Raw genomic sequence first — 142631 nt, 5'->3', positions numbered from 1 at the left:
ATAGAAGAATATGAGATGGAAAATGTCAAATTTACTTGGTCTACAGCAAAGAAACCCTTTTATTGTATTGCTGTTCTTCATATTCAAGTTCACAGACCAGTCCTTCAACAATGAGAAAATGTTTAGATATAAAAAATTGTGTATAAAAATGTTTTGATTTGTGTACATTAATGTGAATAATAATGACTTTCTTTTATTTCCAATTCTACCAACTTGAAGGAGGATGGACAGAAGAATTAAGCAGCCTACAGTGAAAGACTTGAAGAAATATAGGCAATGTAAGTAGGATTAAGTGATTTTGCTGCTTGTGGCGTTTCCTGGAAGTAGCTGGTGACCTCCAAATGGGACGACAGTCATGGATGTTGAAATGGCCTACGTCGCAGACTCGCGAGGACGGGCGGCCTCGGATGTTCGCTAGCGGCCTACGACAGCTACAGGCTTCCTGCCCATGCCTGTAGAAGGGGACTTTGAGATGTCATGCTGAAGTTTTCTGGAGATTATCTGGTGTCATTTTTGGGAAGCAGTCCACATGGAAAAAATGATGTAGCCAAACTAAAGATACGCTCGATGGGTTCTTTCTAACGTCCCTGTTAAAGAAGCAGGAAAAAATAGAAGAATATGAGATGGAAAATGTCAAATTTACTTGGTCTACAGCAAAGAAACCCTTTTATTGTATTGCTGTTCTTCATATTCAAGTTCACAGACCAGTCCTTCAACAATGAGAAAATGTTTAGATATAAAAAATTGTGTATAAAAATGTTTTGATTTGTGTACATTAATGTGAATAATAATGACTTTCTTTTATTTCCAATTCTACCAACTTGATGGAGGATGGACAGAAGAATTAAGCAGCCTACAGTGAAAGACTTGAAGAAATATAGGCAATGTAAGTAGGATTAAGTGATTTTGCTGCTTGTGGCGTTTCCTGGAAGTAGCTGGTGACCTCCAAATGGGACGACAGTCATGGATGTTGAAATGGCCTACGTCGCAGACTCGCGAGGACGGGCGGCCTGGGATGTTCGCTAGCGGCCTACGACAGCTACAGGCTTCCTGCCCATGCCTGTAGAAGGGGACTTTGAGATGTCATGCTGAAGTTTTCTGGAGATTATCTGGTGTCATTTTTGGGAAGCAGTCCACATGGAAAAAATGATGTAGCCAAACTAAAGATACGCTCGATGGGTTCTTTCTAACGTCCCTGTTAAAGAAGCAGGAAAAAATAGAAGAATATGAGATGGAAAATGTCAAATTTACTTGGTCTACAGCAAAGAAACCCTTTTATTGTATTGCTGTTCTTCATATTCAAGTTCACAGACCAGTCCTTCAACAATGAGAAAATGTTTAGATATAAAACTTTGTGTATAAAAATGTTTTGATTTGTGTACATTAATGTGAATAATAATGACTTTCTTTTATTTCCAATTCTACCAAGGAGGATGGACAGAAGAATTAAGCAGCCAACAGTGAAAGACTTGAAGAAATATAGGCAATGTAAGTAGGATTAAGTGATTTTGCTGCTTGTGGCGTTTCCTGGAAGTAGCTGGTGACCTCCAAATGGGACGACAGTCATGGATGTTGAAATGGCCTACGTCGCAGACTCGCGAGGACGGGCGGCCTCGGATGTTTGCTAGCGGCCTACGACAGCTACAGGCTTCCTGCCCATGCCTGTAGAAGGGGACTTTGAGATGTCATGCTGAAGTTTTCTGGAGATTATCTGGTGTCATTTTTGGGAAGCAGTCCACATGGAAAAAATGATGTAGCCAAACTAAAGATACGCTCGATGGGTTCTTTCTAACGTCCCTGTTAAAGAAGCAGGAAAAAATAGAAGAATATGAGATGGAAAATGTCAAATTTACTTGGTCTACAGCAAAGAAACCCTTTTATTGTATTGCTGTTCTTCATATTCAAGTTCACAGACCAGTCCTTCAACAATGAGAAAATGTTTAGATATAAAAAATTGTGTATAAAAATGTTTTGATTTGTGTACATTAATGTGAATAATAATGACTTTCTTTTATTTCCAATTCTACCAACTTGAAGGAGGATGGACAGAAGAATTAAGCAGCCTACAGTGAAAGACTTGAAGAAATATAGGCAATGTAAGTAGGATTAAGTGATTTTGCTGCTTGTGGCGTTTCCTGGAAGTAGCTGGTGACCTCCAAATGGGACGACAGTCATGGATGTTGAAATGGCCTACGTCGCAGACTCGCGAGGACGGGCGGCCTCGGATGTTCGCTAGCGGCCTACGACAGCTACAGGCTTCCTGCCCATGCCTGTAGAAGGGGACTTTGAGATGTCATGCTGAAGTTTTCTGGAGATTATCTGGTGTCATTTTTGGGAAGCAGTCCACATGGAAAAAATGATGTAGCCAAACTAAAGATACGCTCGATGGGTTCTTTCTAACGTCCCTGTTAAAGAAGCAGGAAAAAATAGAAGAATATGAGATGGAAAATGTCAAATTTACTTGGTCTACAGCAAAGAAACCCTTTTATTGTATTGCTGTTCTTCATATTCAAGTTCACAGACCAGTCCTTCAACAATGAGAAAATGTTTAGATATAAAAAATTGTGTATAAAAATGTTTTGATTTGTGTACATTAATGTGAATAATAATGACTTTCTTTTATTTCCAATTCTACCAACTTGATGGAGGATGGACAGAAGAATTAAGCAGCCTACAGTGAAAGACTTGAAGAAATATAGGCAATGTAAGTAGGATTAAGTGATTTTGCTGCTTGTGGCGTTTCCTGGAAGTAGCTGGTGACCTCCAAATGGGACGACAGTCATGGATGTTGAAATGGCCTACGTCGCAGACTCGCGAGGACGGGCGGCCTGGGATGTTCGCTAGCGGCCTACGACAGCTACAGGCTTCCTGCCCATGCCTGTAGAAGGGGACTTTGAGATGTCATGCTGAAGTTTTCTGGAGATTATCTGGTGTCATTTTTGGGAAGCAGTCCACATGGAAAAAATGATGTAGCCAAACTAAAGATACGCTCGATGGGTTCTTTCTAACGTCCCTGTTAAAGAAGCAGGAAAAAATAGAAGAATATGAGATGGAAAATGTCAAATTTACTTGGTCTACAGCAAAGAAACCCTTTTATTGTATTGCTGTTCTTCATATTCAAGTTCACAGACCAGTCCTTCAACAATGAGAAAATGTTTAGATATAAAACTTTGTGTATAAAAATGTTTTGATTTGTGTACATTAATGTGAATAATAATGACTTTCTTTTATTTCCAATTCTACCAAGGAGGATGGACAGAAGAATTAAGCAGCCAACAGTGAAAGACTTGAAGAAATATAGGCAATGTAAGTAGGATTAAGTGATTTTGCTGCTTGTGGCGTTTCCTGGAAGTAGCTGGTGACCTCCAAATGGGACGACAGTCATGGATGTTGAAATGGCCTACGTCGCAGACTCGCGAGGACGGGCGGCCTCGGATGTTTGCTAGCGGCCTACGACAGCTACAGGCTTCCTGCCCATGCCTGTAGAAGGGGACTTTGAGATGTCATGCTGAAGTTTTCTGGAGATTATCTGGTGTCATTTTTGGGAAGCAGTCCACATGGAAAAAATGATGTAGCCAAACTAAAGATACGGTCGATGGGTTCTTTCTAACGTCCCTGTTAAAGAAGCAGGAAAAAATAGAAGAATATGAGATGGAAAATGTCAAATTTACTTGGTCTACAGCAAAGAAACCCTTTTATTGTATTGCTGTTCTTCATATTCAAGTTCACAGACCAGTCCTTCAACAATGAGAAAATGTTTAGATATAAAAAATTGTGTATAAAAATGTTTTGATTTGTGTACATTAATGTGAATAATAATGACTTTCTTTTATTTCCAATTCTACCAACTTGAAGGAGGATGGACAGAAGAATTAAGCAGCCTACAGTGAAAGACTTGAAGAAATATAGGCAATGTAAGTAGGATTAAGTGATTTTGCTGCTTGTGGCGTTTCCTGGAAGTAGCTGGTGACCTCCAAATGGGACGACAGTCATGGATGTTGAAATGGCCTACGTCGCAGACTCGCGAGGACGGGCGGCCTGGGATGTTCGCTAGCGGCCTACGACAGCTACAGGCTTCCTGCCCATGCCTGTAGAAGGGGACTTTGAGATGTCATGCTGAAGTTTTCTGGAGATTATCTGGTGTCATTTTTGGGAAGCAGTCCACATGGAAAAAATGATGTAGCCAAACTAAAGATACGCTCGATGGGTTCTTTCTAACGTCCCTGTTAAAGAAGCAGGAAAAAATAGAAGAATATGAGATGGAAAATGTCAAATTTACTTGGTCTACAGCAAAGAAACCCTTTTATTGTATTGCTGTTCTTCATATTCAAGTTGACAGACCAGTCCTTCAACAATGAGAAAATGTTTAGATATAAAAAATTGTGTATAAAAATGTTTTGATTTGTGTACATTAATGTGAATAATAATGACTTTCTTTTATTTCCAATTCTACCAAGGAGGATGGACAGAAGAATTAAGCAGCCAACAGTGAAAGACTTGAAGAAATATAGGCAATGTAAGTAGGATTAAGTGATTTTGCTGCTTGTGGCGTTTCCTGGAAGTAGCTGGTGACCTCCAAATGGGACGACAGTCATGGATGTTGAAATGGCCTACGTCGCAGACTCGCGAGGACGGGCTGCCTCGGATGTTCGCTATCGGCCTACGACAGCTACAGGCTTCCTGCCCATGCCTGTAGAAGGGGACTTTGAGATGTTATGCTGAAGTTTTCTGGAGATTATCTGGTGTCATTTTTGGGAAGCAGTCCACATGGAAAAAATGATGTAGCCAAACTAAAGATACGCTCGATGGGTTCTTTCTAACGTCCCTGTTAAAGAAGCAGGAAAAAATAGAAGAATATGAGATGGAAAATGTCAAATTTACTTGGTCTACAGCAAAGAAACCCTTTTATTGTATTGCTGTTCTTCATATTCAAGTTCACAGACCAGTCCTTCAACAATGAGAAAATGTTTAGATATAAAAAATTGTGTATAAAAATGTTTTGATTTGTGTACATTAATGTGAATAATAATGACTTTCTTTTATTTCCAATTCTACCAACTTGAAGGAGGATGGACAGAAGAATTAAGCAGCCTACAGTGAAAGACTTGAAAAAATATAGGCAATGTAAGTAGGATTAAGTGATTTTGCTGCTTGTGGCGTTTCCTGGAAGTAGCTGGTGACCTCCAAATGGGACGACAGTCATGGATGTTGAAATGGCCTTCGTCGCAGACTCGCGAGGACGGGCGGCCTCGGATGTTCGCTAGCGGCCTACGACAGCTACAGGCTTCCTGCCCATGCCTGTAGAAGGGGACTTTGAGATGTCATGCTGAAGGTTTCTGGAGATTATCTGGTGTCATTTTTGGGAAGCAGTCCACATGGAAAAAATGATGTAGCCAAACTAAAGATACGCTCGATGGGTTCTTTCTAACGTCCCTGTTAAAGAAGCAGGAAAAAATAGAAGAATATGAGATGGAAAATGTCAAATTTACTTGGTCTACAGCAAAGAAACCCTTTTATTGTATTGCTGTTCTTCATATTCAAGTTCACAGACCAGTCCTTCAACAATGAGAAAATGTTTAGATATAAAAAATTGTGTATAAAAATGTTTTGATTTGTGTACATTAATGTGAATAATAATGACTTTCTTTTATTTCCAATTCTACCAAGGAGGATGGACAGAAGAATTAAGCAGCCTACAGTGAAAGACTTGAAGAAATATAGGCAATGTAAGTAGGATTAAGTGATTTTGCTGCTTGTGGCGTTTCCTGGAAGTAGCTGGTGACCTCCAAATGGGACGACAGTCATGGATGTTGAAATGGCCTACGTCGCAGACTCGCGAGGACGGGCGGCCTCGGATGTTCGCTAGCGGCCTACGACAGCTACAGGCTTCCTGCCCATGCCTGTAGAAGGGGACTTTGAGATGTCATGCTGAAGTTTTCTGGAGATTATCTGGTGTCATTTTTGGGAAGCAGTCCACATGGAAAAAATGATGTAGCCAAACTAAAGATACGCTCGATGGGTTCTTTCTAACGTCCCTGTTAAAGAAGCAGGAAAAAATAGAAGAATATGAGATGGAAAATGTCAAATTTACTTGGTCTACAGCAAAGAAACCCTTTTATTGTATTGCTGTTCTTCATATTCAAGTTCACAGACCAGTCCTTCAACAATGAGAAAATGTTTAGATATAAAAAATTGTGTATAAAAATGTTTTGATTTGTGTACATTAATGTGAATAATAATGACTTTCTTTTATTTCCAATTCTACCAAGGAGGATGGACAGAAGAATTAAGCAGCCAACAGTGAAAGACTTGAAGAAATATAGGCAATGTAAGTAGGATTAAGTGATTTTGCTGCTTGTGGCGTTTCCTGGAAGTAGCTGGTGACCTCCAAATGGGACGACAGTCATGGATGTTGAAATGGCCTACGTCGCAGACTCGCGAGGACGGGCGGCCTCGGATGTTCGCTAGCGGCCTACGACAGCTACAGGCTTCCTGCCCATGCCTGTAGAAGGGGACTTTGAGATGTCATGCTGAAGTTTTCTGGAGATTATCTGGTGTCATTTTTGGGAAGCAGTCCACATGGAAAAAATGATGTAGCCAAACTAAAGATACGCTCGATGGGTTCTTTCTAACGTCCCTGTTAAAGAAGCAGGAAAAAATAGAAGAATATGAGATGGAAAATGTCAAATTTACTTGGTCTACAGCAAAGAAACCCTTTTATTGTATTGCTGTTCTTCATATTCAAGTTGACAGACCAGTCCTTCAACAATGAGAAAAATGTTTAGATATAAAAAATTGTGTATAAAAATGTTTTGATTTGTGTACATTAATGTGAATAATAATGACTTTCTTTTATTTCCAATTCTACCAAGGAGGATGGACAGAAGAATTAAGCAGCCTACAGTGAAAGACTTGAAGAAATATAGGCAATGTAAGTAGGATTAAGTGATTTTGCTGCTTGTGGCGTTTCCTGGAAGTAGCTGGTGACCTCCAAATGGGACGACAGTCATGGATGTTGAAATGGCCTACGTCGCAGACTCGCGAGGACGGGCGGCCTCGGATGTTCGCTAGCGGCCTACGACAGCTACAGGCTTCCTGCCCATGCCTGTAGAAGGGGACTTTGAGATGTCATGCTGAAGTTTTCTGGAGATTATCTGGTGTCATTTTTGGGAAGCAGTCCACATGGAAAAAATGATGTAGCCAAACTAAAGATACGCTCGATGGGTTCTTTCTAACGTCCCTGTTAAAGAAGCAGGAAAAAATAGAAGAATATGAGATGGAAAATGTCAAATTTACTTGGTCTACAGCAAAGAAACCCTTTTATTGTATTGCTGTTCTTCATATTCAAGTTCACAGACCAGTCCTTCAACAATGAGAAAATGTTTAGATATAAAAAATTGTGTATAAAAATGTTTTGATTTGTGTACATTAATGTGAATAATAATGACTTTCTTTTATTTCCAATTCTACCAAGGAGGATGGACAGAAGAATTAAGCAGCCAACAGTGAAAGACTTGAAGAAATATAGGCAATGTAAGTAGGATTAAGTGATTTTGCTGCTTGTGGCGTTTCCTGGAAGTAGCTGGTGACCTCCAAATGGGACGACAGTCATGGATGTTGAAATGGCCTACGTCGCAGACTCGCGAGGACGGGCGGCCTCGGATGTTCGCTAGCGGCCTACGACAGCTACAGGCTTCCTGCCCATGCCTGTAGAAGGGGACTTTGAGATGTCATGCTGAAGTTTTCTGGAGATTATCTGGTGTCATTTTTGGGAAGCAGTCCACATGGAAAAAATGATGTAGCCAAACTAAAGATACGCTCGATGGGTTCTTTCTAACGTCCCTGTTAAAGAAGCAGGAAAAAATAGAAGAATATGAGATGGAAAATGTCAAATTTACTTGGTCTACAGCAAAGAAACCCTTTTATTGTATTGCTGTTCTTCATATTCAAGTTGACAGACCAGTCCTTCAACAATGAGAAAAATGTTTAGATATAAAAAATTGTGTATAAAAATGTTTTGATTTGTGTACATTAATGTGAATAATAATGACTTTCTTTTATTTCCAATTCTACCAAGGAGGATGGACAGAAGAATTAAGCAGCCTACAGTGAAAGACTTGAAGAAATATAGGCAATGTAAGTAGGATTAAGTGATTTTGCTGCTTGTGGCGTTTCCTGGAAGTAGCTGGTGACCTCCAAATGGGACGACAGTCATGGATGTTGAAATGGCCTACGTCGCAGACTCGCGAGGACGGGCGGCCTCGGATGTTCGCTAGCGGCCTACGACAGCTACAGGCTTCCTGCCCATGCCTGTAGAAGGGGACTTTGAGATGTCATGCTGAAGTTTTCTGGAGATTATCTGGTGTCATTTTTGGGAAGCAGTCCACATGGAAAAAATGATGTAGCCAAACTAAAGATACGCTCGATGGGTTCTTTCTAACGTCCCTGTTAAAGAAGCAGGAAAAAATAGAAGAATATGAGATGGAAAATGTCAAATTTACTTGGTCTACAGCAAAGAAACCCTTTTATTGTATTGCTGTTCTTCATATTCAAGTTCACAGACCAGTCCTTCAACAATGAGAAAATGTTTAGATTTAAAAAATTGTGTATAAAAATGTTTTGATTTGTGTACATTAATGTGAATAATAATGACTTTCTTTTATTTCCAATTCTACCAAGGAGGATGGACAGAAGAATTAAGCAGCCAACAGTGAAAGACTTGAAGAAATATAGGCAATGTAAGTAGGATTAAGTGATTTTGCTGCTTGTGGCGTTTCCTGGAAGTAGCTGGTGACCTCCAAATGGGACGACAGTCATGGATGTTGAAATGGCCTACGTCGCAGACTCGCGAGGACGGGCGGCCTCGGATGTTCGCTAGCGGCCTACGACAGCTACAGGCTTCCTGCCCATGCCTGTAGAAGGGGACTTTGAGATGTCATGCTGAAGTTTTCTGGAGATTATCTGGTGTCATTTTTGGGAAGCAGTCCACATGGAAAAAATGATGTAGCCAAACTAAAGATACGCTCGATGGGTTCTTTCTAACGTCCCTGTTAAAGAAGCAGGAAAAAATAGAAGAATATGAGATGGAAAATGTCAAATTTACTTGGTCTACAGCAAAGAAACCCTTTTATTGTATTGCTGTTCTTCATATTCAAGTTCACAGACCAGTCCTTCAACAATGAGAAAATGTTTAGATATAAAAAATTGTGTATAAAAATGTTTTGATTTGTGTACATTAATGTGAATAATAATGACTTTCTTTTATTTCCAATTCTACCAACTTGAAGGAGGATGGACAGAAGAATTAAGCAGCCTACAGTGAAAGACTTGAAGAAATATAGGCAATGTAAGTAGGATTAAGTGATTTTGCTGCTTGTGGCGTTTCCTGGAAGTAGCTGGTGACCTCCAAATGGGACGACAGTCATGGATGTTGAAATGGCCTACGTCGCAGACTTGCGAGGACGGGCAGCCTCGGATGTTCGCTAGCGGCCTACGACAGCTACAGGCTTCCTGCCCATGCCTGTAGAAGGGGACTTTGAGATGTCATGCTGAAGTTTTCTGGAGATTATCTGGTGTCATTTTTGGGAAGCAGTCCACATGGAAAAAATGATGTAGCCAAACTAAAGATACGCTCGATGGGTTCTTTCTAACGTCCCTGTTAAAGAAGCAGGAAAAAATAGAAGAATATGAGATGGAAAATGTCAAATTTACTTGGTCTACAGCAAAGAAACCCTTTTATTGTATTGCTGTTCTTCATATTCAAGTTCACAGACCAGTCCTTCAACAATGAGAAAATGTTTAGATATAAAAAATTGTGTATAAAAATGTTTTGATTTGTGTACATTAATGTGAATAATAATGACTTTCTTTTATTTCCAATTCTACCAACTTGAAGGAGGATGGACAGAAGAATTAAGCAGCCTACAGTGAAAGACTTGAAGAAATATAGGCAATGTAAGTAGGATTAAGTGATTTTGCTGCTTGTGGCGTTTCCTGGAAGTAGCTGGTGACCTCCAAATGGGACGACAGTCATGGATGTTGAAATGGCCTACGTCGCAGACTCGCGAGGACGGGCGGCCTCGGATGTTCGCTAGCGGCCTACGACAGCTACAGTCTTCCTGCCCATGTCTGTAGAAGGGGACTTTGAGATGTCATGCTGAAGTTTTCTGGAGATTATCTGGTGTCATTTTTGGGAAGCAGTCCACATGGAAAAAATGATGTAGCCAAACTAAAGATACGCTCGATGGGTTCTTTCTAACGTCCCTGTTAAAGAAGCCGGAAAAAATAGAAGAATATGAGATGGAAAATGTCAAATTTACTTGGTCTACAGCAAAGAAACCCTTTTATTGTATTGCTGTTCTTCATATTCAAGTTCACAGACCAGTCCTTCAACAATGAGAAAATGTTTAGATATAAAAAATTGTGTATAAAAATGTTTTGATTTGTGTACATTAATGTGAATAATAATGACTTTCTTTTATTTCCAATTCTACCAACTTGAAGGAGGATGGACAGAAGAATTAAGCAGCCTACAGTGAAAGACTTGAAGAAATATAGGCAATGTAAGTAGGATTAAGTGATTTTGCTGCTTGTGGCGTTTCCTGGAAGTAGCTGGTGACCTCCAAATGGGACGACAGTCATGGATGTTGAAATGGCCTACGTCGCAGACTTGCGAGGACGGGCAGCCTCGGATGTTCGCTAGCGGCCTACGACAGCTACAGGCTTCCTGCCCATGCCTGTAGAAGGGGACTTTGAGATGTCATGCTGAAGTTTTCTGGAGATTATCTGGTGTCATTTTTGGGAAGCAGTCCACATGGAAAAAATGATGTAGCCAAACTAAAGATACGCTCGATGGGTTCTTTCTAACGTCCCTGTTAAAGAAGCAGGAAAAAATAGAAGAATATGAGATGGAAAATGTCAAATTTACTTGGTCTACAGCAAAGAAACCCTTTTATTGTATTGCTGTTCTTCATATTCAAGTTCACAGACCAGTCCTTCAACAATGAGAAAATGTTTAGATATAAAAAATTGTGTATAAAAATGTTTTGATTTGTGTACATTAATGTGAATAATAATGACTTTCTTTTATTTCCAATTCTACCAACTTGAAGGAGGATGGACAGAAGAATTAAGCAGCCTACAGTGAAAGACTTGAAGAAATATAGGCAATGTAAGTAGGATTAAGTGATTTTGCTGCTTGTGGCGTTTCCTGGAAGTAGCTGGTGACCTCCAAATGGGACGACAGTCATGGATGTTGAAATGGCCTACGTCGCAGACTTGCGAGGACGGGCGGCCTCAGATGTTCGCTAGCGGCCTACGACAGCTACAGGCTTCCTGCCCATGCCTGTAGAAGGGGACTTTGAGATGTCATGCTGAAGTTTTCTGGAGATTATCTGGTGTCATTTTTGGGAAGCAGTCCACATGGAAAAAATGATGTAGCCAAACTAAAGATACGCTCGATGGGTTCTTTCTAACGTCCCTGTTAAAGAAGCAGGAAAAAATAGAAGAATATGAGATGGAAAATGTCAAATTTACTTGGTCTACAGCAAAGAAACCCTTTTATTGTATTGCTGTTCTTCATATTCAAGTTCACAGACCAGTCCTTCAACAATGAGAAAATGTTTAGATATAAAAAATTGTGTATAAAAATGTTTTGATTTGTGTACATTAATGTGAATAATAATGACTTTCTTTTATTTCCAATTCTACCAAGGAGGATGGACAGAAGAATTAAGCAGCCAACAGTGAAAGACTTGAAGAAATATAGGCAATGTAAGTAGGATTAAGTGATTTTGCTGCTTGTGGCGTTTCCTGGAAGTAGCTGGTGACCTCCAAATGGGACGACAGTCATGGATGTTGAAATGGCCTACGTCGCAGACTCGCGAGGACGGGCGGCCTCGGATGTTTGCTAGCGGCCTACGACAGCTACAGGCTTCCTGCCCATGCCTGTAGAAGGGGACTTTGAGATGTCATGCTGAAGTTTTCTGGAGATTATCTGGTGTCATTTTTGGGAAGCAGTCCACATGGAAAAAATGATGTAGCCAAACTAAAGATAAGCTTGATGGGTTCTTTCTAACGTCCCTGTTAAAGAAGCAGGAAAAAATAGAAGAATATGAGATGGAAAATGTCAAATTTACTTGGTCTACAGCAAAGAAACCCTTTTATTGTATTGCTGTTCTTCATATTCAAGTTCACAGACCAGTCCTTCAACAATGAGAAAATGTTTAGATATAAAAAATTGTGTATAAAAATGTTTTGATTTGTGTACATTAATGTGAATAATAATGACTTTCTTTTATTTCCAATTCTACCAAGGAGGATGGACAGAAGAATTAAGCAGCCTACAGTGAAAGACTTGAAGAAATATAGGCAATGTAAGTAGGATTAAGTGATTTTGCTGCTTGTGGCGTTTCCTGGAAGTAGCTGGTGACCTCCAAATGGGACGACAGTCATGGATGTTGAAATGGCCTACGTCGCAGACTCGCGAGGACGGGCGGCCTCGGATGTTCGCTAGCGGCCTACGACAGCTACAGGCTTCCTGCCCATGCCTGTAGAAGGGGACTTTGAGATGTCATGCTGAAGTTTTCTGGAGATTATCTGGTGTCATTTTTGGGAAGCAGTCCACATGGAAAAAATGATGTAGCCAAACTAAAGATACGCTCGATGGGTTCTTTCTAACGTCCCTGTTAAAGAGGCAGGAAAAAATAGAAGAATATGAGATGGAAAATGTCAAATTTACTTGGTCTCCAGCAAAGAAACCCTTTTATTGTATTGCTGTTCTTCATATTCAAGTTCACAGACCAGTCCTTCAACAATGAGAAAATGTTTAGATATAAAAAATTGTGTATAAAAATGTTTTGATTTGTGTACATTAATGTGAATAATAATGACTTTCTTTTATTTCCAATTCTACCAAGGAGGATGGACAGAAGAATTAAGCAGCCTACAGTGAAAGACTTGAAGAAATATAGGCAATGTAAGTAGGATTAAGTGATTTTGCTGCTTGTGGCGTTTCTTGGAAGTAGCTGGTGACCTCCAAATGGGACGACAGTCATGGATGTTGAAATGGCCTACGTCGCAGACTCGCGAGGACGGGCGGCCTCGGATGTTCGCTAGCGGCCTACGACAGCTACAGGCTTCCTGCCCATGCCTGTAGAAGGGGACTTTGAGATGTCATGCTGAAGTTTTCTGGAGATTATCTGGTGTCATTTTTGGGAAGCAGTCCACATGGAAAAAATGATGTAGCCAAACTAAAGATACGCTCGATGGGTTCTTTCTAACGTCCCTGTTAAGAAGCAGGAAAAAATAGAAGAATATGAGATGGAAAATGTCAAATTTACTTGGTCTACAGCAAAGAAACCCTTTTATTGTATTGCTGTTCTTCATATTCAAGTTCACAGACCAGTCCTTCAACAATGAGAAAATGTTTAGATATAAAAAATTGTGTATAAAAATGTTTTGATTTGTGTACATTAATGTGAATAATAATGACTTTCTATTATTTCCAATTCTACCAAGGAGGATGGACAGAAGAATTAAGCAGCCTACAGTGAAAGACTTGAAGAAATATAGGCAATGTAAGTAGGATTAAGTGATTTTGCTGCTTGTGGCGTTTCCTGGAAGTAGCTGGTGACCTCCAAATGGGACGACAGTCATGGATGTTGAAATGGCCTACGTCGCAGACTCACGAGGACGGGCGGCCTCGGATGTTCGCTAGCGGCCTACGACAGCTACAGTCTTCCTGCCCATGCCTGTAGAAGGGGACTTTGAGATGTCATGCTGAAGTTTTCTGGAGATTATCTGGTGTCATTTTTGGGAAGCAGTCCACAGGGAAAAAATGATGTAGCCAAACTAAAGATACGCTCCATGGGTTCTTTCTAACGTCCCTGTTAAAGAAGCAGGAAAAAATAGAAGAATATGAGATGGAAAATGTCAAATTTACTTGGTCTACAGCAAAGAAACCCCTTTATTGTATTGCTGTTCTTCATATTCAAGTTCACAGACCAGTCCTTCAACAATGAGAAAATGTTTAGATATAAAAAATTGTGTATAAAAATGTTTTGATTTGTGTACATTAATGTGAATAATAATGACTTTCTTTTATTTCCAATTCTACCAAGGAGGATGGACAGAAGAATTAAGCAGCCTACAGTGAAAGACTTGAAGAAATATAGGCAATGTAAGTAGGATTAAGTGATTTTGCTGCTTGTGGCGTTTCCTGGAAGTAGCTGGTGACCTCCAAATGGGACGACAGTCATGGATGTTGAAATGGCCTACGTCGCAGACTCGCGAGGACGGGCGGCCTCGGATGTTCTCTAGCGGCCTACGACAGCTACAGGCTTCCTGCCCATGCCTGTAGAAGGGGACTTTGAGATGTCATGCTGAAGTTTTCTGGAGATTATCTGGTGTCATTTTTGGGAAGCAGTCCACATGGAAAAAATGATGTAGCCAAACTAAAGATACGCTCGATGGGTTCTTTCTAACGTCCCTGTTAAAGAAGCAGGAAAAAATAGAAGAATATGAGATGGAAAATGTCAAATTTACTTGGTCTACAGCAAAGAAACCCTTTTATTGTATTGCTGTTCTTCATATTCAAGTTGACAGACCAGTCCTTCAACAATGAGAAAATGTTTAGATATAAAAAATTGTGTATAAAAATGTTTTGATTTGTGTACATTAATGTGAATAATAATGACTTTCTTTTATTTCCAATTCTACCAAGGAGGATGGACAGAAGAATTAAGCAGCCTACAGTGAAAGACTTGAAGAAATATAGGCAATGTAAGTAGGATTAAGTGATTTTGCTGCTTGTGGCGTTTCCTGGAAGTAGCTGGTGACCTCCAAATGGGACGACAGTCATGGATGTTGAAATGGCCTACGTCGCAGACTCGCGAGGACGGGCGGCCTCGGATGTTCGCTAGCGGCCTACGACAGCTACAGGCTTCCTGCCCATGCCTGTAGAAGGGGACTTTGAGATGTCATGCTGAAGTTTTCTGGAGATTATCTGGTGTCATTTTTGGGAAGCAGTCCACATGGAAAAAATGATGTAGCCAAACTAAAGATACGCTCGATGGGTTCTTTCTAACGTCCCTGTTAAAGAAGCAGGAAAAAATAGAAGAATATGAGATGGAAAATGTCAAATTTACTTGGTCTCCAGCAAAGAAACCCTTTTATTGTATTGCTGTTCTTCATATTCAAGTTCACAGACCAGTCCTTCAACAATGAGAAAATGTTTAGATATAAAAAATTGTGTATAAAAATGTTTTGATTTGTGTACATTAATGTGAATAATAATGACTTTCTTTTATTTCCAATTCTACCAACTTGAAGGAGGATGGACAGAAGAATTAAGCAGCCTACAGTGAAAGACTTGAAAAAATATAGGCAATGTAAGTAGGATTAAGTGATTTTGCTGCTTGTGGCGTTTCCTGGAAGTAGCTGGTGACCTCCAAATGGGACGACAGTCATGGATGTTGAAATGGCCTTCGTCGCAGACTCGCGAGGACGGGCGGCCTCGGATGTTCGCTAGCGGCCTACGACAGCTACAGGCTTCCTGCCCATGCCTGTAGAAGGGGACTTTGAGATGTCATGCTGAAGGTTTCTGGAGATTATCTGGTGTCATTTTTGGGAAGCAGTCCACATGGAAAAAATGATGTAGCCAAACTAAAGATACGCTCGATGGGTTCTTTCTAACGTCCCTGTTAAAGAAGCAGGAAAAAATAGAAGAATATGAGATGGAAAATGTCAAATTTACTTGGTCTACAGCAAAGAAACCCTTTTATTGTATTGCTGTTCTTCATATTCAAGTTCACAGACCAGTCCTTCAACAATGAGAAAATGTTTAGATATAAAAAATTGTGTATAAAAATGTTTTGATTTGTGTACATTAATGTGAATAATAATGACTTTCTTTTATTTCCAATTCTACCAAGGAGGATGGACAGAAGAATTAAGCAGCCTACAGTGAAAGACTTGAAGAAATATAGGCAATGTAAGTAGGATTAAGTGATTTTGCTGCTTGTGGCGTTTCCTGGAAGTAGCTGGTGACCTCCAAATGGGACGACAGTCATGGATGTTGAAATGGCCTACGTCGCAGACTCGCGAGGACGGGCGGCCTCGGATGTTCGCTAGCGGCCTACGACAGCTACAGGCTTCCTGCCCATGCCTGTAGAAGGGGACTTTGAGATGTCATGCTGAAGTTTTCTGGAGATTATCTGGTGTCATTTTTGGGAAGCAGTCCACATGGAAAAAATGATGTAGCCAAACTAAAGATACGCTCGATGGGTTCTTTCTAACGTCCCTGTTAAAGAAGCAGGAAAAAATAGAAGAATATGAGATGGAAAATGTCAAATTTACTTGGTCTACAGCAAAGAAACCCTTTTATTGTATTGCTGTTCTTCATATTCAAGTTCACAGACCAGTCCTTCAACAATGAGAAAATGTTTAGATATAAAAAATTGTGTATAAAAATGTTTTGATTTGTGTACATTAATGTGAATAATAATGACTTTCTTTTATTTCCAATTCTACCAACTTGAAGGAGGATGGACAGAAGAATTAAGCAGCCTACAGTGAAAGACTTGAAGAAATATAGGCAATGTAAGTAGGATTAAGTGATTTTGCTGCTTGTGGCGTTTCCTGGAAGTAGCTGGTGACCTCCAAATGGGACGACAGTCATGGATGTTGAAATGGCCTACGTCGCAGACTCGCGAGGACGGGCGGCCTCGGATGTTCGCTAGCGGCCTACGACAGCTACAGGCTTCCTGCCCATGCCTGTAGAAGGGGACTTTGAGATGTCATGCTGAAGGTTTCTGGAGATTATCTGGTGTCATTTTTGGGAAGCAGTCCACATGGAAAAAATGATGTAGCCAAACTAAAGATACGCTCGATGGGTTCTTTCTAACGTCCCTGTTAAAGAAGCAGGAAAAAATAGAAGAATATGAGATGGAAAATGTCAAATTTACTTGGTCTACAGCAAAGAAACCCTTTTATTGTATTGCTGTTCTTCATATTCAAGTTCACAGACCAGTCCTTCAACAATGAGAAAATGTTTAGATATAAAAAATTGTGTATAAAAATGTTTTGATTTGTGTACATTAATGTGAATAATAATGACTTTCTTTTATTTCCAATTCTACCAAGGAGGATGGACAGAAGAATTAAGCAGCCTACAGTGAAAGACTTGAAGAAATATAGGCAATGTAAGTAGGATTAAGTGATTTTGCTGCTTGTGGCGTTTCCTGGAAGTAGCTGGTGACCTCCAAATGGGACGACAGTCATGGATGTTGAAATGGCCTACGTCGCAGACTCGCGAGGACGGGCGGCCTCGGATGTTCGCTAGCGGCCTACGACAGCTACAGGCTTCCTGCCCATGCCTGTAGAAGGGGACTTTGAGATGTCATGCTGAAGTTTTCTGGAGATTATCTGGTGTCATTTTTGGGAAGCAGTCCACATGGAAAAAATGATGTAGCCAAACTAAAGATACGCTCGATGGGTTCTTTCTAACGTCCCTGTTAAAGAAGCAGGAAAAAATAGAAGAATATGAGATGGAAAATGTCAAATTTACTTGGTCTACAGCAAAGAAACCCTTTTATTGTATTGCTGTTCTTCATATTCAAGTTCACAGACCAGTCCTTCAACAATGAGAAAATGTTTAGATATAAAAAATTGTGTATAAAAATGTTTTGATTTGTGTACATTAATGTGAATAATAATGACTTTCTTTTATTTCCAATTCTACCAACTTGAAGGAGGATGGACAGAAGAATTAAGCAGCCTACAGTGAAAGACTTGAAGAAATATAGGCAATGTAAGTAGGATTAAGTGATTTTGCTGCTTGTGGCGTTTCCTGGAAGTAGCTGGTGACCTCCAAATGGGACGACAGTCATGGATGTTGAAATGGCCTACGTCGCAGACTCACGAGGACGGGTGGCCTCGGATGTTCGCTAGCGGCCTACGACAGCTACAGGCTTCCTGCCCATGCCTGTAGAAGGGGACTTTGAGATGTCATGCTGAAGTTTTCTGGAGATTATCTGGTGTCATTTTTGGGAAGCAGTCCACATGGAAAAAATGATGTAGCCAAACTAAAGATACGCTCGATGTGTTCTTTCTAACGCCCCTGTTAAAGAAGCAGGAAAAAATAGAAGAATATGAGATGGAAAATGTCAAATTTACTTGGTCTACAGCAAAGAAACCCTTTTATTGTATTGCTGTTCTTCATATTCAAGTTGACAGACCAGTCCTTCAACAATGAGAAAAATGTTTAGATATAAAAAATTGTGTATAAAAATGTTTTGATTTGTGTACATTAATGTGAATAATAATGACTTTCTTTTATTTCCAATTCTACCAAGGAGGATGGACAGAAGAATTAAGCAGCCTACAGTGAAAGACTTGAAGAAATATAGGCAATGTAAGTAGGATTAAGTGATTTTGCTGCTTGTGGCGTTTCCTGGAAGTAGCTGGTGACCTCCAAATGGGACGACAGTCATGGATGTTGAAATGGCCTACGTCGCAGACTCGCGAGGACGGGCGGCCTCGGATGTTCGCTAGCGGCCTACGACAGCTACAGGCTTCCTGCCCATGCCTGTAGAAGGGGACTTTGAGATGTCATGCTGAAGTTTTCTGGAGATTATCTGGTGTCATTTTTGGGAAGCAGTCCACATGGAAAAAATGATGTAGCCAAACTAAAGATACGCTCGATGGGTTCTTTCTAACGTCCCTGTTAAAGAAGCAGGAAAAAATAGAAGAATATGAGATGGAAAATGTCAAATTTACTTGGTCTACAGCAAAGAAACCCTTTTATTGTATTGCTGTTCTTCATATTCAAGTTCACAGACCAGTCCTTCAACAATGAGAAAATGTTTAGATTTAAAAAATTGTGTATAAAAATGTTTTGATTTGTGTACATTAATGTGAATAATAATGACTTTCTTTTATTTCCAATTCTACCAAGGAGGATGGACAGAAGAATTAAGCAGCCAACAGTGAAAGACTTGAAGAAATATAGGCAATGTAAGTAGGATTAAGTGATTTTGCTGCTTGTGGCGTTTCCTGGAAGTAGCTGGTGACCTCCAAATGGGACGACAGTCATGGATGTTGAAATGGCCTACGTCGCAGACTCGCGAGGACGGGCGGCCTCGGATGTTCGCTAGCGGCCTACGACAGCTACAGGCTTCCTGCCCATGCCTGTAGAAGGGGACTTTGAGATGTCATGCTGAAGTTTTCTGGAGATTATCTGGTGTCATTTTTGGGAAGCAGTCCACATGGAAAAAATGATGTAGCCAAACTAAAGATACGCTCGATGGGTTCTTTCTAACGTCCCTGTTAAAGAAGCAGGAAAAAATAGAAGAATATGAGATGGAAAATGTCAAATTTACTTGGTCTACAGCAAAGAAACCCTTTTATTGTATTGCTGTTCTTCATATTCAAGTTCACAGACCAGTCCTTCAACAATGAGAAAATGTTTAGATATAAAAAATTGTGTATAAAAATGTTTTGATTTGTGTACATTAATGTGAATAATAATGACTTTCTTTTATTTCCAATTCTACCAACTTGAAGGAGGATGGACAGAAGAATTAAGCAGCCTACAGTGAAAGACTTGAAGAAATATAGGCAATGTAAGTAGGATTAAGTGATTTTGCTGCTTGTGGCGTTTCCTGGAAGTAGCTGGTGACCTCCAAATGGGACGACAGTCATGGATGTTGAAATGGCCTACGTCGCAGACTCGCGAGGACGGGCAGCCTCGGATGTTCGCTAGCGGCCTACGACAGCTACAGGCTTCCTGCCCATGCCTGTAGAAGGGGACTTTGAGATGTCATGCTGAAGTTTTCTGGAGATTATCTGGTGTCATTTTTGGGAAGCAGTCCACATGGAAAAAATGATGTAGCCAAACTAAAGATACGCTCGATGGGTTCTTTCTAACGTCCCTGTTAAAGAAGCAGGAAAAAATAGAAGAATATGAGATGGAAAATGTCAAATTTACTTGGTCTACAGCAAAGAAACCCTTTTATTGTATTGCTGTTCTTCATATTCAAGTTCACAGACCAGTCCTTCAACAATGAGAAAATGTTTAGATATAAAAAATTGTGTATAAAAATGTTTTGATTTGTGTACATTAATGTGAATAATAATGACTTTCTTTTATTTCCAATTCTACCAACTTGAAGGAGGATGGACAGAAGAATTAAGCAGCCTACAGTGAAAGACTTGAAGAAATATAGGCAATGTAAGTAGGATTAAGTGATTTTGCTGCTTGTGGCGTTTCCTGGAAGTAGCTGGTGACCTCCAAATGGGACGACAGTCATGGATGTTGAAATGGCCTACGTCGCAGACTCGCGAGGACGGGCGGCCTCGGATGTTCGCTAGCGGCCTACGACAGCTACAGTCTTCCTGCCCATGTCTGTAGAAGGGGACTTTGAGATGTCATGCTGAAGTTTTCTGGAGATTATCTGGTGTCATTTTTGGGAAGCAGTCCACATGGAAAAAATGATGTAGCCAAACTAAAGATACGCTCGATGGGTTCTTTCTAACGTCCCTGTTAAAGAAGCCGGAAAAAATAGAAGAATATGAGATGGAAAATGTCAAATTTACTTGGGTCTACAGCAAAGAAACCCTTTTATTGTATTGCTGTTCTTCATATTCAAGTTCACAGACCAGTCCTTCAACAATGAGAAAATGTTTAGATATAAAAAATTGTGTATAAAAATGTTTTGATTTGTGTACATTAATGTGAATAATAATGACTTTCTTTTATTTCCAATTCTACCAACTTGAAGGAGGATGGACAGAAGAATTAAGCAGCCTACAGTGAAAGACTTGAAGAAATATAGGCAATGTAAGTAGGATTAAGTGATTTTGCTGCTTGTGGCGTTTCCTGGAAGTAGCTGGTGACCTCCAAATGGGACGACAGTCATGGATGTTGAAATGGCCTACGTCGCAGACTCGCGAGGACGGGCGGCCTCGGATGTTCGCTAGCAGCCTACGACAGCTACAGGCTTCCTGCCCATGCCTGTAGAAGGGGACTTTGAGATGTCATGCTGAAGTTTTCTGGAGATTATCTGGTGTCATTTTTGGGAAGCAGTCCACATGGAAAAAATGATGTAGCCAAACTAAAGATACGCTCGATGGGTTCTTTCTAACGTCCCTGTTAAAGAAGCAGGAAAAAATAGAAGAATATGAGATGGAAAATGTCAAATTTACTTGGTCTACAGCAAAGAAACCCTTTTATTGTATTGCTGTTCTTCATATTCAAGTTCACAGACCAGTCCTTCAACAATGAGAAAATGTTTAGATATAAAAAATTGTGTATAAAAATGTTTTGATTTGTGTACATTAATGTGAATAATAATGACTTTCTTTTATTTCCAATTCTACCAAGGAGGATGGACAGAAGAATTAAGCAGCCAACAGTGAAAGACTTGAAGAAATATAGGCAATGTAAGTAGGATTAAGTGATTTTGCTGCTTGTGGCGTTTCCTGGAAGTAGCTGGTGACCTCCAAATGGGACGACAGTCATGGATGTTGAAATGGCCTACGTCGCAGACTCGCGAGGACGGGCGGCCTCGGATGTTCGCTAGCAGCCTACGACAGCTACAGGCTTCCTGCCCATGCCTGTAGAAGGGGACTTTGAGATGTCATGCTGAAGTTTTCTGGAGATTATCTGGTGTCATTTTTGGGAAGCAGTCCACATGGAAAAAATGATGTAGCCAAACTAAAGATACGCTCGATGGGTTCTTTCTAACGTCCCTGTTAAAGAAGCAGGAAAAAATAGAAGAATATGAGATGGAAAATGTCAAATTTACTTGGTCTACAGCAAAGAAACCCTTTTATTGTATTGCTGTTCTTCATATTCAAGTTCACAGACCAGTCCTTCAACAATGAGAAAATGTTTAGATATAAAAAATTGTGTATAAAAATGTTTTGATTTGTGTACATTAATGTGAATAATAATGACTTTCTTTTATTTCCAATTCTACCAAGGAGGATGGACAGAAGAATTAAGCAGCCTACAGTGAAAGACTTGAAGAAATATAGGCAATGTAAGTAGGATTAAGTGATTTTGCTGCTTGTGGCGTTTCCTGGAAGTAGCTGGTGACCTCCAAATGGGACGACAGTCATGGATGTTGAAATGGCCTACGTCGCAGACTCGCGAGGACGGGCGGCCTCGGATGTTCGCTAGCGGCCTACGACAGCTACAGGCTTCCTGCCCATGCCTGTAGAAGGGGACTTTGAGATGTCATGCTGAAGTTTTCTGGAGATTATCTGGTGTCATTTTTGGGAAGCAGTCCACATGGAAAAAATGATGTAGCCAAACTAAAGATACGCTCGATGGGTTCTTTCTAACGTCCCTGTTAAAGAAGCAGGAAAAAATAGAAGAATATGAGATGGAAAATGTCAAATTTACTTGGTCTCCAGCAAAGAAACCCTTTTATTGTATTGCTGTTCTTCATATTCAAGTTCACAGACCAGTCCTTCAACAATGAGAAAATGTTTAGATATAAAAAATTGTGTATAAAAATGTTTTGATTTGTGTACATTAATGTGAATAATAATGACTTTCTTTTATTTCCAATTCTACCAAGGAGGATGGACAGAAGAATTAAGCAGCCTACAGTGAAAGACTTGAAGAAATATAGGCAATGTAAGTAGGATTAAGTGATTTTGCTGCTTGTGGCGTTTCCTGGAAGTAGCTGGTGACCTCCAAATGGGACGACAGTCATGGATGTTGAAATGGCCTACGTCGCAGACTCGCGAGGACGGGCGGCCTCGGATGTTCGCTAGCGGCCTACGACAGCTACAGGCTTCCTGCCCATGCCTGTAGAAGGGGACTTTGAGATGTCATGCTGAAGTTTTCTGGAGATTATCTGGTGTCATTTTTGGGAAGCAGTCCACATGGAAAAAATGATGTAGCCAAACTAAAGATACGCTCGATGGGTTCTTTCTAACGTCCCTGTTAAAGAAGCAGGAAAAAATAGAAGAATATGAGATGGAAAATGTCAAATTTACTTGGTCTACAGCAAAGAAACCCTTTTATTGTATTGCTGTTCTTCATATTCAAGTTCACAGACCAGTCCTTCAACAATGAGAAAATGTTTAGATATAAAAAATTGTGTATAAAAATGTTTTGATTTGTGTACATTAATGTGAATAATAATGACTTTCTTTTATTTCCAATTCTACCAAGGAGGATGGACAGAAGAATTAAGCAGCCTACAGTGAAAGACTTGAAGAAATATAGGCAATGTAAGTAGGATTAAGTGATTTTGCTGCTTGTGGCGTTTCCTGGAAGTAGCTGGTGACCTCCAAATGGGACGACAGTCATGGATGTTGAAATGGCCTACGTCGCAGACTCGCGAGGACGGGCGGCCTCGGATGTTCGCTAGCGGCCTACGACAGCTACAGGCTTCCTGCCCATGCCTGTAGAAGGGGACTTTGAGATGTCATGCTGAAGTTTTCTGGAGATTATCTGGTGTCATTTTTGGGAAGCAGTCCACATGGAAAAAATGATGTAGCCAAACTAAAGATACGCTCGATGGGTTCTTTCTAACGTCCCTGTTAAAGAAGCAGGAAAAAATAGAAGAATATGAGATGGAAAATGTCAAATTTACTTGGTCTACAGCAAAGAAACCCTTTTATTGTATTGCTGTTCTTCATATTCAAGTTCACAGACCAGTCCTTCAACAATGAGAAAATGTTTAGATATAAAAAATTGTGTATAAAAATGTTTTGATTTGTGTACATTAATGTGAATAATAATGACTTTCTTTTATTTCCAATTCTACCAACTTGAAGGAGGATGGACAGAAGAATTAAGCAGCCTACAGTGAAAGACTTGAAGAAATATAGGCAATGTAAGTAGGATTAAGTGATTTTGCTGCTTGTGGCGTTTCCTGGAAGTAGCTGGTGACCTCCAAATGGGACGACAGTCATGGATGTTGAAATGGCCTACGTCGCAGACTCGCGAGGACGGGCAGCCTCGGATGTTCGCTAGCGGCCTACGACAGCTACAGGCTTCCTGCCCATGCCTGTAGAAGGGGACTTTGAGATGTCATGCTGAAGTTTTCTGGAGATTATCTGGTGTCATTTTTGGGAAGCAGTCCACATGGAAAAAATGATGTAGCCAAACTAAAGATACGCTCGATGGGTTCTTTCTAACGTCCCTGTTAAAGAAGCAGGAAAAAATAGAAGAATATGAGATGGAAAATGTCAAATTTACTTGGTCTACAGCAAAGAAACCCTTTTATTGTATTGCTGTTCTTCATATTCAAGTTCACAGACCAGTCCTTCAACAATGAGAAAATGTTTAGATATAAAAAATTGTGTATAAAAATGTTTTGATTTGTGTACATTAATGTGAATAATAATGACTTTCTTTTATTTCCAATTCTACCAACTTGAAGGAGGATGGACAGAAGAATTAAGCAGCCTACAGTGAAAGACTTGAAGAAATATAGGCAATGTAAGTAGGATTAAGTGATTTTGCTGCTTGTGGCGTTTCCTGGAAGTAGCTGGTGACCTCCAAATGGGACGACAGTCATGGATGTTGAAATGGCCTACGTCGCAGACTCGCGAGGACGGGCGGCCTCGGATGTTCGCTAGCGGCCTACGACAGCTACAGTCTTCCTGCCCATGTCTGTAGAAGGGGACTTTGAGATGTCATGCTGAAGTTTTCTGGAGATTATCTGGTGTCATTTTTGGGAAGCAGTCCACATGGAAAAAATGATGTAGCCAAACTAAAGATACGCTCGATGGGTTCTTTCTAACGTCCCTGTTAAAGAAGCCGGAAAAAATAGAAGAATATGAGATGGAAAATGTCAAATTTACTTGGGTCTACAGCAAAGAAACCCTTTTATTGTATTGCTGTTCTTCATATTCAAGTTCACAGACCAGTCCTTCAACAATGAGAAAATGTTTAGATATAAAAAATTGTGTATAAAAATGTTTTGATTTGTGTACATTAATGTGAATAATAATGACTTTCTTTTATTTCCAATTCTACCAACTTGAAGGAGGATGGACAGAAGAATTAAGCAGCCTACAGTGAAAGACTTGAAGAAATATAGGCAATGTAAGTAGGATTAAGTGATTTTGCTGCTTGTGGCGTTTCCTGGAAGTAGCTGGTGACCTCCAAATGGGACGACAGTCATGGATGTTGAAATGGCCTACGTCGCAGACTCGCGAGGACGGGCGGCCTCGGATGTTCGCTAGCAGCCTACGACAGCTACAGGCTTCCTGCCCATGCCTGTAGAAGGGGACTTTGAGATGTCATGCTGAAGTTTTCTGGAGATTATCTGGTGTCATTTTTGGGAAGCAGTCCACATGGAAAAAATGATGTAGCCAAACTAAAGATACGCTCGATGGGTTCTTTCTAACGTCCCTGTTAAAGAAGCAGGAAAAAATAGAAGAATATGAGATGGAAAATGTCAAATTTACTTGGTCTACAGCAAAGAAACCCTTTTATTGTATTGCTGTTCTTCATATTCAAGTTCACAGACCAGTCCTTCAACAATGAGAAAATGTTTAGATATAAAAAATTGTGTATAAAAATGTTTTGATTTGTGTACATTAATGTGAATAATAATGACTTTCTTTTATTTCCAATTCTACCAAGGAGGATGGACAGAAGAATTAAGCAGCCAACAGTGAAAGACTTGAAGAAATATAGGCAATGTAAGTAGGATTAAGTGATTTTGCTGCTTGTGGCGTTTCCTGGAAGTAGCTGGTGACCTCCAAATGGGACGACAGTCATGGATGTTGAAATGGCCTACGTCGCAGACTCGCGAGGACGGGCGGCCTCGGATGTTCGCTAGCAGCCTACGACAGCTACAGGCTTCCTGCCCATGCCTGTAGAAGGGGACTTTGAGATGTCATGCTGAAGTTTTCTGGAGATTATCTGGTGTCATTTTTGGGAAGCAGTCCACATGGAAAAAATGATGTAGCCAAACTAAAGATACGCTCGATGGGTTCTTTCTAACGTCCCTGTTAAAGAAGCCGGAAAAAATAGAAGAATATGAGATGGAAAATGTCAAATTTACTTGGTCTACAGCAAAGAAACCCTTTTATTGTATTGCTGTTCTTCATATTCAAGTTCACAGACCAGTCCTTCAACAATGAGAAAATGTTTAGATATAAAAAATTGTGTATAAAAATGTTTTGATTTGTGTACATTAATGTGAATAATAATGACTTTCTTTTATTTCCAATTCTACCAAGGAGGATGGACAGAAGAATTAAGCAGCCTACAGTGAAAGACTTGAAGAAATATAGGCAATGTAAGTAGGATTAAGTGATTTTGCTGCTTGTGGCGTTTCCTGGAAGTAGCTGGTGACCTCCAAATGGGACGACAGTCATGGATGTTGAAATGGCCTACGTCGCAGACTCGCGAGGACGGGCGGCCTCGGATGTTCGCTAGCGGCCTACGACAGCTACAGGCTTCCTGCCCATGCCTGTAGAAGGGGACTTTGAGATGTCATGCTGAAGTTTTCTGGAGATTATCTGGTGTCATTTTTGGGAAGCAGTCCACATGGAAAAAATGATGTAGCCAAACTAAAGATACGCTCGATGGGTTCTTTCTAACGTCCCTGTTAAAGAAGCAGGAAAAAATAGAAGAATATGAGATGGAAAATGTCAAATTTACTTGGTCTCCAGCAAAGAAACCCTTTTATTGTATTGCTGTTCTTCATATTCAAGTTCACAGACCAGTCCTTCAACAATGAGAAAATGTTTAGATATAAAAAATTGTGTATAAAAATGTTTTGATTTGTGTACATTAATGTGAATAATAATGACTTTCTTTTATTTCCAATTCTACCAAGGAGGATGGACAGAAGAATTAAGCAGCCTACAGTGAAAGACTTGAAGAAATATAGGCAATGTAAGTAGGATTAAGTGATTTTGCTGCTTGTGGCGTTTCCTGGAAGTAGCTGGTGACCTCCAAATGGGACGACAGTCATGGATGTTGAAATGGCCTACGTCGCAGACTCGCGAGGACGGGCGGCCTCGGATGTTCGCTAGCGGCCTACGACAGCTACAGGCTTCCTGCCCATGCCTGTAGAAGGGGACTTTGAGATGTCATGCTGAAGTTTTCTGGAGATTATCTGGTGTCATTTTTGGGAAGCAGTCCACATGGAAAAAATGATGTAGCCAAACTAAAGATACGCTCGATGGGTTCTTTCTAACGTCCCTGTTAAAGAAGCAGGAAAAAATAGAAGAATATGAGATGGAAAATGTCAAATTTACTTGGTCTACAGCAAAGAAACCCTTTTATTGTATTGCTGTTCTTCATATTCAAGTTCACAGACCAGTCCTTCAACAATGAGAAAATGTTTAGATATAAAAAATTGTGTATAAAAATGTTTTGATTTGTGTACATTAATGTGAATAATAATGACTTTCTTTTATTTCCAATTCTACCAAGGAGGATGGACAGAAGAATTAAGCAGCCTACAGTGAAAGACTTGAAGAAATATAGGCAATGTAAGTAGGATTAAGTGATTTTGCTGCTTGTGGCGTTTCCTGGAAGTAGCTGGTGACCTCCAAATGGGACGACAGTCATGGATGTTGAAATGGCCTACGTCGCAGACTCGCGAGGACGGGCGGCCTCGGATGTTCGCTAGCGGCCTACGACAGCTACAGGCTTCCTGCCCATGCCTGTAGAAGGGGACTTTGAGATGTCATGCTGAAGTTTTCTGGAGATTATCTGGTGTCATTTTTGGGAAGCAGTCCACATGGAAAAAATGATGTAGCCAAACTAAAGATACGCTCGATGGGTTCTTTCTAACGTCCCTGTTAAAGAAGCAGGAAAAAATAGAAGAATATGAGATGGAAAATGTCAAATTTACTTGGTCTACAGCAAAGAAACCCTTTTATTGTATTGCTGTTCTTCATATTCAAGTTGACAGACCAGTCCTTCAACAATGAGACAATGTTTAGATATAAAAAATTGTGTATAAAAATGTTTTGATTTGTGTACATTAATGTGAATAATAATGACTTTCTTTTATTTCCAATTCTACCAAGGAGGATGGACAGAAGAATTAAGCAGCCTACAGTGAAAGACTTGAAGAAATATAGGCAATGTAAGTAGGATTAAGTGATTTTGCTGCTTGTGGCGTTTCCTGGAAGTAGCTGGTGACCTCCAAATGGGACGACAGTCATGGATGTTGAAATGGCCTACGTCGCAGACTCGCGAGGACGGGCGGCCTCGGATGTTCGCTAGCGGCCTACGACAGCTACAGGCTTCCTGCCCATGCCTGTAGAAGGGGACTTTGAGATGTCATGCTGAAGTTTTCTGGAGATTATCTGGTGTCATTTTTGGGAAGCAGTCCACATGGAAAAAATGATGTAGCCAAACTAAAGATACGCTCGATGGGTTCTTTCTAACGTCCCTGTTAAGAAGCAGGAAAAAATAGAAGAATATGAGATGGAAAATGTCAAATTTACTTGGTCTACAGCAAAGAAACCCTTTTATTGTATTGCTGTTCTTCATATTCAAGTTCACAGACCAGTCCTTCAACAATGAGAAAATGTTTAGATATAAAAAATTGTGTATAAAAATGTTTTGATTTGTGTACATTAATGTGAATAATAATGACTTTCTATTATTTCCAATTCTACCAAGGAGGATGGACAGAAGAATTAAGCAGCCTACAGTGAAAGACTTGAAGAAATATAGGCAATGTAAGTAGGATTAAGTGATTTTGCTGCTTGTGGCGTTTCCTGGAAGTAGCTGGTGACCTCCAAATGGGACGACAGTCATGGATGTTGAAATGGCCTACGTCGCAGACTCACGAGGACGGGCGGCCTCGGATGTTCGCTAGCGGCCTACGACAGCTACAGTCTTCCTGCCCATGCCTGTAGAAGGGGACTTTGAGATGTCATGCTGAAGTTTTCTGGAGATTATCTGGTGTCATTTTTGGGAAGCAGTCCACATGGAAAAAATGATGTAGCCAAACTAAAGATACGCTCCATGGGTTCTTTCTAACGTCCCTGTTAAAGAAGCAGGAAAAAATAGAAGAATATGAGATGGAAAATGTCAAATTTACTTGGTCTACAGCAAAGAAACACCTTTATTGTATTGCTGTTCTTCATATTCAAGTTCACAGACCAGTCCTTCAACAATGAGAAAATGTTTAGATATAAAAAATTGTGTATAAAAATGTTTTGATTTGTGTACATTAATGTGAATAATAATGACTTTCTTTTATTTCCAATTCTACCAAGGAGGATGGACAGAAGAATTAAGCAGCCTACAGTGAAAGACTTGAAGAAATATAGGCAATGTAAGTAGGATTAAGTGATTTTGCTGCTTGTGGCGTTTCCTGGAAGTAGCTGGTGACCTCCAAATGGGACGACAGTCATGGATGTTGAAATGGCCTACGTCGCAGACTCGCGAGGACGGGCGGCCTCGGATGTTCGCTAGCGGCCTACGACAGCTACAGGCTTCCTGCCCATGCCTGTAGAAGGGGACTTTGAGATGTCATGCTGAAGTTTTCTGGAGATTATCTGGTGTCATTTTTGGGAAGCAGTCCACATGGAAAAAATGATGTAGCCAAACTAAAGATACGCTCGATGGGTTCTTTCTAACGTCCCTGTTAAAGAAGCAGGAAAAAATAGAAGAATATGAGATGGAAAATGTCAAATTTACTTGGTCTACAGCAAAGAAACCCTTTTATTGTATTGCTGTTCTTCATATTCAAGTTGACAGACCAGTCCTTCAACAATGAGAAAATGTTTAGATATAAAAAATTGTGTATAAAAATGTTTTGATTTGTGTACATTAATGTGAATAATAATGACTTTCTTTTATTTCCAATTCTACCAAGGAGGATGGACAGAAGAATTAAGCAGCCTACAGTGAAAGACTTGAAGAAATATAGGCAATGTAAGTAGGATTAAGTGATTTTGCTGCTTGTGGCGTTTCCTGGAAGTAGCTGGTGACCTCCAAATGGGACGACAGTCATGGATGTTGAAATGGCCTACGTCGCAGACTCGCGAGGACGGGCGGCCTCGGATGTTCGCTAGCGGCCTACGACAGCTACAGGCTTCCTGCCCATGCCTGTAGAAGGGGACTTTGAGATGTCATGCTGAAGTTTTCTGGAGATTATCTGGTGTCATTTTTGGGAAGCAGTCCACATGGAAAAAATGATGTAGCCAAACTAAAGATACGCTCGATGGGTTCTTTCTAACGTCCCTGTTAAAGAAGCAGGAAAAAATAGAAGAATATGAGATGGAAAATGTCAAATTTACTTGGTCTACAGCAAAGAAACCCTTTTATTGTATTGCTGTTCTTCATATTCAAGTTCACAGACCAGTCCTTCAACAATGAGAAAATGTTTAGATATAAAACTTTGTGTATAAAAATGTTTTGATTTGTGTACATTAATGTGAATAATAATGACTTTCTTTTATTTCCAATTCTACCAAGGAGGATGGACAGAAGAATTAAGCAGCCTACAGTGAAAGACTTGAAGAAATATAGGCAATGTAAGTAGGATTAAGTGATTTTGCTGCTTGTGGCGTTTCCTGGAAGTAGCTGGTGACCTCCAAATGGGACGACAGTCATGGATGTTGAAATGGCCTACGTCGCAGACTCGCGAGGACGGGCGGCCTCGGATGTTCGCTAGCGGCCTACGACAGCTACAGGCTTCCTGCCCATGCCTGTAGAAGGGGACTTTGAGATGTCATGCTGAAGTTTTCTGGAGATTATCTGGTGTCATTTTTGGGAAGCAGTCCACATGGAAAAAATGATGTAGCCAAACTAAAGATACGCTCGATGGGTTCTTTCTAACTTCCCTGTTAAAGAAGCAGGAAAAAATAGAAGAATATGAGATGGAAAATGTCAAATTTACTTGGTCTACAGCAAAGAAACCCTTTTATTGTATTGCTGTTCTTCATATTCAAGTTGACAGACCAGTCCTTCAACAATGAGAAAATGTTTAGATATAAAAAATTGTGTATAAAAATGTTTTGATTTGTGTACATTAATGTGAATAATAATGACTTTCTTTTATTTCCAATTCTACCAAGGAGGATGGACAGAAGAATTAAGCAGCCTACAGTGAAAGACTTGAAGAAATATAGGCAATGTAAGTAGGATTAAGTGATTTTGCTGCTTGTGGCGTTTCCTGGAAGTAGCTGGTGACCTCCAAATGGGACGACAGTCATGGATGTTGAAATGGCCTACGTCGCAGACTCGCGAGGACGGGCGGCCTCGGATGTTCGCTAGCGGCCTACGACAGCTACAGGCTTCCTGCCCATGCCTGTAGAAGGGGACTTTGAGATGTCATGCTGAAGTTTTCTGGAGATTATCTGGTGTCATTTTTGGGAAGCAGTCCACATGGAAAAAATGATGTAGCCAAACTAAAGATACGCTCGATGGGTTCTTTCTAACGTCCCTGTTAAAGAAGCAGGAAAAAATAGAAGAATATGAGATGGAAAATGTCAAATTTACTTGGTCTACAGCAAAGAAACCCTTTTATTGTATTGCTGTTCTTCATATTCAAGTTCACAGACCAGTCCTTCAACAATGAGAAAATGTTTAGATATAAAACTTTGTGTATAAAAATGTTTTGATTTGTGTACATTAATGTGAATAATAATGACTTTCTTTTATTTCCAATTCTACCAAGGAGGATGGACAGAAGAATTAAGCAGCCTACAGTGAAAGACTTGAAGAAATATAGGCAATGTAAGTAGGATTAAGTGATTTTGCTGCTTGTGGCGTTTCCTGGAAGTAGCTGGTGACCTCCAAATGGGACGACAGTCATGGATGTTGAAATGGCCTACGTCGCAGACTCGCGAGGACGGGCGGCCTCGGATGTTCGCTAGCGGCCTACGACAGCTACAGGCTTCCTGCCCATGCCTGTAGAAGGGGACTTTGAGATGTCATGCTGAAGTTTTCTGGAGATTATCTGGTGTCATTTTTGGGAAGCAGTCCACATGGAAAAAATGATGTAGCCAAACTAAAGATACGCTCGATGGGTTCTTTCTAACGTCCCTGTTAAAGAAGCAGGAAAAAATAGAAGAATATGAGATGGAAAATGTCAAATTTACTTGGTCTCCAGCAAAGAAACCCTTTTATTGTATTGCTGTTCTTCATATTCAAGTTGACAGACCAGTCCTTCAACAATGAGAAAATGTTTAGATATAAAAAATTGTGTATAAAAATGTTTTGATTTGTGTACATTAATGTGAATAATAATGACTTTCTTTTATTTCCAATTCTACCAAGGAGGATGGACAGAAGAATTAAGCAGCCTACAGTGAAAGACTTGAAGAAATATAGGCAATGTAAGTAGGATTAAGTGATTTTGCTGCTTGTGGCGTTTCCTGGAAGTAGCTGGTGACCTCCAAATGGGACGACAGTCATGGATGTTGAAATGGCCTACGTCGCAGACTCGCGAGGACGGGCGGCCTCGGATGTTCGCTAGCGGCCTACGACAGCTACAGGCTTCCTGCCCATGCCTGTAGAAGGGGACTTTGAGATGTCATGCTGAAGTTTTCTGGAGATTATCTGGTGTCATTTTTGGGAAGCAGTCCACATGGAAAAAATGATGTAGCCAAACTAAAGATACGCTCGATGGGTTCTTTCTAACTTCCCTGTTAAAGAAGCAGGAAAAAATAGAAGAATATGAGATGGAAAATGTCAAATTTACTTGGTCTACAGCAAAGAAACCCTTTTATTGTATTGCTGTTCTTCATATTCAAGTTCACAGACCAGTCCTTCAACAATGAGAAAATGTTTAAATGTACACATGGAAAAAAGTATTGCAACACCAAATTTAAATTGAAATAAAAAAACCTCTTTATTTGTTTGTGATATGATTTGTTGAAATAGAACTATTTAAACATTATTTAAATTTCACGTGAGTAAAATCAATAAATATCAACTCGATAAGTTCTTATTTGCACATGCAGCTACTGTACCCGTAAACAGCAAAAAAGATGTTTTTATCCTCATTGTTTTCAACACACAGGACGGGCGGCCTCTGATAAAAATATAAAAATCTGCAAAAACTTGAGCCACCCTTTTTATTAGAATAATTTCATTTGATATATAGCAGTTTAACAGACTTTTTTTATCATTGAGCTTCTAAGTGTTATTTAGGCGTTTCACCTAACAGAAGTTCCAGTGGAAACTTTATTATAAACAATGTCATAATACCTGTACATGTTGGAACAAATATTCTATAATATTTATTCCGTTAGGAACATCTACTGTAATATTTATTCCTGTGGAAATAATATTCCAGAATAGTTTTTCCATTTGGAACTTATATTATGAAGGAACTTCTATTCCGTGACAAGACCACAAATTACTCATTCAAATTTAAAATGTATGTAAAAGTAGGCCTACTCTTACATAAAACAGTGCTTTTGATGTCATTGTTTACTTAATTTAACCAACAAATTTGCAGAAATGAAACTTTTGATGAAAGAGAAATATATTTCAACCATTTTGAGCCAAAATTCACTTGTCTATCAGTTTGCTTAAATATTCAGGCTGAATGCGCTCCATAGTATAATTATTTAAGATTTCTGGAAAACCAGGGGTTATTTTTGGAGTACCTCTGTTTTGAAGGTCAGATGTACCACCTTAATAGTAGAATTTTATAACAAAATAGTAATCTTAATTTGAAAACAATTTGCTATTGACAAAACAAATATCAAATGATCATTTCAGAAATACATTGTGCTTCAAGTGCAAAGTCTTTTCTAACAATTAACATAGTTGTTTTCTGAGCTAGTTCTGATTGGTCAGGTTTTATTGACTGTTTCTTGCTTTTGTTCTAGACTATGGATAGTTCAGTGGTATCTTGTTTTTCAGGACATGGTGTGTGTTATTCAGAGGGGTCTTTTTATGTAATTTTGAAATGATATACATTTGATATTTGATATTAATTGAGATTGAAAAGACCAAATTTTATAGTGCATTAAGGTGGTACCTAAACTGGTCCATTGTTCTATCTATAGCTTCGCACCAAAGGAACGGGTTGGAGATATTGTCACCTTGTCATTAATTGGACAAGTCTTACAAATTCAACAATTTGCTAATAAATTGGCCACTTAAAGTCATAGGAAATTGGCCTCAAATGTTAATACTGCGATGCCGCAAAATAGTATCTGTTGATAAACTCCATGGTGGTAGCACAGATAAATGATTAACGAGCGTGTTAACATGTTCTTGACAAACTGAGCTGGTATCTTTTATTCCCATAAGAACTAAAAGAAGTTATAAATGTGCTAATTTCTGTTTGATTTTCTATCAGTATAATACATAATACATATCACATGATGTTATAGTCTCGTCGAATTATTAAATACTGTGGTCAGAATTATGACCACAGGATTTAGGCCATACCTGTTGTCAGTGTAGCCATAAGTGAACACAACAGGGGTCCAGGTTAGGTGGTACCTAACACTACAGGGAGATAACTCTGTAAAATCAGCTAAACTTTTTAATGACGTTGTGTTGTTAAGGGAATATTAAGCTTCTCAATGATCAAAATTAGTGTTTGTCAAATTGCTATATAACCAGTAATTTTTCTGATAAAGAGGTTGGTTTAAATTTTTTTGAAATTTTAAATATTGTTGTCAAAGGGTCAAAGTAAATGCTTAGTCAACACTTTATGAAAATTCAAAAAGCCACATTAATTTTAGTGAAGGTGTTGGGTAACACCACCTTAAGCTTTTAATTTTGTTTATAATTTTCAAAATAAAGTTAAAAAAACATTTTGAATCAAAATCTCTTTAACATTGTGTATGTTGAAAAAGTTATTAACCATGCAATCAATAAATTATAAATTTGAAGAAAAAAAATGTATGTTTTAAAAGTGAGGCTTGAAATTTTAAAGTTTCACTGTTTTCAACAATTTCTCCAATATCCAAGATAAAGGCTGGTAATCTTCTTATTTATTTTTGAAAAAAAAGCAATGACACTTGTCCTTTCTTTTTATGTTTGAATAAATTATTTTTAAGGAAATTCATATTTAATGTCAAACCTTTTTGGTTGGTTAATGTTTTTTTATTGGTTTAGTCATAGAATATAAAATAGATTCTACTCTTAAATTAAATTCAAATCGAAAGTTTAAGATCAACAATTTCATTTTTACTTTTAACTAGTGGAAGGGGAATGGAGGGACACGTTCTCCATTTATTTGTTCAATATTTAGCATTTCTATGTTTTTAACGAGATAACTTGCTCATCATTAAAATACGTTAACCACAACAATTAGGAAATGTGTTAAATTACCATACAAACCATCGTTGGTTTTCTCTTGGAATGGTTTTACAATAGTAATTTTTTAGGCCCTTTATAGCTTGTTTTTCGTGTGAGCCAAGGCTTAGTGTTGAAGGCCATACCTTGACCTATAATGCTTTACTTTTATAAATTGTTATTTGGATGGAGAATTGTATTCTTGGCACTCATACCACATTTTCCTATACCCATAAGTTGGTGATATCCAAAAGAAGAAATTTTTAGCTTTGAATACATTTTGTACTCTGGTCTTTTTTAAAAGAAAACATATTTTTCTCAGATCATAAACTATTTCCACCTTGGAATCTTTATTTGAGGCATTTTAAAATTATGGCAAAATATTTTGTAATGTGTTTTTTTTTATATGTATTTGACTTCAATTTCATTTTTATTGACACTGTCTCTATACTTGTAGAAGACTCAATCTTTTTATGGATATACCATGAGTATGTAGCACTATTTCATATCTAAGTGCAGTATTTATCAATCAATGTTATACGACGGAATAGAAGAGGTATTGTATACAACTATTCTCTCAAATTTAAGAAATAGTAGTTAATTTATTTTAAACCATTAAATTTTGCTGTGGGGGCCTCAGTGGCAGAGTGGTTACTACTGTAATCACTAGCTATTCAACACTGAGGTTGTGAGTTCGAATCTGCTCTTGTGGGTGCACTAGACTCCAATCTTAGTTGACTATAGGTTGCCAGTTTCATTATTAAAATATCAGGTTTTAATTAAAAGGAGGTAATACCCCTGTTAACTACTCATTATTTTATATTTTATGCCTAAAATATTTAAAAGATATTTAATAATTCTTGCATGAAATATTTAAAAGGTATTGGATAATAAATTGGGAGCATAATGTTGAGTAGTTATTTGGTCCATTTAAAAAAGGTCAAAAACTGAAGCTGTCAAACGGATTTTCGAACCCCTTTACATAGAATTGTCAATATTTTGAGTTACAGCTGTTTGATATTATTTCTCCTAAGGCCAACGAAAATTAATTGATAGATTTTCATCCCAGCCTGCCCTGATTTTTTTTATTTTGAAAAATTTACGATTTCCGGATTTTGTTCATTTCCGTTACCGGTAACTGACATTAATTTTGTTTCATTCAAAAAATCGTTTCATTTGGTCCAACATCAGCTGATCTTTTATCCACCTACATTTCATTTTGGTTTTTGTTTTCTGTGCTCTAACATGACAATCTCATCTACAAAGAATTGAGAATGATTACGAGAAGCAGTGGTGGATCCAGAAATTTTCATAAGTGGGGGCCCACTGACTGACCTAAGAGGGGGGCCGCTCCTGTCATGCTTCAGTGATTCCCTATATAAGCAACCAAAATGTTTTCCAAAAAGGGAGCCCCCCCCCCCCCCCCCCCCCTTCCTAAATCCGCCTATGAGAAGAGCATGAAATATTCCAATTACCAATAAAGTTTTAAATGCTAAATTTGCATTTTGCATAAGCACCAATCCTAATGTTTTCAACACTGTTTGAGTTTTCATTTTATTATATACTTATAATACTTGTGTTGCATACCAATGCATTTGCTTCATTTTCTGGGGACTACAAACTGTCGCTTAGAAAGCAACATTCTAAATGATAATTTTTACGGGTAGAAGAAATTGTGGTTTACAACCAATTTTTTGCAAATTTCCAAAATATTAGATATGATTTAATCCACATCTGGAACTAAATAGGTAATATTATAATTTAAGGATGTACACCTCTGAGGAGCCAAAAATTTCTAGAATTAAACTTTTTTTCTTAACCTGATTTTTAGCTTTATAAGACTGTAACAAAACAATTGGTGAAGAAAAAATCATATGGTGGTGTGCTTCTTTTTTTGCTACGGCCCTTTGAAAATGCCCAATTTTCATGATTTTCTCACTTTTCATCGATTTTTACCTATTTTGGGGCTATTATCGTGAAAAAAATCACAGTTCCACAATTAAACTTTTTTTCATACTTTCCATAAAGATGAAGTGGACCAATCTGAATAAATTTAACTTACAAAAACTATAGGTAGGTGTTAATATAAGAAAGTTTTATCATATTTTGATGCTTTTTTGTGTAAAATTTACCATACTGCCAATTTTGTATTTTAATGATTTTTCTCATTTTAAAGAACAAAATGCATATTAATTCAACTTTTTTGTTATAAATGATTGAAAAAATACATATCTAAGAAATTTGAAAAGACCAAAATGAGATGGGATGTATATTATTCTTGTAAAATCATTTTTTGTATCCCTCACCCATTTTCTCAAAACTTGAATGTTCGTAAAATTTGAAAAGTGGATTATTCAAAAACTGTTCATGGTAATTACACAATTTTTTCACAGAGTTATGTTTGATTATAATATTTTTAAAATTCATTGATATTTTCCACTTCTATCATATGTTTTGGAAATAATTTAAGAACGAGATTTCAACGAGACTGAACGAGACTGAAAAGTCAGAAGAATACATCCTTAATCCAATAAATCATCATAATTGGAAAAAAGAAATTATTGTGAAGAAAGAAATAAACATGTTTGTGACATTTCAGGTATTTAAATGGATTTTGATATCATACAAACCAAAAGCACTTCAAAACAGCTTGAACTCAATATCAGCTCTAAGAAAGATGTTTAGAGAGATCATCAACCAAGGCTTAACCATGAACTAAATCAGGCAAGTTTATTTAAGACAAACAATTTTTATAGATCTTATAGAAATGAAAATGTACATGAAAGAACACAAGACATCAAACAATATATTGATTTGAATGTGTATCATTCATACCTCCAAAAACGAGTTCATTATATAGGGAATCACTGAAGCATGACTGGAGTGCCCCCTTTTTTTAGGTCAGTCAGTGGGACCACCTTATTAAAAGTACTGGATCTCCCACTGATTAAACATGTTTGTGAATGCTCAACAATGTGCTAACCTGGGACAATAAGAATTAACTGGGAAAATATGGTTCTTTTGGCTTCATACACTAGATTTGTACGAGGCACATAAAAAACAACTAATATAGAAAGTAGACACAAATAAATAAATCATGTTTTTTTAACTGAAGTATTATTAATATTCACAGACCAATTGATTTTCATGGGGTGGAGCCATGGATTTTATATGAAGCTAAATTTTTAAGCAAGACAAACTTTTGTTTTTTACATCATTCATATCCTATTTGCCAAAATACAGAATATTTTTGTGTAACTGAATATGTAGGTTAGATTAAACATTGTAGATCAGCTTTGGGTTTGTCCATAAGGATTGAGACTGGAAATAGCAATTGAATCAGACTTTTAAAGTAAGTTTTAATCATTACATAAATTTTTGAATTTCTGAAAAGAATTTCATAAAACAATGTAGTACATACACAATACTATGTATAGTTGTGCATGTTTACAAGAAATTATGATTTAATTTTTTTTCTAGGAGTTATGTTATGCCCCTCTGAACTTAAAATTTTGGCCTATACTGTTGCAACAGCTTCGCTTCAAGTCCCCTAAAACTGCACAACAGAATTTCATGGGTCTTTGAAATTAATGAGGACAGTATGGCATATCCACAAGAAATCTTTATCAGTTGACTTTTTTCTATCAATACAAGCACAATGGATTTGTTTAACAAGTATGTGTTATAAGTAAAATTGAGAATGGAAATGTGGAATGTGTCAAAGAGACAACAACCCGACTATAGAAAAAACAACAGCAGAAGGTCACCAACAGGTCTTCAATGTAGCAAGAAATTCCCTCACCCAGAGGCATCCTTCGGCTGGCCCCTAAACAAATATATACTAGTTCAGTGATAATGAACGCCAAACTAATTTCAAAACTGTTTTGAGAAAGATATCTATAGTGTTTGAATTGACCTGTAAAAGGAATGTTTCATACAAGTATATTGCTTTTATTATTTGTTTATAGGCTGATGTGAGGACTGATTCCATGGTGTTGGAAGTAAGAACTGGTGATTTGATACTGCTAACATATTGGTACATATACCCAAATTTTTATCCCCCACGCAACGCATAATATCTTTGACAATTTCTATAATGGTGGACAATCAACTTTTTTAAAAGAGTTATGCCCTATGGAAATATTCAATAAGTGCAACAAGTGGGACATTGGAACTATATTTTATATTTTATTTTAATCTATAAGTGTTTGATGTCAACTTAATAATGGTTCAAGTATCATAAAGATTGAATTACATGGAGATGTTCAGCTCCAGAGGAAAGGGGTACATAATGGTTCAAGATAGTAAAGATACTGTCAAGCTTTAAACAGAAATTGTTTTTGCTTTTTTTCTATTTATCAAGATTGAAACTAAATGTCCACTGAATTTCTTTAGTAATTATGAACCACAAACTTAAATGTTCAAAGTTTCAATTTTCTATCGACCAACTTTCTACAAATTTCCAAAAAAATCCAAGTTTTCCTCAATCACAATGAAAATTGTTTAAGGTGGTACCTAACACTACAGGGAGATAACTCTGTAAAATCAGCAGAACATTTTAATGATGTTGTGTTCATAAGGGAGTAATAAGCTTCTCAATGATCAAAATAAGTGTTTGTCAAACTGCTATATAACCAGTGTAATTTTTCTGATTAAACGGTTGGTTCAAATTTTTTGAAATTTTTATATTTCTGTCAAAGGGTCAAAATTTTAAGAAAATTAAATGAGCCAAATTACTTTTAGTTAAAGTGTTGGGTACCACTGTAGATTTTTTGAAGAGTTAACTGATTCAACTTTGTATTACAGGTTAACATCACAGCTTGTCCTTTTGGATACTGGCTTGAGAAGAATTTGGATTTTTTTGAGGTGAGAATATATTTATTTGTCAACATGCAAGAGGGTGGTAATGGGGTACCTCTTTAACCAATAATGGTAAAAATTCTTACTGAATGATGTAAAATTTGGAGCACGAATAAAATTTCAAGTTTTAGTAAATGGAAAAAATCAAACAAATTTTGACGAATCAAGTGTTTTTTATCAAAAAAATAATGGTAACGATCATTATTTGAGACCTTTGACAAATCATGAGAAGAATATTTTTTATAATCGAGTCATGTGCAAGTCATTAAATAATGACTACTTGACGCCTGATGTTAAAGGGCATTACTACCTATATTCAAATTTAATTAATTGATGTAATCTTTTTAATTATGGACAGTTTAAATATCTATAAATCTTGATTATTTGCAATTATATTTATATTTTCTACTACAGCCTTTATAGATGTAAATCAGATGTTTTTAATGTTCAGAAGGATTATAGTCCTTTTTAACTACTTTCTCTTATACCATTTTTGTTGAGCCTTCAACTTTAGTCGAAAAGGGGAGACTAAGCGATCCTACATTCCCTCGGCGGCGGCGGCGTCCACAAATATTTACTCTGTGGTTAAAGTTTTTGAAATTTTAATAACTTTCTTAAACTATACTGGATTTCTACCAAACTTAGACAGAAGCTTGTTTATGATAGTAAGATAGTATCTAGAAGTAAATTTTGTAAAAATGAAATTCTGTTTTTTCCATATTTTATTTATGTTTTTTCTGCAGGGAAACATTACATTCACTCTGTGGTTAAAGTTTTTAGAATTTTAATAACTTTCTTAAACTGTCCTTGGTTTGTACCAAACTTGGACATAAGCTTGTTTATGATCATTAGATGGTATCCAGAAGTAAATTTTGTAAAAAAATAAATCCATTTTTTCCGTATTTTACTTTTAATTTTACTTAGTTTTTCTGCGGGGAAACATTACATTCACTATGTGGTTAAAGTTTTTAAAATTTTAATTACTTTCTTAAACTTTCCTGGGATTCTACCAAACTTGGACAGAAGCTTATTTATGATCATAAGATAGTATCCAGAAGTAAATTTTGTAAAAAGACAACTCCATTTTTTCTGTATTTTACTTTTAAATGGACTTAGATTTTCTTCCAGTTAACATTACATACAGTCAGTTAAAGTTTTCAAAACATTTATTAGATTCATTAACTATCCTAGATTTTTACCAACTTGGACAGAAGCTTCGTACAATCATAAGATAGTATCAAGAGAAATATTTTTATTGATTTTTTTCCTCATTTTTGTTGAGCCTGCGATTAACAGCAAAAGTAGGCGAGACACTGGGTTCTGCGGAACCCTTACAAATTTGTAAACTTTAAACTAATAACCATGAACTGAATCATTAAGAGAACCATTGTTTTTATTATATTAAAGAATTGTGAATACTTGAAAAGGGGAGATAACCTCACATTTATTTGGGCAAGTGCTGTCAAAAGATAAAATGTCTTAATTATATTAAACTTTGCTTCTGAATCAGTTTTGTATTTCTTTCAATACAAATTTCCAAAGAATTTATTTCTTCAATATATATATGGAGAAAACAAAGTAAATGTCATAAAACTAGAACCAAACAATGATACATTATCGAAAATATCCTGAATAATTATAATTTTATCATATAATGTAAATTTTTCAAATTTTCAGCTTTATAGCTTCTGCTCTTGTTTGACACCCAATAAATGATTAATTCAATATTGGTTACAGCGATGTTAACACCTTGAAAATTCAAATAAGCTTATTAAAATGGCTAATTTCCATTTTATTTCTTTTTCAGCTGCACAATCTCTTTTGAAATATTTTTTAGTAAATCAATAAATTTGAATAGAAAACATATATTTTTATATACAACAAAATTTCTTTATTTAAAAGAAAAATTACCACTCAAATAATTCATATATTTTAACATTACTTGAAATTACTATGGATTGTCAAGAAATGAAATATCATTTTATTTCTTTTACAGGTGCCCTTGTGTGGTCAATCCAATGGACAATAACCATCATGCAGACAAGATATATATTGCTTTTTTGTTCAATAAAATATTTAAATGAGAATTCTGAAAGCCAAATGATTCATTTTTTTATGCTGTTATTTTTTCTATTTACTGTAAATTAACAAATTGTTGTTTTGAATGCTGTTATTCATTTGGCTCAAATGTAGGATACAGATATTTAGTTCCGGCTTTTGATATGTATTCCTATGCAAATAAAAAACTTGTATTATAGTTATAAAAATAGTTAATTTATACTTATCATTTTGGAAAATTATAATTGTAATGGTTGACAATTTGATAGAATAAAAAAGTCTTTTATGGTTGACTGTAAGCTAATTTTTGCCGAAATTACTGGCTTTGGACTTTGAGAAATTATTGAAAATCGAAGTCATACAGATTTTTTTCTATAAGCCTCCAGATTTTGAGCTTATTTTTAATATGTGAGACTACCATCATGTTAATGTCCACATGTGTTATTGAAATTGCAGATTTTACAATTTTTTGGGATGGGACCATTCGTGTTGCTTTGACAAATATAGTTTTTTAATAGTTTTTGAGGACTTTTAAAACTTGTCAATGATAAAGCTATGAAAAGTCAAGAGAGAACATTTTCCTGCCAAAATTTCAATGGCTAATGTATCAAACGAGCATGGTGACCTATTTTTTTTTGCTCTTTGGATTCCTTTATTAATCCCCTGTCAATGTAAACTAGTCTTTTGAAAAGTAAATTATTTTGAAACAGAGAAGCAAACTCCCTAAAATAATCTCTTTCTTTTTTATCTCACTAAGTAACAAAATATAGAGCACTTAATTGCACAGTAATAAAGCATTTCCTTAACCCTAAAACTCACTACCATCCTTTACTTTAACCCTCAACCTCACCGTTAATCTAACCCAAAAGGAAGTTTGCTGCTCAGTTGAGAACAAGTAACTTTCCATAGAACTAGAATATATTGATAGGGGATTAATTGAGGAATCAAAAAAGCAAAAAAATATAGATGTCAATGTGCTTGTTTTTAAGATATTAGCCATTGGTATTTTGGCTGGGAAAATGTTCTCTCTCGACTTTTCATAGCTTTATCATTGACCAGTTAAAGTTATCAAAAACTATTAAAGAATAGATAAGATTTTATAAGACTTTTACAAATGGCTCATAATTGTACATCTTTTCAAGATTTACCGGATGCATTTAAGGGAAGCCCAGACACTTGATATAAACGGTCGCAGGATTGACTGCCTCATGTATGCAGATGATATTGTTATTTTTCTAGTTCCAAGGCAGGTCTTCAAAAACGACTTGATGATTTATCAAAATTTTGCACTAAATAGGGTTTAAAGGTCAATCTATCTAAAACCAAATTTATTATATTTAACAAACCTGGTAAACTTTTAAAAGAATATTTTTATTTCGAAAAAGATACAATAGAATGTGTTAAAAATTATAAGTATTTAGGTTTAAAATTTATATCTAGTGGACTTTTGAAGCAAGGAAAGGAAGAATTATATACAAAAAATCACTAAAAGCTGTATTGAAATTGCAAAGATCTTTATTATCTTCCAATCCAAGTATTTCTACGCTTATTATATATATGTGACCATACAATAAAACCCATTTTAATGTATAGCAGTAAAATTACAGATATGTTTAAAACTAGCTCTGCAGCATGCCAGAAAGAAAGTGAATATTTAAATTATTACACCATATTTATATGAATGATTTTTTTTAGATAAATCCAATTTAAGATATATGAAGTATATAGAAGGTCTAAACAAAAAGTCTTCTAACCTAGCTGTGCTAGGAGAGCTTGGTAAATTCCCTTTATATTTTTCAGTTGTATTATCAATGCTAAAATATTGGTTTAAAATAAAGAATATCAGAGGTGGATTAAGGGGGGGGGGGGGCCTTTTTGGGAAACAAATTGGTTGCTTATATAGGGAATCACTGAAGCATGACTGGAGCGGGCCCCCACTTATGAAAATTTCTAGATCCGCCACTGAATATGAACGATGGTTTACTGTATGATACATATATGTGTATTAACAAAAACATGTTTAATAATAATATTGAATGCTGGTATTCATCCATACATTTCATTTTTAAAAAGCTGAATATTCCTAATTTGGAGGTGAAGCTCAACATTTTTATCAAGTCATTTAAGCAAAATCTTTGTAATGGTATTGTAAAATTTTGGAACACAAAAAGAACAGATACACAGAGTAGTAAATTAGATACTTATTTCAAACTTAAAACTTGTTTTTCGAAAGAAATTAATCTATCTTTAAACAATTTTCAATTGAGAAGTGCCATAAGAAAAATTAGAATCAGTGCACATGATCTCAAAATAGAAAGACTCAGGTATAAAACATTATATATAGAAAGAGACCAAAGGCTTTGTAAGAAATGTACTCTAAATCTGGTTGAAGATGAACAACATTTTATAACTAGTTGTCCAGCATACAAAAATGATAGGGAGATATTTTTCAAGGAGATAAACTGTATTTGTCCGAATTTTATACATTTTTCAAATGAGGCAAAATTTGTTTGGTTATTTACTAATGAAAATTTGTCTGTACTTAAATATTTAGGGAGCTATATTATTACATGTCTAGATGTTAAGACGAAATGTTAATTAATGGATGTAATAACAATGATAATTGTAATGATTTTATGGTTCTGATCCTGCCTGGAATTAAATGTATATGATTTTTATAGAATGAAGATAATAACATTTGTCTGAAATTTTTTTAATGTTTCATTCTAGTTTATAAAAATGTTTTTCTGTTACAAATCATGATGTTTTGTTTTATGTAAAATTGAGAATGGAAATGGGGAATGTGTCAAAGAGACAACAACCCGACCAAATAAAAAAAACAACAGCAGAAGGTCACCAACAGGTCTTCAATGTAGCGAGAAATTCCCACACACGGAGGCGTTTTTCAGCTGGCCCCTAAACAAATATATACTAGTTCAGTGATAATGAACGCCATACTAATTTCCAAATTGTACACAAGAAACTAAAATTAAAATAGTACAAGACTAACAAAGGCCAGAGGCTCCTGACTTGGGACAGGCGCAAAAATGCGGCGGGGTTAAACATGTTTGTGAGATCTCAGCCCTCCCCTATACCTCTAACCAATGTAGAAAAGTAAACGCATAACAATACGCACATTAAAATTCAGTTCATGAGAAGTCCAAGTCTGATGTCAGAAGATGTAACCAAAGAAAATATGACAATAATACATAAATAACAACAGACTACTAGCAGTTAACTGACATGCCAGCTCCAAACTTCAATTAAACTGACTGAAAGATTATGATTTCATCATATGAACATCAGGCACAATCCTTCCCATTAGGGGTTTAGTATCATACTATCATAACATATATGAGAAGAACATAACCCGTGTCATGCCAACAACTGTTTTTAGAGTTGGCAACATAGAAAATTAACCCTAATGGGAAAGATTACTGTTATCAAGACTTTGGCACTTCCAAAATTAATTCACCTGTTGACTGCACTACCCAACTTTCCAGAATCAAAATTAAATGAGTTGAATACTTAATTCTTTCAATTCATATGGAATGGAAAACCTGATCGAATTAGACGAAGTACTTTAATCGGAGATATTCCACAAGGAGGTTTAAATATGATTAATATACATTATTTTAATATATACCTTAAGATTGGCTGGATAAAGAGGTTTTCATCCAATTTATATGGTAGTTGGCAATCATTATTATTAAAAAACCTTGAACAGTATGGTGGAGAAAGGGTATTGCATTTTCAAAAGGAGAAACTCAGAGAAATTTCTGATAGTCTTAGCAATCTTTTTTGGAAGGATGTATTTTTTAGCTTTCATGTAGCAAGGCCTGCTACCAATATTTCTGTTCAAGATATTTTGTCATTAGATATTTTAAATTTCGCACCTCTAGTAGATTTTCCGTATTTTATTCAGTGGCATAGAAGGGGGAGTGCAGTCTTTGTTTGACCTTATTAACTTAGAGACTAAGGACTTTTGTAATTTTGATCAGATAGGACCAAGACTTCAAACAAATAATTTTTTAAAGTATTATGGTCTCATTGCAAACATTCCAAAGTATATGAGAGAATATATTAAAGAAAAGATTGCTCATGTAAATTTTGAAACTTTTAACTGTATTGATAATTTTTTGGAAAGATTATTGTGTAATAAAAAGGCAAAGTTTGTATACAAAGATCTTGTTGACAGAAATGTGCAACTGCCAACAGAAAAGTTCTTACAATGGGAGGAATCACTAGGTATTGAAATTGCAGATTGGTCAGAATATTATATTATTTTAAGAAAATCATGTAAAGACACTTATTTTTAAAAGAACACAGAACTTTTCAATATAAATTTTTACATAGAATAATTGCAACTAACACTTTCTTATATAAAGTTAAACTTAAAGATTCAAAGCTTTGTACTTTTTGTAAGGTTTCTGATGAAACCATGGAGCATTTATTCTATGAATGTCCAATAAAACATTTTATATGGCAAACTTTTTCACAAAAATTGAAAAGATATTTTGTGAACTTTACTTTATCTAAGAAGCACATTTTTCTTTGTCTTCAAAATGAGAGTTTACTGTTGAATTTGATTATTATTATTGCAAAGAACTATATATACAAATGTAAATTGTATGAAAAGAAACCAAGTATTATAGGGTTACATTGTATTAGCAAAAATAAGAAAATATCAGGAAAATGAACATTATATAGCAAAGAAAAATGGTACCACACCTTATTTTCAAAAATTCTGGGCCCCATTAGATTACATTTTTACTGATTAGTCACCATTACTTTTGATTCAAATCATAAAAAATGAAACTTACAGTTCATAAAGAGCAGATCTTTACAAAGATAACATTTTTCTTTGCAATACACAAAGTTGATTTATGTTTTGTTAATGCACGTGCGAGAGTGTGTGTATGTGTGTGTGATTGTTTCTTTTCCACTTTTTATTATAATGTTGATATTTAAATAATATATATTCACATTAGAAGAAAAAAAATGTAGTCATTTTTTTGTTGTTTATATATATATCAAACCTCTTAACACCATAGTCAGGTGGTGATGTAAAGGGATTGTAAAAGCCTGACTACTGAAAAACAAATAATAAAAAAAAAAAAACAACTGTTTTTAGAACAAATGTGTTTAGTTCCGACGCAAAGACCTTATCAGTGACTCAATATTAACGCCAAAATATGCAATCTTTAATGACTTGACAACAGTATCGTAATTATATCCCTTCTTAATAAGTCTATTCAAAGGTTTTGTAAGTTTATGAGGTGAATACTGACACCTTTGTGCTTTATAAAGAATATTTCCATAAAAAAATTGGATGTGAAATACCTGAACCTATAAGAAGTCTGCATGTTGAGCTATATTTACGAATGATGTCTTTATACCGATGATAAAATTTAGGAAATGTTTTGACTAGTTTGTGATATCGAAAACCCTGGTGTAATAATTTTTCAGAAATACATAAATTTCTCTCGTTAAAATCTAAAACATTGTTACATACACGAGCGAATCGTACAAGTTGAGATATATAAACACCGTAAGATGGTGACAAGGGAACGTCACCATCTAAAAACGGACAATTAACGATAGGAAATGAAAAATCATCCCTTTTATCATAAATTTTAGTATTCAGCTTTCCGTTAGTGATATAGATATCAAGATCGAAGAAAGGGCAGTGGTCATTGTTAGTATTAGCTTTATTTAAAGTAAGTTCACCAGGATAAATTTCATTAATATACATACTGAAGTCGTCATTGAGAGCCAAAATATCATCCAAATATCTAAAAGTATTATTAAATTTGTTTATCAGATGTTGTTTTGATGGGTCTTTGCTAATTTTTGTCATAAATTGTAACTCATAACAATACAAAAAGAGGTCCGCGATAAGTGGAGCACAGTTAGTCCCCATTGGAATTCCAATAATCTAAAGATATACGGAATCCCCAAAGCGAAGAAAAATGTTATCTAATAAAAATTCAAGGGCATATATAGTATCAAAGCATGTCCAATTAACATAGTTTTTTTGTTTATTGCTACTAAAAAATGACCTAAAAGAGTTTGAACATATATATTCACATTCTGATTTTTTGAATGCCCATTTAATTAGGTGTGTGAATTTTTTCTAAATGAGAATGTGAGGCAATGTGGTATACAAGGTAGAAAAATCAAAACTTTGAACAGATTCAAAATCACCAATATAAGCATGCAATTTATCAAGTACTTCCAACGAGTTCTTGACACTCCAAAAGTAATTTATTCCACTATTCCGAGGAGCAAATCTGACTCGGAGGTGATTTGATTATCAGGTCAAGATCTATCTGCCTGAAAATTTTCAGGTGAATCCAACCCCTGTTGTTGGGTTGCTGCCCCTGAATTGGTAATTTTATGGAAATTTTGCGGTTTTTGGTTATTATCTTGAATATTATTATAGATAGAGATAAACTGTAAACAGCAATAATGTTCAGCAAAGTAAGATTTACAAATAAGTCAACATGACCAAAATGGTCAGTTGACCCCTTTATTTAGGAGTTATTGCCCTTTATAGTCAATTTTTAACCATTTTTCGTAAATCTTAGTTATCTTTTACAAAAATCTTCTCTGCAACTACTGGGCCAAATTAAACCAGAATTGGCTACAATCATCATTGGGATATCTAGTTTAAAAAATGTGTGGCGTGACCCGGCCAACCAACCAAGGTGGCCGCCATGGCTAAAAATAGAACATAGGGGTTAAATGCAGTTTTTGGCTTATAACTCAAAAACCAAAGCATTTAGAGCAAATCTGACTCGGAGGTAATTAATTATCAGGTGAAGATCTATCTGCCTTAAAATTTTCAGGCGAATCCAACCCCTGTTGTTGGGTTGCTGCCCCTGAATTGGTAATTTTAGGGAAATTTTGCTGTTTTTGGTCATTATCTTAAATATTATTATAGTTAGAGTTAAACTGTAAAGAGCAATAATGTTCAGCAAAATAAGACCTAAAAATAAGTCAACTTGACCAAAATGGTCAACTGACCCCCTAAGGAGTTATTGTCCTTTATAGTCAATTTTTATCAGTTTTCATTAAAATTTGTTAACATTTTCTACTGAAACTATTGGACCAAGTTCGTTATAGATAGAAATAGTTGTAAGCAGCAAGAATGTTCAGTAAAGTAAGATGTACAAACACATCATTGTGAATGTTCAGTAAAGTATGATGTACAAACACATCACATCACCAAAACACAATTTTGTCATGAATCCATCTGCATCCTTTGTTTTATATTCATATAGACCAAGGTGAGCGACACAGGCTCTTTAAAGCCTCTAGTTCTATGTTGTGATGTAACACTATTGTTTCCAATAAGGGTGAAGGTTTGGTATCATTAAAACGTTTAAACCCGCTGCAATTGTTTGCACCTTTCCTAAGTCAGGAATCTGATATTCAGAATAGTTGTCGTTTGTTGATGTGGTTCATTTGTGTTTCTTGTTTCCTGTTTTATATATAGATAAGACTGTTGCTTTTCCTGTTTGAATGGTTTAACACTAGTTATTTTGGAGCCCTTTATAGCTTGATGTTCAGGTGTGAGCCAAGGCTCCCTGTTGAAGGGCAGTGCTTTGACCTATAGTGGTTTACTTTTATAAATTGTGACTTGGATGGAGAGTTGTCTCATTGGCACTCATACCAAACAGTTGTACATTGTCGTGAAGATATACTGGACATTGTCTTGTGTAAAGTCTTAAACATTTCTAAAATTACAGTTCTTAATATTAAAAATGGTAAACCTGGTTTTATTTTCAATAGTGCTTTTCTATTCACCAGAGATAATGCGAAAGGCGTGTTCCTTTATTTTCCCCATATTTTAAGTATCATTTGACCCCCAAAAAATGCTAAACTATCGTACCATTATTAAAGTTTGAAGTACTAAATGATTAATAGACAATTAAATCAGCTTCAAATGATGATAATTGTATACCAATACGTTAAATTTCAATTCACTCTGTTGCTTTCAGGAGGATGCTTTCTGGTATATAACAGAAATATGAGTATCAAGTTTAAGATAATAAAACATTGCCACACACAGAAGTTTGGCTTCATTTTAACACTAGCAACATTCTCAAAGAAATTAAATTTTATAAGTTCTGATTATCTGTGTGTTTTTAAAGGCAAAAACATGAGATTCTTCTGAATTTGCTTTTAACTTTTAATTCCAAAACCAATTTAACCATTCAAAACTTTCCTACTCTAAGGTTAGTCTGGTCCTGAGAATGTCAATCACCCGGATAGTTAAAGAGAGCACTTTCCTTTACAAAATTAAGAAAATAATTACGAAATAGGTTAAACAATACTGCATGCGCCTAGAATGAATCATTATGGAAATCCTTAAACAAAATGTGTCCAAGAAATTATTTTTTTTCTTTCCATGAGATATATATATATCTATCAAAATCTAGTAACTAAGTATATCAAGAAAAGGTACCCTTTTAATTGGCTTTAATTTTTCAAAGAACCTTTTATTCTAATAAGAAAACTTCTGCGGTTGATAAGATTGTGTCAGTGGCGGATCCAGGAATTTTCAAGTGAGGGCCCACTGACTGACCTAAGAGGGGGCCCACTCCAATCACGCTTCAGTGATTCCCTATATAAGCAACCAATTTTTTTCCCAAAAATGGGGGGGGGGGCCTGCCCCCCCCCCTCCCTTAAAACCGCCTCTGTGTGTGGAAATGAGGTGTAGAGAGGAAACAAAATCAATTATAGACAACCCAATTGAGCATGTTTATCAAAAACGTCCATAGAGTTTTTAAATGCAAAAATTTAAATAGTTACATCATGGTCGTAGCTATATATATAGGCTTTACTATAAAAGTTATTGATAGTCAAGAGAAACGAGATATATACCAAAAGGGATACTCAAACTTATTATTCGAAAACAAACTGACTGGTCAATTATTAAGCCAGGGATTTTGCTATCTCAAATTACTCTAAATTCTTCAATGAATATAAAATAAAGATTTGGTTTTGGAGTTTGGTTGTACCTGTAGAAAACTTAATTCAAACATGATAGCAAATTCTCATTTTTACGGAAATGTTGTTTACCGTACCCGATAATTTAAAAACGATCCTGGCAAACTTATCGATCCTTTAACTGGACCCCTGCTGTTGTTTCAATCTTATCTACACGTTTGTGTCGAAGTATCAATCAGCGGGTGGCCAGTTAAATCGATCCTTTGAATAAACTTATACGAAATTTAACACTGTAGTTAGCTCATTGAATATTGTTTTTATTGGTTTTAATGTTGATTTTGTTATCAGTAAGTTAAAAAGCAAACTAAATACAGTGACATATATATGTCTCTGCTAAATATTATTGTTATTTAAGAATTGAATGCTTCTTTTTGTAAATTTATTTGGGTGTAAAAGCATTGACCAAAGTATATTTTGTATGAAGCGTTTTATTTCACTTGGTCAAAGGTTAACAACGGTTTTGCTAATCGACTGAATTTGGCCTCTATGTGATGTCTGATGAGCTATCTGTCATCCCAGAAAACGTCTTAATCTTCAGTCAGTTAAATCTGTGACATGGTATACATTATTATTATTCTACTCTCAGGTTTAATATAGAAATAAATATAAAACATCAATCTCCACGAAGATATTTATCATTTATCTTAATTATATAGCTGTTCTTACAGTGATATATTTAGGATGAATTATGTACGGCACCTCATCAATTTAATACATTAGTATTTTGGTTTTAAGCGTTAAGTTAATACTTCCTTGTATACGGACAGGCAGCTATCTCGATGTATAACTCTACGTACTTCAAGTTAGTCCCGATGGCATAAATAAATTGAAGTGATGCTTCCCTGACTAAAGTCCGGACAGGGTTAAAGAATACAGAATAATTGGCCAAATCCATATACCTTGTACGATGTCTACATAATTTAAAAACAATACTTTATTCACAAAATGATACTTCCCTATGATTGGATACAGTGATTATAATTGGTCCATTTCGATCATTAATCGAACCAACCAACTCCATCGTACAAGGTTACCTTGAAGTTAGACCCTATAATAAGATGTACCTAGTTATTTGGTCATCATAGCTGAGAGGCTGGACAGGGGGGTAGGTTTCTCCCTGCTCCCGACCCCCTTCTCCCGACATCCTTCTCCCTTTTCCCTCCCCCTCTCCCATGCTCCCAATACCCTGTCCATGCCCTCATAGCTCCTCAAGTATTCAAGTATAAATAAACTGGCCCCATTTTTAATTTTTGTTTTGTTCGGGCGCTCTTTTGAAAGGTTGCGCTAGAGGCGAATCATCATGAAAAACAAAATACAGCGTTACATTAATATATTTACTACCAGTGTTGGTGTATTACTAGTTCAATTAGGTCATCGTTCATCAGTACTTCTGCACTGACATGGGCGTATGAGTTGGTTTTGTTAGCTGTTAATGTGCCTACGGCAAAAGGATTGTTTACGTTTCTTAATTTCTCTGTTGATAAATCTAGAAATTATAACAAAAACTACTTAATGTTCAATTTTCTAAAGGAATAATTATGGATTGGGCTATGTCGGCATGACTATTATAGTCACATACCGAGCTTGTCCAGCGTATGCTTGGCTCTCTGTTAATTTTAGAGAGACAGTTAGCATATACGTGATGGAGATAAACAAAGAAAGGTGCTTCAAATGCTTGAAATGTATCATCTTTTTGTTTTCATTTCCGAATCTTCTCGTGACAGTGGCGAATACATGGTATTTTTAGGTCGGGAAGCCAGGAGTTAGGAAACGCTCGAAAGTCGAAATTAATCTCTGGGAGGCAGAGTTGCAAATCATTTATAAAAGTTGTTTACATATAATTTTTTCTCAATTTTTCTTTTCATTGAAATTCTTAGAAAGTTGACATGTTATTACTTAGAATCCGTTGAATATACACATGCCATAGCTACATTTACCCTGTGGGTAAACATGTTCAAAACATTAATGTGACACCATGCTGTTATGATTTTATTATTACTATAATTAAATTGCTTTAACAAAAGAGAAAACTAAATAACGACCTTAATATTCTTTTTTTTTTTAACAAATACGTAGAAAAAAAACACACAGAAAGAAAAATAACATTTTAATCTATTAAGGTAATTTAGGGGTATTAATGGTGGATTATTTTTCATTCTTTGCCAAACTGTATAATAAAGACTGAAAGATGTGGTCACCGTACGTTTCCCCCTGCTATGACATAACATATACACGTGCACATTTCATGAACTATGCTGTTTTAGAGTTAACTCCCCTTAATACGTAAATTTAAAAACAAATCAAGTCAAACTCGTCAAATAACAATGTCTTACTTATATCCTACCAGTATTAATACATGGCTTAGAAATTATTCTTCCAGACAAAAACAACTACATCATATAGAGGTATTTTACCGAAAATCAATGAGATAAATTATGTCCAAGCCTAAACATACAGCAGGTGCATGTTGCTTTAAGTACACTTGCTGGAATTATTCACCGGCCTCAGTGTAATTGACACTATCGAGTTGCAGTTGTTCATGCTATGGATTCACCTGAGGAGAAAGAATCGAGAAACGATTGGTCGCTAAACAATTCCTCTTCGGAAATTTTCGTGAACTCCTTGCCGTTCATGTCCCATCATTATATGCTATTCTCGATATTCCACGCAGCTAGGACTGTTAGAAGTTTATAGTAAAAAAGCAGTACACACTTCATTTTCTGTTCAACTTTATTCATCACTACGCTTCTTATCAACGAATAAACTGTTGGTGAACAAAACATGCACATTCAAGTTTAGCCAGCGTAAAAACCTTTTCTCAAGACATAATTAGCCGGATTACCTTCTACTAAAATAAAACTATACTACTGAGAAAATATATTTGGTCATATTAGCCATATGTGTACTTGTAGTTGCAAGTGTAAATGTACTAAAGTTTGCTACGCTCAGAGAATATATAATCATGCAGGGAAAAAATTATTTGCTCTACCTGACGGACTCCGAACTAAAATAAGATTCTTTGATATTCATCAAGGTCGTGTTTTTTGGTCTCTTGAACTTCTGTACATCTCGGTGTAATATCTTCTACTGAAGACTTACAAAAATAATGAATATGGACCTCTTCTGGAGATATTATGAAGAAGAGGCAATAAAACACAATTTGGCGTCGTATATAGTAGAACTTTTGATGTTGGATGACATAAGTGAAGTTTGCGATTATTTATTAGACTGAATTAAGTAACGTCAGCATGTTCGAAAGACATAACCCAGTCTGTAATAGTCAGTGTGGTCTCTTTTGGCATTGAATTACAAATTTTAATAAACTCGAAGTCAAGAACATGAAAACGCGAAATGGTTTCACCTCTTGATTTCGCGTTTTCGACTTCCTATAGAATATGAAAGGCAAAAAGGAGAAATTGCGCAAACTGGATTTATTTAACAGACCCCTATTAAAACACGATACTACCTTTTTACGGGTATTTTTTAGAGAGTATTAAACCTTTTTGGTTTTATAAAGACTAATTGACCAGGGTTTTCAGGAACAACATGCAAATATTTCAGCTTCTCCAAAATTGACATTTTTTCAAAGTGTTTTCAAAATGAGTACGGGCAGGTTATGTTGATGCTTTAAGAAATAGATCAGATCGATCACCATTGTGTAAATTAATGCTCATAACCTTGCCATTATGAGAGACTCGGGAGATATTTTAAAGTGCACAGAGATTAAAGAATTTGTAAAATCTGTAAAAGTGGCGAAATTGAAAAATGAACAGTTCATGGTGCTGCTACACTGCTGAGGTTACTCCAGTATCAGATAGTTATCAAAGGTACCAGGATTACTAATTTAGTACGCCAGACGCGCGTTTCGTCTACATAAGACTCATCAGTGACCGCTGTATTAAAAAACGTTCAAAATTACATAGAAAAATGTAACCACTGGCCAGTTGTGCGATAAAAATAAAGGAATCTTATACTAATAATACATTAATTCTTATACGACACTAAAATTATCTACCTCTTTCGTAACAAATTGTTTAAATGCTAGAAGTAATCTATTGCAATATATTTTCATTATACCTTTAATTTTGTATTCACATATATAATTGCTTGTATTTTACTACCATGTATTGTAAGTTCATGGTCTCATAATCATGGACTTTGCCAAAGCTTTTGACAAGGTACCACACAAAAGATTACTATATAAAATGAAATACTTTGGCATATCAGATCAAATCATACACTGGGTCGAATCCTTTCTTTCAAATAGAACTCAAACAGTACTTTTAGAAAACATGTCATCTTCAAAAATACCAGTCACTTCAGGCGTGCCACAGGGTACAGTGCTAGGACCCATACTCTTCCTTATTTACATAAATGACCTTCCGGAATACATCAAACACAGCAAAATCAGACTCTTCGCAGACGACAGCATAATTTACAAACAAATTAAATCTCAAAACGACTGCCTCATGCTTCAGGAAGATCTAGAAGCCGCCATACAATGGGAGCAAGACTGGCTCACGTCTTTCCACCCAGACAAATGCAACATAATGAACAAAACAACAAAGAGAACTCCCATCCACTTCTATTACAACATGTATGGGAACATATTAGAATCAGTAAAACATGCTAAGTACTTAGGTATCACAATTTCTTCAGATTTAAAATGGAACACCCACATTCAACAAACAGCTGCCAAAGCAAACAAATCTCTATGTTTTATAAGAAGAAATCTCAAAGTCCAGTCACAAAAAATTAAAGAAAGAGCATACCAAACCATCATAACACCTAAATTAGAATACTGCTGTACTGCATGGGACCCCTATACAAGTGAAACCATGCGATCACTAGAAAAAGTACAGAGAAGAGCGGCAAGGTATGCATGTAACAGACATCACAACACCAGCAGTGTGTCTGATATGCTAGACACTATGAAATGGCAAACATTACAAGAACGCCGGCTAAGAACAAGGCTAATAATGTTTCACAAAATTACAAACGAAAATATTGCCATTCCTTCACAAAATTTATTACAGAAGAGTCAGTCCGTCACAAGATCCACCAACAAAGATGCTTACAGACAAATCCAATGTAACAAGGACACTGAGCTACAAATTTTCTTTCTTTTGTCAAACAATTAAAGACTGGAACAAATTTTCTCTAATTTTTGTGCTAAGTTTCACATTTCCTGACCGGTGTGAGAAAAATATTTCTCCTCACTAGTGAAAAATCTGTTCTCGGCAAATGATTAGTCGAAATTTGATTATGACGTCAAAATGTTTTGTTTTCTTCTCAATTTTCCTATTGTGACGTCATCAAAAAAGGCGACCTTGTCTGATGACGTCGCATATAAAGAGCACAATTTTCTGAAAATCTTTGAAAAAGAACGATAAAAAGCATTAGAGAAACAGATTCCGACACTTTAACTCGTGTATTACGATATTTATTATAGAAATATCGTAATACACTTGTTGCAGTGTAAGAATCTATATGTCCTCAGTCATAACAAAAACTGAACACCACCACAGAAACCTTCAAGGATGCACTCACGCACGATGTGCTCCTTGATACATATCCACACCTGAAGTAATCAGGCAATCATGTTTTTATCTTAAATTAAAAAATAAAAAATAAAAAATGTAATATCTAAAAAATCTAAATAAAAACGAAAAATCTAAAAACAAAGAAAAAATTGTAAAAATTGATAATAAAAATATAACAAATATATGGAATACATATATGTTAAACTATATTTATAAATACATAAATTTGAAAAATTATACCAGGCATGCGCCGGAAAGTAAACATCAGTATGTTGATGGTTTTCTGAAACTAAAGAAGAAGTTGTTTATCCATTCGGTCATTTCAATTTATTGTAAATGCGTTTGTGCCAATAAAATATTTTCTATTGTCTTATACTATTGTCTATTAAATGGCATCCTGGGCTTAATAAGACATCTTTCTATCAGAAATTTCAGGGATTTTCTATAGCAGAGACATATAATACAATTAATATTATATGTCTCTTTCTATAGTAAAGAAACTCCGTGGACACTCATAATATATACAACAACGATTCTTATTTGGTTGCGCGGTTTTGAATTAACCAACCGGTTGCAACTGTTGGTGGCAGTTCAGGTTTGTTTTCAGCTGTAATTTCATTCTCATTCTCAGAGTCTGTATCTGTCTCTCTTTCTATATGAAATTATTTTTCTTATATTTTTTTTTGCATAAAACACGTTTAACATATCATCTCACTTAAAAACTTTGCAAATATAACTTGCGTTTGGATCCTCAAAGGTCCGTAGTCGTGTTTTGTTATTTAAAAATTGTCATGTGGTGCTAGGTTGACATCAAATAAAAGTTTGGCGGGAGAAAAAAAAATAATTTGTGCTGGCCATCTCGAAGATTTGTTCCCATTATTTCATTTTGTGTTCACTGCCGACTACCAAAAGTATAAAAAGTTAGTAGAATAACAGGTTACACTTCAAATATTCAGCATTTTATACCAGTGTCAATTTACAGGTAAAAAAATATGCCAAAGATCAACAAATTCAGACAGTGGCGGATCTAGTCCCAGAAAAAAATAATTAAATAGCCTTGCCAGACTTCATAATATTGTCATAATTATTTGGACTATGGCGGATTTTCCCCATGAAAGGGCCCCCTGGAACCGCCTTTGAACTTCAAAAAGCTCTACACTGCTACATTCTCTCAGGCACTTGATTCGAGAATAAAACTGTGGAACAATGGTTCAAGTTTGTAAAAATAAATTACTATTAACATTACTGCCATAGTAAGGAATTAATTTCTAATTTCAGACCTGCCAACTATTCTGATTTTCGCGGTATCATCCCGATTTTTACCCCTCAACCCGAATCCTGATATCGGGATCGTAAAATTAGTCAAAATCCCGATTTTCAACAAATATACCCGAAAAAATTATTGTTTACCGATTTTGAAGTTTTTCTGATCAATTTTAAAAAATCAATCATTTTACCTGAGGACATATTATGACAAGTTAATGACCCTACGCTAATCAACAGTCACAACAGGTGTCATAATTAGTGGTTGTATGTAATCAGATTACCTAATGGGTCGTTTAAACAGTCCTCAAAATTAATTTGTATACACAAATTTGGTCAAACAGCCTTTAAATTTTAATCAATTTATCATACAAGCACGATTTGCAACATTTGCCGTAGTTCCACAGCAAAATCATAATTAATTGAAAGATGAGAACTGTAAAGAACTCTCAAGAAAACATCGTTTATCTTGAAATTTGTTTAATTTTTGAAACCAGACATTGTGTGTCTGTTGATTTAAAATCGACGCCATTTTGTATACACTTCTACTGTGTTACTGTATAAGCCTCCGCCGGTAAGAGCACCTCTGAATACAAAGAAAGATAGCTCAAATTTTATCCATTTTCTCATTGATACTGATAAGACCATAAGTAAGACTAAATCAAAATCTGTCTTCATCCTTCTTACTTTAGGACATGTAGTTTTAGGTATTTTGAGTCAAGGTTCATAGATGAGAAGGTCTTTGGAGGGGGAAAGGGGGGTCTCTACTTTGAATCCTTTATTTTTAATACCATTTTCTCTATTCTTCATTTATTTTATCAATTTTATAATTTAACAGTACAAGAATCATGCAAATAAAAGAAATCAAGGCCTACAAGCTCATCATTAGTATACCAAAAGAAAAAAAAAGAGAACTTAGACTATTTTAGGAGTAAAAAACAATGCTCACAGAAAAGTCGCTAAAATTGTAACCCTTAAAAATCTTGTCGCGCGCTAAATCCCCCATAGAGATTTTCAAAAGTTGGCAGGTCTGTAATTTTGCTAAAGAATTTGTTGTTTGTGACATCAAATCATTAAAGGTTAACTTGTAAAAACATTTATAAACTTTTTAAATCCATTGAAATCTAAATTTTAACTAGCAATTTGCCAGCTGGCTAGTGTTAGGTCTTGATATATCATCTACATAAGTAACTGCCATATGATTACAAACAAATACACTTTGTATTTACCGGTAAATGTATTAATTTAAAAATTGTTTATTTTGTTTTTGTTATAGATATATATATATAAGCCAAATATTTTAGATTTCTAAAGAAGGATAATACATATTCATATTTTGAACCATGTCAAATAGTTTTACATTGGATTAATTACATTCTTCCTTTAAACTATTGTTTGGATACAATACACTGTAGAAATTAATATGAATTATACTTTAGTTATGTAAATCAGAATACAATAGATTAAAGTTTAATAAGTGTGAAATAATATATTATTTATTTAGATTTATATTGTTTTAGGGAGACCATGACATAATTATCAAGATATGAGAAAAGGTCATTAACTCTATGAGCACTTGGAGTAGACAATTACAGCAAGAAATCAGCAGATACCATTGGAGTCTGAACAAGAAACTTTACAAGTAGTTGCCATGGTCAAGGATTTGTATAGTAGGTAATGAATTGTAAGAACAATGGATTGATGGTCGAAGTGTACATATTTTCAATTCCCAAAACTTAAAATATAATATTTTTAAAGTTGCATACAGTATGAATATTTTTAGAAATGGAGCATATGTATTGCACATTAATTGTTTCAATTATATTTTTCTTTATATAACAGTAAGTTGTTTTGACATTGAAAAATAAACAGAATTAAGTCAGTTCAATAACTTGATTTCAATTGACGAAAAACATAAATAGCCTCCAACAAATGCAGAGTTCATGAATGCTTTCAGAATATTAGTTTGGATTATTCCCCTTTGATTAAAGATGAACTTCATTTACCTGCAATTTATTGGATAATAAAAATTTATCATACCCTTAAGAGAATATTTATGTAAGTAGTTGACTGAATATGGACAATTGCAATATAATAAGTAATCTAATATGAATAATTGATAAGGTTTATTGGTCAATTAAGATAAGCCACGATTTTTTACCTGAGGTGAGATGACAAACAGACCCTACAAATTAGTACTCTTTGATGTGTAAATTGTCCATTAATTTCTGGGCAAAGTGGAATTTTACGTGTTGTCCACTTTATTTGTAATTTATAATTTCACCATAGTATCAAGGTGGAGTGTTTTAAATAACATGATTTTACCGTTTGAAGGCTTTACAGAAAAAAAATCAGTTGACTGTTGAAGAATATATTCATTGTATGGCCTTAATTATTCCACAAAAGAATGAATTGTAGTGAGAAATAATGGTGTTTTTTTTGCATTTTCATTTTCAAAAGTTGATTAGCTATCTGATTATTAAATATCTACCCTGTTCGAGTAAATTGTACATCATTGTTCATATAGAATGATAAAAGTCTTTATAGAGGTGTAGTTTAGTCAATTGATCATCCATGAAAAATAGGTCAGATTTTCCTTCCTTTATTTCACTATTAAGTATAAAATATAGAAACTGATGGAACTAAAATTTTAATTTATGAAAACTGCTTTGGCTGGCTGTTTCCTATATCTAGAATACCTGATATATGACAGGCATTGATCTATCCTTGAACAAGGGTACAATGTTGTAATTTGAGTAAAACTTCCATGCTCTGAATTGATTTACTGTGCTGTCCCATAGTTTGCTGATGCAGCTACTGCATAATATATTACCATATAATTATATTGATTTAATTAATGGGTTGATTAGACAAATTTTGCAATAGTAGATAATCTTGAGGAAGAATTTTAACCATTCTTTTGATCAATTGAATTATGTGGATTTCTTGCACTTCAAAAATTAGATTTGTAAGGCAAATTTGGTATGATTTGTTTCATCATAACGTTTCAAATTTTAAACTTGAAAAATGAATACACAAAAAGTCTTTTATTTTTAGCATTATTCCACCCATTTATCTTTCAAAGTTTTAAAGCTGAACAATTGAATTAGGATTCATTCAATAAGTAATCTTACTGTTGATATGATTTAGATCTAATTTGATCAAATTTGGAACAGAGAGTTGATTTTCCTTATGACAGGATTAGTATGAAGATTAATTTTGAAATTCAATAACATTGTGTACTTAATGATTAACATAATTTAAAATCCAATTCATAAATGTTTAAAGTTGATATTCGAACCCATCTACCTAAATATTTTAATTACTTTAAAAATTTTGGGTGATCTTAAGCTGTTTGCCAGGAGAATTCCAAGTTCATTAAGCATTTTAATAAATTACTCTTCAAAGGAAAAAATAATGCTATTTATATGCAATTAACAACTTTCTATTTTTATCAAGTGTTATGTTTGTTGACGCCATCCTCTAAATGAATAGAACTTTAAAAGGATTGTTGACAAACTTGTCTGGACATGCATGAGTTAACGGGTAGTATACTACTGTACCGTAATCGTCCAACCGAGACCATCAATATTGAAATGATTAACACATTAACTAGGCTATTACATATTGTAGGATATTTCTGGCAGTAGTTCAACTTTTTATCCAATTTGTCATATTGATCAGTGCACAGTTTTGAAATTTCAGCTGATTTTGAAGAGTATGGAGGATTTATACCTGTAATTTACACCTGGACAGGTAAAAATTCAGGTAAGTAATAAATTGGTCAATTCATTTGTTTTATTGATTTCTGCAGATAAAAGTTTACCATTAAATACATAACTTCCAACAAAATTGTGTCAATACACATTTTACTAGGATATTGTACAACATGTTAAGGTACGTTTTATTTTCATTTCTATTTTGTTCAGATTTGCATCATCATTTCAACTTGGAAATTTATAAGCAGAAAAGATTAAATTTATTTTAAATGTAAATTTCACTTTGATATAAAAGAAGCAGTGTATGAAGTTTTTTATGGGAAAAGAGGGAGAAAGGGGGGGGGGGGGGGTATTGCAGTCTGTAAAAATAAACAAACATTGAAATAAAAAATAACTGGAAAGAGTTTATATAACAATAAATTTTGAAACATTTTTTATGTACTAAGAGGATTAATTTACATGTGTTTAAATATTGAGTGGGGATGGTCAAAAGAATTTATTATATCCATTTAAATTGAATTTAAGTTCTTATCAATTAAGTAACTTGAAGAAAAAGAAGAAAAAATCATCTTTTTTTGTGAATTATGCTTGAGATTTTTTCTGCATAATCATTAATCAAAGAATTAACAGATGATTATGAGTTTGTAGTATAAGAAAGAAGTCCTTGCATTGAAAATCATGAATAAATTAAAAACATTCTCTGCCTTCTTGCATGTCAACAAAATGAAGATGACAGTAAATGCCATTAGGCTGTAGGAGTATCAATTTACATCCTGTAGCGATCAATATTACACAACTCTTTTTTCATATCTAAGAACAAAATAGCATTACTTGCTGTGAGCTCAAGCTCCCATCCCCTCCCCTCCCCCATTTTTCCTTAAAATATTTTTGTTTGCGATTAAAAATTGGGTGAGAATCATGATAAACAAATGAAATGAGATGTGCAGAATATTTCCCTGGAATCAATTCACATGAGGAGTCACAGATATGAGATTTTAAAATGTTTATGAACAGACTAAAAAATGTATTCCCATTTTTGCTACTTTTGGTATACAAACATTAAAGAAACCCTACATCATCTGTTACATTAAATTTTTGAAAGATTGGCATAAAGGCATACAGTTATGTTGACTTTATTTATTAACATTTTGTATATTTATAGATTTATGGATTAGATTCCCAAATATAGACAATATACTTTTCTAATATGAAAATATTTGTTTATTGTTATATTTCAAAAGAATTTAATATTTGGATAAAATATTTAACAATCGTCTTTGTTTGTTTCATGTATAACAGATTTAAGCTTTTGACAAAACTTACTTGTGGCATACTATCATATTTGTATAAAGCTATAAACTTGTAGGGCAGATACAAGACCGTTTGCGTATTTGGCAAAGTGACCAACTACTCTCAAAAATATTTGATATGATAGAAAGTGCATATATATTTTACTTGTTCTGAACATGCATGAACTATTTGCCACTGGACATTACGCAACCAACAATCAATCAATTTATATTTTACTTGCCCAGTAGACAGGTAATTTATTTTATGATTTAGCTATCTCTCAAAAAGCAGCTAAATATGTTTGGTATAGATCAAATGGAAAATGATCAATGAAGCCAATGGTCAGCTAGACCATATATGGATATGGAGAGATGTTGCTTGGATGAATGTCATGAGAGTATTGAGACAGCAAAGTAACAAAAACTTTGATAAAAAAAAAGCAACATTTGTCTGAACCATTTTAAGAATTTGAATACATGTAGTACAATACATATACATAATAGCCTTTCTGGTAGTATATGATGGATGGATGGATTAAAATATTTTATTTCAAAAATTAATTTCTCTTTCAAAATTTAACAATTTTCAACCTGTGGCTATACTTAACATAGTTTTATAGATAAAAAGATTGATATTCATTGTATTATTATATACAGCATTACTCTAGCATACACTAAAAAGGCAGTAAGCACACATAATTTTACCATACAACAGACAGGGAATAAGCACACATTATTCTTGCCTATAAAGAGAAAGTGAGCAAATATTATTTTACATCATACAATAATACTTTTATCATGTGAACTCTGCTTTCAGTTTCTGTCAATTTATTTTTTCAATTTTGTAGCATTTTTAATGATAATGTCTTTATTAAGTGGTTTAAGCTATAAAGGTCATTTGTCCATAGTGATATGACAATATTGCAAATTCCAGTTGTCAAATAATATATGCAGACCACCTATAATTGATACAGATATTTAATGGTATTTTGTTGTACCTATATAGAGCTACACCATACCTCTGGTTACTTAGTGAATGAAATCTTACATACATTCCCCTGTCTGTGTACATTGTTAAGACATGCTTTTCCATCTTGGGGTTATTAAGTGCACAAAAAGTTTATTAAAAGCTAGCTGGATTTTACAGCCCATATTATAAGAAATGATTGTTGTTAAAATATAGAGGAATATGATTCAGAAAAGAAATGTGATTCTATACCTTTGGAAAAAATGCTGATCACAAGATTATAATATTAATACAATGTATATGTAAACAACACAATATTATATATTTGATGCATTCAAAGTGTTTTTCTGCTTTTACCATCATCAGAAATGTGCAAAGCTGAATATTTGAAAGAAGGATTTATAAGTACTAAAATAGAAAACATACTAAAAGGACCATGGTCTGTGTTTAATTTTTTTTTCTAAAAACAGACCGCCAGCAAACTGATCAGATTTAATGCCTTGAGTCTATTTAACTTTAAACAGATATAAGTATATTGATATTTATTTTACATTTAATAATACCAGACAATACAATTATATTTATGTACTTTAAAGGACTATATTCAAATATTGTTTAATTTTCAGGTCAGCTAAAGTGTAGTTTTTTATTGTGATAATGGATAAATAACTATGGAAACAGAATTTCTTCCATCAAATATGGAGTATGTGGAAGGGGAACTAGAGGAAATAGATGCAAGTCCAGAGTTTGAAGGAGATGAAACCATTAGTCTTTCAGACATTCTGTCGTCAAGAGATTTCTGCTTGTCCGAGGAAGAGTTATGGGCCTTGTGTCGCGAATGTTGCCTTGTACTGGATGTTGTAAAGAGTTCACCAGAAATGTTCCAAACATTGTGCATTACACCAGACACCGTAGCTTTTGATGGGTCTGGTAACGTCTGCTTTTTAGACTTGGAAACAGGTATGGTATCAAATTGGCTGGTGTCATTTGTATGTTTGTAGTGGTTATAACATATTCTTTGTACAGAGATTAGTTTGTAAATTTTTGCTGAAATTAATGACAAATATTTCCCATTTGCATGGTATTCATTAACCAAAATAATGTCAAATTTTTATTTTTAACAAATTTTTGCTCTGATTTATATATTACATGTACATTTGTATTAAGTACTGACATTTATTTATTATTTTTTTTGGGGGGGGGGGGGGGGAAATTTACCAAAAAACCTGAAGATTTGAATAATTATTGGGAGGGACAAAAGATGGCTACAATATAAAATATTGGGAGATTTTGACCCCTGCTTCAAGAATTACATGTATGTTACTTGGGTACTTTGAAATAGTTAAATGCTTCTACAGAGTATTTTGCATAGACATTAGCAAAAACAATAGTTGTCAGACCACCAATTGGTATAGAGTTAAAAAGATATGCCATAAATGTTGTGTCTGAAAACATGATATTAAAACCATTGATAAAAAAAGCTTACATTAAATAGGATGTCATGTTTTATCTGCTATCATTATAAATCATCAACAGCCATTTATAAAGTTGAGCTGGGCAACTCTAAAAGAATATATGGTTTTAAATTTCTTTTTGGGTTTAATTTCAGACTGTGTCTTTTTGACAGGTTTTTAACAGATATATTTTACATTGTGAAATATATTTTTACCGCCATTCATTTTTGATAAAGTAAAACATGCTCATCAAGTTTGCATGTTAAAATATAATTTTAAATTTGTATTTATGAAATAAATGAACAGCTAATTCAAAGGTGAAAAATGTTTTCAATATTCAATGTGCACATATTTGAAGTTAAATTATATTTAAGGAGTTTAAAATAATTTGGTTGACTATCCCTTTTGCTGTGTGGGCTAATAACATTAGAATTGCATGCACCCAACCTAAAGAATTCGTTGAATATCAAATATATGTCCTGTTTCTCTTATTATGGTTAAGGTTAATCATGTTTTTCAATTCATATATAAAAGTTGGAATGATAGGTATAAACTTTAGTACACATGTGGTGTCAATGTATTGTTAGAAAATTTGAAAAGCTTTCTATCTTAAAAGTAAGTTTCCAAAAAAGTTCACTAAAAAATTGTAAAATTTATTACATCAACACCTTTTGATGAAGTTTATCTTAGTGTTTGGAAAAGGAAAGGAATTCATTTTAAATGGGCAAGAAGATTCAAAACAGTTGCTCAGCTATGTAAAAACCAATATTAACGTAAATTTCAGTTTCTTTCAATTTTCCCTTTTTCTCATTGAAAAATACTGGTCATTACAACTATAAGCTGCATGAAGTATTTTGAGTGAAAGTGAATTGAACCTCTGTAGAATAGGTCTCTATTGTCCCAGACATCATTAGTTAGTAGACAAATTTGTGTCCCTATTGTCAGCGAAAAGCCGATTAAATGTCTACAAGATAATGTGTTTACAGAGTATGAAAATCTGATGGATCTTATAAACGATAATAAAATTTTAAATTTCAAATCAATGGTGTTCAATTAAAATGGTGATTTTAATACAATTAAGGCTCTTGTTTTGTAATAGTAAGCTACTCGATGTCATTAGGTCATATTACCTAGAGTAGTTAGGTCATTTTACTGATAAGCTTTCAAGTAGATTTTGTATAAACTGTTTATGGCTGCATCGAATTGGGGGGTTTAACAATATATATAGAGTGAAAACATAATATATTAGTTTATATTTTATAAGGAACAGCATAATATTTACGAAAGAATAAGTTGGAAGAAAAGTCCAGCAAACTAAATTTATTTGAGGTGTACGCTTGTTTGGATCTTAGATTTCAATTATAGCTTATAATGAAGAAAAAAACCATACTGGTACTCATATTCATAATTCCGATCATGTTTTCTTCATAACTGTTTAGAATGATATCTTGATGTCATAATACAGATTTAAAATTTTGTCTGCAGTCTTTTAAGTTTTGCAACATACCTTTTTAAAAATATTATAAAGTCATTATATAAAAGAGCTATTATAATTATCGACTTGTCAATAATTTAGGAAAAATTTTGTCCTTGATAATGGTGATGTATAGTATAGAGGAAGATTGACAATTGGAAATCTTGTCTTTATTATCAAGAAAACCTTTGATGCATGGAGAGTTGTCTCATTGTCACTCATACCACATCTTCTTATTTATATTTATCACTAAAGGTTATTGCCATGATCTCTTTATTCTTTAAAATTTGTCAATTTAGAATGATGTATAGTTTCTATTTCATCGTTTGCTATCAAGTGGCAATTTGACTCTGTTTTTTTAGAAAGTTCAACAAAGTTTAGAATAAATTAGTATTGACTCCTAGGTTATCAATTCACATGTACTGAATATTTTGGTATCCATTCAGCAATGTTTGTTTGACCCTACTGTTGATTCTGATAGGTAAAAGTTTGAATGTTTTGTGTTTAAATAGCCTGACTTTTATAACATAAGTTATTGTGTAAGTAAATATCATTAAAAGTTTTTATGTACAGTGACAAGTTCAGATTTTGTAATAAATTGTCATGCCAAAGGGATAATTGACCACTAAAAAGGAAATTACAAGAAGTTATTCAAAATTTTAGCTGATTACAAGGAAGATATATAACTTACTGGTACAAGGTATAAAGAAAATAGTTGGTCATTTGTAAAAAAAAAATCTTCCCTTCCCCTAAATACAGATATTATTTTGGTACATGTACATTGTACTCTAATATCATTATACCATACTGTTTAAAAGAAATACTATTAATAGAAAGAATAATGCCAAATATAAATAAAAGGAGTTGTGTGGTAGTTTTCAATAAGACAGCAACTCAACAACACCATTCAATCAATTAAAACATCTAGAGGTCACCAAAAGAATTTCAGCAAAAGATACTTAAAAGTTCTTGATTGTCCAAAAAGTGAATAACTGACTTCAAAAGGACTGTCATTTATAGAATATATCAAAATGAAGACACTAGGGACCAATGCAGCAAAACCCTAAACATAAAAAAAGAAATCTTTTTTGTGATTTTTTATTTCATTTTATTTTTTGGTGTTTTAACGCCATTTTTAAGCACCACATTTAGGCTATTTTGTGGGTGCCAGATTTTATTGGTGGAGGAAGCTGGAATGCCGGAGAAAACCATGACCTTCGATAGGAAAACTGACAATTCTTGTCAATCAAGATTGGAGACAAGAGCACTGTCACGAGCGGGGTTCAAACTCAGTAGTAACTTCTTAGACCACTCGGCCACCAAGGCCCCTATCTTTTCTGTGTTGGTTTGATGCACTACATTGGCCATTAGGGTTGGGGGTTGGAAACAGGGTTCAGTAATATGGTCTAAGGTCTAATATTTTATTTTTTTTGTCCTAATTTTACTCAAAAAGTCTAAAGGGTTTTATACAGAATATTTTGTTTGACATATTTGACTGGAAAAGAATTTATTGTCTGACAATCTAAACACAACCTGACTGTTCATTATTAAGTCTTCTTAATTTAACAAACATATTATTTGCATTCATGAACATGCATTATTCAGTTTGCTACAGTGTAAAATTCAAATACAAAAACCTGAAGTGTAAAACTTTTGCATTGTATCTATTATAATATGGATGATGCTTTTGTTAAAACACACAATGTGACAATGATTTGCAAAATTTTGACCTCTTTAAAAAAGTTTTATTGTTAATTTTCCAGCTAGAGACATCAAATAGGTTTAATTTGTTATTATCCTGGAAACATAAAAGAGGAGATACCTTTAAGTTTATCTAGCTTGTAAACATCTCTGGAGTAAGAATTTATTTCAGTAGCACACCTGGTGAGAAGCAGCTGATCAGATTCTTACCTGTATATTATTTCACTTCATAAATTTCTTTAAAACTTTTATTTTGATAGTCTTATAAATTTCATAATATTTTACCTAGCATTGCATATATATTACACTGCATTATCACTGTGTTACAAGTGTAAGCTAGCTTTTTCAAACCAGTAAATCATGTAATTTTTTAAAACCTTAAATCTTCCCTCTCAGACTTACACAGGGCAGATAAAATCAGTAAGCTTTTATTCCATACAACCCAAAAGTGGATTTGGTTAAGTCTATCACCATCTCATTTTACTATGTGTACAATTAAATACAAGGACTTGAGTTATTAATACCCTATATTTGGAATTTTCATTTATTCTGTTATAAATTTTGATATAATATATTTTAAACCACTGAATGAAATTTCCATTATGCATATTATTTTTTTCAATTCATGTTTAAAAAAATGCTGCCAGTGTGTCTAGATATTCTGTTTTATATGGAAAGATATTCTAAATCTCATTGGCAATAATACCACATATTTTATATCAATATAAATTTTAAGGAATACAGATCCAAATATTGTGAAAACAAGATGAACACCTCAATATGAAATAGACACACTGTTTGTAACAACAATTTAAAATACTGAAAGCAAGTAGAAACAAACATTCCCTCAGCAACAACACCCACTTTTCTGCTAAAGTCACTAGCAAGCCAGTGCTAATTGTATTACAAACATATCAATCCTTCTATCCTGTCATCCCATGATCCACAAGTTTTCCTGACTTCTGTCAGTATGCTGCCTGTTGATATTCAAGTTTCTTTGGTTTTTAGCTCACCTGGCCCGAAGGACCAAGTGAGCTTATGCCATCACTTGGCGTCTGTCGTCGTCCGTCATCTGTAGTCTGTCGTCGTAAACTATTTAAAAAATCTTCTCCTCTGAAACTACTGGGACAAAAACTTCCAAACTTTAACTGAATGTTCCTTAGGGTATCTAGTCTATAAATTGTATCCGAAGTTTTGATCTATCAACAAACATGGTCGCCATTGCTAAAAATAGAACATAGGGGTCAAATGCAATTTTTGGCTTATAACTCAAAAACCAAATCATTTAGAGCAAATCTGACAGTGGGTAATAATGTTTATCAGGTCAAGATGTATCTGCCTTAAAATTTTCAGATGAATCAGACAACCTGTTGTTGGGTTGCTGCCCCTGAATTGGTAATTTTAAGGAAATGTTGCTGTTTTTGGTTATTATCTTGAATATTATTATAGATAGAGATAAACTGTAAACAGCAATAATGTTCAGCAAAGTAAGATTTACAAATAAGTCAACATGACCGAAATGGTCAGTTGACTCCTTTAGGAGTTATTGCCCTTTATAGTCAATTTTTAACCATTTTTCGTAAATCTTAGTAATCTTTTACAAAAATCTTCCACTCTGAAACTACTGGGCCAAATACTTCCAAACTTGAACTGAATGTTCCTTAGGGTATCAAGTTTATAAATTGTATCCGAAGTTTTGATCTATCAACAAACATGGTCGCCATTGCTAAAAATAGAACATAGGGGTCAAATGCAGTTTTTGGCTTATAACACAAAAACGAAATCATTTAGAGCAAATCTGACAGTGGGTAATAATGTTTATCAGGTCAAGATCTATCTGCCTTAAAATTTTCAGATGAATCAGACAACCCGTTGTTGGGTTGCTGCCCCTGAATTGGTAATTTTAAGGAAATTTTGCTGTTTTTGGTTATTATCTTGAATATTATTATAGATACAGATAAACTGTAAACAGCAATAATGTTCAGCAAAGTAAGATCTACAAATAAGTCAATTTGACCAAAATTGTCAATTGACCCCTTAAGGAGTTATTGCCCTTTAAAGACTTTTTTCACAATTTGTTCATCATGTTGACTTACTTTAAAAAATCTTCTCCTTTGAAACTGCTGTATCAATTTCAGCCAAACTTAGGCTAAATGAGTTTCAGAGTATCTAGTATAAATTTTATATTTTATTTCCTTGTATGTAAAGAAACATAGCTCCTATGGCTAAAATAGAACATAGGAGAAAATGATTTTTTTTTTTGCTTTTGAAGAAAATAGGACGACCCAAAGAACATTTAAATAAATTGAAAAGCCAAAATAATCATTGATGAGAGATTTAACCAAAAGAATTGAGGTGAGCGATTCAGGCTCTCGAGAGCCTCTTGTTAAGTATATAAATTATGATATATAAAAGTTATAAAGTAAGTTAACAATTCGTTATGGGGGATCTACTTTCAGGGAATGATCACTAGCTCTTGCATAAAGAACATTTTCTGGACAGTTGTACTTCCAGACTTTAAATCCACCAATTAGAAGAAGGAGGGTAAACTGGTTTACATCTGTCTGAGTGTCCATCCATCCCATCCATTTGTTGCATTTAATTTATTTTATTAGTGAGCAATAGCTCACAGTTCAACTTTTTTAACATGCCTGCCTACATATATATATTTATTGTTGTTTTGGTTCAATGGTATATAATTGTGATATATTATGATTTGGCATTGATTTTCTGGTGACCTTAGTTCGAAGGAAGTATATGGAGAACACCCTTATTCCTCTGACAAGGTCACTGTATACTCCCTTCAAATTTGGTTTTATCAACATATTTGTATATGCATGAATTATATTTCTATTTATTTGTCACACTTGCTATGACTATGACCTTTGTAATGTGAAACACAACAAACTGACAACATCAGATCATATTACACAGTATATTTTTGTATAGGTGATTTTATATAATGTTTATTGTTATGGTTTGTAAAGTGATATGAATTTCACAATGTATATTGACAATTTATTGTCCTTGATGGCTTTTGTTGTAAGCTTGTAAAACTCTGTCACTAAAACAGGAAGCTCTTAATTTTAAATAAGTTATGGATGTTTTCAAGACAAGACAAGTCAATACATCTCTATGTCTTGTAAAGGAAGACTAGGGCACTCTTTTGGCATTAGAGATTATGCTTTATGCTTTTGCATATTATAAAAACAGTCCATCTACACAATTTTAGATTCAAACTGAACAATTTTATTAATTGAAAATTTATCAAAAAGTATGTTTTACATCATATTCAACGTACAATCATTGAGTTTTATCGTTTATAAGAAAGGGCAGACAGGGGGTCCCACTTTCCTTCTCGCAACTTCTCTTTCCCTCCCCTTACTCCCTAATGAAAATTAGTGAAAAACAAATTCCAAGGCTGATATATATTAACCCTTCCTCTTCCCTTGGGTTCTCACCCTTAACTCTTGCTTCCTGCTTCCTCAGTCCTCTCATTCCCATGTTCCCTTAAACCTGTACATCCCCTAATTTAAAGCATGTATAAAGTATTGCCTTAAAGCTTTTTGATTATTGTTTGCTTTTTCACCTCAAAATCAACTGAACTGAGTATCTCCCATGAGAAAATAAATCTGCTATGTTAGTATGCATGTTAAAGTGACTATTTAGTTTCTTGTTATTGAAAAATGTACTGAACAATCTGCCAAAAATATAATTTTCCCTTTCTGATAAATAACATGTTTGTACTACTATGTAAAGCATTATAAAATTAATTGTTGTTTATCTGGTGTTTTATTGAACTGCTTAAATGACAAATTCAAAATATATTGTTTATAAATGTCGATTTCTGGACTGGAATTTAAATGCTTTGAGTCACAGTTTAACATTGAAGAAAAACATGAAATATCCTTTAAAGAATACATAAGCTGTTTAAAATTGGGAAATAATTTATATCTCAGATTATAAGTAACAAATGAATCAAAGTTTGCTGGACAAGCGCCAAGTTTAAAATTCCATAATAAAGGTTATCCTTAAAACTGAAATCTCGATTAGGTTTCAACTTATCCTTTCTTGACTTACTTACCAAATCAAGAGGCTTTATCATTTCATTACACTTTGTGATATGTATTTTTAAACTTAATTGAATAAATTTCAAACCTAATTTATTATATACTTCAAATTGTCTAAGTATGTGTGTGTTTGTTATTCACAATATTTTTTGATAAAGAATTTTTTGACAATCAGAAAAGAGAGTTTTATCATATCCCTTACCGAAAAATAAGCCCTGCGGCAAACATTTGCCGCAAGTTTGCAGCAAACATTGCTGCAACCATTTTACCATGCAAATGAAGTTTGCTGCAAGCTTGCGGCAAACATAATTATGCAAATTAGATTTGCCGCAAGCTTGCGGCAATTGTTTGCTGCAAGCTTGCGGCAAATGTTTGTTGCAAACTTGCGGTAAACTTGCAGGAACTACACATATACCAATGTTATGTGTGTAAACACATTCAATTTATCTCCTTCAAATTACACAGCAACATTTTTTAAAAGTCAATTCATGTCTTTATACAAACAGCCATTGAAAGAATTCTTGAAAACTTGTGAGATTTAAGGGAATACATACATGCATGTGAGTTTTGAAAAGTGGCAGGAGTCATTCTCAAATGACATAATATACCTGTATTAAAAAATGAAAAAGGTAAAATCTCAAATGTGTATTGAGTATAAAGCTAGGTATAATAATTGCATTACAGAATTTAACTTAATCTTAATAAACATGATCATGATGGTGCAGTACATCAGTTACAAATTCAAACTTATAATCGCTGAAGTTTTTCAATCATACATACATGTATATAGTTGCTTATACTTAATTATGTATGATGATACCATTAATTATTTTATTAAAACATGCAGTTCTATAAATCATTTGTTCTTACACAATTACATACTGATTATCCCATATTACTGAACCAAAATGCCTCCTTGATCTCTTATATGTGAAATGCATTTCCAAACACAACCAACATGACCTAGCCACAATTTCAAATTGTTAGCATCCAGGAAGTGCCAACTAGGCATGCCCAGTCAATATTGTGTAATTCCTGCAATGTTCTGGCAAACATATAGCATGGTCAAAGTTTTCTGCAATCTTGCGGCAAACATATTGAATGGTCAAAGTTTTCTGCAATCTTGCGGCAAACGTTCTTTATTATTTTAAACTTTCTGGCAATCTTACGGCAAACATTGATGTTTCTGCAAACTTGCAGCAATGTTTGCCAGAAGTTTGCAGCTAGCGGCAAACATCTGCAAACACTGTTGTCTGTGTTCCTGCAAACTTTTTGTTTGTCTCAAGCTTGCAGCAAGTCTGCTGCAAGTTTGCGGCAACCAATTCAGTTTCATAAGGGATACTAAGAGGGCTGACACAATTACTTTTTAAACTGACAAGGCATGAGGATTTCTTTCATTTTCTGATGTGTATCAAAGTTTTTAGAAGATTAGATGTAAAGTCATGAAAGTGGGTCAATGAATTGTTTTTAATTTTATCTATATATATGACCAGTTATTTTAAATGCCTTTACGTCCCTATTTAAACTTAACAGAAGCTTATTTTCCTTTACTTAGTTCATGCTTTGAGTACAAATGATCTTTATCAAATATTTGTAGCTCAAATTAATTTGAAAAGTTTATAAAAGGAGACACATTCAACACCAAGGCAATTGATCAGCATTTATTGAATACTATTAGGATATGCCTTTTGAAATTGTAAATTTTATAATCGAAAATTCTTTTTACAAAGTTTAAAAGGTGCTTTAATGACTCGTTATTAAAGTTTAAATCATTCGTTTTGAAGGATTGGACCATGGTTTGAATATGACTAGTAAACAAAGGCAATGTATGATTGGGGGGAGTGGACTAAGGTTTGGTTCGGTAAAACACTTATTATACCCCAAAAAGAGTTTGTTAACATTCCTTTCTGAATTTGTTTTGAAGTATTCAGAAGTAGAATTACATATAACTAATTCAAAATACAAAAAACAAAACTACTTCAACCAAACAATATTTTTTGCCAGCCATATAGTATACAGAAAAATTTGTCCTTCATTAATTTAAGCTCTAACTGTCCCCAATGGTTTAATTTGTGCTTTACAATTTATAAATTACATTAGGTTTATAAACTTTGGAATTATCTTCCAATGGAATAATTGTTGTAAATGTCTATACATTCAGTTGTTAAATTGTAGTGACTTCTGGTTCTGTTCTAAGATATATATGAAAAAAACGTTAGTTCAGTTGTTGGTGGCTGTCATATTTGTTTTTTATTTATTTTATTAATGATAAAGACATGAATATGGCTGTTGTTTTTTTTCGTTATAATTGCTTAATATTTTGGCATGTCTGGGCTTTCAGTTTTTATTGCTGACAGTACGGTGATGATAGTTCCGCAGATCCAAGCCATTTCGACTATATTGTCAAGTTTTTCTATACCACATCTCATTACTTTACATGCATAGATGAGGTTCTTGTTACTGATATTTATTCGGGGAGGGTGGAATATTCGATTAAATTTTTGTTAAACTTTGTCCACAATTACACAATATTGTTATATTTCGTCACTATTTGTCTTAAAAAAAATTGCCAAAACATGAGAAGACAATAAGGCTAACAGGATAATCAGGGGACCGTAATAAAAAAAAGGGTGATGTAGTAAAGATTTGGGGAAAATAAACTTTTAAGTGTACTCATTATAGATGAAGCTTTTGAAATAATTCAAATAATTTCTTTTTGGAAATTGACAGGATGGGAACCATATGAAGATCGTAAGTTTCCATTATTAAGTTTGCTGTAATAATGTATATGTATGAATGTGTGATGCATGCATAGAAACACAACTTTCATGTGTAGACACAAAAACCATTAAGATTTAGATACATGAAAATCCTATTCTAGACACTCAAAATAACTTCCAAATTTAGATATTTCTTTAAATGTAAGACACTGCAGGTTGCTTTAATTAAGTTATTCTTTGCCAAATCTTGCCTAGATAATTATTTTTGAAATCTATTTTGCCACTATTTAAGTTTTATTGTGTTTTCTTTGACATGGTAGACTTTTCACATTTTCTTCGTAGAAGTTCCTTTCCTCATCTGTCTCTGCATCAAATAATTATTTGAACCATAGCTTTAACTTGAAAAATTCATATCTGTAGAAATTGTAAAACTAGATAAATCTTAGGTTATCTAATCTACTTACAATGATATTAATATTAATATTCCAGATATTTTATAAAAGTAGATTTTTGTTTGAAAATTTAACCAATGTGTAGCATTTACGAAAAAAACTCTTTACAGCTAGATGCATTTAAATGTAGATTATTCAAGTGATTGCAGCATTGGAATATAAAACATATGTAACATATGTATTTTTTTATTCATAATTAACTTGAAAGTTTGCACTATTTATAACAAATGACTGCATGGTTATTGTACTACATGAAAAAACATGTGGATGAAATTGTAGGATTAAAACAGGCTTAGTATTGGTAAATTGGTTGTCCAAATAAGGGAGACAACTCTGTATTTAAGATTTTTAACCATTATGCACACTTTGTTCTGTTTCTTGTGTTTTCATTGTCAAAATACCTCTGTAGGAGTGAAATACTGATTATTTTTTATTGACCTTCAGTCTTATTTTGCTTTAACGTTGGTATATTGCATTTTCATACACCTACAGTCTTATCTGTACAACAAGAAAAAGTATGAAAATAGCAAAAATAAAATTATATACATTAATTTCTGAAAACTTCTTTTTATGATCAATTTATGCATGTTACCATTCATATTATTAGAAAAAAGTAAGTTTTTAAAGCTAGCTAAGTGATAAATCTATTAGTGAAATCTCTTTATCTTGTAATAGCATGTTTTTACTGTATACATATAAAACATGTTGTGTTTTTATGCTTGGAGCACTTGTTATTTCGTTCAGCGGTAAATTGGGACCATGTATCAGTTATATTCATCTTAATAAATAATATTGCTGGACTGGTGATGGAAGCTTCAGGGAGAATGACTTTCACTAATTAAAGCTATAGATAATTTTATGTATGTAATCAAGATTATTGGGAAAGTAGATAATACAGAATTTTAAAATTGTTTTATTAATGTAAGATATAGTCAGATTATTTTTATTAGAATTTGTATTAAAATTTGATTTACACATCGTCACATGTATTAATGTAAGGAATTTTTTTTTTAATCAATTTTTTTTTATGGGGAGGAAGGGGAGTTGCTTTTATCCATGAATTGACAAAAAGCTCTGTTACTGTGGTTATAATGAAGAAATCAAATTAATCTTTTCCCAAGGAAGCAAACTGACTATTCTTTGATGACAGCAATCAAAAACATATTACTTTGATAAAAGCTACATGTAATTCTTTAATTTTCCAAAAGTAACCAAAATATTAATTTATTGGAGGACTTTTACCTTTATCAAAGAAATAAATGTAAATGTTTCATGCTATGATAAATTCTACGTATATAGGTGTAAAACAGTTATCTTTCTTTGAATCTGTTTGAATGACAGAACAAATCATAATGATTTTTGAGAACATTTTGTTCAAGAATGAAGTGCACTGAAATACAATAGGTACAGAAATGACCTTAACATAGCAAGTTGTATGTATGTACATTTTAATCTTTGATTTGTTAAGAAAATAATCGATGCATTGTTAAACTGTTGAATAACTTAAGTTCAATGGGTTTTATATACACTATAGAATACTGATTTGTTTATTATAGATACAACTATAACTGTAATAATTCTTTACATACATTGAAAATCAAGGGGGTCTTTTTATCCAGATGCTTGCATTGCAAAAATTATGTAAGAGATGATAAAAATCATATGATATGCACATATATAATTAGTATCATCCAGATACCAAATTGCATAAATGTGCAACTATAGGTCACTGAACATTCACCCCAAAGAAGAAAGTTTTTTTTTAATTATGATTATCATATGACAACTTTTTTTTTTATATATAAATAAGGCTGTTAGTTTTGTCTTTTGAATTGTTTTACAGTGTCATATAAGGGCCTTTTATAGCTAACTATGCGGTATGGAATTTACTCATTGTTAAAGGTCATACAGTGACCTATAGTTAATGTCTGTGTCATTTTGGTCTCTTGTGGACAGTAGTCTCATTGGCAATCAAACCACATCTTCTTTTTTTTATTAAGAATCTTACTAAATGTATACACAGTGAGCCAAGATTTTCTTTTTTACAAGATTTTGTATGTCTCTGTCAATTTGTTCCTAAATTTTTCATACAATAACATTTGCTAAATGACACAGGACAAACATAGCATGCCACCGTTTCAAATGAACATGACTCAGCTGTTTATGAAGTCATGGAATTTTGATATACTCACAAACTAAAATATCAGTATAATCTTCTGTAGACCTCCTTTGAATGTTGAAGTTTTAAGGCTCCATTCCAGTTAGATTATTAGGATTTAAAAATATGAATTAAAGGAAATGATTGATTGGTTATTGGTGCTGTATCGCTACTTTTAAGCAACACTTTTGGGCTATTTTGTGGTGGCCTGATTTTATTGGTGGAGGAAGCCAGAATACCCAGAGAAAACCTTGGACCTTTGATAGGAAAGCTGACAATCCTAATCAATAAAGATTTGAATTGAGTGCACCCGCACAAGAGGGGTTAAAACTCACAACCTTAGTGTTGACTCGACCATGATTATAGTAGTACCGGTAGATGTGATTGATTTTAACAGAAACTATCAAAGAATGGTCATCAACACAAAATTCTTCAAATGAAAAAAAATACTATGATATTAAAGATAAAAGACAAAAACTGTTGAGGCTCCTAGCTTTGGACATCATAGGCCCATGCACATGGACATATAACTGATTTGAACCATACATTGAATAATAAAAAAAAAATAAAAATTATTAAATGGTGTATATATTATTAAATATGATAGACAAATTAATTTTAATTTTATTTATAAATAATACCAAACTTTATTTTTGATTGATTGACACATTTCATCAATAGCATTCAGGAAACACAGAGTTTGTCATGGTTTTGATAAGGGTAGAATGTAAGGGAATTAATCAAGCCTTTGGTGTTTATTTCAATAAGGGTTATCTTTTCAGCAGTAATCTTTGTAAACACCACATAACGTTACAACCAAGGAAAAAGTTCAGGTGTCTTTGTATGATACACTCTGAAATGATATGATCTTTTCTTCTTATTATTAAAGATCGATACATTATGAGAGCTCTTGATAAAATAATAAGTGACGTTATTTTCACAATATTTATTTATCTTCTAGTTAAACTCCTGAGTCAATAAAGATTAAGGAAATCTCTGTAAAAACTTTGTCACCAAAATTTGTACTAATTTTTTTTTGATAAATGCAAGGTTAAGGTATGTAGCATAAATTGATTATGTAAAATATTTTGTGTCAAAAGGGATTATTTTTCTTTTTCTCATGGTAAACTTTTTTGTTGTCTTTTATGTTTGCAATATTTGGACAAAAATAAGTTTTAAAAAGCAGATTTTTATGCAAAGTTTGCATATTATTTCAAAATAGGGTCAAGTTTCATTAAAAAAACTGCAGCTTCTAAAGTACTATAGCATTCATGAAAACAAAGAGGAAAACCTCATATATGGGTTCATAGCGAGTGACAGAGTATGCTAAAATAAATATAATTTCGGCAACTTTTGTATTTTATTGAGAGCATGTAATTATTTCGGATATTTAATTATTTATAAATCTTTTTATATTTGCTGATTGTTTATTTAATAAGATTGATATACAGTTTAAGATTTATAGCTATTGTTGTTCACTGCTAGGTTCCGTTATTACTATTTGTCAAACCTTTAATTTATTGTGACTCGTCGAAAGAATTCAATGTGAAATCAGATATACTGGTTTATATGGTAAAAATCATAGTTCAAATCTTTTATAACTGATGATTATGTTTTATATTATTTAATATAAGATCTTTCCATTTGATGTAGGTACCGTAGTTTTTCAGTTTAACTTTATTAATCCGAGGGATTTTGATTAATTGAATAAATTTGAACTTATATGATCTATTATAAGAATATTTACGACCAAAACTTCTTCAAGCCTCGATTAAAAAATTATTTATGAAAAAATCAAATGTAACAGTATCCTGTTAACAATTTACATAGGTCAAATGGTAGGACAAGATTTGTAACTGTTTTCTGCATTGACCTTTCTTCTTTGAATAAGTCTGCGGAATTCTGCCAAAAGGGAGAGTAATAGATACCTTATGATATAGAATGTGACGTTGCGGTCTATTGTCACACGGAATTGTTTTTATAAGGTGTATGGTTCTATTATTGTCAAAACAAGGATATACGTGGAATAAAAATTTTACCATGAGAGAAATTTTAATTGGGATATATTAAGGACTTTAAAAGGTAGGAATTGGTAACAAAAGTCAATGTTTTAATAAAGTTTAAAAACATTTGCATAGTACCTATTGAAATGGCCGAACATGAAAAACTTGGAACAGGCCCGATACATAAATATCATTACGGGGAATCATACTAATAGAAAACATGACAAATTATTGTAAGTAGTCTTTGAAATATTAAATTCAGAAAAACTATTGTATGCTTATTCTTGAACAAAAGATTCCGATTCACAATTCCTTGTGAAAAATATGGTAATTGGAATGACAAATGAATTTTCTTGATTTATTTGATAAGCTTTTAACCTAAATAAAATATCACTTCGTACCAATATTCAGAAAGGAAGACTATGGTACACAAAAGGTATATATTTTATCACATTAGAACTTAGCTTAGAACATGAAAGTAATGCTGTAAATTAAAAAAAATTACAAAATATTTTATTGAAATTTTTCCTACAACAGTAGATAAGATAATAGATGATTGTATTAAGATTTCACAATTTGATTATTTCATTAACATTTTTAATGTTTATAACATTATTTAGAGAGCAGGGGCCATCTTTATTTTGTTGTTTTGTATAGGAACCCAAATTGTTGCCAGTGTGGTGGAGGGGCATAGTGCCATGTTTTGCTATTGACTCCTACTCCTATTGAATCACAAGAATTGCCAACTGCCAGGTTGTTAAAAAGGGGTGGTGGTGATGTTTGTTTTTTTTACCCCATTCACAAATGATATTGCACCCCATTGGTAAATTTGATAAATCCTGGCTACAGCCCTCTAAACTAAGGATAAAGATTTAAAGATTCTTCAACTTTGAAGATGAAGTACTTTTCTGTTTTTACATGGTCACCCACCCCCTTCCCCCCCTCCCCCCATCATATTACATTTTTTTTGTCCCCTGCATAACAAGTTGTGGAGGAGATAGACAAAAATGTACCTGGTATTCATCAAGGCTTGTTAACACTCTCGCGAGTAAAATTCTTGCCAGATTTTTCATCAAACTCGTACTAGAGGTTAATATCAGCTGTTTGCCTGACAAGCTCTATGATTGCAAACGATCAACTTTTTTTATAAGAGTTATGGTCCTTGGAAATATTAGATAAGTGCAACACGGGGGACATTGGAACTCTGCTCTTTCATATTTTATTTTTTTCTGACTCATTGTAAAGAAAAGAAGGTGTGAAAGTATAGGGTCAATTTATTATACACATTTAATGGAATCCACATTCTTAATTCTTTAAAATTTTTACATTTAAAATCACTTATGTGATTGGATTACTAATGCTAGACTATAATTGGGAGTAAAATTGGAAATATAATTTATTAAATTGATTGAAAAATAATGGCAATTTTAATAATTTTAAATGTGTAATTGATTGGTTTTTTTTCTCTTTCAAAGAAACAGTATATAATAAAGCCAACATCTCCGTGTGTTGACTTCCTCAATAAAAAGTATTTTTTTATCGATATGAAATTTATTACTAGTAATATACATATTTATAAAAAGTTTTGAGAGCAGTTATTTGATTTAGATTGATTGTATTTATATGTTTCATTTATCCAAAAGCTGTTTTTTAAAACTGTTAACTCATTTAATATAAATGTTATGGGAAAAAAATAAGTATATGAGTCAGTTTTTTCTAGGGATTGGTGATATATAATGTAAAGCCAAGGATATTCATAAAAAATAATGTAGGAATGTTTTTTCCTCTGTGCTTAAGCTTCAGCACTAAAATCATATTTCATAACTTGGTTTAAAGGCTTTGTCCGCCATAAATGAGATATTGTACGTCCAAACAGGTTTGTGTTGAAGAGAGAAAAGCAATGGTGTTTTTGAATACGCATAGATAACTAACTTTCTAAACATGAGATGGAGAGAAAAATCTGTTAAAGGACCAAAAAATAGAATGAAAAGAATGTGAGCATTTTAGGGGCAAAAAATGACATTTTCTGTCTTATTTTAATGATATACGAATCGTCACATATAACTTTAGCACAAAATGTCTGTTTTTCATAACTTTAATAAGTATTTATCCATTTATATATTTACAGAACCAGAACAGTTGTACATACCTCCAGAATATGAACACAACGAACAGTCTTACAAGGTAAGGAAAACTAACGATGTGTGAGAGTCTTAAATGTTGAGTGTATTGAACACTGCAAGAGAAAGAAAAATCTTGTGTGTCAAAGCTTTGCATGCAAGAATCCATTCTACTTTGAGTTTCTGTTGAGAAAAGGAATACAACAAGTTACAAATTTCATGCACACAAAGGGTTTTTCTAAATTTACCTTCATCAGGACCGCTCAAAGCTGAATATTTGAAAGCCATGGATGTATAAGAACTAAAACCAGTTGAATTCCATTTTAAGGTCAACTTTGTCTAAGGTAGTTGAAACCTATCTTTAAAATTTCAAATTTATAAATGGATAATTTTAGAAAGGTTTGTTATAAATCATGTTAGTACGGTACTACTGATGTTCTGACCACTGAACTGATTATATCTAGCTAGCTATTTTTATTCTTAGATACAGAACTGAATGTTGAAAAAAAATCCACATGAATTCAATAACTAAATAAAAACACAAATACTGCTTTAAATAAAAGATAAAACGTGTGGGCACACCCTTCTGTTAGCCTGATAGTAAAATTCTTCTCAATTCTTTTGTTTTGCGATAATTGTCATCTGGCCATGGATTCAATACTTTTCAAACAATCAGTATGAAAATCAGTCCACATAACACTTGACTTATCAGAAATGTTTTCACCGAAATCTAAAAGCAATTTAGTCTTTTCTTTATGCATTTTTTACTAATAGATCAATTGTATGTTTAATAGATTGATTTGAAAGTGAATAAAGAATAAAAGTTTTTAATATTTTTTTTATTTGTTGGAAGTCACATGCATCTCAAAGTATTGACTTGACAAGATAACATTACATAATAGTAAACGTTCTATTTTGAGAATGGTTTCATGATTAAAGTGAAAGGAAAATTGGATTGTTTTTTTTTGGAAAACAAAGGTGTGATTATTCACATGTAATTCAAATTCAATTGGCATTAACCAATTCGAATTAGTTTAATTCGCATGCGAAATGTTTTACGTCCCAACGTCAATTATAATTCAAATTGAAATGCGCGTCAAATTTGCTTTACAGTCCAAACGACGTTAACTTTTAATTCGTATTAACAAAAACGTCTTAATGCGAATTGACTAATTCCAATTAGTTAATTCAAAAATCAATTCAAATTAAAAAATTCGAATCAATTCGAATTAAAAAAGAAAAGTGTGTGAACGCGATTAGGGAATTCGATACGAATTCAATTTGAATTAAATGTCTGTGTGAACGAGGCATCATGATGCTTGATATATATTCTTGGAACCTGCAGTTTTGTATCTTACTTTTAAAGAACAGACAACCCAGGGATTACTGTTTGCTTATTTTTCAAAAGTTCAGATGCTTTAAAGATATCATTCTATAAAAATATATTCTAATACGAATTGTCAACCAAACAAAAGCCAGTAAATCAGTATTGTATTTCATAAATTATTTGTACAATAGAGGAAGAGTTTTTGTAAAAATTTCATTTCAGCTTTATTTTGTTTTAATTACAGTAAATTTTCAATTTGTTTTGTTTCATTTTAAATTTTGAATGAAAACATTATTAGTTTGCTGTCTTTACTTATTCATAGTAGGCAATTGAAATAATTTTTTAACAATAAGCAAGTATACCCAATTATTTTCCCTGTTGAAATTGATATTTTTACAGTCAGAATTATAAGGTAGAGAGAAATTTTATGTTGTTTTTTTTGTGTTTGAATTTTTTGGAAAAGAAAACCCTTCTAAATTGTAGGGATTCTGAAATATTGTTTCAATTCCATTGCTGATTGCACTGATTATTTTTAGTTAACATGGTAAAAGAATTAAAAAAAATCATAAAAATTTAAGCATACATTTTCTATTTGCAGTCTCATCTGTTTTCTCTTGGGATGACACTACTGTATGCAGCAGAATATAATGGGGAACCAGGTCGTCCAGAAATCACAGCAGAACTAAGACAGTTATTTGGTTACATGACATCAGAGAAACCAAGTGACAGACCGGATTTAGAATCTCTTATAAATCAATGTGAAGAGGAACTTGTTGGAAAATCTTCAGCAGATATTTGTTGTAAGATTGGATCATTTACAGCACATTTTTCTCCAGCGCCTGATGGACATTCATCAAGTTTAGCAGATGTAACTGCAGGTTTAGCGAACTATTTACAAAGCCAGTCAAAATTGTTACCCGATTCATCAGCGTTGAACATCACTGATCCACAGCAGCATTCTACACCTGCTGTGTCACCTGACATAGTGTCGTCTGCTAATGCAGAAGAGGACATGGCACTTCGTGGAAATTACACAGGGATACCAACGGCAACTGGGAACTTAAAACAGTCATCTCCACATAACAGGAAAAATAAAAATAGAACTTTAAGTGGTGAAAATGAGAATGACAATATTGGATTTAAACCTCCTATTCCTAGGAAACCAGATCTTAAAAAACAGCAGGATAATGATTCGGGAGTGATTGATATGGATTTATCAAATAATAATGATAATAATAATGAAAATATGTCTAAATTTAAACCTGTGCCTCAAAAACGGAAACATTCTGATTCTGTTCAAACCATCAAAGATAAGTCAGATTCCTGTAAATCAGAAAAGACAAATAAAACAAAGAAACGTCAGGTATGAGAAAATGCTTATAGTTGATGCTTAAATTGAAATATCTTAAATATGTTGTGTTGTTTAATTTCAAAAAACAAAAACACAATTTGGATAAAAAAATTTTTTTTTTAGATTTTTGTGAAAACTAATGCAAAACTATCATTTTAAGGAAAAGTAAGAATTAAGTTAGGCATTTTGCTGACAATTGTTTTGTGCATTGAAGAACAATTGTATGTTTGTGGATAATAGAAACTGGAATAAACTGTTCTGCTTAGGGGGAAGATTATTTTGCTCTGTTAAAAGTGTGTTTAAAAATGAAATTTAAGTAGACACAATGTGTAGACATTTTAATTCATCAGTTTGTATGTCAATGTACTATACTACTTGGATTAATAGTTCCAGCTAGGTGAACAAACTATACAGTGCTAAATCTGAGGGATTAGATTTAATATTAAACGCCACTTAAGTGACACTCAGGGTTTCCGCTGGCGGTCGCCATTTTCGCAATTTGCGAAAAAATAATAATTGTGGCGATTAAAATTCGTCATTGGCGAAAGAATTTGGCGAAAGAAATATATAACGATTTATTTTCAGCCATCTTGTTTATTTACTTTTTTCGAGTTTCTCTGACTTAACCGATCAGACAGTACTCGGAATTCACCTTGAACTCGTTCAGATTTTGACAGAAAATCAATAATCAGCTGATTGCATTTATAGCTCAAAGGACTAATAAATAAAGGTGTTGATTGTATGATATGGTTAAATGGCTTCTGTCACGTGTCACAAAAGGGATTTATAACCGCGTTGCGACGCACGTGTTAGAAGCTAAATTTTTACGCTTCCTCTCCTTTTTTTAATGATAATCCAGAAAAGAAAACTGTTGTTATGACGAAAAATGTTCAAAAGCAAGGAAGGTCTCTGATTTAAAACTTGATCATTTAACTTTCATATAGATCTTTGATTTGAGTGGGTACTTTAAAGTCGTTTCAGTGACACACGTGTTTCAAGCATATAGTTTGACTTTTTTACGAGGGTCTAGAAGTAGAAAAGAAAACTGTCGTTATGCAGAAATCTATTCAAAAGTTTGGCATGAGAGTAACCCTTCAATGTAATGACTATACCTTGCAAGAGGGATCAACTTCAAGTGATAAGGTGTTTTGTTTTGTTGTAAAAAACACTTCTTTTTTAAGGAGGGGGGGACTGGGAAAAAAGTAAAACTTAAAAAAACATATATTTGTGTTACTTGGCGAAAAATATAATAAAGTGGCGAAAAATATATTGTTTTGGCGAAAGAGGTGGCGAAAAAAATAATTGACCCAGGGGAAACCCTGGTGACACTTATTATATATAAAAGAAAGAAGTACCTCAGAAAACATTCAGAATAACAACCTCAAAAGTACAAAACAAACTTTTAATTCAAAAATTTGAAAGAAAAAATGCTATGTATATATTCATTAACAAGGTATGGGACAGAACTATAGAACAACAGAAGTCAAATATTATGCAGAAGTTAAATTGAAAATTCACATATTCTATTGCGATATCTAAATAACCCACTGTCTATGTGGTCTTGTGGTAGTGTGGTAGCCTTGAGTGCAGTTGGTCATTGGTTTGATTCTCACATTGGTCAAACATAAGACTTCAAAATTGATTATTTACAATAAGAGAATGTGAAAGTATGAACAAAGACTTTGAGTCAAAATAGTCAAAATATTATGTTTTGAGAACTTGCTGTTTTTTTCCTGTCAATATCAGCATGTAGACTTTAATATAAAAAACAGGTACACTCATAATTCATTAGAATGTTGTCGACTTGAATATACATGTGCTATTTGCCACTGGACATCACATAGCAATAAATCAATCTAAGCACAACAAAGTCATCACTCCACTAACCCTTTCAAACAAGAACTTTCATCAAATCATTTGAACCTTACACAAAATATGATTTGTTGATTCTTGAGTAATCTGCGACTTGAAATTTGAGGTCTAAGACCAATCAAAGTATGCAGTGAAATTTCGTTTAAATAAGTGTTATTGGTACAATTTCCTTTACTGGACTTTTTGCAATTGCTTTAATTATATTTATATGAACAATTTACTTTCAGGGTTATACAATTACTGAGATCTTAGAGACAATAGATAGGAATATATCAGAAGAGGAACTGTGGGCTGTTTGTAAAGAAGGGGCTTACTCTCTACAGAGGAAAAAGAAACATCTACGTAAGTTTTAATAAATTACCTAAAAACTATGATGTTAGTTGACAATATAAGAAATAAAGAGGTGTGGTAAGATTGCCAATGAGACGACTAAACACTTAAGTCTGAATGATGTGCATGTAAGCAACTACAGGTCACCACACTGCATTCAGCAATGAAAAGTTTAAAACAATTCAAACTAAAACGCCAACAGCCTGATTTATGACAAAACAGTAAAGGAAAAATAAATTTGACAGAGAAAAAAACTAAAGGGTAAGGAAATTATTCATGTAATTTTGGTCATTTGTTGGAGACTTATAAATAAGCAAACCTATATTTGCTAACTGATTGCAACAAACATAAAATATTATCAAAATGGCATATTTTTACCAGGTGAACTAGCCATTGAGGAGGAACGATCTTACACTATCAGTTCATGTTTTAATTTTACAGCTGAAAAAATGGGTTGAAATGATTATTAAGCGGTAAAGGGGAATGACTTGAATTTAGATAATATTTGTACAATTATTCGGTTATTATTGCTAAATTAAAGTTAGATAGATAAAAAAGTATAGGACTTGTGTATTGCGGTATATAAATTATTGTATTTTTTTCTTTTCGATTTCAGCTGCATACCTGTCTTTAGACACACTACTTGTACGAGATAATGGGAGTATATCCTTCAGAGCCATACCTGAGGATAAACCATTGGAGGTTATGTTTATGTCACCTGAATTACAACAGAAAGGAGAACTTTCAGAGAAGGTATAAAAATGAATTACTTATGTTGTTTAATGTTTTTATTTCTGTAAATCTACCCCATATTATTTTTTTGGTTGAGTATGCAAAATGTATATCGTGAAACTGAGACCTAATTAAAATCACTGTATTGATGTTATCAACATTTTGGTTAAATCTGTGGTCAAAAGTCTTTTTTAACACATCAATAATTGTCAAACCTTCATGGAATTTTTAAGAAATTTGGACAAGCTTTATTGTGACCAAAGACAGCATCAGGGTCAAAATCTTAAAATACTTGACTGATAAATGGATTCATACTCAACAGTCAACACTTCCTTTTATGCTGACATCAGCAATTGCAAGTTAGACACAGGAGTATATACAGAACCCTTGTCACCTGAAAAAATCTTAACATGCATTACTGTGGATTCATTTATTTTAGTGAGTATCAATTTTTGTTGATTGCTGATAACTTGCATATATATGTGGAAATTTGAGTCCGTGGTTTTGCCAATCACTGTATACAAAGCCTATTGAAAATTTGTTATTCCTTGAACATTTGAATTTGTTGTTAAACTGTACCCACGAAACCCACAAAAATTGGTATCCAATGAATAATAATGAGTCCACAGTATAACATTAATTATAACAAAATTTCTAAAGTAACTTGTGTTAAAAGGAAAATTTCTATATTGACAGTAGAACATGACACTTTTGAAATGGGTGAGGGGACTTTTAGGTTAATTTATTTCAAGGCAAAATCATCCATGAAAATGTTTCATATTATCTCAAAGATTTCTCATCTTACCTTCTTTTATAAATTACTAGACATATGCATTTTTCAGAGGATTGCCATGAGTTATATATTTACATATTATGATACTGTCTATGTTACAGGCTTGTTTGTATGGACTTGGGACTACCTTGAGGTGTACAGGAGGAGCCAAACATTCATCAGTAGCCTCCCTTGGTATTTCTTCAGAGTTGAAGGAGTTACTATCTCAGTTAGTTCATCCAGACATGACACAGAGGCCCAGTATAGAGGACACTTTAGAGGTATTGACAATTTCATTAAGAGTAAGACACTTACCCATTAGATGTTCAGTTTCTGATATGTCAAATGCATTTTGCCAATAGCTGAGATTTAGAATTAATACTATTCCATGTAAAACAGGTGATTTATATCATGGATTGAATCACCTTTCTATGTATTTTAATTTTGACCCCAGATGATGCTAAAATATTGTAAATTCAGAAATTATTGTGATGTTTTTATTATTGCAAAAAAATCGTCAGGTTAATAATCCTAATAATTATACTAGTATTTTGAAATTTTTGATATGAATTAAACAGGATTTTTCTCAATATCGCAAAATTAAAACAATATTTTAGTCTAAAATGACAAAATCACAAAAATAGATGCACATTATAATTTAAAAATTTTCAGTATTCCATTTTGTTTAATTTTACACAACAAAAAAAACTTGAGGTTCCAAATTTTATATTCACTATAAAGCAAAAAGCTAACAAGTTAAATGAAATTGCTATATTTAGGCCTTCCAATTTATACTTCAAACTAAATAGACTACTGAAAGATATGTTTTTAATGCCAAACAATAAACTAGCTAAGATGTATAAAAAACTAAAATCAGATATAAATAATATATTGATTTGTTTTAGATATGTGGCATCCATGATGGTAGAACAGGGGAATCTTCTGCATTGATATTACAACAACTCTTCCAGGATACACAACTAAGACTGGTATGGTTTTTATGTGAAATAAAATACAACATAGATGAAAATATATGTTTCTTAAGTTAACAGAGACAAAAACATTGATAATATTTAAAATTAAAAAAAAAACATTTTACAACCTGTATCAAAAAGTAAAGCCTTTAAATGTACATGTTGAAAAGAAATGAGATATCACTAAAGTGACGTTACCATACTTCATATGTTAGATTTGCAAGATTTTAACACCTCTAACCTAAAAACAGTGTAATTTCTTGAAATATTTGAATATTTTATATAATAAACATTGAGCACAACAGCACCAATGAATTATTTTGTATAGTCAGAAAAGATAAAATTATTAACTTTTGTTTGCAAAAGTGCTTCTATACAATCTCAGGATCACATATTTACTGTGATTACATTTAAATGTTAAATTAAGAATCTATGCTAGGAACGCTACATGTACAAATGTTTATACCAACATTCATTTTGGCCTACTTCTTACTGTCTGTATACTTACAGATTGAACAAGAAGAAAATTCTAACAAACATGAAGAAACACCGGAGATTGACATGGGATCAGCTTTTAGACCAATCAAAACTACTGTGGAGTCAGCTTTTGTTCCAAAGAAACCTGTTCCAGTAAAACCTGATGAACCTTCCAAGACCATTCCAACTGCTTACAGATCAACAGCAACTCATTTCAAGCCTATTGTTTTACATAGAACTGAAACACCAGTAGAAAAGAAAGAAGTCAGAAAGGAAAAAAGTCCTACCAATGATTGTCAACCAAGTGAAAAGGACAAAGAGGTTGTGAAAAAATTAAAAGAATTGAAAAAGAATTTGATGAAACATAGACAACCTTCTGGTGGAAAAGATGATGAAGCTGAGCCTGGGTCACCACCTCGGTCACCAAAACCAAAATCTAAACAGTATCATAGTCCCAAAAAATCATCAACACAGAAATCGTCAAATGATGATAGTCATGAGGATAAATCTAATAAGAAAGATGGCATGGGAGCGTTGGAAAATTTATTGTCTGAAGTTCAGAAACGAGGCACACAAGTGGATACAGATACTTTGGCGTCTGCTATTGCTCAGCATTTACAAAATTTTATGGGTAAATCAGAACAAAAACCGTCACAGGTTGATACAGCAGACTGGGTTCAGAATCAGAATAATCAGTTTATGGCACCACAAATGCCGCCACCACAGATGTGGCCAAATTTAAATATTCCATCACAATATCAGCAACATGTAGTAGGACAAACTGTGACCTTACCACAGTATGGAGGTGGAATGGTACCAGGGGGTTACCCGATGCAGGTTCAATTGCAACAGGATCCAAGAACTGGGTTTGTGCAGTTGGTACCCGTTGGAATGCCTGTGCCATTTCCTCAGCCAACAGTAAATGATTATGGATATTTATCAGATTCTGCCAAAAGTCAGAAAATGCATGGAAACTTCACTGTGTTAAATCAATCTCCTTTAAATACAAGTGGTGATATGGATAGTTCACCAAATGCTAGTAGGTCGGGGAGACCTGGAAGAGCAGCTAAAAATCTATTACAAAAAACTGCAAACATGAGAGCTAAGAATACAGGGAGAGTTCATAGTGCTCGACATGTAGATCATTCAGCAGAAACTAGCAATCTATGGAGATCTAAATCTGCACATATGATTAATGATGAACACTTTCATTCAGATGGTGAAGCCATAAAAAGACATTCTAGTCATCTGTCAGCATTTGAGATCAAACCTGGATCTTATGATGATACTGTTCTTCACAGGGGCAATCATCAAAACATTCAGTTTGACTCATTACAACGTTCTAGCAATCAACACATACCTCATAAACAATCAGGGGCAGATAATCAGGTGTTAATGCAGCCACCGATTTCTGAATCCCAGTCATCGTCTCCGTCTGCATCTAAAGATAGTGGTATTAGTAGTGTAAATGGTGCTTATAAACCTCCTGCCGCAGGAAGTATGGTTGAACGATTATTGAATAACGTCCACAGTTCACAACAAGAGAAATTAGGACGTGTTATTCACTTGTTAAGGGAGGAGTTTGCATTTGATGGGTATATGGAAAATGGTGTGGAGGATTTAGCCACTGCGGAATATATAGCTTCTTTAGGGAATCTTAAGTGGGAAACATTTGCTAGTGCAATAACTGAGAAATACTGTGACATTTATTGGGCACCAGATTTGTTGATGAGTCTGTATGATTCAGTCAATGCATCTAACAGGTAAGGTTGGTTTTAAGATGAAAATAAGAAGATGTGGTATGATTTGATTGCCAATTGGATAACTCTCCACAAGAGACTAAACAACATAGAAGTCAGCAACTGTAGGTCCTGGTACAACCTTTCACAATGAACAAAACCAAAAGGGATAGCAAGCCATAACAGGTCCCAAAACCACAAATGTATAACAATTCAAAACTAAGACTTGATTTATGTTCAAAACAATAAGTTAAAATTTAAAACAAATGTGATATACAGCATCATTTACAACCTCTAAATAATAAGCTCCTGACTTGAGACAGGCACATATTATACAGAGTGTGGTTGGTAGGCACCCAATTTAAGATTGATTTATGTCTGTCAACCTGTTTAGGGTCACTAGATTTGCACCACAAACCGTTAGTTGTAAACATAGAATGAAATCATATTAAAGTAGATAAATTTAAGTTAGATAAAAGTAATTTATGATTTCCAATGTAATGCACTATGTTTAAACATTAAAAGAAGTACCTTGTAGCTGCAAAAGAAATCCTATTAAATGTATAAATAGAAATATATTTCATGAACTTTTCTCTTTAATAGATCACCTCAGGTTCAGCCTACTGTCTTAGAACCCTCTGTTCAGGTTCAAAACCAAAGAGATCTTCCTAGTCAAAGACCATTGTCACTTCATCAACGACTACATCAGCCGGAAACATCAGATTCCACAGACAATGAAAATTACGAAAGGAGGCGTAGACCTCGTCGTAAACATCATCACGACAAATCTAAAAATTCATCATTTAATAATGTGTCTGAACAAAATGTGCCAAATAATATTGATAGGCTTAGTGATGATACCTTAGTATCAGATAATTCTAATGATAAACTTAGGGAAAGGGAGGTAACTCCAAACCGTGATGTTAGTAAGAATAATATTCCAATGGAAAATAATAGTGTGCGGACATTAGGAAATAATTCTGATAGGACATTAGGAAATAATTCTGATAGGACATTGGGAAATAATTCTGATAGGACATTGGGAAATAATTCTGATAGTCAACGAAGTTATCGTTCACATGAGTCAACAGAAGAAAGCAACAAATCGGATAGTCAAACGGAAAAATCAGAACATGGGATTTATCGTAAAAATAAAAAAACAAATCAAAATCGTGTGTTTTCTGCTGATAGTGGAATGTTAAGTAAGGGAAGTAATTTGACTCGGCATCTTTCTCAATTATCATTAGTGGATAACGTACGAACAGAGATACCACTTCATACAAGGAAATGTAATGTTGTTTACCATTATGCCACAATGCAGTTGAATTTTTCACCAGATATGGAAAAATTCGTTCAGAGTATAGTAAGTGTGTTTATAAACTTTTTATTATACCCTGGGTAGTGAAAACAGCTGTTGTTAAATGATCATTTTGTTTAGGCAATTTCCTAAACCACTGCCTGGTTTTAACCTTATGGCATTGTGTGGATCATTTTAATTTGTAATTTCATTATTTTTGGGGTCTTGATACATATAAAACAAACATTTTCAGGCTTGCCAACTGAATGCAAACTTTTTATTGATTTGCTCTCATAACATAATATTTTTACAACTAAGAACATTTAAAAAAATATACAAAGGAAGTTCTAACTCAAATTATCAGACAAATTCATTTTAAAATGCCTTTCATAGAATGTTTGATATTATTGTTTTCTTTAATGTAAAATATTAAGTGTGATTTTATGCATGTTATTGTCAAGTCCTAAAATGAATTATTAATGTCAATTCTTCATGCTCGAAATTTTCAGGAATAAGCCTTCTCTCAATTTGACATTTGACCCTGGATTTCCTTTAGAAAATATAGATTTTGGATATTGTGATTTTGGCATTTCTAACACATTTTATTCATGATTCTCAGAGGTATACAAAAAAATACCCTGTCAGAATTGACTAAAAGTACAAAATTCTAAAATTGATTTACAGATGATGTGGTTGTAATCGTTCTGTGAGGTTTGATAGAAACAACTGGTATTGTTCTAGCTACTTGTAACTTCATTCAGCTCAGTGCTTGGAGTTAAATTATTAAAAAAGTCAACCTTTTGCCAAAAAAAATCTTTAGCTGCAGCAGAATTGGATTTTCATAATTTAGTTTAAAAAAATGTATTTGAAGGTGATAAATGAAGATCTTGAGGTAAATTATGCATGTACAGGAAGACATTAGCATGATATAATCAAGAAATATTGGAACAAATGATGTGGGCCATTGGGCTTTGGATATTTAATGCTGACAGTTTAACAAAAATGATGCTTAGATTTGCATGGTTTGTTTTTTTGTTGCATGAAGGAATATTTTGAATAAGAGTTTAATGTATTAAAACTAAAATTTCAGCCCATATGGTCCATATCAGAACCAATAATATTCAAAAAGGTTATGTTCAATCAAGGAATTATTTAATATTATATCATGTGGTAATAGATGCTAGATATATTTTGTCTTACATATTTATAATTAATATGGTGTTTCAGATGAAAATTAACAGGCACAATATAATAATAAATATCATCACAATCCTTAATCAAATGATTTTTAAGATACCAGTTCAAGTTTAAATATTCAAATGTCGAAAAACTCTTGATATTTAAAATATTTTGCCTGTAATTATTTTTTTCAACAGTTCATAAATTGGCAGGTATATTAATAAATGGTCGCAAATTAATTGTGGTTTTATATTCAGGAATACTTTATTGAAAAATTGAAATATCTTAGTACTTTCCAGTAAAATGAACAATTCAAATTCAACATCACTCGGCTTGAGTAGATATTTCTGATTGATAATACTGTCTGTTAAGAAATACGTTAGCTGAGTTGACATAAGAATAAATGAAGGAGATGAATACAAAATATTTCTGACCAGATATAGAGTTCATAAAATCTACAATTTTGATGAGATTTTTCAATCATACAAATACTAAACATGCTAAATTAAAAAGATAATCTGAAAATACATTTAACTTTTATTTTGAATTTTTATAGTTAATTTCAGCATTTCATGATAGTTTAAAAAATAGACACAGAGTCATTGTTTTGCATTTATGGAAGTCTTCCATATAACATTAATTTCTACTGAATAAAGCATTTTATTGATATTGAGTTATGTTATGAATTTCATTTATAGGATGAGGAAAATGCCAGTTCATTGCAGTCAGAGTTGTCTGCCCTAGAGCAGCAAGTAATGATGGAGAAAAGACAGAAAAAGAAAACAGAAAACTTTTACTTTAAGCTGACAGAAAGTTCAAAATCTGATAAAGGTAATTGTATTTTCTTGTTGCTTCTTTCTGAACTCGTCAGACAAGCGTAGGTTATTATTCTTTGATTTTGTCATTCCATAACATTAAAATCTGAGGTGAATGGGATTATTCCATGACATAAGAATCCGAGGGGAATAAGATTATTTTGAGTTTGATGTGTATACTAGTTAAACTTTCCTTCATTGAGGAAGTTCAAACTATTTAATTTCTTAGCAAATTTTCATCAAATTTATATGAAAGGTTTAAATATCAGTAATGTGCTGAACAAATTCTTAAATCAGTCTGGTCCCTAGTTAATGTGGTTTTATGAAAAATTGCATTGAATTTTTAGCCACAAGTTTAACATTTAGGAGGGATGTCAGCCTCAAAGTGCTGTGTAATAAACTTTTTATATCTTGACCTTTTTTTAACAATAAATTGTTGATATTTGTGTTTATCAGTTTTCATCATATCTTTTGACAGGTGAACAGAAATCAACATTACTGCAAGTTTGTAAAGATTTAGATGAAATGGCTGCAAAAATACATTTCTTACAACTTTGTCAAACACATTTACAGGTAAGAAAACAGTTTTCATATGCCTGCATTATGGATAGCTATTGAGTGTCTGTCTCTTCATTTAACTGCCCTTACTCAAATTTATTTAAATGATGTTAAATTTTGTTTACAAGTTTTGATTCCATCAAAACAAGATTTGTCTTATTTTGACCATTTCAGATTTTTCATTCCAGAGTTGTAGAACCTTAGTTGTATAAAAATTATAACATTTAAATTATGTCTTGTGGTAACTTGAGTTTAGAAATATTTTCATACTTTATTACACACTTCAATTTCAAAGCAACAAGCTGGTTCGTTCATTTTAGCTTCGCTGTGCAATGACAAGTTTATCTTTTAATTTTTCAGATGTCAGTAACTGAGTTATCTAGTATTCATCCAACCTATTTGTACTCAGTGGTAACATGTGATCCTGACCAGCCCCTTAAACTAAAACCTTGCCAGGACAACCCCTTACTCCAATTCCAGATCTTACGGGAACCACAGACAGGCTGTGAGATACAGGCTTTACATGCAGGAATGACAGATGGTCTCATGTCATATCTCTTCTCATCGTAAGTTTTCATGCTATTTTTCCACTCGCTCAACATTGGAAGGGAAGTGACGACGCCCCTAAACGCACAAATGACGGTGATAAAGGCGCGTATAATTAACGAGTTTTTTCAGGTGACGGATGAACTCGAAAGTGGTCTATTGTAACGGATATTTATAATAATTAAATACCACATTATGTGCTTTAAAATATTATTATAAACTTGTTTTATATAATATTACAGTTTCTAACAAAACATTTAAGGCCTGTGACATAAGTTTTTTGTCATTTAAAAACATAGTTTAATTAAAGTGTTTATATAATATTAATTTTATGTAGTTTTTATATTTTAAAAATAAACAAAAATATCCATAAATTTATATGGTTTTTTTTCATCCAAGAATATTGGTACTCAGATTAAATGAATTTATAGTAACTGTTTAAAAAATTGCTTACCACACATCTTTCATCTTAAAAGATTGTTTTATTATTATTTTACAGGACTGCGTTAAGTTTTGGATATATCCACCAGTATTTATTTTGTTTCCGATATTTTGTATCACAGACAGATGTTATGAACTTTCTTATTACCAAATATAGGAGTGCTAAAGGGTAAGTTACACAGATCTGTAGGCTGTAAGGTGGGGCATAACACTACAGGGAGATAACTCTCAAAAATCAGCTGAAAGTTTTAATCACGTTCTATTGTTAAGGGAATATTTATCTACTCAATGATCAAAATTTTAGTTGGTCAAACTGTTATTATATCCAAAAAAAATTCTGATAAAGTGTGTGGTTCAAGTTGATATTTTTGTCAAAATTTTATGAAAATTAAACAAGCCAAATGTGGTTGGTACCATATTATTATCAAATTTTGTTATCTTCTTAAAATTGCAATGAAAAGAATGAAAAAGATATGATTGAAAGAAGATTTAAGGTATTCATTTGTCAATGAGACGGTATACCAACAACACAATTATAAAATGTGTATTGCTTACTTATTGGAGAGATTTGTTGTGATTCTTAGGCCAGACTTTTTTTATTATCTGTTTAACGAGAAAATTTGTAAAAAAATAGGGTCGAGGGGACGAAAAAAAAATAAAAATAAAAGTGCAAAATTGGTCCAGTCGACACTAAAAATTAAAAAAAACCCAATCTAAGTGACCTTTTTTTTTTTTTTTTTTTTTTTTTTAAGAATTTATCAAAATACAAGAACAATGGAAGAAAACAGACCTCTAGATTGTGAGCTGGGCTACTAAAATTTTGATAAAATTTAGTTCAAAATACAAACATCATTTAGGAATAATTTGGTCTGAGCTACCAGCTTGAGTTTCCTAAGTTTTATTCCGGTGTAGGGTGCAAACGTGTACTGTAGGACGGGGAGGACAGGGGTAAGGGAGACAGGGAGAAATGGGGTAGGAGAAAGGAGAAAGAGGGTGAGAGAAAGGAGAAAGGGGGTAGGAGAAAGGAGAGGAAGGCTGGGAGAAAGGAGAAAAAGTTGAAGAAAGGAGAAAAAATAAAATATCTCTCCTTTTAAAAAATGATCTAATATTTCAAGAAAAAATATCAAAAGGAGATGTTTTATTCTAATGGGAGAAAGGAGAACAGGGAAAGGAGAAAGGAGAAATGGGGTGGGAGAAGGGAGAAGGGTACCCCCTGTCCTCCCCCTCCTGTAGGGTGCGAAAGTGAAAGGGGGTGAACGTGAATAAAAAAAGTGGTTTTTCAAATGATTTGGTCCCATCCATACACAAAATTCAAAAAGCATTATTGATTTTAATTGATATCTTTGATACTATTTTAATATGCATACTACGATACTTCTTCAAAGGAAAAATATAAACCCAAACTCTTCCAAAACGTTGACCGGCATGTCAGGTTCAACATCTGCCTCGTTGGTTATAATGCGGCTGATGCCAACATCTTCCGGTAACTCATTGGACAACATGACCCCGATTGCCTCATCTCTATTACACTTAACAAATTTGAGTGAACACGAACTTCTCTCTAGTGATCTGAGTTAAAGTTTAATGTAAAAAAACGGTCCCTTCGCGGAAGGACTACTTTTATTTTTATTCTGAAATCGGACAATGTGGAGTCGGCGGATCTCGTTAAACAGATAATAAAAAAAGTCTGGCCTTACATACAAACCATCTGATAAAGAAGCACATTGTTAAATACATATATGAACATGAAATTTGTAAATTATACTATTAGTAGTACTTTTGATAATACCAATTAACTGAACAACTTAGTCTACATTTGTTCTGAAATTCCCAGTAATGAAATATTTTTATGTCTTACCAACGATAGTAGAGGGGCATTATGTTTTCTGGTCTGTGCGTCTGTTCGTCTGTCCGTTCATTGGTCCATCTGTCTGGCTTCAGGTTAAAGTTTTTGGTCAAGGTAGTTTTTGATGAAGCTGAAGTCCAATCAACTTGAAACTTAGTACACATTTTCCTTATGATAGGATATTTCTAATTTTAAAGCCAAATTAGACTTTTGACCCCAATTTAAAGGTCCACTGAACATAGAACATGAAAGTGCGAGTTTCAGGTTAAAGTATTTGGTCAAGGTAGTTTTTGATGAAGTTTGTCCAATCAACTTAAAACTTAGTACACATGTTCCCTATGGTATGATCTTTCTAATTTTTATGCCAAATTAGACTTTTTACCCAATTTAACAGTCCATCGAACATGGAAAATAATAGTGTGAGTGGGGCATCTGTGTACTTTGAATTAAAAGCAGAAAAAATGAAAACAGTTATTTTTATTTTTCAGGAACAATAAATCAGGAGAATCTAATTTAACGAGGTTGAGACAAAGAGTATTAGATGTACTATATTTCTGGGTGGAAGGATTTTATTCTGTAGATTTTGACGACAACTCTGACCTGATTGATACACTTCAAAACTTTCTGGAAGAAGCTGTAAGTAATACATTCAAAATTGATTGAAATTTTTTATTGTAGTATTTAAATAAGGATTAAAAAAGAGACGAAAGATATCAAACGGACATTTCAACTTATAGTTTAAAATAATCTGACAACGCCGTTGCTAAAAAAGAAAAACGTTTAAACAGACAAACAATAGCAAACAAAACACAACATAGAAAACTAAAGACTGAGTAATATTAACTTAACCAAAAACTGAGGTAATATCAGGTGCTATGGAAGTGTAAGCAAATCCTGCTCAAGATGTGGCACCGGCTGTGTTGCTCATGTTAGTACATTCTTTGGGGGGAAGAGGATGGTGTTGTAGTTACTACATTTTTTAGCTTAACTGCTCTCATGTGTTAAAATAACTGGAAATATCAAAAAATAGCTTTGTATATATTCTTCAACAATGTAAATTATGTTCTTTTTTGAAATGTCTGCACTCAAAGAAAAAATATGGATATAGTGACAACCTTACATTATTGTTTTCAAGTTATACAGATGCACTTTCTTTTCAATGTTAGATGAACTAGCATAAGACCTCATGTGATGGGAATGTTTTCAAGTGCCCGAATCTTAATCTTACTTGATTGACTTTTTTAAAGGGCATCAAGCCATCTTCTGAATATGAGGAGCCCTCCTTACAAGATTTACTGAACAGTTGTTTAATTGGACAGAATATAGACCTTTCTTCAACAGCCACAGAGGATAATATTCATGTCTATAAACCAGGGACACAGAAAAAGGTACAGTTCTATCAATTTTATTTTCGACAATCATGCTTATTTTCAGTTTGAGATCAATTCTATTTAGAAATAAACATCAATTTATTCACAATGTTTGTTGACTCTATTCTTTAGAGCTAGACATATTGTATAGACACATGTCTATTGTTTAAGACTGTTTGTTGTGCTCTATATCATTTGATTATGTTTGTCATTGGGTTGCTGTCTTATTGACTTAAATCGTTATCTATTCTATTAAATTTCTAGTAAAAATGAAATCTAGAAAAAAAATTGAAATCTTATTTTTTAACAGTTATTAGTTAATATTGAAACTAAAAGAAGACAAAAGTATATTGATATGTAGATTTAAAGCAAGTTTTGTTCAATTGTTCCCACATTATTTAAAACTTGTGTTTAAGCTTCTAGGATTGTTTTCTTTAGGACAATAGTGAAGAACCTCAGGTAATTTGCATGTAGATGGTGACATTTACAAAAAAACCTTAACTTTATGTTTAACTTTCAGTTATTTTTGGGATACATATTTCTTGTGCACACATATTAACTTACATCCTTATTGTATTCCTTGATGAATGAATGGAAAAATTAAAAGTTTGTTAAATCATAATTGTATTAACATCAAATTAAGTCATTCTATATATATTAAAAAAAAAAAACTGTTTACTAATTTAGTAGTAATAACATGTGAGAATTTTCTGAATACTTTGTGTAAAATACAATCCTAGCACAAGTATTTGCACAGATACCTTCATATATTGATATTGTAGTAATTTATTAAGTCGGGAATCTTAGGAATATAAAATAATTGGTGTTCATGGTACTCATTAATAACATGAATTTTCATTATCTTTTCACTCTTTTTAGCTCACTTGGCCCGAAGGGCCTAGTGAGCTTATGCCATCACTTGGCGTCCGTCGTCGTCGTCGTAAACTATTTCAAGAATCTTCTCCTCTGAAACTACTAGGCCAAATACTTCCAAACTTTAACAGAATGTTCCTTAGGGTATCTAGTTTATAAATTGATCTATCAACAAACATGGTCGCCATTGCTAAACATATAACATAGGGGTCAAATGCAGTTTTTGGCTTATATCTCTGAAACGAAAGCATTTAGAACAAATCTGACATGGGGTAAAAATGTTCATTTGGATAAGATCTATCAGCCCTGAAATTTTCAGATGAATCAAACAACCCATTGTTGGGTTGCTGCCACTTGATTGGTAATTTTAAGGAAATTTTGCAGTTTTTGGTCATTATCTTGAATATTATTATAGATAAAGATAAACTGTAAACAGCAAAAATGATCAGCGAAGTAAGATCTACAAATAAGCTATATGACCAAAATTGTCAATTGACCCCTTAAGGGGTTATTGTCCTTTAATGACAATTTTTCACAATTTGTTCATCATATTTGCTAACTTTAAAATATCTTCTCCTCTAAAACTACTCAACCAAATTCAACCAAACTTCAACTGAATGATCAGTAGGGTGTATAAAATAAAGTTTGTGTTTTATTTTCTATTTTGTCCAAAAATATGGCCGTCATGGCTAAAAATAGAACACAGGGTAAAATGCAGTTTTTGGCTTATATCTCAAAAACTCCAGCATTTAGAGCAAATAAGACAAGAAGTTAAAGTATTTATTGGGTCAAGGTCTACCTGTCCTGAAATTTTCAGCCGAATTGGGTAACTGGTTTTTCAGTTATAATGCCCCTGAATTGATGATTTTAAAGAAATTTTGCAGTTTTTGGTTATTATCTTGAATATTATTATAGATACAGATAAACTGTAAACAGCAAAAATGATCAGCGAAGTAAGATCTACAAATAAGCTATATGACTAAAATTGTCAATTGACCCCTTAAGGGGTTATTGTCCTTTAATGACAATTTTTCACAATTTGTTCATCATATTTGCTAACTTTAAAATATCTTCTCCTCTAAAACTACTCAACCAAATTCAACCAAACTTCAACTGAATGATCAGTAGGGTGTATAAAATAAAGTTTGTGTTTTATTTTCTATTTTGTCAAAAAATATGGCCGTCATGGCTAAAAATAGAACACAGGGTAAAATGCAGTTTTTGGCTTATATCTCAAAAACTCCAGCATTTAGAGCAAATAAGACAAGAAGTTAAAGTATTTATTGGGTCAAGGTCTACCTGTCCTGAAATTTTCAGCCGAATTGGGTAACTGGTTTTTCAGTTATAATGCCCCTGAATTGATGATTTTAAAGAAATTTTGCAGTTTTTGGTTATTATCTTGAATATTATTATAGATACAGATAAACTGTTTATAGCAAAAATGTTAAGCAAAGTAAGATCTGTAAATAAGTCAATTTGACCAAAATTTTCAATTGACCCCTTAAGGAGTTATTGCCCTTTAAAGACTTTTTTCACAATTTGTTCATCATGTTGACTTACTTTAAAAAATCTTCTCCTTTGAAACTGCTGTATCAATTTCAGCCAAACTTAGGCTAAATGAGTTTCAGAGTATCTAGTATAAATTTTATATTTTATTTCCTTGTATGTCAAGAAACATAGCTCCTATGGCTAAAATAGAACATAGAAAAAATGATTTCTTTTTTTTGCTTTTGAAGAAAATAGGAGGATTTAAAGAACATTTAAATAAATTGAAAAGCCAAAATAATCATTGATGAGAGATTTAACCAAAAAAATTAAGGTGAGCGATTCAGGCTCTTGAGAGCCTCTTGTTTACATTTATTTTTATTTTTGATTAGCTTTTTCTTCATTATTTTAGCAAAATAAATGGAACATAAAATTCTAAGGAGGGGTCAATTAATGTTAAAAAAAATCCTGATATGCTGCATTGATTTACCCCAAAAGTTGGAAAAGCCTTAGATGTATATATACTGAAATGCTTTCATGAAAAGATTGTTCAGATTTAGCTAGTTCATATTCTAAAACTAAGTTAGAAATGGAGTATTTTCAAGAAATTGACTGATTGCGTGGTTGACAATATGTTTTGGTCTGTGTTAATCCTTTATATTTATGAAATTAAAAATTCTCATAAGTTTTATACTGTGGATTCATTAATATTCGTTGGATACAAATTTTCGTGGTTTTTGTTGGTACAGGAGAACCATGAATTCAAATGTTCAACGAAAACAAATTTTCTAAAGGAATGAGTGTAGACTTTGCCAAAACCACGAAATGAAATATCCACGAATATGTAAATTTTCCTCAAACCATGAAAATTGGTACCCACAGAAAATAAATGAATTCACAGTATGTATATATTTACCTGCTTGTCCTCTTTTGAGTGGATATTGACAGGGACAGTCAAATCTCTTATGGAGCTTAAGATTCTACATCATCTGGCTTACAAATAGTAAAGGTTAAAATTTTCACCATAATTTGTTTCAATGTTAGAAGAATATGAACTTTTACAATTGAAAAAGATATGTGTTTGTTAATGATAGACACTTTCAATTTCAGTGGGACACCCTTAAATCAGTGGTGAAGTCAAAATCTAACAAGTCTGTACTACCTCATGTAAAACCAGGGCCAGTAAAGCCACATAGACGTGGAAGTGTTGATCTAGATTTGAAATTATCCCGGAGAACAGAGAATTTTACCTTAGCTGACTATACTCCTCAGAAATTGGCAGAACAGCTGACATTGATAGAACAGGTACAGAAAGTACAATGTATTACTTGCAAAGAGTTGTTTCAAATTATATATTTTTAAAAATATTTTCCAATGTTAAAGTAAGACATGTTCAAATTTTGTAAGTTACATTTCCTACTAAAGTAAGGGAAATATTTTGGGCATTTTAATCTTTGTTATTCTTGTTTAACATTAAATTTTTCAAAACATTTTGTGATTTAGTAATATTTATGTTACTTACCTGTTTCTTTACTTACCTATTTTGTGTTACTTACTTATATTTTTTTTCACTCTTGTGTTTTAGGGACTATTCCAGCAAACTCATCCTGTACATTATTTAAACTCCAAGTCGCAGGGAGTAGGAGTATCATTAACGTTAGCCAAGTCTAGAGCACCCTCTACTTTCAAGTAAGTTTTATTTTGTATGGAAGGTTTGAAAGTTTATTGATTTATTATAGAAATTATAATTTAGATTTTCCTTAAAACCAAGCCTATACTAAATAGTTTGGGTTATGTTTCTTAAATAGTTTAATTGTTGATCGCATTCAACTTTAGACATGTTGATTTAGATTTTAAGATATATGCCAAATTAGGTTTTAACTCAGATTGTGATGTTTACAAAACATGGGCATCTGATCTTATGAGAAGGGAATGGCTTTCTATGAAAACATATGCATTTATTATAATTAGTTTCTTCTTAAGAAATGTTATTTTTTTAAATTGATATTTCAGGTTGAACAGTCCTGCTAGTGAAAACCAGACTGAGTATAACTTGTTTGTATGTGACATCAGAAATGAATCTAACATGCAGCAGATGATTGAGTTCTCTAACCAAGTTTCTCATTGGGTGGCTGCTGAAATAGTCAGCTGTTCCTCTGTCAAGGTAAGGGGAAAAATTTGTCAACAACCAGAGGTAGCTTTCATCTTAGTTTCACACAAGGGCTGCTAAGATTGTTAGGGTGCAATCAACAGTTTTTTTTCTATATTATCATATTTTGAGGGACCATGCATAAGTGACCCTTAGTGGTGGACTGATTAATAAAGATACTTGTATAAGACTAGATATCACTGGAATCAGAATGTTCTCTAGTTTATAATGAAATAAAAATAAAGTGTACTTTTAATATATTAAAAAAAATCCATCCTAAGAACATGGGGAAAAAAGGCCTAATTTGAACATAAAAAAACTGAAATCAGGTCATGTGCACACCCATGAAGATCCATTACATTTTTATCGAGCCTTCGACTTTAGTCGAAAAAGCGAGACTACATTCCGTCGTCGTCGTCGGCGGAGTCCACAAATATTTACTCTGTGGTTAAAGTTTTTGAAAATTTAATAACTTTCTTAAACTATACTGGATTCCTTCCAAACTTGGACAGAAGCTTGTTTATGATCATAAGATAGTATCCAGAAGTAAATTTTGTAAAAATAAAATGCCATTTTGTCTGTATTTTATTTATAAATGGACTTAGTTTTTTCTGCAGGGAAACATTACATTCACTCTGTGGTTAAAGTTTTTAAAATTTGAATATCTTTCTTAAACTATACTGGATTTCTACCAAACTTGGACAGAAGCTTGTTTATGATCATAAGATAGTATCCAGAAGTAAATTTTGTAAAAATAAAATTCCATTTTTTCTGAATTTTATCTATAATTGGACTTAGTTTTTCTGCGGGGAAACATTACATTCACTCTGTGGTTAAAGTTTTTAAAATTTGAATATCTTTCTTAAACTATACTGGATTTCTACCAAACTTGGACAGAAGCTTGTTTATGATCATAAGATAGTATCCAGAAGTAAAGTTTGCAAAAATAAAATTCCATTTTTCTGTTTTTCACTTATAAATGGACTTAGTTTTTCTACGGGAAAACATTACATTCACTCTGTAGTTAAACTTTTTAAAATTTTAATAATTTTCTTTAACTATTTTGGGTTTGTACCAAACTTGAACAGAAGCTTGTTTATGGTCATAAGATAGTATCCAGAAGTAAATTTTGTAAAAAAATAAATTCATTTTTTCTGTATTATACTTTTAAATGGACTTAGGTTTTCTGCCAGGAAACAACACATTCACTCTGTGGTTAAATTAAAAAAAAAAAATTATGACTTTCTTATACAATTTTAAATTTGTACCAAAGTTGGACAGAAGCTTTTTTATGATCAAAAGCTAGTATCTAGAAAGGAAATTTTGTTAATATATGGTACCTGTGTATCTGTATTTTACTTATAAATGGACTTAGTTTTTCTTCCAGTTACATTTATACAGTCTGCAGTTAAAGTTTTTAAAACATTTATTCCATTCATAAACTATCCTGGATTTTTACTAAACTTGGACAGAAGCTTCTTACAATCAAAAGATAGTATCAAGAGGAATATTTTTATTGATTGTTTTCCTCATTTTTGTTGAGCCTGGGAGTTACAGCAAAGTAGGCGAGACACTGTGTTCCGTGGAACCCTTACGAATTTTTCATAATCAAAACGGTATGAAATTCATAGGTTTTTTCATGGCCTTTCAAAAAAAAAATCTTGTTTCAGGGTACGGTTACCTGCTCTGAAAAGAGCTACAGTGGCTACATATAAGTTTTCATTTTTGACTGCCTACAAAACAGGATGTATACAGTGTTGTCTCCCCTCAAAACATGTATATTTAATATTATTTTCTAAATATAAATATGAAATAGTTAATCATCAATCTGAAGCTCTAGTCTTTCTTTTCCTTGCAGAGCCAGACAGCAGTATTAAGTAAGCTGTTATTTACAGCCCAGACTTGTAAGGATATGAGAAACTATGCCACATGCATGTCAATCTTAGAAGGCTTGGAAAACTTAGTCATCAAACAGTTACCAATATGGAAAAATCTGTCTGCCAAGTGTGTTGCAGTAATGGAGGAGCTTACCACTACAAGGGTAAATATCTGTGTAGTTTATAGGTGTTTGTAACCCCTCATATAGATATGAGGAGGGTTTCGGTCAAGTCATGCTCTGTGTGTCTATCATTTTTTGTTGTTTGCATAATAACCTGAATAAAAATTATCTATGTCAACATATTATCCATGAAGCTTGCTTTAAGTAAGAGCTCTCTATTGAGAATAGGAGTCTTCAAACACTTTTTCTTTTAAAGAAATATACTATTCTTAGAAAAATGGTTTTAATGTAAAATCTCTTTTTTTTGTGTAGCAATTGGGGTTATTTAACACTTTCACACATATAATTTTGGAAAAAGAACATTTTATCTCTGGAACTAAAAAACATCAGAGAGTCATGTGCATTATTGGTTTGAAAAGAACAAAAGTTTTTAAAAACTATGAACACAATTAATGTCTATAGAAATAAGATTAACAAACCTTATTTGCCTTTTATAGATCTTCCTGAAAAGTGATGTAGGATCATTGTTGAGTAACAAGGACAGCCACATGTATCCCACAATCCCATCAGTGGTGCTTCTACTGCTACATATACAGCAGTGTGAAATAGGAGGATTTAAACTGGCAAATGGAATGTATAAATGGAGTAAAATGAGGTGAATAAAATAAAGTTCAGCAATTAACAGCACATTTTACATGTCATTAGTATAAAATTTGTTAACAGTTTTTAGATGAAAATGGGAGATAAAGGCTTGTTTTAACAATGTGTCATTTGAATTTCAGTAGTTCAAAAAGTATTTTAATGTAATTTTGCTTTCTTTTAGATCTATTTGCAATGCTATTGATCAAGTCAGGATATTTAAGAACCATTTATATGGATTTGACCCAGAAATTGACCTACAGGAAGTACTTGTTCAGAGAATGAAGGAGTTCTGTGACCAGGATGTTCATCAGATTGCAGCTCAGCATGATACAAATTATCATAGAATGTCTAGTGGTGGAATTGTTGGTGCCTTCCGTAAAATGAAAGGAAAACTACAATCAAAATAAACTGCTGAAAAGTTGAGACTGCCTTATCAAAAATGCTTCAGAAAATGCCCATTTTATGTATGTCAATGGAGTAGAAACAATAATTATTAAGAAACATGTGAATGAAATTTTAACAATTAGTTTAAAATCCATCCTTCAGGACAACTGATATATTTGTCTCAAGGAAAAAAATGTGCCAAATTCCTGTGAAGATCATGTAGTGCTGATTATTTAGATATTATTAACTCTTAACAACTCAGTTAACAGTATTTTAGATGTAAAATGAAGATAAAAGTACTTTTTAACAATGTATGATATAAATTTTAGAAAAATTAAGTAGTTCAGAAATACGTATTAGTGTTACAGAGGTCCAGCACTTTACCTAGATTAATTATTGAGAAAATATAAAGCACTTTCATGACTGGAAGCATTATATGATGTTCCAATTGTCTTCCTTATATTCAACAAATCAAATGGCTTCAATATTAATGTAATGTATATCAAAATCCAGGATCAAGATATACTTCCAAATGACATTAAATATTGTGATTAAAAGAACCAATAGTGAATTATGGGGACTTTATTTCCCTTTATTATGGAATGATCATATTGTGATTAAGGTATTTTTAATATTTTTTAATTGCCTTTTACAAAAATAGGGAATACATTTCATGGCCAAAGAAAAGACTTTTCTATTGTTGCCATCTTATTTTGTTCATTACTAATGCTTTTTAAAACCTACCCCTTGAAAATTAGTTTCAACGGAGTGGTTTAATATATCGCAAAGTAAACTGGTTTATATATATTTCAAGGAAATGTCAGAAGGAGAGATAATCGCTTTCATAAGACTCTTTTATGCTGCTGAAAGTTTAATCAGTGATATTTTAGGTTGTATATTTATTAGAAATATATTTTGTACAAAAATCCATATTTTATTATTGCAATATATAGAAGTTTGTGATACACTGTATATACTTTTTACACATCTATGTTTACATATATATATATTTTATTATAAATAGTTTTATGATATTATTTTTATAACTTTATATGATCTTATATCATTCCAATAACCTTTTTTTCCTAACAAAATGGTATTTTTTTTACACAATTTTTTGTGTGCATCATTTTATTTTATATTTTCTTTTAAAAAGATGTATGAATTGTTTGGAAATAAGTCTGTTCAAAAGTATTTCCAAAATAAGATATATTCTATGGCATTTTCAATAATTTAATCCAGCAGATTGAGACTTGGCAATTTTATTATTTTATATATGGTATGTGTTATGAAAAATGTTGTACTAAAGTTGTAGTCCATATGAGAATCATACAAGATCCAAATTTTGTGATATGTTTCATGAAAGGCTACACATTTGTATTTTTGTCAATCAGTTAAGTAGATTTACATGACTGGAATTAGTAATATTTTCCATTAACTGCCTCACCAGGATATTTTTTCAAATATTTTAAAGGATTGGAGTTATCTCCCTTAATCAGATTTTTTAAATTTGCATTTTAAAGAATTAAAGTCTTGTAGGGTTCATATTATAAATTATATATGAATTTCAAAATCCTTTATAATCCTAAAATTTGAATTGTGACTTTTCACCCATGAATCACATTGAGTATGAATCTAATAAGGACTAGTACTTGAAATTTAAAATTGTTAATAATAATCAAATGTCTAATTAAAAATATATATATTTTATGTTTATTATATTTATATACCTACAAAGTTGTTAAACAGGGTTGTTTGCTTGCCCATAGATCTGCTAATACTAAACTGTGATATTGTGTATTATAGTATATTTATTTATTGTTTATTTTATAATTTTATATTCTGCTGACGTTCTTTTATAACTATGCATTTATAGAACATACAGGCATTTATTAATTTGTTGACATTTATATTCTAAAAATAAACTTGTACAAGTTGTATTGCATTACTGGTAATATCATCAAATGATATACCATTTTATATTCTAGGATTTAAACTATCAATATTCTATTTTGTGTTACCATTCAATTTTAGATACATGGGAAACAAAAGACAGAAAACCACTGTATATTCATGAAATTATGATGAATATTTTTCAATCTTTTATAGCTGATAAATTTCAAAACATCGAGGGGTTATTGGTTTTTTTTTAAGAAAATTTCTGTCTTGTTTAAAAATGTATGAAAGTTATTTTACATATCATATTACAACATCTAATGACTTCCACAAATAAGTATACCTTGAATAATCAAATATACCTTTATAATACCTGTATCTTATCAGTATATCAATATGTATTTTGGACACACTGTCGGCTTGTATTTGTTAAACTTTATTGATTATTTTCTAAAAATGAAAATAAAATGTTTTTGAAAACTTGTTTTGTTAGTTTTGTTAAAAATTTGCTATGTATTATAGAAATGGATTTAGCTCACATCATATCTCTTTGTCTATCAGTACATCCAGCAGTAATTTTTTTTTTGATTCACATCAACACAGAATGATTAAAATATAAAGAATGTATTCAACATAATCGTACATGGTCGTCGATACAAAGTACAATAATGAAACTAAAAAAAACATGTTTCTCATGACCATATGTCTCTAACCTTAGAGGGACCTCATTGGCTGAGTGGTCTTAGTAGTCCATCTACTATATCAATAGCCTGTCAACACCAAGGTTTTGAATCCTGCACTGGATTCCAATCTTAATTGACTAGGATTATCCTGTATTCCTACTGAAGGTCTGTGGTTCATTGTGGGTACTCAAGCTTCCTCAAACTGATCACCAAATAGCACAATATCATTGAAAGTGGCATTTAACACCAATCAATCATTTAACCTTATATCATTCTGAATATGCATGACATATTTGTTACTGGACGTTAAGCAATCAACTATTAATCAATTCAACTTTGGATTAGTTGAATAGTTGTAAGGTATGTTACACTTCAACTTATTGAGGGATCACTGTACTGGAAGTTATCTAATAACTTTACAACTGTAGGGATCACTGTGGTCCGAGACCACAATTGTCGTCCCTTGATTTTCGTTGTTCACGAATATAGTCCCTAGTGTTAACAGTGGGTTACTTGCCATTAATTTTTATACCCCTTCCAAATTTATTTTATGTTTAATGCCTAAAATTGTAAGTAGGGGGGTGAAATAACACAGTAAAAAGCTGTCAAAAGATTTCAAGACACCCTAAATACAAAATTGTCCATATTTTGAATTAGAGACAATGAAGTTTTCTATAATTTTGATATAATTTGTCCCAAAAGTAGTACAACACACTGTAAAAATTTCATTGAGAAAGCGCAGGTGGGATTTTTTTAATTTTCATTTATGTTCTAAAAGAAATGCACTATGAATTAATTGTGTAATCTCGGACCCTGTACTGGAAATTATCTTGTAACTTGACAAGTGTAGGGATCACTGTACTGGAAATTATCTTATAACTTGACAACTGTAGGGATCACTGTACTGGAAATTATCTTATAACCTGACAAGTGTAGGGATCACTGTACTGAAAATTATCTTATAACTTGACAACTGTAGGGATCACTATACTTGAAATTATCTTATAACTTGACAACTGTAGGGATCACTGTACTGGAAATTATCTTATAACCTGACAAGTGTAGGGATCACTGTACTGAAAATTATCTTATAACTTGACAACTGTAGGGATCACTGTACTGGAAATTATCTTATAACTTGACAACTGTCTTGCATCTTGCTTTAAACAAAATGTCTCTTAGATTGATATCATCAAGCCAAATCTTTGTGTTATTGATATCATAATCTTATTAATAAGTTTCTTAGATGTGTTTTTATCAGACAAACAGCATTTATATGTTAAAACATCCTTGTTTTCCAACTTGTTTCTGTTTTCACATGAGTGAGACCTGGTACACAGACTCCTATTAAGAATAAAAAGTATTACAAGTCTCAACACATTTTAACATTAACACCAGAGGAAACTTTTTATATTTTTACTTACCGGGTATTAAAATCAATACAACATTCCATTAGTTGAGTAGAAACTTCTCACAGTTGTGTGAGCTCCCCTTAGTTTCTTTTACAGGGATTTGTATTGATGTTGCCTTTGTTAACTGTGTTTGGCACAACATTTTGGAATTTTGGATACTCAATGCTCTTCAACTTTGTATTTATTTGGCTTTTTAACTATTTTGATCTGAGCGTCACTGATGAGTCTTATGTAGACGAAACGCGCGTCTGGCGTATAAAATTATAATCCTGGTACTTTTGATAACTATTTAGTATTTATGCCAAGACTTGTTCCTGATGGTAACTGTCTTGTCTATCCTTGGTCCAGAAATGCTATATTTTCATTTTAAACTTTTATTTTCACTCATATTTTAAGGTGAAGGAATTTATGTGAATGGCTGGCTTATAAACTTTGTAATTTCTCAGGGTTAGATAAGATCTATTTTCAATTTGGCATTTCTCCAGACACAGGTATAATTCATTGGCATTACGTGCCAGTTGCCACTAGTAAAATGCAAATTGCAGACCTGTTTCATGGTTTTATTTTATAATGTTTACCGGTATTTGTATTTTGAAGTTTAATGGATATAGGAAGATGTGGTGTGAGTGCCAATGAGACAACTCTCCATCCAAATAACAATTTAAAAATTAAACCATTATAGGTTAAAGTACGGCCTTCAACACGGAGCCTTGGCTCACTCCGAACAACAAGCTATAAAGGGCCCCAAAATTACTAGTGTAAAACCATTCAAACGGGCTCTCTGTGATGTTGGCTTTTTTTTTATATGAGAATGTTAAAGATAACAGATAGAGAGAATAAATAGCCAAACTAATGCAAGTGATGACATTATCAATTAATTTCTTTTTTTAGTTATTTTCTTTTACTCAATGTCTTGACAGGTGTTTTTTTTAGCTTATCTGACTTAGAAGATCTGTTGTCATTAACTTTTTTTAAAAATCTTCTCTGAAACTACTTGGCCATATACCACCAAACTTTAAGTGAATGTTCCAAAGGTTAAAAACTGAAGCTTGGGAAGGATACAGTAACAGGGAAGGTAGTGATGTTGCTAATGTCAAATGTTATTTTTCGCAACATCATACTGACATATCAGCAAAGATGCATTTTAAACGTATTTAACTTGAAAATGAGTTCATGGACCCCTCTTTTTAAAACGATATTTGGTTTGATTAGGTATGAAGATTATTTGTACCAATTTTTATGAAAACGTAAATAAGTTCAGTAAGGGTCATATTGGGCCCCAATTATAAAGTTAATCTACCAGATAAAAAATATTTTAAGTTGAGTTAAATACATGTGAGAAAGTTTTTTGAATCAATTATTTACAAAGTTTTATTCTAAAGCATTGATTGTTACATCCCAGTTAGGTCAAAATAAGGGATTATGGTGAAATTTGACAAAATTGGCAGTATTTCAACCAAATTTAAAGTTAGGAAACATAGAGCGCATGCCGTCGACAACCTTAATATTCAATCTTGACATGTAAAATGTCATTACAAACATAATTGTCAAAAATCTTTTTTGTCGACGCATGCACTCTATGTTTCCTGTCAAGTATTCAATGGAAATTTACCCATTTTCATTTTTTTTCTTGGAAAATCAAAATAAGCACCATGTGTTACGTCATGAATAAAACGTAGGAATGTAAATTTGCAACAAAAAGACTTATTTCCTATCTAGTCACTGTATTAGCTATTATTTATTGTAGTATTTGTCAATAAATCCCAATTTAAGATTTAGGCTAAAAAGAGGGGCCATTTTAAGGCCTTACCAAACCTACACCTTTGATAAATGTACAGGAAAAATTGACATTTTTTTCTACATTCATGAACATTTGATAAGTATGAGTTATTTGTAAAAACAGAATGCATAAATTTATATGCCATTTATATGGAACAGAAATTACAAATAATTTAGCAAAAAACAGCTGGTGTTTATCTTTTAAAACAAAAAAGTTATTTATTTCTGTCGAAAGGGAAATTCATCCACAATCCTAATTTTGAGTTAATATCTGAAATTTTGACCTCATTTTACTTAAAAAGTAGCACATGAAGTTATATTTTATTACATATTTGATATAATCAGGAAAAAAATAGCCTATAGATATGGAAATTTTCATCAAAATTTAAATACAGGATCAAAACTGTATCATGCCCTTAAATATGGCCACAGTTTCTAAAAATAGTACATCTGGGTAAAATGCTGTTATTGGCTCATACACTTTTAAATAAAACATTAAAATTTATAGAAGTTCAACACAATAAAAGTGAACAACAGGTGATGGTCTATCTCTTGTTGACTTTTTATATGACGGCAAAAAAAATTGTGGTCGAATATTGGTATCACGTTGGCGTCATCGTCATCGTCATCAGCCTCATCTAAAAACAGATGGCTTCCGGATAATAACTCATAAGAGTAAACAGAAATCAATAAAATTTTAACACAATGTTAATAACCACAAAAGGAAGCTTGGAATTGGCTTTGGGGATTATGGTCCCTAAGGTTTAGGAATAGGGGGCATAAAGGGCCTAAAAATAGCATTTATCTAGTGTCAGAACAATAAGTTGTGGATAAGTATTTCAATTGTTCTATTTTTAGGGCAAACAGTCTAGGAATAAAGGGCCAAAAGGGGGCCAAAACAAGCATTTTTGTAGTTTCAAGTCAATTAATTGGAGTTATCATTCTTTGTCGGGAATGGTTGTTGAATCACCTAAAACCAATGCTATATACAATATACAATGCAATATTCACTTAATTACCAACTGATGAATTAAAGCAATATTTACCATTCAGTGATTACAAGCACTTTGATTACTATTCTAGGGTTATGCCCCTTTACAAGTGGAAAAATTGTAGATTTTTTTTAGTTTCTGTTCTCTTAACTTAAGTTTGTCTCAACTAAATTTAATGAAATATGTATATAATGCTTTAATATAACCTCTAAACTCAGTTTAAGTTCAATTTTTTGCAGCTTCACTTTTACAGTTCTTGAGTTATGTTCCCTTCTAACGTTATATGCTAGCTGGGGCATCAATTGTGTCCTTTTGGACACAATCCACATTTATTTTTTTAGAAGTTACTATTAATTAATATTAATTTTAACCATGACTATATGAAATTCTATATTTTAATATTTTATGCTGTATTTAAATGAGTAGTTATTGTTGCAACCTCCATTAGAAATTTGAATTGAGATCATTTTTGGAATAAGGGAAAGGGGGGTAATTTTTTTCTCTCATTTCAGATTTCAGAATTTAAAAGGAAAATTTCTTCTTATTATTTCTTTGAGAGGATTAATATTCAGCAGCATAGTAAATTGCTCAAAAGCAAAAAAAATCTAAGTTCAGTAGACCACATTCATTCGGTGTCAAAAACCTATGCTGTCTCAACTGATTAATCACAATCTAAATTCAGGGACGTATCCAGCTTGAATGTTGTGTCCATACTTGCCCCCAACAGGGTTGTCGACCTCTGTGGTCGTATAAAGCTACACCCTGTGGAACATCTGGTTTTTAAATGGAACAACCTATTTTGGAGTTATTGTCCATAAATTGTCAATCTTATACAGAAGTTTTTAAGCTTGCATCTTAAATAAAAATAAAGCAGTAATAAAAAATCTGACATGGGTATAAAGGATAAGATGTTGAAGGTCACAAAATGGTATTTATAAACTAACTGAAAATGTTCTAAATTGATAAAAAAAAAAAAAAGATCTACAAATAAGCGTACATAACTGAATACAATGAAGGAAAACTTCAAAATCAAAATATATTTTCAAGTCTTTTTGAATAAAGAATAAAAAGATATTAAAAAAAAGTTTTTTTTGTCGTTGTTGTCTCTATTTTCCGTTTCTAGAATTGGTAGTTAGATAGTTTGCGCACCTGCATTCATTTGTTTCGTAAGTAATTTAAAAAACGAAAATAAATCTAATCCATTGCATTTCAATCGAATAAAAAAATTCAAATGTATTCGATGTGTTTTAAAAAGCATTTTATTTATAAGCTTGGTTGTTTTGTGGGGAGATTTTGCGAATGCGAAACAACGAAACCAAAATAACCTAGACAACGTTCAAGATGGACGTCAAACAGTAATTTTTCCAAACATTTCGCAGATGAAACCCCTTTCCACAAATATTATATAACTTTCACTGTCAGTTGATAGAAATTAAGAAAGTTTATAAGTAATTTAAACACATCTTGATTTGTTTTCAAATAAGTAGTCTCCGACGCGTATTTTCAACTTCTAACCGAAAACATAAACAATGGCTTCAACCCGAGAAAAAAGAGAGTTATATGAAGCCAAGCAGAGGGCTGTGAAATATTACAACGAAAATGGTGTCCCGAAGAAAATAGAAGAAATAATGAATTCCATGTTTTATGATAATCCTGCAGATGTGTATGGTTATTTGGTAAGATTTATCATTTATTAAAAATAAAACATTTTGTTACGAAACACAAATTGCAACATTTGAATGTACAATGTATACTGGTTACAGGAATGACTGAATGGTACTGCTGTCTGCCAATTATTTGATGGACAGAATGACACCTGAAATTTCAATAATATGAGGCAGGCATTACCTGTGAAAAGGGACAAAGTCTGCATGATTTTTTTTTAATTGAAGCATATTTCAACTGCAAAATCTTTTAGATAAAAAACAGAAATACCAAAATGCTTCCGATTTTGGTTCTGATGTTAGGTAGGGATTACAGTTGTGACGTTATTTTATTCCGGGAAGTTTTACACTCCTACCTAGGAGTCTACTCCCGTATTCGGAAGAAGAAGAGTTATGATGTCATTTTCAATGTTAACAAAGAAATGCTGACATCAGGTATTGAGGTAACTTTTTTTTTCATATCAAACAATTATTAAAAATGAATACAGCTTATCACTATATGTCCGCCATTACTGGATATGACGCAGGTTCCTGTAAAATTTTGACATCATAATACAAAATATCTGACGCCACAATGGAAAAGTGATTAATTGTTGTAAGTGTCAAAAGTTCAATCGGCTGGGTCAGTAAGGATTAGCGATAAGGTGTATTGGTATTGAGTTCCTTTCTATTTATTACTAGACTGATAAATTTGTATTATATTCAAAGTCTCATGCAAACAAGACTGGAAAAAAGGAAGTAGATTTCTGTGCAGATGAGGGGAATCAAAAAAGTTGAAAGTTATGAACCACACCAACAAACAACAACCATTGATACTATATGATCTAGTTGCATGTATTTTTTTATATGAAGTGAAATCTTTACAAGCCCTATTCCTTTGAAGTGTTGATTATTTTCAGTAGACCAGTAGATGTTATTGAATATTTGTTTGTCTCTTTTTCAGTCGAAGTATTTCGAAACTTTGGCAAAGCCACCAACAGTTTCAAAGGTAAATATATATAACCTAAGAATTTTAGTATGTGAATGTTTTTAATAGAATTAAGCTTATCAGACCATTTTATTAGTGAATTAATACTTGGTAAATCAAAGAGCTCCTACTAATGAATAGTTTGCATATATTTTGGAAAAAAAAGGTAAAATGAAATTCAACATGAATATTATATAGATATAGGAAGATGTGGTGTGAGTGCCAATGAGACAACTCTCCATTCAAATAACAATTTATAAAAGTAAACCATTATACATGTAGGTCAATGTACGACCTTCAACGCGAAGCCTTGGCTCACACATAACAACAAGCTATAAAGGGACCCAAAATTACTAGTGTTAAACCATTCAAACGGGGAAAAACAGCGGTCTAATCTAAATAAAAAACAATGTCTTTTTATGTTTGTTTTGCATTATAGATTGTTGTCAAATGGGGCAATATGCGCAATTGTTTCTCCGTAGGCCATAATGGTAACGTTTTCTTCTGTTGCTCAGCCCACATTGTAAACTTGTATATGTATGATGGCTTGTTTCGAAGCTGAGACATTTTTACATATGTGGTTAAATTTTCGGGGTACGAAGTGTGATTCATTTTTCTGTAATTTAGCAAACCCCAAATATCCTTTTGCGATGTGGCTCCTCATGGTAAAAAAATCCCAATTTTAACACAATAAGTTCTTTGAAATTTTAATACTTTGAACACATTCATAGCTCCATGGTTTTTACACATTTATTCTGTGTTCCCTTACTTTCTAAATTAACACTAATGGTTCAGCTCAGTCATTTGTTTATCATAGAAATGTGTCAAATATCACTACACAGAGATTTTTTGTTTACACGTGACTTTTGTGTTCCTCATTTCAAGGCGCATTAGGGGTATTGTCCCAAATATTAATGAGTTTTTTTTCATTTTTTATTTTATTTGTATTAGATTACTGCAAGACAAGCTTATGACAGTAAAGGACAGCCAACTGTTCAGACAGAAGTCCATGGCACAGTTAAAAATGAAGACAAGGTACTTTTGATAATAACACTATAACAGAAATCATTCACCTTTATTTACTAATTGTTATAAGTGGTTGATTCTAATTAGAGCCGTTTTAAAGTTATTACAAAATGTAGGTAGGATATTTGTTTGTCTATTTATTATTAACTAGTGCCCTTGCTTGGCCTCGAGGAATAACTGGCATCTGAAGAACAACAAATGTGCTATTCCCCACACAGCCAGTCAATAATTGAATAATATTACCTTTCAAAAAAAGAGGAGAGAGTTTTAACAAGAATCCTACCTGAGAATTGAAAAGGTTTTAAAAGAATATTAACTTACATATTACTGATATTGGATTCATAAAGAGTCCTGAAAGTATGTAAGCTGTTATTAAAGGAGAGTCATATCAGAATATTGTTTAATGTTAACTATACTATTCACAAAAACACGTTTTCTTTTATTCACAGTTGCTGTATACCCATGTAAGTTCAACAACCAACAGTTCCCTCCTGGATAATGTAAGAGTAGAAGAGAGAGAAGTTGATGACCAACAGAGACAGGAGAACATCAGCGCTGCTATTAACATATTGAACAGTGATATAAACAACAGAATTCATGCCACAGACCCAACACAACAAGCTGAAGTGGATAGAGTTATCATGTAAGATAATGATAAAAAAGCTTATATATTTGACCTTTAGTGCTTCCAGATGGTATATTCATGTATGATTATTCTGTTAAACTGGACTTTTTATCCACTTTGTGTTGGTATTGTCCTATTTTCATTAAGACTCAACTTCAAATTGACCAAATGTCTAAGAAGAAGGAGATGGGCTAAAGATTCCAATTGAGAAAACTATCAACCAGAGTCCAAATAACATAGATTTAAGCAGCTATACAACATCAACAATGATCAAAATTTATACAATATAGACAGCTATAAAAGGCACAAACATGACAAAATGTGAAACAGTTTTCAATCAAATAAGAAAAACCAACAGCCTGTCAGATTAAATGAAAAAACAATAAACATAAAAACATATAAAATCTATATGTAGAAAACTACAAAGAGGTAAGATAATACATAAATTTCATGCTAACTTTAGCTTGTGATTAAAATAAACCAAAACAGTGCTGTTTAAATTGTAATGTTTTTATTAACATCAACAAAATTAAGGACTGTAGTCTTAGTTAAATAAAAATAAGTGTCTAACTTTCTCCAACAGGAAATTGTATGAAGAATTAAAAGTAATTGAAGATGAGAGATTGGCAAAAGAAGCAGAAGAAATGATAAAAGATGATGGTGAATCCTCACACAGGGAAGATGATAAAGCTAGTGTTGCTAGTGGCAAAAAAGGCAAAAATTCTGCTAAGTATGTTTTGCTAGGTAGATAGAACTGTTAACATGATCAGATCCAGATAAATTTGAAATTAGCAGTTGGTGGTTTTATTAAAAAAAAAAAGGCATGGCCACAGCTAGTTCAAATGATTACGATTGCAACAAAACACATATCAAGTTCAAATTTGGTTGCATCACTTTTACCATTCTTGAATACATACATATGTTATATGCAAGCATGAACACGTTCTTCATTTATTGTTTTTTAATAATTTTTTTCACCAAAAAAACCCACATTATAAGTAAGGAAATCATTCTGGATCTGTTATCGTGTCAAGCTTTATAAGGGTAAGAAGCTGGAAACTTGACAAAATTTTATTATTTAGTTAGCTTGTTTTTCAGTAAATCAAAACATATGTACAAATGTATATACTATTTTGATGAATAATGCATAATTAATTTTCACTTAACAAGCTTTCAAAAAAGTTTTTTCAGAACAAAAATTATTTACAAATTTGATATTGGAGTGGATACATGGATATAAAACACTGAAAAAATATCATGGATATTGTAACCAAGAAATCCACAGTCTAAAACTAGGAGACTGATATGAGGATTCGGTCACAACTAAATGTTAAACCTAAATAACCATGCACTATTAACTAACAGTAATACACAGAAGATTAATTCCACTTAGTATATAATTTATTTCCAAGACTGGAACTTGTCACCAAGCCTGTGACTTCCAAACTTATATCTTTTTCAAAATAGTACAATAATATATATATGAGAATTAAACAATAATCTAAGATCAATTATTACATAATATGTTGACAAATATAAACAAGTTATTATCCAGATAAAGAAAGATAAATAATTGATACAACTCTTTTAGCAATGTCTCTAATTTAAGAAGGATAAAGGATTAAGCCCTGAGGCATTATTGTCACTTTGATTGTAAAATGTCCATTATCAATTAGATATATATTAACTTATTGTCCAAGTAGAATATATAATATAAAACATAATTAATGATAAATTCTTTGAGTCTCACACATTAGCATTAAAAACCTAAACACATCTGAAAGTCATTTTAACTCTGTTATACATTTCTCCCTGTCCGACTAAAACATTTCCACATGTTTTTGAATAACACCTTAAATCTTAAGATGTATTTTTGGAAACAAGAGATTTGCGTTTTGACTTCTTTGAATTATGTTTTGTTGAATGTTTTGAATTTTGGTTTTGAATCAATTTGTTAACAATATCCATTGGAGACATACGCGTGTCTGTATTAAGGTTAGTTTCTTGTTTCTTGATGGTTGAATTTGCACATTGAACTGATGTCAGATGTTCCATTTTACTTGTTAGAGTTCTATTTTCATCCTCAAGTTTTGAAACTAATTTTAGATGAGTGTCACTTTGTTCTTCCAGCATTTTGTCCACATCTTTGTTTGTAATAAAATATGTTTCCTCACCGTCAGAATCAAACATTGTATTTTCTTCTTCGAACTCTTTATATTCCTCTAGTTCCTCTGATAGTTCACTGTTCTTTTTTATAAGTTCTTCCAGTATTTGATTTGTTTCAGCTTCTGACTCTTTGTTTTGGTCTACAGTTATTGAGAGTTTTTCATTTTCCTGCTTTAAATCTGATGTTTGGTCAATGAATTTGGTAATTATTTGCCGAGCTTGAATCATTTCATTTACTAATTTTTCTAATTGAGACTGTAATTCATTCACACGATTTTGCTGGTCAATTTGATTATCCTTGTATTTCTGCTTAACATTTTTCAGTTCTGTTTTAATCACACATGTTACATCCAAATATTTCCCAAAATTTGTATCCTTTAAGTTCGAAAATGGTAGTTCACGACATGTTTTCTTGTTCTGAATGTATGTGTTCATTCTCTTCTTGTCTCTTTGAATTTGCCTATTGCTTTTGTGCTTTGAATTCAATGCATTAAGTTCCAATTTTGGTTTAACACTAGTTTTGCACATCCTTGCATAATGTCCTATTTTCTTACACTTATAGCAACTCCTAGCTAATGAATAACATACTTTATATAAATGTTTATTTCCACATCTTCCACATGTTGGCATTGTTGGTAGCTGGCAAGGAAAATAGTTCCATTGTCTCCACTGTGGTTGGAATGAGTAGTTCATATTGTCATTAAACGAAGTTTCTCTTCTTGGGGGTAACTCGCTGTGCTGCTGAGGTTGCCGGAAAAGCCGGTCCTCGACCATGTGTAACCAAGAAATCCACAGTCTAAAACTAGGAGACTGATATGAGGATTCGGTCACAACTAAATGTTAAACCTAAATAACCATGCACTATTAACTAACAGTAATACACAGAAGATTAATTCCACTTAGTATATAATTTATTTCCAAGACTGGAACTTGTCACCAAGCCTGTGACTTCCAAACTTATATCTTTTTCAAAATAGTACAATAATATATATATGAGAATTAAACAATAATCTAAGATCAATTATTACATAATATGTTGACAAATATAAACAAGTTATTATCCAGATAAAGAAAGATAAATAATTGATACAACTCTTTTAGCAATGTCTCTAATTTAAGAAGGATAAAGGATTAAGCCCTGAGGCATTATTGTCACTTTGATTGTAAAATGTCCATTATCAATTAGATATATATTAACTTATTGTCCAAGTAGAATATATAATATAAAACATAATTAATGATAAATTCTTTGAGTCTCACACATTAGCATTAAAAACCTAAACACATCTGAAAGTCATTTTAACTCTGTTATAATATATATATTATTTTAGAAAGTAAGGTAGACTTTAACCCATTCAATTGCATAATTTATTTGATATTTAATATTTAGTATTAACTTTTTCCTGCACAAAACCTTTCCTTCATCAAAAGTAGAAAATAACACTAAAATATAAAGAAGATAGTTTTCATTATTTAAAAAATAGATAAACCTGCTTTTGGAGGTGCATTACAGGAAAACCTGTTAAAAACCAAACCAGCATATTAACCAGAACTCCTATATTAATATTTTTTGTAATTTAATGTGTGTTAAACAAACACCTGTCTAATCTTAAAAAATCGTTCAATTGTCCCAAAGGTTTTGGTTTTGACAGGTTTCACTGTAAAAACCAATTTTAATGTTGGAGATTCTGTAGTTTATCAGAATGAAACATAACAATCGTCCATTATCACTGAACTAGTATACATATTATTTAGAGGCCAGCTGAAGGACGCCTCCAGGTGTGGAAGTTTCTTACTGCATTGCAGACCCATTGGTGGCCTTTGGCTGTTTGGTCTGCTCTATGGTTGGGTTGTCTCTTTGACACATTCCCTTTTTCCAATCTCAATTTTATTTTTATAAAAATTGTTCATACTGAATGCTTTATTTCAGTGCAAGTCCTCCAAAGAAGTGAGTTGTTTACACTAAATTTAGGAGGTTTTGGTGCAAAAATCTCTTAAAGTATACTGATTTCTACTGAGAAAAATGTATAATAATTACTACATGCACATTTTAGCTATAGAATGGTGTTTAATAGAACTTAAATGTAGACAAATTTACACTGTTATTCTTTTATATCTGCAAACTGTCAATTTTAATCTCTGATATATCTTCTACTCAAATTTCTATTATCACATTGTACCCAATTTCAGTGGTGTCTGCTAAATTTTTTCTCATTTGTATATGATGTTATTTAAGTCTTTATTTAAAAAAGCATTTACCATAATCATGTACATGTAATCATTATGACTCTGGATTCATTATTATTTGAGGGATACCAATTTCCATGGATTTTATGGGTATAAGTAATCTAGGAAGTCAAATGTTCAACAAAGTATACATTTTGTAAAATTTGTTACAGACTTTGGTAAAACCACAAAATTAAATATCCTTGAAAATATATTTTTTTTCATTATCAATGAAATTGATTATAAAATTTTAAATTCTTTTTTTTTTTTTTTTTCCTCAGAAATTTTCAGTTTCTAATGTTCATTTTAAAGGATAACTGAATTTTAAGAAGCATTAACTGAGTGTGCATATATACATACATCTATAAAGCTGTTGGTTAAACTTTAATTCTAGATTTAGATTTTCTCAGAATGATAGAAAGCACTTTATCATCATAAATGATAGTTACAATGTTTGATGCAGTTGCATGTTATTTTCATTTATGAAATTTCTGTTTATTTGTAAAGATATTTGAATTGTGTGGGTTTTTTTACAACCTGTTTTTCTTATTACATATGCATGTTGATATACTATAGTATTTATTATACACCATATTTTTGTGTTATTGGTCAGAAATGAACAGTAAATTAAATGTGTTTTTTTAGATAACAATTACAAGAAGATCCCTTTAAAGTTTGGCAAAAATAGTACACTTTCCCAGTAAATTTTTCTAATATCTTATTTATAATATTTGAAGGAATAGTGACAAGAAGATAAGAGTTGCTTGAAAAGTAAAATTCTGTTATCCTTTGAAAATAATCATGATTTTATTGATAAAAAAGAAGGTTACTCATTGTATTAATGCTTCAATTTTTAACATGTTTGTATACATACAATATATTGAATGCCTACCTCATTTATGTACATACTGTTTCTACCAAGACTCAGTTGCCAAAAGCCTTCAAGCTTTCCAGAATGCTTGCTTTTTATACATTAAACATGTGCTTTTAACTTTGTGAAACTTAGTTATTGTATAGCAACAATAACAATGAATGTAGTTTGAAAGGAAAGTGTTCATGCTTTGATTGAACAATTCATGCTGTTTTAGTTACTATGTCCGGTTAAAATGTTATTTTCTTTAGTATTGCTAGCGATTAGTAGAAATCATCTCGTTACTTAAGCTATTGGCCAGTAGTCGCAAGTAACTAATATTTAATGCATATAGAATGTTGGCATCATTAGTGCTAAAAAGCTTTTGAAATTACAAATCATACATTTAAAAGCCTCATTTTAATCATTTAGCTTAGAAAAATGTACAACAATTTTTTATTGGCCATTACAATTTGTTTGTAGAAAGGGGAAGAGCCAGACAGCTGTATATGTTCCTGATGAACCTAAAGAAAAGTTAATGTGTGGCAGTAATGCCTTCACAGCTATCAGTCAAGCTACTTGTTGTGCAGCAGCTCAAGTTAAGCATGTAGATATATATGAGCATGTTGCTTGCCTAAGACATGGTGAGGTAGGAATAAAGAAATTGAAATTTTTGCTAATTAGAAATTATTTCAGCAAAGAAATACCTGTAGTACAATTTAAAATTACATAGATAGTAAACGGAGTTAATCATCTTCACTGTAAAATACTGATCATTTACTTTAAATACTTAAAATCAAAGAGCAGCTCCATGGAACAGCTACAAAATGTACGTAAAAGTGATCTATAATAACAGTAGGACTGTAAGACATACATGTTGCAAGACTATTAAGATCTAAAGTTTATTTATTGTTTAGACAATTGTTTTCTTTTAATAGATTCCAGAAAAGTTTTCTGTACCCTTACCCATGGTGACTATTATACAAAGTGGCAGAGCTGCACCAGGAAAACTAAACTGTGTAAAGGAATTCATGGTTATTCCTAAGCATGATATGCCTATCAAAAAGGTTTGTTAACCATATTCAACCCATGACTTAGTTAGTTTTAGGATTGGGGCAATATAGCGCCTTACTTGAACTTAATCAAATATTTGACTAAAAAGGTTCTGCCATTTACTTCTTTGAATTTTATTTTGGTTAAATATATGCTACTGTTCACATAAATATTATTGTTTTATTATTATTTACTCATTTTTACATTGTTGAAAGATTCAATTGAAAGTGGTTTACTTTAAAATCATTTTTTGCAGTTGTATGTAATATTTTTTTCTCTTTCTTTTAGAGTATGACATACATTCAACAGATATATAATTATGTTGCCAAACAGTTCTTTGCCAAAGGTGGGGTAGGTACTTTTTGTAGTTGTAATAGATCATAATAGAGAAGTTATAAGACTTCATATTTCATTAATCCTTTTATACAACTTTTTATATAGATACATGTTATGCGAAATAAAACTAAATATTATTAAAAATAACGAATCTGTACAATTTTTTACATTTTAGAAGTATAAATGTTTGTTATTAAAAATTCTTTCCTTCCTTTAGAAGTCAAATTTTCAGGATCTAGATGGCAGTGTTTCAGATCAGTCTCCTGTGGTATAAAACTTTATGTTATGTGTAGTACTGAAAGAGATGAAATCTACTCTTATCTTTTAAGATAGATTGAAGTATGCTTTTTAAGTTGTTGGTGATAGAATGATTTCGAAGGCCTTATAAAACAATTCTTTTTTAGGGCCTTACCAAACTTATCTTTTTAGGGCCTTGCCAAACTTGTCTTTTTTAAGGCCTCTGCAAATTAATTTGTTATAGGGCCTTGCCAAACTTATCTCTTACAGGCCTCACCAAATTTATCTGTTTTAGGGCCTTGCCAAATATATCTGTTTTGAGCCTTGCCAAAACATAGTATGTTTTAAGGAGGCTTCGCAGGTATAAAAAAATCAGCAAAAAATCAAAACATTTGTTATTTCATTACAAATGTTATTTATTACACTATTAGTTATTACTTTATAATATAGTACAAAAATCACCCAGACAAACCGATTTGGTTTGGCCACAGATGACTTTAAAAATGTTTATATCATTAAAAAAGCACCAAATTATCTCCCTTTAGTGCAAAAATGTCATTTTTTAACATTTAAATTAAAATGATTTTTTTAACTCACCAGTGACCTAAAAATTTTATTACTGTTTTCAAACAAGCTGTACATAAACTAAATAATTTTTAAGTTTAAGCGATTTCTGTAATTTAGTTCTTTTTTTAATTCGATATTACCAATATTTCTCCCATTAGTTCAACAGAAAACAAAAATGTATGCTTTTTTCGGAGGCAGATTGTGAGCTTAAATGAACAGTGACCCCATAATTATATTTTATATTTTTATTAAGTATAAGATAAAGTTTAACCATAGAAAAAAATAGCAAAATCCTATGTTAGAAAAAAAAGTTGATTTAGACCCGTGAGCCCCTTTAATTAAGGCCTTGCCAAACATTAGCTGAACAGGAGCCATGTGGAACTGTCTGTTGCATTTTTTTTTTACAAGGGCTCTATTTTTGCCTCACTTTTTCATGTTTTGAATTAGATCAATATGCTCCGTATGACTGTTTCTTATCACCAGAAGGGGTAAAAATATTGGAATTGAGTTTTGAAAGTCACTTAAATAATTTAACTGAAGAAACTGTACATCTATCTGCACTGTTCTTTTCTGCTTTGTAACCTTTGTACTGTTTAAAGTAAAATGTTGTAAACTTCTGTGACATTTGGTTTCTTGTGGAGAGTTGTTTCATGAGCAATGTCCCATTGGCAATTGTATCACAACTTCTTATTTTTATACTTAATGTTAACTTATGTGTCATTTGGTCTCTTATGGAGAGTTGTCTCATTGGCATTCATACCACACCTTCTTATTTTGATATAATAATCCCTTGTTTATAATACCTGAACTTTTTTACAGGCAGAGCCCTTTCTGATCACTCTCATCACTATTCTCTAAGTTTCAGTTTATATATAACCAGAAAGAGAACTATAGAGTTATTTCTCAGCTGTACCTACATGTGTATGTCTTTCAAAACTTAAAATCTGTTGTCAACAACTGTTCAAAGATAACAGATTTGCTTTTCTTACTGTCCTCTTTATCAGTGCTTTGAAATAATAAATACTATCAGGAAATTAAGAGTTGTCATTTGATTGCATAGTATTTTCTCGGTTTCTGTTGTCTAAAATAAAATCTTATCCTGATGGAAGTAAGTATTACATTAATATTTGTATCAAGAATAATAGCTGAGATCTATTTCTTTCAGCGAGCTAAAGAAGTAAGTTGGGTATTGAAAATGGGAGGTCCTTCCTCAGAATATTAGTAGAGTAATCTCCCATACCTGCTAGTTGTTATAAAATATATATGATATTTAAATTAGACATAAAGATTAGCAATAATAATCATTATTTTTATCATTTCGCCCCTTTAATATATATCTGATTATTCTTTTTTCCCATATATCATCAAGTGTAATTGATTATCAAGATACTGTTTTGGATTTATAAAGAGTTATTGCTGAAATTATTTTTCTTTTTTAAATATTTTTTCAAGCTACATATAGTATTTGAAAAATGAATAAATAATAAAAAAATTATTTAAAGTATCTGAGGAAAGATATTCTTTGTCACCTGCAGTTTGACATTATATGGAGACATTGATTGTATATTTAAGATTTATGCTAGGTGAAGGTAGATTGAGGTAGTTAAGGAACACGTTTATAAGATTTAGAAGTAGCACATTGGTTCCTGGAAAAAAAGACATCACAATTATTTTGCATTGGGAATTCACTATGGATTTTGGTTCACTTTATTTTTACATACACAACTGTAATTTGTATACATATTGTTTTTGTAGTTTCTGATGTGATTTACAAAATTTAATACTATATAGCATATTCACTTTTTATAGGCTTTTTTACGGAATTTATGATTTTTAAGAATTTTTGATGATGAAGGGTATTTGTGATTTCAAGATGATTAGTCTTAGAAAAGTACTATAACCATTTGAAGTAGTTTGGGCTCAATTTGTGGATAGTTCAGTTTATGCTACTATGAACATTATTATTATTATTATCATTTAAATAGACTGCTACAAAATTGGTGAATGACATTGGTGCCATGTGTCCAACATTTGACAAAGCAGAACAAGGACTGGACTTACTTCAAGAAGCTATAACTAACTGTGGACTAACAGCAGGAGAAGACTTCTTTATTGGTTTAAACTGTGCTGGACAAGAAATGTTTGACTATGTAAGTACTGTTAACTTGAAGTTTGAAAGGAAAAAAAGTTCATCATATTTTCAGTTAAAAATTGCAATCATGTTTTTATATAGACATTCTTTTTTAAAAGCATATTTATTTATTTAAGTATCATTATATTTTTTTTTACTATGATACTGTGGATTCATTATTATTCGTTGGATACCAATTTTCGTGGATTTCGTGGGCCAGTCAAACCACGAAATTAAATATTCAATGATAATTTTTCTATAGGTTTGTATGCAGACTTCAGCAAAACCACGAAATTATGCAAGTTTTTCTTAATCCATGAAAATTGGTACCCACAAAAATAAATGAATCCACAGTAATAAGCTTTTTTTGAATGAAGATTATATATATACTGAACATGTTGCCTGTGTGTATAATTGAATCACTCTTCTAAAATGTTTTGTAATGATTTTTGCACTATTTTAAGGGACATGACGCTATCACATCACAGTCACATCACACACATGGGAATAAAGCCATACATTTAAGTCATTTATATATGTTTGTATCTTGTGTAACTCCATCACCTGACACATATATCACATGTGATAGTATTTACTCATGTGTTGTAATGTCCTAGATTATGCTCTCTAGTGTCACATGACTGACTTTAGTCTCCACCTCCTCTCATAACTTTTGATAATTTTATTTTTTTGATTTTGATCATTTACTATTTATTTATTTATTTGTTTGTTTTTAATGCAATAATAAAAGGTCTAAATATAGTTGGTATTTTGGTTGCTTCTATTAAAATTGCTAAAAAATTTGCCACTGACAGAATAATTAGATCACTACAGTTCTTCAAAAGATTTCAATGACCAAAATTACGAGGTAGTTTTATCTGTAGTACATGTTAAATTAATTCCAACCAGACAAAGGGCTCATGCAAATAAATATTGGACCAGGAAATCCAGCAAAAAAATAAATTCAGGTGTGAAAGTGTAATCATCAATATTGTTCACATTTGATTTACCATATTTATAGCATTGTCTTTTTATAAGCTAAATGTAACAGTTAAGATGCATATATAATGCTAAACTTTCCAAATTTCAAGTTATCAAAGTGTTATACCCGGAGATGTGATTTAGAGTCAGTTTTTACATGAGACACTTGCCACTATTGTGTATAAGGTAAATAATATATATTATAACACAGGATCCAGTTCCCATGGCTGGTAAAAGTGATAAAGTAGCAAACTTCCCTGGTCAGGACATGCACAAGGTAGTAACTGGTATTCATGTCAACCTAACATGTGTTTGTGTCATTAACATTGTAATTCATAGATTCACAAATGTATGAATGTGAAGTTTTAACATTTCACTGATGTGCTTTGCAAGTTTTAGATTTTTTTTTAGAACTAATGGCATTTTTAAATGAAATGAGGTCAGGTAGAATTATTTTTTAACTTTTTAGTTTATAATACATGTAATAATATTCAAACATAGTACAGTTATAATATCACATCATAATTTATTTTTGAATGGTGCTCTGGGCAGATTAATATTTTTCTGTAATAAAATGGGTCAGGATGCATAATTAATTTCCCAAAGCAAGTAATGGTAACATTTACTTCTGTAGCTCAGTCCATATATCAAAGTTGGATATGTATTATTATGAACACATCATTTATGAAAAAGGATCAAGAACTGGTCAGTCAGAAAATGTGTCTGGATAGGGTGACATGTTCTCCCTGCTAGGGACTGTGACCTTATGAACCTTCTTTTTTTGGCTCACCTGGCCCTAAGCGAGCTTTTCTCCATCACTTTTTTCACAATTTTGCAGATTTTTGTTATTATCTTGAATATTATTATAGATAGAAATAAACTGTAAACAGCAATAATGTTCAGCAAAGTAAGATCTAAAAACAAGTCAACATGACCAAAATGGTCAGTTAACCCGTTAAGGAGTTATTGCCCTTTATAGTCAATTTTTTACAATTTTCATAAATTTTGTAAATTTTTACAAAATATTTTCAACTCACATTCTGGGCCAATTTGATTATACATAGAGATAATTGTAAGAATCAAGATTGTTCAGTAAAGTAAGGTCTACAAAGGCATCTCCATCACCAAAACACAATTTTGTCATGAATCCATCGGTGTCCTTTGTTTAATTATAATGCACATAAACCAAGGTGAGCGACACAGGATCCCTAGAATCTCTATTTTTTTTAAAAATCAACTCAGTTTGTCTGCCTAGTTCAAACACTGTCAAATCACATAAGCATGTTATCATAATGCAATGCATGCAATATTTTCATTTCCACTACAAATGATTCAGTCCTGCAAATTTTCAATTTAGCCATTCAAAAACTACGGTGATTGAACTGGCATTCCTCTCCCCAACCAAAAAAAAATTTTACTGCTTTAGTTTTGGTAAGTAAATTGAAAATGTCAAAGTAATCTCTTAATATTATAATGTAGATTTGAATTCACTGAAAGAAAAAGAGTCAATTCACAATTGAGGATTTCTTTTTTCTCATTAAATTTTTACAAATAACTGTATATTTCTTGTTTTGTTGATAATCACATAGGTTTTTTTTAATTACTCAGTCAAATCCTGCATACAACATTGTTTATGAATGTGTTTATAAAATCTTAGTAAAAAAGTCACACAGAAAAAAATATTTTAAAAATTAACAATGATAAGCAATGTAGTTCAAGATTTTAACAATTTAATAATTTGTAGATTTTGTAGTTTGGTACTGTGGGTTTGAACAGGATCATTTTTAGAATAAACTTGATAATAGTAAGTGGACATAGAATCCAACATTATACTTTATGTTGTTTTCTCTGTTTGAACCATGTAACTTTCCGATAATATTGATGTACATAGAATTTTTTCAAACTGATATATACTGGTAAAATTTAATTTAGTTCCCACCTTCACAAGACACTGTGGTATGATAATTATCTGCATTATTTTAGAGGCTAGATAGTCTGGATGTTTTTTTTTGTACGATGCAAACACAATTTTCATTTGTTTATTTCTAGTTTTCTTTTTTTGTCAAATGCACAGGTTACTTGAATATAAACAACCATCTGAAAAGCTTTTGACAAAATGTTTTAAAACAGACAAAGTTTGTCAAATTCTGTGAGTCAAAATGATAAAATCTAAAGGATTTATAAATAGAATATTAAGAATGGGCTTGCTGTCACATTTGTAATGTAATATGATGCTGCTAGTTGGAATAGATATTTACTTAAGAAATTGTTTCTGCAGATTTAAACAACATGTATGGTTTAAAAATCATAAAAATGCTTGAAGTGTAAATATATATACATGTGTGGTTATTTGTTATGAGCCAGAAATGTTTGGCTTTAGATTGCTGTGACCTCATGTTAAAATATGTTAACATTTAGTGTGTAACAATAGCTAATATGGCCAGAGAACCACTGTGTGAGCTTATTGTTATTGTATGATATAGGTGTTAAGTTTCATTGAGTTTAAGACCTTCTCTAAAAACTTAAATACAGAGGAAATGTGCACTACATGTATCTCTTTGGGGGGAAAGAGTTTTTATGTGTCATAGAAATATTGTTGGTCGACATCTTTTGATCTCTGCAATCTTATATTAATATGAATTTAGTACGACTGTTGTTACATTATTCACACAATTTTCATCTCCTTAAAAAGGGATAGCTGGTGCATGAATGATGGATTAGATAAGGGAGATAATTTGTATATTTCAAGTCTTTGCCATGTTTTACATATATTATCATAATATCAGATTATTACATGGCATTTTTCATATCGCATGTATTATCAGCCCTAGGGTTTAATATCAGCCCAAGAGCCGCATGGCTCAGGGCTGATATTGACCGAGGGCTGATAATACATGCGATATGAAAAATGACATGTTATGATCTTTTTATCATATGCTTCAACAGTAAAGAAAAATAACAGATTAATGTATTGATCCTTTTACATGCTTCCCGAAGTTTAAAGAGTAAAAACGTTCACCGACGTCGGACCCAAAATTTGATACATTCAATATGACTTTTTTCTATCATATGCCTCCTCAACAGAGAGAAAAAAAAACAATAGTTTAATATAAACGAATCGACAAAAAAAAAATGATTGAACAATATACATAATTATGAACATTGTTTGGAAAAGTCATTTTTTTTAAAGAAACTTTATAAATTATGTTTCTGAAATTTTAAAAAAATGCTTTTATTTAATAATTTGTTTGTTTTTTAATTATTTTTATTACTTTTATTATTTTACACGATATACTTTCCATTATAATTGTTTTGTACACTACTTTGTAATGTTTTTCACTGAAAACATAGCATTGAAGTGCATTTTCCGGAATTGGCCGAGTATCACCGGAATGCCATGTGATAACGTTACGGAAAGGCATGTGATAACAATCGAAGCATGTGATAAACTTTTCATATCAGCCCGCTAAGCACCAATTCGAAAAATATGAAATTTACGTCAATTTAATGCTATTATCATACGGTAAAATTTATATGTTATTTAGTCTAAGTATATGATAATTGAAGATACATATACAAGATAAATGGCATATTTTTTTCCTGATCTTATTGATACCTGAATGCCTAGATATGTGCCATGATGTATAAATCAAAGACTTCTTTTGTCATGCATTTATGCTGAATTTCTTAGAAAGAATCAAGTATTCCTATGAAAAACTTAATGTTGTTTAAAATCATCTATTTTCTTCATTATAGGAAAAAGGAAAATATGAGGTAATGGTTGGAATTTCCAAGGTTGCTGATGATCTGGTGGAGTTCTGGAGTGACTTGTTAACAAGATATCCATCTATTATAGCTATCATTGATCCAATGAGGAAACAGGTATAAAACTACAATTTAGGATTATTTTGCCTAATTGTTTTTAGAGATAATGTAATGCAATTTTAATTTTCTTTCATTTCACCTAAAATGAATAAGCTTTTGTCAAAAATGAATTGAGAGTTCAATTTAATTCTTTTTGGTTATTTCTATGAATTTCTTTTAAAAAAAGTATGGAAAAATTGTTTGAAATTTAATGGTGACTTGAAGGTCCTCTACAAAGCTTTCTTTTAAAATGACAAATTTAGCAACATTAAATAGCATAAAAAAAAATCATTTTTCTAAATATCAATATATAAAACTAAAAATAGATAAGCATTAAATATTGTCCAAGCATTGTACATAGGCAATAAAAATTTAAAATGTACTGACTTAAGCAACATATATTATTAGCAGTTAGATTCATATGATGTGATCTTGCATTTTAGAGGTGGCTCCCGACTATTTGACTGCGCATAATTTCACGCATGAATAACAAAAGTATATGGCGTAAATTCGTTATAATTTTTTTAAATATTTTGATAAATTAGGAATGTTGAATCATTGTAGTTATGTGACTATAATAGAATATTTTCTTTCTATCTACAGTTGTTAAAGGGTCAAAATGATATTTCACCCATTTTCACCATTTTCCAGCCTTAATTAGGGTTTTAAGGCAAAATAATTTTTTTCCTGATCGATGACCTATGTTTTTTATTTGCTCATTCTCTAAAGCTATATTTCAGCTTTTTATAATAGTTTTGGACCAAAGTGTCATAGAAAGTTTTTTTTTATATTCCGATAAAGATATATCAACACCTCTATTTTCCCTATCATTTCAATGAAAAATTTGTTCCTTTTAAATACCTGTTTGAAAGTAAAATTTGAACTTAAATGGTCCGTGACCCCCTATTTTTTTGTTGACCAAATTGATTCACTTTCTGTAAAGAATGCCATCGTAACCCTTTCCTCCATAATGACGCCTTTTGACGCCACCCCCCTTACTCCATAATGACGCCTTTTGACGCCTGTGTAGTACCTCAGTTGAAATGCGTTGACTACAAAGTGTCTGCAGTAGACTTAATAAAATTTGTATCCAATATGAAAAGGAATATCATAGGAATACCTGACTTAAATCTATTTGATGAAATAGTTGTTTTTCGCAATGCCTTAATACTTTAAATCATATGTTCAGCATTTTACTAAAAAAATCCTATGCGAATCAAGTATGCAAAAAAAAAATTCAATGGAGGAAAGGGATAAGAACAATATTTTATTTGTTCAATAATTATTTACTACATTTTATTGATATGTATTGGAGAAATTAGTCACAATTTTAAATCATATTTTCTTGCTATTATTTCTAAAGGAAGAAGAATCCTGGATGAGATTATGTGATAGAATCAGTGATAGATGTTTAGTTGTTGGTAGTCAGGCATACCATCGACCAGGGCTACTCAAAGACACAGAACTCACAGAAAACTTTAAATCCAGTGGAATTGCATTTAAGTTAGAACAGTTAAATACTGTATCGGATATACTTACTTGTGTTAAAAAAATGGAAGGTAAAAACCATAAACTATTGTGCTATAAATATAAAAAAGAAGATGTGGTATCATTGCCAATGAAACAACTCTTCACAAGAGACCAAATGACACAGAAATTAACAACTATAGGTCACTATACAGCTTTCAATAATGAGCAAAGCCCATACCATATTGTCAGCTAAAAAAGGCCCCAAAATGACAAATGTAAAACAATTCAAATCAAGAAAACTAACTACCTAATTAATGTACAAAAAAATAATGAAAACAAATATGTAACACAGCAAAAAACAACACCCACTGATTTACAGGCTCAATTGGCAGAGGCACATACATACAGATTGCCTTAAAGATTTGTTACGGGTTATTTTGAACTAATAAAGTGTTGCGATTAGTTTAACTAAACATGAGGAATTGAAGATACCTCAATTAACAAGTGTAATAAACCTGGAATAGTTGTCTAAAACATCACTGTATCTGACAGTTAGCATGTATATGGTCAAATTATGTATCTTGAATTCTTGAATTTGTGGGTTTATTTCTTGATTTTGAACAACTTGTGTGTCACACTGACCTACATTTTGTACCAATAAAGAGGGGGGATAGGACCTTTATCAGGACTCTTGAATCTGTTGTTTTAAAGCAAGGGAATTTCGGGATTGAAACTTTTGGGATCAGGGAATTTTCTTTTCAAATTTCGGGATGACAGGATTTAAATTTATTAGAATTCATTCGGGTCCTCAGGATTTCGTGTTTTTAGGCCCAGGATTTTGGGATCCTAAAAGGTGTATAGTTTAAATCTTTTCATTCCTCAATGTTTTTGTGAACTGCAAAATCATTGAAAATTTATTAGTCTGTCATGAGAATCTTTCTTGTTGGGCGCTAGTATTTTTAATAAGACTACTTATTCAATTTAATTGAAGACATATATTTGAAATAGTGCTACTTTTAATTAGATAGTTTTTTCTTTTTCAGAGGATGATAATCAGATAATTATGTCTTCATGTCAAGGGGAGACTACTGACACATTCCTGGCAGATTTTGTAAGTTTGAAATAATATATACCATTAATTGAAACAAAGAAAAATTATGAAATATTACATTGCATACATGTTTCATAAAGATTCTATCATTTTTATTGGTAGTGTTTTAAAGCATTGAATTATGTCCCATTAAAACATAACTGGATACTCCTTTTCTGACAGCATTGCAACATTTTTTAGAAATCCTTAAAACAAAATTCAAGAAAAATTTGATCAATTTGCAACAGTCATCACTTATATTATACATCCCAATAAAAATACAAAAAGAAATATTCAGTTCTTAGAAAATAAAAGCAGTTGTGAGTATATTTTAAAGATATAGAACAACAAAACTATAAAATCAATAAAAGATACACAGAAGCTGCTATATCATTTCCTTAAAAAGATTTATGAATGTAGGCCCAGATAAACTGTTTGCCCTAATAGTCTAAACAAGGTCTCTGTATGAGTTTGCTATGAATAAGACTCCTTATTTGGATGGAAATTTTATTCGTCATCAAAATAGTTTTTGGAACACGTTGTATGAAAAACCATGACTGATCTCAATAAAGGGATACAGAAAAGAAAATGGTTTGCTGTAAAGAGTTGATTACCAATTAATACTGGTAATTGGATAAAAGGAAATACTACGTTGTTTTATGCCTAGATTTTCTTGGATAGGAACAAAATGTAAAGGAGTAGGTCCAGTAAGACCCTTTTTTGGCCCCAAAATATAGCAGTTTTACAAAATTGTTAAAATGTAAACTTTTAATTATTTAATGGACAGAAGAATGCTTCTGCTTCATAAATATGGGCTGTTTTTCACAAGACAATGCACACATATCGGGTACTAGCACCAATAAGTCATGCTAAATTACTGAAATCTTCATAATTCTAACATTTTAGTTAAATTTAAGACGTTTTCCCTGTAAAACGAAAGTGGCCGCATTTGGGTTCATCCTAAATATTTGAATGTTAGTTGTATTTGATGATAATACATAACATAAATAAAGGTTTAGGATGAACACTTATGCGGCCACTTCCATTTTTGACAAAAACCATCTGAAAAGTGACATTTTTCAGCATATTTGGTAGATTTTTCAAATTTAAGCTTGAATCAGAACGATTTTAATGACTAAATTAATTAAAATCTTACACATAAATTAATTGAATCAAATGAAATAGACACTTACGTGTTTAAAAAGAGGTCAAAATCTTTCGTCAGATGAATCTGAAATTTGAGGCCAAAATCGGTCCTTACCGGACCTACTCCTTTAGATTTACATCAGGTCATTAACATGCTTTTTTATTTCAAATACCTCATTATTCATAATTTTACTGAACTTATTTTGTAGTCTGTGGGTGTTAATGCAAGATTTATCAAAGTTGGAGCACCAGTTAGAGGGGAGAGAACTGTGCAAATAAATAGACTTTTGCAAATTGAAGAACAATTAGAAACAAAAGACAAATTAAAACCATTAGAACCTAATGCATTCCCTCACATAGCCCCTCCACCTCTGCCTGAACCAGAGGAAGGAGAGGGAGAAGCACAAACAGAAGAAGAAGCAAAGAAAGATGGGAAGAAAAAGTGAAAATTAAATATCAGCTGAATGAATAAAACAATACTTTTTCAATGAACAATATTTCTCATACCAAAAAATAACTGTGATACCAAGTATTCTGAGTTTATAAGATTACTAATATATTTGTGCATATATTGCACATCCAGTGACTATACATACAGTTAAAATAAGCTGACTCTGTTTAGATGTGATAGATTATTGATTATTCCATTTTATTGTTATATATTTTTATCATAAAGGTGAAAATGAATGTATTCCACAATTTTCTTGATGCAGTTGTCGGTATTGGTTCAAGCCAATTTTTTTAATTTTTTTTAAAGACTTTGTGAATTAATGCAAGTGAATGTTGCCTGAAGAATGATAAGCATTGGCTGCCATGTTATTTGTCCAGTAGAATGAAAGTTATAATCTTGCCCAAAATAAAACTTAAGGCTCTCAAGAGACTGTGTTGCTCACCTTGGTCTATGTGCTGCAGTGCATTTTAAACATAGGACAATACAAAACAATACAAATAGTTTATTTACGTCTCACCATTAATAGGATCATTAAAGGACACTTGACAATATCAAAGATAAAAGTAGAATTTAATAATAAAAAAAAAAGACTGCTTTTGTGTTTTTATGGGGTTAATTGACAATTTTGGTCATGCTTACTTTACTGAACGTCCTTGTTGTTTACAGTTATCCCTATCTATAATGATTTGGCCTAGTAGCTTTGGGAAGATTTTCGAAAAAAATATTTACAATTTACGAAAAAATTGTAAAAAGCTGACTTTAAAGTGCAATAACTTTTGAAGATAACTTCTGCTTACTTTGTACAGCTTACTTTGCTGTTTACAGTTTATTTCTATTCATTTATATGATATTCAAGAATCAAGATGTAAATAATCAAAAACTGCAAAATTTCCTTAAAATTACCGATTCATAGGCGGCATCCCAACAATGGGTTGTCTCATGTGTCTGAAAATATCAGGGCAGATAGATCTTGACCTGATGAACATGGTTACTCCTGTCAGATTTGCTTTTAATGCTTTAGTTTCAGAGATATATCCCAAAAACTGCATTTCCCCCCCATGTTCTATTTTTAGCCATAGTGGCCATCTTGGATGATTTGCAGGATCATCAGATACATTTTTTAAACAAGATACCCTACCCTATTAAGGAAGATTATGGCCAAGTTTGGTTTAATTTGCCCCAGTAATTTTCGGAGGAGAAGATCTTTGTTAGTCTTGTATTATTTTGAATTTTAGTTTTTTGTGTACAATTTGGAGTTTAGTATGGCGTTCATTATCACTGAACTAGTATATATATTTGTTTAGGGGCCAGCTGAAGGACGCCTCCAGGTGCGGGAATTTCTTGCTGCATTGAAGACCTATTGGTGACCTTCTGCTGTTGTCTCTTTGAGACATTCCCCATTTCTATTCTCAATTTTATCTTTGTTAAAGTTAACGGATGACGACGATAGACAGATGACAGACACCAAGTGATGAGAAAAGCTCACTTGGTCCTTTAGGCCAGGTGAGCTGAAAATAAGGAGATGTTGTTTGATTGCCAATGAGACATCTGTCCACCAAAGTTGAAATGAAGTGGAACTAAGAAACCATACTGCCTTTAATAATAAGGAAAACCCATACCATATGGTAAGCTGTTAAGGTTTGTGTTGCTTTTATTATGCTTCCTGAAATAATTTGTGGTGAGCATTTAGTTACTGCATTGTCAGTTTGTACAGAACATATGAAATATAAGATGAAAACTGAAGGTTTTTCTACAGAAACATATTAACTAAAATATTTACTACCTAAAATGTAATGTAATTAGTTTCAGTTTATCTGTTCCCAGACAGCTTGGTTTGTTTAGTGCTTGCTTCAGGTTCTGGAGGTTGTAGAAGTCCTGCATTTGATTGTCAAGTTTATGAGTGTCTGTCCTTGGATGGAGGTTGTGTTCATTCTAGATGGTATGAGGCTGGTGTGGGAGGATCATATGAATTCTATATTATAACTTCCTACAAAGAAGTGCAGTTCAGCTTTATTTCAAAGCTATTACTTTAGCAGTAATATATGTGCCCTTTTAATATTTTAAAAAGCTAAGAAGTTATGAAATAAATGGTTTTCATACAAAAATTATATTAGCCTTCATGTTAACTGAAACAAGAATCTGTCCATAGCACACGGATGCCAAATTCCGCACTATCATTTTCTATGTTCAATGGACTGTGAAAGGTGGGGGAGGAAATCTCTAATTTGTCATTAAAATTAGAAAAATCATACCATAGGGAACATGTGTACTAAGTTTCAAGTTGATTGGACTTCAACTTCATCAAAAACTACCTTGACCAAAAAACTTAACCTAAAGCAGGACAGACAGACGAACAGACAAATGTACAGACCGGAAAACATAATGGCCATAAATGGGGCATAAATAGACCAGAAAAGATAATGGCCATAAATGGGGCATAAACACACCAGAAAATATAATGCCCATAAATGGCTCAAAAAATAAGTGACTTCAAGTACCCTGCATCATTCCCCATAGATTTTAAAATAATATTGATTCAGAAGAATAGTTCTAGTGAATTGGAACTGTATTGGCCCTAATCCTGTATTACTGACCATATTTGCTGCTCAAAGGTTTAGTTTTTCTGTAATAGTTTTGAAAATATTAGGTAATCAAAGAGCTGAAAGCTCTGAAGAAAAATGACGCCACTGTCTCTAATATTGGGATAGTTTTTATGCAAGTCTTGATTTTCACATACCGTAATTAGTTTAACAATGCAACATGTATCGTAAGCATATAATTGATATTCGTATATGTGTGTGTGTGTGAAGTGAAGGTGACAACTGGCTGGTTTTTTAAGACAAATGAATAGGTCAAGACTAGCTGAATTGTACAAATAAATACCGTAGAAAGGCTTGTATATTTCTCACTGGTACATAGTCTGAATCTGAGTCCGTTCGCTTCCATTCACGTTTGCGCCCACTCATTTTCACCCCTTTCACTTTCACACCCTACATGTTCGCACCCAATCTTAATTGGTTTTGTGTTTAGTAACTATGTAAGCAAGTGTTTTCTTATAAGTATAATTGTTGTCATTGTCTCAAAATAAAGTGAGACAGCAATTTTTTTTTGGTGTTGAATAAATCTTAATTATGTTTTGGATAAGGTATTGCTAAAAATAATAATAATCCTTTCTAAATAAAGTGGTATTTTGTCAACGTTTTATTTTGTGTTGAATAACTCTTAATCATGTTTTGGTTAGTGTATTGCTATAACTTGTTTCATTGACTTGTTTCAAAATGAAGTGAGATTCTGACTATGTTTGTTTCTGCGTGTTGAATAAATTTTATCATGTTTTGGTTATATTAGTGGATTGCTATATTTTGGTTTCTATGTTTTATTGTTTCTTTGTTTCAGATCAATGGGACCAAGCTGTTAAAAACGATTATCTTTTGTGTTTTTTTCCTTTAAAATCTTCAATGTTTTACTCATACCAAGCTATAAATACATTCAGTATTTACACCAAAGCAATTTAAAACAACAACCATAATTTTCCAATTATTCAACTTGAATTTGAATTAAAATTGGGCGTGAATGAGTAGAGTGTGAATGTGCGACATGTAGGGTGCGAAATGTATTGGGCACACACAGACCTGATGCCACACAGTCTGAACCCCCTTCTCCCACAAAATATTAAGTAAATAATCTTTTTGTTACTGCTATCAAAGGTCTAATGAAACTCAGATAGTTTCAAACATTTGTCAAAGAATTCTAGTCAAACTGGCACCTAGTTAAATTGGCACCTGAACGTCGTCGTAGGAAGGCGTCCCAGAAAAATAATAAAATAGCCTTGCCAGACGTCATAATTATTTGGACTAATACATGAGATATTGTGTATTTTTCTGCATTATTTTAACCAGTTGAGCATTTTACAGGATTGTTGGTTTAATGCTGTTTAAACTTTACTGAAAAACAAACACCTTAAATTTGCTAATTATTTGGCATGAAAGTTTGATTTATTGAAAGGGACTCATAGTTTTCCATTTTATTTTAATAATTGACTTGTTTTTACAATTACACAAATTGTCTAATTGTTAAAACAACAGCTTTGGTAAGGGCTTCGTTGTTTACCTTTATACACTACATATTCACTTTCGTTTCGTGGTTTACCAAAATACACAACAACATATTCACTATGTACTTGGTAACAGTAATTAATTAATTGAATAGAAAATATTATATCAAATATTATTGGATGCCGAATTGACGTCGAATAGGTGCCGATTTGACTAGATGCCAATTTAACCAGGTGCCGACTTGACTTGTACGTTTCAATTCCTCTGCGATCGTTTGCGGTATTTTCTTGAGAAAACCTATTTTCCATCATCAAAGAGAAGAAGAGACTGCTTTAAAATGATTCTGGAACGCTTCACGATTGTTAAAATAAGTTTAATTCACTCAAAAACAATTTTAAAACTTGCGATTAAACAGGAAGTTTCCAAAGCACGTGTAAAAGAAGAAATTAACCGGTGAGAGTGGAAATCCGTATATGACAGATATCCCTATAGTACGACTGAGACTACTATGTGTTATAGTAGTCTCAGAGTACGACTTTGAAAGTAAAACAGTTCAATCCTTTTGTAAAACAATTTTAATATACTTATCACATTAATGTTTGAATGGTCTTAAGCTTATTCAAACCATATAAGTCGGTATGAAACACCAAAATGGAATGAACAATAACCGATTACGTTTTGTAGTTTACAAATTCTAAAACTGGTTCCCGTCAAACTACAACACTTTGTTCGAGTGTAGTGGAATACAAGCAAAAACCAGTGTAAACTGGGTCCTGGCTGGTTTAATACTACACAATGATGCATTAATGATAACACAAGCAGATTCCAGTTTGTTTGGAAAATAGGAAATACGAAACCAAGCGCGGTAGGCAGAGCAATGTAATGAAGTTCAGGTCGGCAGTTATGGAACAATGACTGCGTCATTTTCCAAAAACTCTAAAATCAATTAAAAAAAAATCATACTCTCATAAGAAGTTAATTAAAAGGTTATTGTATCCTGGTTGTATTGAACACAAGTTACGGCTAGGTAATAAAGATGTTTTCATGGATCCAATGATAGATAAGTCAACAGGCGACCCTGTTTAGAATAGCTTTCACCATTGTGATGAAAATAAAATCATAAAAGACTTTTCTAGAACTTTTTCAATACAGTTTTTGATCCAACCAATTAATCTCTTGCACCTATCACTGCACATTTTAAATTAACCTACTGTTTTGGTCAAGACAAATTTAATTGATAAAACTGAAAATACCTTTTACACACTTGAAGCTTCAAAGAGCCTTATTTCAAAGCTTCTGGTTTATGTGATTTTGAAACAAAGCATTATTACAACGCAGATTATAATTCAATTCAAAATAATTTTATTGTTCAAATATCAAACGTATAATAAAACAAAAGGATTGAACAAAAGGCAATACCTATATAGAGACCAGAATCACCAAATAAAAGAAGAGACATCATCAACAAAACTGCCGTATTACAATGATATGGTTTGTGTACACATATAGAGATAAGTACAAGCTGTGGATTCAAACCAAAGATTTGAAAATTATTATTTGCTGGTTTTTTAGCCTAGCCTACCCTAGCCCCATAAAATTAGGAGTAAGAACTATGTGTTTTTGAAGGATGACTAGTTTTCCTGCAGACAGTAGTCTTGGAAATTAATAAAGTTAAAAATCCAGCTCTTCTATTTGGTCTAGTGTAGGCATATTCAT

The 142631-nt window shown here is 32.9% G+C and overlaps 2 protein-coding genes and 1 long non-coding RNA gene across 12 annotated transcripts; all 3 read left to right on the top strand.

The window, feature by feature from the left end:
- The first annotated feature begins 37938 nt into the window (after positions 1-37938).
- On the top strand, positions 37939-42614 carry LOC134714180 (uncharacterized). Its single transcript, XR_010106507.1, has 4 exons — positions 37939-38573; positions 39190-39257; positions 40028-40087; positions 42078-42614. It is a non-coding gene; the product is annotated as an uncharacterized LOC134714180 (long non-coding RNA).
- A 14884-nt stretch (positions 42615-57498) lies between these two features.
- On the top strand, positions 57499-109624 carry LOC134715965 (kinase non-catalytic C-lobe domain-containing protein 1-like). Of its 8 annotated transcripts, none has more exons than XM_063578568.1 (25): positions 57499-57620; positions 59484-59617; positions 61669-61731; positions 64565-64898; positions 82099-82154; positions 84016-84780; positions 86868-86982; positions 87587-87723; positions 88597-88755; positions 89380-89463; positions 89959-91688; positions 92268-93027; positions 94839-94971; positions 95434-95528; positions 95874-96079; positions 96559-96669; positions 98835-98982; positions 99594-99734; positions 100155-100175; positions 103185-103379; positions 103660-103763; positions 104088-104238; positions 106082-106264; positions 106720-106877; positions 107046-109624. In XM_063578568.1, the coding sequence occupies exons 4-25, from the start codon at positions 64610-64612 to the stop codon at positions 107269-107271; spliced, it is 5967 nt and encodes a 1988-aa protein (XP_063434638.1). In that variant the 5' UTR covers positions 57499-57620; positions 59484-59617; positions 61669-61731; positions 64565-64609; the 3' UTR covers positions 107272-109624. The 8 variants fall into 8 exon arrangements, with proteins under 8 accessions (XP_063434638.1, XP_063434640.1, XP_063434639.1 ...); XM_063578569.1 differs by having other exon boundaries at positions 57527-57620; positions 59468-59617; XM_063578567.1 differs by having other exon boundaries at positions 57545-57682.
- A 5703-nt stretch (positions 109625-115327) lies between these two features.
- Positions 115328-137096, top strand: LOC134715964 (enolase 4-like). Of its 3 annotated transcripts, XM_063578563.1 has the most exons (15): positions 115328-115686; positions 116618-116662; positions 117593-117676; positions 118117-118310; positions 118876-119022; positions 122389-122406; positions 124018-124183; positions 124473-124601; positions 124876-124938; positions 127713-127877; positions 129051-129116; positions 132596-132721; positions 134067-134262; positions 135217-135284; positions 136619-137096. In XM_063578563.1, exons 1-15 carry the CDS (start codon positions 115540-115542, stop codon positions 136853-136855), a joined length of 1851 nt encoding a protein of 616 aa, XP_063434633.1. In that variant the 5' UTR covers positions 115328-115539; the 3' UTR covers positions 136856-137096. The 3 variants fall into 3 exon arrangements, with proteins under 3 accessions (XP_063434633.1, XP_063434634.1, XP_063434635.1); XM_063578564.1 differs by lacking the exon at positions 122389-122406; XM_063578565.1 differs by lacking the exon at positions 129051-129116.
- The last annotated feature ends 5535 nt before the right edge of the window (positions 137097-142631 follow it).

This window comes from Mytilus trossulus, chromosome 4 (genome assembly GCF_036588685.1).
Source record: "Mytilus trossulus isolate FHL-02 chromosome 4, PNRI_Mtr1.1.1.hap1, whole genome shotgun sequence".
NCBI lineage: Eukaryota > Metazoa > Mollusca > Bivalvia > Mytilida > Mytilidae > Mytilus > Mytilus trossulus.
This window is presented reverse-complemented; position numbering and strand designations above follow the sequence as displayed.

What these genes read in the sequence shown, in the direction of transcription:
- LOC134715965 (XM_063578568.1), top strand. Translation starts at nt 64,610, where the DNA reads ATGGAAACAGAATTTCTTCCATCAAATATGGAGTATGTGGAAGGGGAA. An exon ending in TCAGTCAATGCATCTAACAG is followed by an intron (nt 91,689 to 92,267) that starts GTAAGGTTGGTT and finishes TCTCTTTAATAG; the next exon opens with ATCACCTCAGGTTCAGCCTA. An exon ending in AGCTGACATTGATAGAACAG is followed by an intron (nt 103,380 to 103,659) that starts GTACAGAAAGTA and finishes CTTGTGTTTTAG; the next exon opens with GGACTATTCCAGCAAACTCA.
- LOC134715964 (XM_063578563.1), top strand. Translation starts at nt 115,540, where the DNA reads ATGGCTTCAACCCGAGAAAAAAGAGAGTTATATGAAGCCAAGCAGAGG. An exon ending in CAGTTAAAAATGAAGACAAG is followed by an intron (nt 117,677 to 118,116) that starts GTACTTTTGATA and finishes TTTTATTCACAG; the next exon opens with TTGCTGTATACCCATGTAAG. An exon ending in TTGTGTTAAAAAAATGGAAG is followed by an intron (nt 134,263 to 135,216) that starts GTAAAAACCATA and finishes TTTCTTTTTCAG; the next exon opens with AGGATGATAATCAGATAATT.